This window comes from Hemiscyllium ocellatum, chromosome 30, assembly GCF_020745735.1.
Source record: "Hemiscyllium ocellatum isolate sHemOce1 chromosome 30, sHemOce1.pat.X.cur, whole genome shotgun sequence".
Lineage (NCBI taxonomy): Eukaryota > Metazoa > Chordata > Chondrichthyes > Orectolobiformes > Hemiscylliidae > Hemiscyllium > Hemiscyllium ocellatum.
The window spans coordinates 24,586,751-24,712,895 of NC_083430.1; the positions used below are offsets into that span (position 1 = coordinate 24,586,751).

General features: G+C 40.7%; 1 protein-coding gene across 2 annotated transcripts; it reads right to left on the reverse strand.

Annotated features, from left to right (window-relative positions):
* Positions 1-25,168: 25,168 nt before the first annotated feature.
* Positions 25,169-109,590, reverse strand: rhbdl2 (rhomboid, veinlet-like 2 (Drosophila)). Of its 2 annotated transcripts, none has more exons than XM_060847493.1 (8): positions 109,507-109,590; positions 54,471-54,709; positions 47,809-47,957; positions 45,580-45,692; positions 40,011-40,111; positions 35,268-35,328; positions 33,844-33,905; positions 25,169-27,044 (listed from the first exon to the last, which is right to left on the reverse strand). In XM_060847493.1, exons 2-8 carry the CDS (start codon positions 54,672-54,674, stop codon positions 26,865-26,867), a joined length of 870 nt encoding a protein of 289 aa, XP_060703476.1. In that variant the 5' UTR covers positions 54,675-54,709; positions 109,507-109,590; the 3' UTR covers positions 25,169-26,864. The 2 variants fall into 2 exon arrangements, with proteins under 2 accessions (XP_060703476.1, XP_060703475.1); XM_060847492.1 differs by lacking the exon at positions 109,507-109,590 and adding an exon at positions 95,090-95,263.
* Between the last annotated feature and the right edge of the window lie 16,555 nt (positions 109,591-126,145).

Consider the following 126,145-nt stretch of genomic DNA (forward strand, 5'->3'; position numbering starts at 1 on the left):
TATTGTCCAATCAAAACTCTTAAATTTGAATTGGTCTTCATATTGTTATAAGTTTTAACGCATTCTATTTGTTTTTTTTTCTAAAATGGAATTTCAGCCAATTTTAATAAATTATAACCGAAACAAGCTTGATCATTTAAAACATTTTTATAGACCTTCCACATTATACAAAAATACTCTTGAAATTTGTGTTGATCACAATTTTCAATGTGTATCAGAAACACAGTACAGAGTACAAAACAGGGAGAACTGACCTGTGCTAAATCCATTGAAACACCTGAGCTGTAGAATTCAATCACTCATAGATTTTACTTTTATGCTTCGGGTTTAGTTATCCATTGTCAAGCTGGTAACAGAAGAATGTTCACATTGCCAATGTTGAAGTAATTCCAAATCGTGCTTGTGTGTGCCATTGATCTCTGCTGCTGCAGTGTAATACTTATAGCAAGAGAGAAATCAATATGCTGACAGCATGGTGGCTGCAAGGGCAATAACCTCAATTAGCATTGTTGTACTTATTAAAAGCAATGCCTGGAGGAATTACTGTCTTGCTGTATACAAAATTGAATCAAATTGTAACATTTTAACAAAAAGTAAGATGAAATGCCTTCTGTTTAGATAAAAGCAACATAAGGACTTCAAGATTAAATTAGGCATTTGTAACTAAATCATCTGGATGAAAACACTTGTTTTGTCAAGACCAAATTTTTAAAATTATATTTCCAGAGGGTACAAATAGCTCATCAATAATTTTGTGCTTTAAAAACGGGAGCCAATCAATCGGTCATGTCCCATTTCACAGTTAAATGAATAACCTCTTGTTCCATTAATAAAAAGGTGCTTCTGCCCGGCCTAGTTATGAGGGGAAGGAGTGTAGTTAGCTTTTTTTAATGTACTTCTGACAAATTAAGAATTGGCTGTGCAGGTTTAATAGATTAGTGATTTTTTTTGTTTCTTATTCAGTGCTGAATGTCTCCATCAGAACGAGTAGTTTTAAATAGGGTAAGTATCACTGAGTGAGAAATTAAGTTGATTGGGCACAATGAGTGTCCTTGGAATTCAGAAATGGTGCCTACCTCACACTCTCGCGAAATTAAACTTTAAACTAGTGAGCGGAAGGGAGGGAAAGGGAAAACAACAGGAAGTATGATGGTAAATAAAAAGGGAAGCAGCAGGTTAGCATGTGTGCAGGAGGGTTTAAGTACAAGGCAGACTATGAAACAAGGAAAATGTAAGGATAACTCAGGAGATATTATTAAAGATGTTGGAAATCATGAGGATATGAAAACTAGCATAAGGGCACTTTACCTGAATGCTCGTAGCATTCATAACAAGGTAGAAGAATTAACAGCATAAATAATCATCAATTAATATGATTTAGTAGCCATTATGGAGACATGGTTACAGATTGTCACAACTGGGAGTTAAATATCTGGGGGTATCAGACTATTCAGAAAGACAGACAGAAGGTAAGGGAGGTGGTGTAGCTCTGATATTCAAGGATGACATCAGAGCGGTGCTGAGAGCTGATATAGGTTCTATGGAGGACAAGGCTGAATCCATTTGGGTGGAAATTAGAAATTCTAAGAAGAAAAAGTCGCTGATAGGCGTGGTCTATAGGCCAACAAAGAATAACATCACATTGGGACAGGCAATAAACAAAGAAATAAATAATGCCTGTAAAAATGGTTTGGCAATTACCACAGGGAGATAACAAAGAAATAGCAGAAGAATGAAACACATCCTTTGGTTCTGTCTTCACAAAAGAGGGCATAAATAACCATTCAGAAATGTTAGGGAGCCAAGGGTCTGTTGAGAAGAAGGAAATCAGTATTCGTAAGAAAAAAGTTTTAGGCAATTAAAGGGGTTAAAGATTGACAAATCACCTGGGCCTGATAGTCTGCATCACAGAGTATTAAAATAAATGACCTTAGAAATATTGGATACATTGGTAGTCATCTTCCAAAATTCTGTGGACTCTGGAGCAGTTCCTACAGATTGGAGGGTGGCAACTGTGACCACTATTTAAAAAGGAAGGATGAGTGGGAAAAAAAAACAGAATCACAGATCTATCATTTGATTATTAGTAGTGAGGAAAATGCTAGAGTCTGTTGCAAAAAATGTGACAATAATACATTTCAAAAACATTAATGGAATTGGAGAAAGCTGGGATGGGTTTATGAAGGGTAAATCAATTATGAAAGACAAACCTACTGGAGTCTTTTGAGGATGTTACTTGTGGAATAGATAAGGGAGAACCAGTCATGGGAGTATTTGGATTTCCAGAAGGATTTTGATAAGGTCCTTCTTAACATGTTGCTGGGCTGGGCAAAATTAAAACATGCAGAATAGGCAATTACTCATTTTGGCATGGATTTAAAATTGGGTTACAGACAGAAACAGGAAGTGGGAATAAATGGGTCTTTTTCCAAGTTGCAGGTAGAGACCAGTAGGGTACCAAAAGGTCTGGGCCCCAGCTATTCATAATGTATCTAAATGACCTAGATGAGGTGACCAAATGCAGCATTTTCAAGTTTGCTGATGGCACTAAACTGAGTGGGATTGTGTTGTGAGGACAATACAAAAGGAGGCTTTCAGGTGATTTAGACAGGCAGAGTGAATAAGTAAACACATGGCAGATGCAGTACAGTGTGGTGAAGTGTGAAGATTCAAAGTGTGAAAACAGTAAGGAAGAGTATTATTAAATAGTGAAATACATTGGGAAATGTGGATATACAAGTGGTTTTGGGTGTCTTTGTACATAAGTTAGTGAAAGTAGACAGACAGGTGCACCAAACAATTGGGTAGACAAATGATATATTGACCTTCTTTGCAAGAGTATTTGAATTCAGGCTTAGGGATGTCTTAATTTAACGGGGTCTTGATGAGATAACACCTGAGATATTGTGGGAAGCTTTGATGTCATTAGCTAAGAAAGAGTGCACTTGACGTAGGAAATGTACAAGGTTAAGTAGGCTGATACCAAGGATGGCAGGATTATTCAATGAAGAAAGATCGGTTCATCTGGGCTTCTATTCAATAGTGTTAGAAGGATGAGAGGTGAAATGATTGGAATATATAGAATTCTAACAGGTCTGGACACACTAGATGCAGGAAGGATGTGTTCCCTGCTTGGTGAGTCAAGAAATAGAGATCTCAATCTCAGGACATGGAGTAGACCATTTAGGACTGAGATAAGAAAAAAATATATTTACTTAAAAAGTCGTGAATCTATGGAATTCTCCACCATAGAAGGCTGTGGAGCCCAGTTCACTGAATATATTCCAAAAAGAACCATACATTTATAGATTTTAAAAGTGTCAAGTAGTATGGGGAGAAAGCTGGAATATAGCATGGGGAATAAATATCAGCCACAAATCTATTGATTGGTAGAGCAGGTTTGAAGTGCTGAAAGCCTATTTCTGCTCCTAGTTTCTATGTTTATTTGATGCGAGCAGTACTATTTTAGAAATTAATGCTCCAGCTAATGCCCTGTCTTCAAATTGTACAATTGAACATGCATTCCACACAAGGAAGCCCTCCCCCACCAGTGCTAATTAAAGAGATTATAAGCAATTGTGGCTAAGTAGTTTTTCTTTTATCTGTTTCTACAATTCTAAAAGTGTTAGGTACTTTATACAGTCATTTCAAGTTGCAAAAGACTTCTGGGATTAGTGTACCAGGTGTTGAAGGATATTTTGTTGACTTCAAAGCTTCTATTACAAACTGCTTATGGCCAGACATGGGTGCACCTGTAGCCATTCCTTTTGAAATAAAACTTAGCAGGGAGAATAAGGAGAACTCACATAGAGCACGACAAGCATTAGAAGAGGGATCAGGAATGAGAAGAAGAGGAGGAGAATGAGAAAACTCTCAGCAGGAAGCCATATGTACATAGAGGGTGTTTGGTGAGCAATTCTGCCATCTGAAGCTCAATAAGGAACAATGTCTTAAGTTCCAATAAGGATGTCTTCACAGAAATCTGCTATTTACTGCAGCCATATTACTACTTCAGAGCAAGACAGAGATTACATCAATGATTGTGAAGTTGACTCCAATCTTCCAGATTGGAGATGGAGATATTTACAAAGTCTGCCCAATTTGGTGCAAAGAAGGTCCCTGAAGTTCACTGCTCAGTCAGAGATATTGACATTTCATTCCTATCTGCTAGGGATAAGCAGGCAGAGTGAACATGCACCTTCAATTACTATTGGCAGGAGTTTTAGTGCGGCATAGTAAATTTGATGTTACATTCATTGTATTTTAAATGCTACATGCTAACTCTGCCCCATACTGAAGGCAAATGGAATTCCATTCTCTCAATATCTGCTGGGGTGTGACCATTGGCAGAAAATCATGCAGGTAAATGCCTGATATCCTGACAGAAGTCATGCCATCTTCATTCTGGGGCTGTACCATCTGTATAAGTCAACACAGCACAACCCAGGTGGTTATTGACTGAAAACAGCTTTCCACTGACAGCACAGTCAATGCTTCCAGTATTCAAATGCACAGGCCTGTGTGCAGCTTGCATACAACATGAGCCGAGGTGTCAAAGGGATGAGGGGGAGCAGACCAGTGATGTGCTGAAACAAAGCTCTGCTTCCTACACTATGAAGAAACAGTGCACTGTGCAGTAAAGTTGGTATCAAGTCCCATGGCGGTCTGCTGCAAACTTACCATCATAAAGTTTGCACCAATAGTGTAACGATCAGCTGATTAGCCAGAGGAGGAGGAGCAAAATGAGAATAGAAGGAAACAAACTAGAAACCTCCTTTCTGGCCCAGCTGTCAATGAAATCTCAAATAGTTGTGATATCAGTTATCAAATCCTCAATTCCTCATTCACCAACAATCATCTACCTGTACTTCCTGTCACTGGCTGTCCAGGCATCCAATTGGTCACAATGCAGAATTAAAATCTACCACAAATTAAACATGCCAAGCCAAATTCATAATCATGCATTTTGCATACAAAACATTCATTAATGACTCATACTTTTCTATAGGATCTGTTTTGTTTGTCTATTCCAGTCTGAGTGCCTCAATGTAATGTGACCCTAGTGGTTATAACTTCACTGGTGGAAAGCTGCTGATTTTCAGTAAAAGAGATCACAAAAGGGTTCGATGGGTGACCTTGAGCAACTTTAAGGCCTGATTGTGAATGGCACTATCTCAGCTGGTTTTGGATGCTGGATGAGCAACAAAAGGGCAATAGTGGAATCCAGAGGGAGGAGGATGAAGATTCTCTTTCTGAGAGACTACAGTTAAGTTGATGCTCAAAGGAGACACTGCCACTCCCTCGTGATATCTCGGTAATCCCAATAATCGTTTGGAGCTCAGATTGCTGGGTTGCTGTGATACTGAAGCGACTTTGCAATCTTTAATCCACAACCGCTGATGGCAACAATCTGAATTTGCATGACAGCAATTGAATCTTCCACTACTGCATTCATAAGAAGTAAGAAATAGAAGAGCAGTGGTAATTCAGCTGCTGAAGACCTTAAAGCTATAAGATTTGGAGCAGAATTAGGCCATTCAGCCCATCACATCTAGCCTGCCATTCAATCATCAAACCCCGTTTTCCTGCCTTTTCCCTGTAACCTTTGATCCCTTTAACAAACAAGAACCTAGCTATCTCTGTCTTAAATATTCAGTGACTTGGCCTCCACTACCTTCTCTGGCAATGAGTTCCATAGATCGACTACCCTCTGCCTGAAGAAAGTCCTCCTCATCTCAGGTCTAAAGCCTCGTCCCTTCAATTGGATGCTCTAGGCTCAGGTCCTAGTCTCTCTTATTAGTAGAAACAGCTACCCCACATACTCTCTTTCCAGGCTCAATAGTATTCATTTTGAGATATTTTGGGATATTTACAGTGTTATCCATCGTGAAAACTGATAAACAAAACATTGGTTTAAATTAAATTTCCTTGTATCCTGTTATTAATTTTCCACTTGTATCCTCCAAGTATCCCATATTCAATTTAGTTACGCTTATATACTTATAGAAGCACTTGCTGTTTGTTTTTATATTTCTTGCCAATTTAGATTCATAATCATTTTTTTTTCCTTTTCTTAGCTTTTTAGTCTTCTTCTAGTTCCTAAATAATTCCCTATCATTAATTTTTGCCCCTTTTTTTGTTTTGAGTTATCATTGTCACATGTACCTAGGTACAGTGAAGACTTTTGTTTGGCGTGCAAAGCAGGCAGATCATACCATACAAGGTGCCTTAGCTTTTGATTGGATACTCCTCTTGACCACCTTTGTTCATCATGGGTGGTTCATCCTTCCCACCGAGTCCTTCTTTAATCAGAATTTTTTTTGCCAAGCAACGTGGCAATGTTTGCCACTGCTAATCCATTGACATTTCCAGACTATTTTCCCAATCTACTTTGCCAGCTTGCTTTAGACTATTCTTTCATACCTCTGCAAATGCTCTTATTTAAGTTGAAGGCACTGGTTGAACACCCCCTCCCAGTTGTTTTCTATAAAACTGCACTTGAAATTCTACCATGTTATGATTGCTACAATCTAGAGAAGTGTTCAACTATGAGATATCTTATTAGTCCTACTTTGTATACATTGTTACATCTCAAACAGCCTGTTCCCAGTTAACTTCTGCAATCTACTGCCCTAAGAAACAATCACTGATGTACTTTACAAATTGATCGCCCACATCACCTTTGACTATCTGATTTGTCCAGTCAATATGCAAATTAAAATCATCCATAACAATTGTAATGTCCTTCCTGCATGCCTCCATTATTTTCCGTTGATGATTTGTTCTGCATAGGGGGTGCTTATGGATGACTCCCACCCAATGGCTTAATTGTCTTGTTATTTCTTATTTTCACCCAAACAAATTACACATCTCACCTTATTGGACCTATATCACTCCTCACCACTGCACCAACAGCTTTCTTTGTTAACAAAGTTACCTCACATTTGTTTCACTTTTGTCTATTCACCTGAAACGTTGAAAACGTTTGAATACTGAGTTCTCAGTCCTGGTCATTCTGCAATCACATCTTTGTAATAGCTCTCAAGTCATATTCATTTATTTCTATTTAAGCTTTGACATTTTAATCATTACTCCTGAAAGAACTATACAGAGACTGGAATCCCGTCACCAAGTCACCCTTTGTTTACTTGTGCACAGTACACTGACTGGAGCCAGCCAAATCACAGTCAGTCCCCTGAACTGAGGAGATTCTTAATCTCCTGGTTATAGAGTCATAGTCATAGAGATGTACAGCATCGAAACAGATCCTTCGATCCAACCTGTCCATGCCGACCAGATATCCCAACCCAATCTAGTCCCACCTGCCAGCACTCGGCACATATCCCTCTAAACCCTTCCTATTCATATGCCCATCCAAATGCCTTTTAAATGTTGCAATTGTACCAGCCTCCACCACATCCTCTGGCAGCTCATTCCATACATGTACCACCCTCTACGTGAAAAGGTTGCCCTTTAGGTCTGTTTTATTAAAACTGTACAAAATGCAAAACAATTAACAGTAAACAACAATTTACAGATAAATGGCAATGGCAAACCTAGACCCCAAACCCAACGATCAATTTACAGGGAAACGTGATCGAACCCCAAACCCGTCTCCTGGTAATGTTGGTCAGCAGGGCCATCCTGACTGGCCCAGGTTAACAACCCTAATCAAAGATCTCATAGACAACAAGATCCAGCTGGTTCCAATCCCTTAATCTAGTTCCAGTTTGCTTCACTTACCTCTTTATATTCCTTCCTGTTTGATTATTGTTCACCTCTTCACTTCCCCACACATTTCCACTCCCACTTCTTTTTGAATTTTAAACTTATCTTAATTGATTCTTCCCCCACCACCTAATGAATTAGCTTAAAATCCTATCTACAATTTGAGTTTTGTGATTTGCCAGGAGACTAGTCCCAGCATGGTTCAGATATAGCCTGTCTCACCAGAAAAGGTCTCTTTTTTTCCCCAGTGCTGGTGCCAGTGCCCCATGAGTCAGAACTCTTTTCTCCCTCAACAATCTTTGCATGATCATTACTATATTCCCGTCCCCCTCCAGCCTCCAACCTTACTTGAATGGAATTCAGTACCATGATATTTTGGTCAGTCCACTCATCCCCGTGATAGTCTGTACTCACATCCACACTGGAAGCAAGAACCCTTGACTTACTGGATAGGGGAACAGACCTAAGGCTTCTTCAAAGTTAAATCGAGATCTCTAGACTTCTCTCTCTCATAGTCACACCCTCCTGTCCCTGACCACAGCTCAAATTTGATGGTATCAATCCAAGGCATAGGACTGCCTACTGAAACACTGCCCAGGTCCCTCCCTCCCCTTCCTGATATATGTGTTCACAGCTCGGACTCCAGCCCATCTCCTCTGAGCTAAAGTTCCCTTAGTAGCCAATATTTGCTCCAGATATAGTTACTGTGGATCACACTGGTGTTACTAGCTCCCACAAACCACATTCCTGAAGAAGGGCTTATGCCCGAAACATTGATTCTCCTGTCCCTTGGATGCTGCCTGACCTGCTGCGCTTGTCCAGCAACACATTTTTCAGCTCTGATCTCCAGCATCTGCAGTCCTCACTTTCTCCTAGCTCCCACAAACCACAGCTGCAAGACAGCATCTATCTAACTATTTTTCATTTCTATTTAATGAATTAATTTGGATGCTAAATATTTTAAAAATTAATTTCTGAACAATACTCTTCCAGTCTATTCACATCTTCTGATTCAAATGAAAATAAACACAGAAGGAAGAGCCGACAATTACCTGATTTCTAGCAGGCTATCCACCTCCCGTAGGCCCAGTCTACGTTGTTATTGCTGCTGACTTGCTCCATCCTCCTCCCACATTGGGGGGGCTGTATTTTATGTTGTAATCAAAACTGTAACATTAACCATCCAAATGCTGCATTGCATGTGTTCTAATGGAGTTCATAATCCATTCATCACCAGAAGATGGACTCCAGTGCAAACATTGCAAGGTTCAAAGCCAACGCACTCACAAAGTAACACTGCATGGCTTATAACCCACAACCTCATAGTGAAAACATGCACAACTCACTCCTCATTGTGCAAATGATATATGCCTCATAACCACAAAATGTTGCACTGTCCATGACCCACAGTCTCACATTGCAAACGCTGCATGGTTCATAATCAAAGCTTTCAATAGAGCAGGAATCAGTTTTTTTTTGATGGCTCATCTTAAAAGTTTTATTTAAAGGGATACTTTTCGATTTTTGGGAGCAACATTTTGGTTTTCAAGGTTTTGAATCTCATTAACTGATTTACTAGGTTACATAATGACATAGCGAAGTGACCTTCTCTACTTGTCTTGGTATATGTGGACCCACACAGAAGCCAAATTAGAAGGATTCATAAATAACCTCAATAATGATCAAACCGCTATTAAACTGAATGCCACAACACTCGAGGAGAATATTCATCTCCTCCAAACTGCAATATTTAAATTTCCACTAGAGAACAGTCAAAAGTTAGCAAAAAAAGTTTTAAAAATAAAATTACTGAAAGAAAGTACCATGCACAAAAAATTATCTCTCTTACCATACTTGCCACGGAGTGGTAAGGTCACAGGTAAACAATTGCATATTTGTCTTTAACACAGTCACTACACCTCATATAATTCACAATCCTTAAGATACATGAAGATGCAGCAACACATAAAACAAATCCTTATAAAATAAAACCATTCAGTATTCAGTTATTCAATCAACAGTATTCAGTACATTTGTGTCTACTGAAGTTTCCTCATATTGTAACTCCTGAACATTTGCAGACTAACACAAGAGATTCAACATTAATTTACAAGGCTTTTATTGCCTTGCCTTTGTTGAAATGCTTAAAAGTGCTTTCTCCCCCTTTCAGTCCTCCTACTTTGCAGCCACTGTCTCCCTACTTTGCAATCCATCTTCCACTGTGCAGCTGTTGTCTTACCCTTTCGAAGTCAGATCCCTCCTTTATAATCCCTTTCGATACTTTTCAATCGCTTTCCTCTTTGTAAGACCCTCTCTCCCCTCTACAGTTCCCATCTCCTTTGCATCCTATCACTCCCCTTTGCAACACTCCTCACACTTTGCAATCTACTTAATCCACATTACCAGGACTCTGGGCTTACTCCTTGCCCCCAGGACACCAGCCTCACAATCCCCTCACTATCCAGCCACTGCACTCATCTATTCTACTTCCCGCACCCCCCTGCCCCCTCTTGCTTAATTCAGCCTCACTACCTCCTACCTCATTAGGCCTGCTTCTACTAAGATTGTAGGACAAAGAGCAGAAGTAGGCCATTTGTCCCATCGAGTCTGCTCTGCCATTCCAGGAGATCATGGCCAATCTGATAATCCTCAGCTCTACTTTCCTGCCTTCTCCATACAACCCTTGATTTCATTAATGATTAGAAATTTGTCTGCCCCAATCTTGAATATTATAGAGTCATAGAGATGTACAGCACATGACAGCTTTCTGCAGTAAAGAATTCCAGAGTCACTATCCTCAGAGAGAAAAATGTCCTTCTCATCTCTGTGTTAAATTACTCTGCAATCCCAGTCTCTCCCACAAGGGGAAGCAACCTCTCCATATTTACACTGTGAACCTTCCTAGTAATCTGCCATGTTTCAATAACATCACCTCTTATTCTTCTAAGCTCCAATGAATCCTTGAACAACCTATTCATTCTCCTCATAAGAAAGTCCCTCCATACTCAAGATCCAACTAGTGAAGTTTCTCTGGACTGCTTCTAATGCCACTAAATGTCTCTTTAGATATGGGGATCAAAACTGTTCACGGTGTTCCAGCTGCAATCTGACCAATGCCTTGTATAGTTTCAGCAGGATCTCCCTTATTTACGTTCAATTTCCCTTGAAATAATGGTCAACATTCCATTTTACTTCCTTGGACCTGAATACTAGGTTTTTGTGATTCATGTACCAGGACCTCCAAGTCCAACTATGCTGCAGTTTTCTGAAATCTTTTTCCCATGTAAACGGTACTCAGTTCTTCCATTCTTCCTGCTAAAGTGCGAAACCTCACATTTTCCCACATTACATTCCATCTGCCCAGTTTTTTTTAAATTCATTTACCGTGGGAGTTGAGCATTTATTGCCCGTCCCTAACTGCCCTTGAGAAATTGATGGTGAGCTACTTTCTTGAACCACTGCAGCCCACCTGCAATGAGTTGACCTCCAATGCCTTTAAGGAGGGAATTCAGGATCTTGACCCAGCGGCAGTGAAAGAATAGCGATATATTTCCAAGTCTGGATGGCGAGTGACTTGGAGGGGAACTTGAAGGTGGTAGTGTTCCCATATATCTGTTGCCCTTGTCCTTCTAAATGGAAGTGGTTGTGGATTTGGAAGGTGCTGTCTGAGGATCTTTGGTGAATTTCTACAGTGCATCTTGTAGATAGTATACGCTGCTGCTACTCAGCGTCAGTGGTGGAGGGAGTAGATGCTTGTGAGTGCTTTGCCCATTTACTTAACTATATCCCTCAGTAGACTCCTTGCATTATCTTCAATAATTGTCTTCCCATCTATTTATGTGACATCTGCAAGTGTGACTATAATACATTCATTTTTATCATCCAAGTCGTAAATATATATTGTGAATATTTGTGGTTGCAGCACTGATCCCTGTGGCACTCCACCAGTTACGAGTTGGCATCCTTTATCCGAACTCTCCATCTTCTGTTCGACAGCCAATGCGCTAATCCTTGCTAATATACTATCCCCAACTCAATGGGCTCTTATTTTTGAAAGTAACCTTATTTATAGTACCTTATAAAATGTCTTTTGGAAATCTGTATACATTAAATTGACTGGTTCCACTTTGTCTACCCTGCTTGCTACCTTCTCAAAGAATTCTAGTAAATTTATCAGGCATGATTTCCCCTGCATAAAGCTTTGCTGACTTTACCTGGTTATATTATGTGTTTCTAAATGCTTTGCTGTTATGTTCTTTATGGTCAACATTTATCCAACAACAGATGTTTAGCTAACTGGCTTGTAGTTACCTGTTTTGTTTCTCTCCCTTTTCAATAAAAATGTTCCATCGGCACTTTTCCAATCCTCTGGGACTTTACCAGAATTTAAGGATTCTTGAAAGATTACTACAGTCCATCCACTATCTCTGCAGCAACTTCTTTTAAAACCCTAGGAAGCAACTCATCAGATCAGAAAACCTGTTGGTTTTTAGCCCCATTAGTTTCCCTGGTACATTTTCTCGAGTCATAGCCATTGTTTTTATCACCCCTACCCCTCCTCACCCTATTTAGGCCTTTCATTATTTAGTGTTGCAGAATGTTAATATTGTTCTCAACCATAAGAATTTGTATAACTTATTCAACCAGACTGATTTCTAGATGGCAGGGCTGACTATAAAGAGAAATTGGATTGTTTTCATGGAAGAATGAAGGTGGTTCTCGTAAAAACCAATAGAATTTTACAAGACTAGACATGGGTAAATGCAGGAAGGGTGTTTGGATGACTGGGAAGTCTGGAATCAGAGGTCACATCCTGCTGGTATGCAGTCTGCAAGTAAGGAGTGAGATGAGAAGAAATTTCTTCACCCAGAGAATGGTAAGCCTATGGACTTGGCTGCCATACAAAGCAGTTGAGACCAAAACATTGAATATTTTAAAGAAGAAGTTACAGATAGTTCTCAGGGCTAAGGTATCAAAGCATATGGGGAGAAAGCAGGAACAGGATACTGAGTTGGATGATCAGCCATGATCATATTGAATAGCAGAGCAGCTTGAAGGGCTGAATGGCCTAATCCTACTCCTATTTTCTATATTTCTGTGATTCTGTGATTATGCCATCTCCTTGCTCTCCATTTTTATTTATCTAAGAAGCTTATGTTCACTATTGCTTCTCCCTTCCTTTTTATATATTTGTAGAAACATCAGGTCTATGTCTGATTGTTTTAGCTAATGGCTGGTGTTATAGCAAGCGTAAGTAAGTGATACTGTTGAGAAGATTCTGGAAGCAAACCTGGAATCGGTCTGAGAGTGCAGAAACAGAACAGCAAACATAGCTGCCAGTACATGTGCAGATGTGACCTGTGATACTAGCTGGCCACATCAAGCTGCAGGAAGTGTCTGCACACGCATCACTGATGAAGCGGAGGTTCTGCTCCCTGCCAGTGACTGCAGGGTAGGTTTCCTTGACGTTCGCTGCCTCACCACGCTTGCCCAGCTGTCGCTGCCTCACCATCCAGCCCTGTCCAACTGCTGCACTGTCTGGGGAGGGGCCCTTCCTGAAGCTGGGAGGTAGTGCTCAAATGATGGTGCTGCTGCTGAACCAGTTCCTCCCCAACCCCCAGTTCCCCTCCCTAGTCCTTGTTGAACTCCCAAGCTATCCATGGACAGCCAGTGGAACAGTGCTGGATCTGGAGTCTCATTGCTGCAACTGCCCTTCAAAAGAATCATATCTGACTCTCGTCTCTCACGTTCCATGTAGGATACGATTCAACTTACTGAGTCACAGAACTGTACAGCATGGAAACAGACACTTTGGTCCATCTTGTCCATGCTGACCAAATATCCTAAACTAATCTAGTCCCATTTGCCAGCACTTGGCCCATATCCCTCTAAACCCTTTCTATTCATATATCCATCCAGATGACTTTTAAGTGTTGTAATTGTACCAGCCTCCACCACTGGCTCTGACAGCTCAATCCATACACACATGACAGTCTGCCTGAAAAAGTTGCCCCTTATGTCTCTTTTTCTCTTTCCCCTCTCACCCTAAACCTATGCCCTCTAATTTTGGACTCCCTACCCCAGGGAAAATACTTTGTCTATTTACCCTATCCATGCCCCTCATGATTTTATGAACCTCTATAAAAGCAGCACCATCATTCCTCAGTCTCTGACATTCCGGGGAAAATAGTCCCAGTCTATTTAGCCCCTCCCTATAGCTCAAACCCTCCAATCCTGGCAAAACCCTTGTAAATCTTTTCTGAACCCTTTCAAGTTTTGCAATATCTTTCCTAGAGCAGGGAGACCAGAATTTCAACCAGTATTCCAAAAGTGGCCTCACCAATGTCCTGTACAGCTGCAATATGACTTTTCAACTCCTATTATCGATGCACTGACCAATGATGGCAAGCATACCAAATGCCTTCTTCACTATCCTGTCTATGTGACTTCGCTTTCAAGGAAATGTTAACCTGCACTCCATTATCCCTTTGTTCAGCAACACTCCCTAGGACCTTACCATTAATTGTATAAGTCCTGCTCTGATTTGCTTTTCTAAAATGCAGCACCTCACTTTTGTCTAAATTAAACTCCAACTGCCACTCCTCACTCAGCCCATTGGCCCATCTGATCAAGATCCTGTTGTAATCTGAAGTAACCTTCTTTGCTGTCCACTGTGCCTCCAATTTTGGTGTCATCTGCAAACTTACTAACTATACCTCCTATATTCACATCCAAATCATTTATATAAATGATGAAAAGTAGTGGACGCAGCACCAATCCTTGTGGTACACCACTGGTCACAGGCCTCCAATCTGAAAAGCAACCCTCCACCACCACCATCTTCCACCTTCAAGCCAGAAATGGCTAGTTCTCAATGTATTCCATGTGATCTAACCTTACTAACCAATCCACCATGAGGAACCTTGTCAAATGCCTTACTGAAGTCCATATAGATCATGCCTGCCACACTGCCCTCATCAATCCTCTTTGTTCCTTACTCAAAAATCTCAATCAAGTTAGTGAGACACAATTTCCCATGCACAAAGCAATGTTGTCTAACCCTAATCAATCCTTGCCTTTCCAAATACATGTAATCCTGTACCTCCAACAACTTGCCCAGCATTGATGTCAGGGTCACTGACCTGTAATTCCCTGGCTTTTCCTTAACTCCTTTATTAAATAGTGGCACCAGATTAGCCAATCTCCAGTCTTCTGACATCTCATCTATGGCTATCGATGATACAAATATCTCAGCATGGGGCCCATCAGCCAAGCTACCCTAACTTCCCCTAGAGTTCTAGGGCAGTGTCCTGCAGAATTATCCACGTTTATGTGTTTTAGCACCTCCTCCTCTGTAATATGGACATTTTTCAAGATGTCACTATTTATTTCCCCATGGTCCCTGACTTCTATATCCTCGTCCACAATAAACACTGATGCAAAATACTCGTTAGTATCTCCCCCCTTCTCATGAGATTCCACACATAGGTTGCCTTGTTGATCTGTAAAGGGCTCTATTCTCTCCCTTTGTCCTTAATGTATTATTTTTGGATTCTCCTTAGCCCTATTTCCCAAAACTTCAATTTCTCTAGTCATCCAGCATTCCTTGCACCTACCAGCTTTTCCTTTCACCCTAACAAGAACATACTGTCTCTGGACTCCCATTACCTCATTTCTGAAGGCTTCTCATTTTCCAGCCATCACTTACCTGTGAACATCTGCCCCCTATCAACTTTTGAAAGTTCTTGCTTAATACTGTCAAAATTCCTCCAATTCAGAACTTTAACTTTTAGATCCAGTCTATCCTTTTCCATCACTGTTTTAAAAATAATAGAATTATGGTCGCTGGCCCCAAAGTGCTCCCCCATCGACACCTCAGTCACCTGCCCTGCCTTATTTCCCAAGAGGAGGTCAAGTTTTGCACCTTCTCTAGTTGGTATATCCACACACTGAATCAGAACATGTTTTTGTACACACTTAACAGATTCCTCTCCATCCCAACACTTAACACTGTGGCAGTGCCCAGTCTGTGTTTAGAAAGTTAAAATCCACTATCATAATCACTCTATGTTTCTTATAGATAAGTAAGATCTCTTTACAAATTTGTTTCTCAATTTCCTGCTGATAATTGGGGGGTGAGGGGGGGGGCACGGGGGTGGCATGTTCTATAGTACAAATCAATAAGACACTCATCCCTTTCTTATTTCTTAGTTCAACTCAGGTAACTTCCCTGGATGTAGACCTTGATCATATAGAAGCTCCCAGCCCTGGGAAGCTCCAAACAGCATGGCAGCTGGACAGGGCTGGATGGTGAAGTATCTGCATCTAAATTTGCCACAACAGCTCATTAAAAAATCAATGAACAATTAACTGAAAAGACTTCAAGTCTATGAACTAGGGAATATTTTCTCATAGAAAATTATGACTTAAGTTTGAAATGGGTCCCAAGTTTGGTAGTTCAGATTGAATCTATCTGTGAAATTTGAAGAGGTTTCAAAGCAGCACGCCTTGGATTCAGGGTTACTGACATAGTTTTCCCATCCGATTCAAGATCAAGGAATACAGACAGAGACCTCATCAACACAGCCCCATTACAAACATATACCTTCAAAACTCTGCCCAAATTGTGTATCCCTGTAGTGCTCTGAGGCAAATTCGATATATAAGACACAGCACACCAGCAAATACATAACATGTACAAAGCAAATGCTGCATGTTCACAAGTAGTTTACAACCTCGTCCTCCTGGTATAAGCTCACAGACCACATCACTTCCGATTTGAAAGATTCTTCTTGCAGTGCCAAATAGGAGGTGAAAGTGACAGTCAGACAGCCTTCTGCTGACTGATTCAGATTAGAGGATGATAAGTCTGTGGATGTGAATTGACTTTTCTCGTAACTTTGAAGCAGATAATTCAAGGCATGTGGCCTATGCCAAGTGTTTCTGTGGACTATGCAAATAGATTGAAAGAGGAAAAATAAAAACAGGTGTTTCCCCCTAGCTGTTCTTAGCAGAAATCCTACCCTCATAAATTTGATCAGATATAGAAACTAAAGTTGGAAAATGAGCTTCATCTATTGAGTCATACAACTTGGAAACAGACCCTTCGATCTAACCAATCCATGTTGAATATAATCCCAAGCTAAACTAGTCCCATCTGTCTGTGCTTGACCCATATCCCTCCAAACCTTTCATATTCACATAATTATCCAAATATCTTTTAAATGTTGTCATTATGCCCACATTCACCATTTCCTCAGAAAGTTCATTCCACATCCGAACCATCCTCTGTGTAAAACATGTGCCCTCATGTCTTTTTTAAACCTCTCTCCACTCACCTTAAAAATGTACCCCCTAGTCTTGAAATCCCCCATCCTAGGGGAAAGACAACTACCATTAACTCTATCTAAACCCCTCATGATTTTATGAACCTCTATAATGTCACCTCTCAAACTCCTATGCTCCGGTGAAAAAAGTCCCAGCCTATCCATTCTTTCTTTATGACTCAAACCTTCCATACCCAGCGATATCTTGGTAAATCACTTCTGAATCCTCTTTTATTTAGTAATACCCTTTCCTATAGCAGGGTGACCAGAACTGGACACAGTACTCCAGAAGAAGCCTAACCAATATCCTGTGTGAGAATGCATCACTTTAACAAGATTATTTTGTTCTTGGTTTTTTTTTAAAGAGAGATCGTAAAGGTAGAGGTGCTGAGGGGTCTCAGAAGAGCTTGGTTCAACAATGGCAGGGGAGTGGCCAGTTCTCCCAGGTCAGGTTTATTTTAGTTTGGTTTAGTTATAGCAGTCACAAGACGCTGGAGTCCAGGAAGATTGCAAGCTTCAGAAATGATTCCTGACTGACTTTTCTCTCTGTGTCTCTTTGGATGCTATTCCCTCCTGCCTGTTAGGATCTGAGCTTCAATTTACCTTTTTTGCCAAGGCATTTTTATTTATGGGATGTTACTGGTTTGGAACAGTTCCTTAGTTAAGTTTGTGTATCATAGAATCCCTAGTGTGGAAACAGGCCCTTTGGCTCAACAAGTCCACACTGACCACACCAGACCCATTCCCCTACCCTAATTACTCTACATTTCCTCTGATTAATCCACCTAACCTACACATCCCTGAACATGATGGGCAATTTAGCATGGCTAATTCATCTAACCTGCACATCTTTGGACTGTGGGAAAAAACCGGAACACCTGGAAGAAACCCATGCAGACACGGGAAGCATTTACTAACTCAGTTAATTTTCTAATAGTTAAATTATTTTAAATTCTGTTTTCTTTTAATCATGTCTCAACGGTAGCGTTTAAATAAATTCTGTTTTGCTTAAAGCTGAGTGGCTTGACCAGCTGCATTGCACCTGGAATATTCACCATCACACCTGCCTTTAAAATAAGGCCATGTTAGGGTCTAGGCTACCTTCTTAAAATACTTTGAGGGGGTCTGGCCTAGTCCATAACTCCTGTACAACCTCAACACGTTGTTCATCTTGTGAAATTAGTTGTATTGTCCAAATTTAATTTACCATAATCGTGGGGCTTGGTGAATGGAAACTCCCACTTCTCAAGGATGTTGTTTATACTATTTTCTCAGTATAAAATTAGTGTCATCTCTTGTTTCCAGTCTTTATAGTTGTCCTCCTTTTGTAGATCTTTTTGGATTATCTCTAAATAATCCATCATTTTATAGAATGTCCATTTGTCCCAGAGATGTTTTAATTAACGAATGTTTGTAATTTTATTTTGGGGCTAGGTCAGGCCAGATATTGATGCCTGGTAGCTAACAGCAATTTTGTTTGTGGAGGTGATAATTTCTCCTTAACTTTCGATAAACTGATTAGCCAGGCCGTGAAGTATTCAATACAATAGATAATGATTTCTATTTAATTGTCTTGCATTTACAGCACACCTGTGGGTGATTTAAATCAAAACCCTTTTATTTACATAAATAACCAACTTTCAGCCAGTGATCGATTACTAACCATCAGTGATAAATTACATGAACAATTGTAAATTTGCCATAATGTGGTTTAGTTGCAATCGAATGTAGCTACAGTATGGTGCCATTAAAATAGCCAGAGCAAGAATGTCGCCAAAATAAAATATTGCAGGTGCTTGAGATCTGAAATAAAAACAGGAACCTCAGCAGCTCTCTCAGAGACAGAGTTATGTTTTAAGTCAATATGACTCATGCTCTGAATGAGAAATGTTAATTCTGTTCCTGGCTCCACAGATGCCACCAGACCTATTGAGTTCTCCAGCATATTCATTTTTATTTGTTATCACAGTAGAATGATGCTGGCTAAAGCTGGTTACAAGTAAAGCTTCAGAGGTACTTGGATCAAAGGCACCTGAATTGGAATAGACTTTGTACATTAAAAAGAGTCTGTTAGCTGCCCTTTGTTTCCTTTTCAAAAACAACAGAAGAAAAACATTAGAGTAATTTCAACATTCTGAATTATAGAGTCATAGAGATGTACAGCATGGAAACAGACCCTTCGGTCCAACCCGTCTATGCCGACCAGATATCCCAACCCAATCTAGTCCCACCTGCCAGCACCTGGCCCACATCCCTCCAAACCCTTCCTATTCATATACCCATCCAAATACATTTTAAATGTTACAATTGTATCAGCCTCCACCACATCCTCTGGCAGCTCATTCCATACACGTACCACCCTCTGTGTGAAAAGTTGTCCCTTAGGTCTCTTTTACATCTTTCCCCTCTCACCCTAAAGCTATGTCCTCTAGTTCTGGACTCCCTGACCCCAGGGAAAAGACATTGTCTATTTATCCTATCCATGCCCCTCATATATTTGTAAACCTTTGTAAGGTCACCCCTCAACCTCTGATGCTCCAGGGAAAACAGCCACAGCCTGTCCAACCTCTCCCTATAGCTCAAATCCTCCAATCCTGGCAACATCTTTGTAAATCTTTTCTCAACCCTTTCAAGTTTCACAACATCTTTCCGATAGGAAGGAGACCAGAATTGCACACAATATTCCAACAGTGGCCTAACTAATGTCCCGTACAGCCACAACATGGCCTCCGAACCCCTGTACTCAATACTCTGACCAATAAAGGAAAGCATACCAAATGCCATTTAATTATACGCAGACACAGTTATCCCATCTTTATTTTAAAATGTTCAGATTCTGAAACATTAACGTCTTGCACGATTACACAAACAACCCACACTGTATCCTCAAAGTAATGGAAAATTCTCCTGTGTAAAGGGGAAAAAGAATCAATCTTGCTGGTTTGAACCGTTTGTCACCGATGTTTGCATCATGGACTAAATTAGGCTAATCATTACAGTCACATATATTTAAAGGAGAATTCAACTTGCCATATTGATAGCACGATCAGTGGAATGTCTCATCAGATGCTTCATGATTACCACGAAAATGTGAAAATAGTGCAACGTAGTACTATTTGCTCTTTTAGCTTTTCCCAGAAGTATTATCGGTCAATGCCTGGGAATGGATTATCTGCCTATCCACATGACAGGATAAATGCCATATTAACCCACACTGTGGTGCTGTAGAGCATCCATCCCGAATACTGTAACTGAACTGGAAGCCGGACACAGGGTTAGTGACAGGAATATCTTTGGGCTTATTCTGTACAGTTAGAGTCGTAGAGCTTGGAAACAGACCTTTTGCTCCAACCAGTTCATGCTGAACAAAATCCCAAACTAAACTAGCACCACCTGCCTGCTCCTGGCCCATATCAAACCTTTCTTATCCAAGTATTTAATTGTTGTAGTTGTCCATGCCATCCACCACTTGCTCAGGAAGTTCATTCCACATCCAACCATCCTCAGTGTAAAAGATTTGCCTCTTAAGTCTTAACTCTCTCCTCTCATCTTAAAAATGTGCCCCCAGTCTTGAAATCCTCCACCCTAGGATAAAGACAACTACCATTAACTCTATCTGTACCTCTCATTATGTTATGAACTTCCATCAGATCGCCCCTCAACCTCTTACGCTCCAGTCAAAAAAGTACCAGCTTATCAAGCCTTTCTTTATAACTTGAACCTTCCATACCCTGCAACATCCTGGTAAATCTCTTCTGAACCCTCTCCAGCTTAATAACTGGGTGGCCAGAACTGGACACAGCATTCCATGTAAAATCACACACCCTCACACACATGAAACTCACATATTTTTCCTCTAATTTCTTTGCTAAAGATTTCACTTCCTTCCTCTCCTTCTCTTCATCATGGAAGGGATCATCAGGATTTGTAGAATGTAGATTGGAACAACATTTCAGATTAATGTCCTAGTTATTGAGCCAGCAATATTGCAAACAACTTTACAGTTAGATGAGTGAATATTAATACCAAAACCCTTACAAATGTTGCCAACATTGTTTATTATTTTCAAGAAGTAGGCTTGCTTACTTTTCAAAATACATTTGTACTTAAAATAGTTGGTAATTTTGCCATAAATATGAAGCTGTAAAAATGTTGCAAAGGATAAGAGAAATGACGTGGTATTAAAATATAAGTTCATTTCACAAGGGCTACTAAGTAAGAAAAGCTTATTATCAGATGTGTACAAGTTGATAAACACTTATGGATTATAAATGAAATCCAAAGGCAGAGAAAACAACTTCTTGAGTCACAAAAGAGTCAGATCTGAATTTTCTGGTTAAGTGGAACATGCAAGAGCAGTAATATCCATCAAAAGATTACAGAGGAGGAAGTGCTGGATGCCCTGAAACAGTTAAAAGTGGATAAATCCCCAGGACCTGATAAGGTGTACCCGAGAACTCTGTGGGAAGCTAGAGAAGTGATTGCTGGGCCTCTTGCTGAGATATTTGTATCATCGATAGTCACAGGTGAGGTGCCGGAAGACTGGAGGTTGGCAAATGTGGTGCTACTGTTTAAGAAGGGTGGTAAGGACAAACCAGGGAACTATAGACCAGTGAGCCTGACCTCAGTGGTAGGCAAGTTGTTGGAGGGAATCCTGAGGGACAGGATGTACATGTATTTGGAAAGGCAAGGACTGATTCGGGATAGTGTGTGGGAAATCATGTCTCACAAACTTGATTGTGTTTTTTGAAGAAGTAACAAAGAAGGTTGATGAGGGCAGAGCAGTAGATGTGATCTATATGGACTTCAGTAAGGCGTTCGACAAGGTTCCCCATGGAAGACTGATTAGCAAGGTTAGATCTCATGGAATACAGGGAGAACTAGACATTTGGATACAGAACTGGCTCAAAGGTAGAAGACAGAGGGTGGTGGTGGAAGCTTGTTTTTCATACTGGAGGTCTGTGACCAGTGGAGTGCCACAAAGATCGGTGCTGGGCCCTCTACTTTTTGTCATTTACATAAATGATTTGGATGTGAGCATAAGAGGTACAGTTAGTACGTTTGCAGATGACACCAAAATTGGATTGTCGTAGACAGCGAAGAGGGTTACCTCAGATTACAACAGGATCTGGACCAGATGGACCAATGGGCGCTGAAGGGGCAGATGGAGTTTAATTCAGATAAATGCGAGGTGCTGCATTTTGGGAAAGCAAATCTTAGCAGGATTTATACACTTAATGGTAAGGTCCTAGGGAGTGTTGCTGAACAAAGAGACCTTGGAGTGCAGTTTCATAGCTCCTTGAAAGTGGAGTCGCAGGGAGATAGGATAGTGAAGAAGGCATTTGGAATGCTTCCCTTTATTGGTCAGAGTATTGAGTACAGGAGTTGGAAGGTCATGTTGTGGCTGTACACGACATTGGTTAGGCCACTGTTGGAATATTGTGCGCAATTCTGGTCTCCTTTCTATCAGAAAGATGTTGTGAAACTTGAAAGGGTTCAGAAAAAATATACAAGGACGTTGCCAGGGTTGGAGGATCTGAGCTACAGGGAGAGGCTGAACAGGCTGGGGCTGTTTTCCCTGGAGCGTCAGAGGTTGAGGGGTGACCTTATGGAGGTTTACAAAATTATGAGGGGCATGGATAGGATAAATAGACAAAGTCTTTTCCCTGGGTCAGGAAGTCCAGAACTAGAGGGCATAGGTTTAGGGTGACAGGGGAAAGATATAAAAGAGACCTAAGGGGCAACTTTTTCACGCAGACGGTGGTATGTGTATGGAATGAGCTGCCAGAGGATGTGGTCAAGGCTGGTACAATTGCAACATTTATTTGGCATTTGGATGGGTATATGAATAGGAAGAGTTTGGAGGGATATGGGCCGGGTGCTGGCAGGTGGGACTAGATTGGGTTGGAATATCTGGTCGGCATAGACGGGTTGGACCGAAGGGTCTGTTTCCATGCTGTACATCTCTATGACTCTATAATTCAGAATGTTTAGAATAGTGATCAAACAATAAAATCAATAAATAACTGTATACCACATGTGCTTTGCACTAATGCAACCCATTGTAAGAATTTACTGTTTCATGTGCACCACCCTTCACTTTGCCACTGACAAATGCGTAGTGTCTGATAATATTTTTTATTTAGTAGGTGTCATTGGCAATTACCTGCCCTTTTATGAACATTTATTGGTTCTGCCTAATTGCTCTTGAGAATGGCTTGTTACTCTTATATCTGGAAACACTGAGTGAATCCAGAGTATAATACATTTTCCACATTACAAAATACACCAATCATTTAACATTCTAGGGACATTGTCCCACTATAATTATATTTATTTACTAACAAAATATGTACACATAATCAATTATTTTAATATTAATTCATATTACAATGTACAAAAAAATTGCATTAAAATGGTTACAATACAAATGAAATGGATGCAGTAGTATTCAGCCTGTTAGAAGAGAATGTGGACTGGAGCAGATTTAGTTTGAAAGCAAAATAAAATGACTCTGTCCAGTCTAACAGGAATAAAAATGTCAAATAGAAAATTGTGTCACAAATTTGGACCAAATGATTGCTAGGAACACAGGTCAATTGAAGAAGCAATGATGACACAAAGAGGCAAGTCAAGACAGATTAAAATACAGGTCCTAAGTGGCTGATCAGAATTTTTTTCCATTAAACATTTAACAACAAGACTATACAAAAACTTTTTTAAATTAAACAACAGACTTTAAATTCGAGTTCACAACTCTATAAGAATGATTTTTAAAAATCCTAAATTTAAACAGCTAAAAATTAGACAAATAAAATGAATAAAGTCAGCAAATTTAGTAAAACCAGTATCTGCAAAAGCATGACAAGTGTATGTATTGTTCAAACTATCAATTCCTATAGTGTGCACTGAGATAATACAAATAAATATAATACTGGAAGAGCATTAAGAGGAAAAAAGATTGAACAACAATGGTAGTTCAGGAAATAGTGCTGTAAAACTTTTTAGGGATGCAATCTGTTCTGAAAAAAAGTCTGATAGTTTTAAACCAAAATGTGGACCAATTTGCAATATTTACTTTATTCAACTCAATTAGTCCAATCTGGTCACACTGGGCCTTGATTTTCATTCTGATGGAATGTGCCTCTATTGTGACTAAAATACTAGAAGACATCAGGAATCTCAAGTCTCTCAGTGTTTATTTTCACATGTTCAGCTTTGGGGCTGATCAGTCATTCAACTGGCTATTTAAATTATCAGTTGCCTCCGTTGAAATTGGATTTTGGAGACCCTAGAATCTAGAGGCTTGAGTGTGGAGATAAATCCTGATTCCCTAATCAAGAAGTATCAAAATGTGTTCTTGTGAATGAAAGTGCTTTGCTGGATAGAGTGTGGTTTTCATTTTTGTCTTGCGTGGGAATGTGAATGTTAAAGGGAGCAGGGTGAGGGCAAACAGAAAATTTTATATCTATTTCCTTTTTGAGAGGTGAGGTACACCTTTGGATCTAGTAAGGTTCCTTTGTTGGAGGCAAGCCATCCATTGAAGAGGGTAAGGCTTCTTTCAAGATTTTGAAAAGGTATACTTATACATAAAAAGATCATAAATTAATTGGGATTGCCAAGGTTCTCATGGAACTGTATAAAAACAAAGTATGGAGTGAAAAACAAAAGCTGCAAGTATTTTAGTGTGCTTGTTAACACAAGGCTATTACAAGTTTGTCCTGCATGAATACTTTCTCAATGCTTCTACAATGGGGTGCCTATCAAGTGAACAGTTTGATGGACAGTTCTAACTGCTTATTGAATGGAAAGGTTTGTTGACATAAGAAATTAGTTGAAGGAATTTCAATATATTGACATTTTTAAAAAGTGAAAGTTTTTATTCCAATAGTGAGTTCATTAATATACACTATCTTCCTACCTCCTGAGTACTACCCATGCTGGACACCAGGTTACTTGGCATGGGGAGTGTTGTGTCTAGATTAGAGTGGTGCTGGAAAAGCACAGCAGATCAGGCAGCATTCAAGGAGCAAGAAAATCGACGTTTCGGGCAAAAGCCCTTCATCAGGAATGTCATCAGGAATGCCCAAAACGTCAATTTTCCTGTTCCTCGGATGCTGCTTGACCTGCTGCGCTTTTCCAGCACCACTCTAATCTATACTCTGGTTTGCAGCATCTGCAGTACTTATTTTTGCCATGGGGAATGTTGTGGGTATTTCCAGGAATTAATAGTCGCCCTGCTATCCTCTGACCCTCATCCGCAGAGACTGACCAAATTGAGATCTTCGATGTGTTTAAAACAGCCTTTATTGCTTGCTATACTCCACAGTATCTAAACCTAACACAATGGAGACCCAGAATATAGGATTAGAGTCAGTTATATTTTTAAATTCAGTTATGAGAATTTAACATTTAGCAATTAAGAGGTGTAGAATTATCTCAATTCAGTTTATATCATGCATAGCATATGAGTACAACTGACCAATCACTATTTAGGTATGCCTATCTAATTGTAATATACAATTAGTGTGAAGACATGTACGCACCATCAGGTCAAATTGTACTACAGGCTACAATTTGTTCCTAACTTGATGGTTTTTGAATATCAATCATCCTCCCTGTCTGATGTCCCTGTTGTCTTCACAACTTCTCTCAAGGCATAGAGCTTCAATGAATAACAACCCCTTTGTGGAGTTGTGAGCATTAACTTTCCTTTGTCATCTTGCAGACAGGTTAGCTCCTACAGCAGCTGGTATGTTGCTCCCACCTGTCTTCCCATTTATTGTTTAAAGTCTCCGAGGCCTGAAGCTGTGGTGTCCCTTCTTGGGAACTGACAACCTGCAGTTTTGTGTCCATGTATTTTTATCCACAGCTAGCAGCTCACATCTCACAAATGCATGCCATTGATATTACTGTACAAGATCATTTAGTTTAACTTTTTCAGACAAGGAAGTATAAAAGGTGATGTTGAGAGCTATGAATTGGCGTAAGTTGAAAGAGGGGATTTAATAGCCATTGGAATGATTGGAGGCATGGGGGCAAATGGAGTTTAAGAGACTGTGGGAGATGGGTAGAGGAGCATAGGGTGGCTTGGGGGCAATATAGTGTCAAAAGGGGAATATGTAAATGAACATTAAGAGTTCTACAGGATGTGTGGGGAGCTTTGTGAGATGGATAGGCATGACATGGTAGGAGGTGTATGAGGAGCCATGAGGATGAGGAGATGGGCACAAGGTGACAGAGCCTCTTAGGCTCTCCTGGGTCACTCAGCACAACTCCAAATCCATCCCCATCAGAATTGTAGGGGGCCATTTTGAAAGGTGGCGTTTGCAGTGCTGAATTCTCTTTCGCCTCTGTATACCTAAAGTGGGCATGAGAATCAGACCTGGGTGTATTATTCAGTCTGCTGCTCATCCATTCAAAAGTGTGAATCTGTATAACATTAGAAATTGTAATTTCAGCATGGGATCAATAACATTTTAAACACTTCAACACAACAAAAAGGACAAGTTGTAGGAAGGTCACATTTGTAACATTGCACCATGTAACTTATCAATTCTCTATATTGTATATTCTTTTTTAAATTCAAGACAAAGCACAAGTTGGTAAGAGATGATGATTCATTAAAGTCAACATTACAAACGCTGCCAGTGTCAAAGGGTGCAAAGGAAATCTCGACATTATGCAATGTTTGTGGAAATGTTTGTTCCACTGCCCTTCAGGAGCTGCAAATTGTTTCTTGTCATGAGTGTTTGATGAATAATTTGTCTGCGTTACTGTACATTTTAAAAAGCATTCCGGCTCTATTGTTTAAGCAGCAGGAGACAGGAAGATGTTGAATATGATAGCAAATACCACACATGAAACATATGCTAAAATTGAAACCCAAAATCTGACATCCTTTAAGAGTTTCTGATTATAACAGCTGAAAACCACATAACCGATGGTCATTCCAGCTAGACCACCTGCAATGTGAGCCACAAATGATACCTAGAGGGAATAGAAGCGTGATGTTAGAATAAATAATTTAAATGATAAGTTTTAATGTCACAATAATATGGCAGAACAAATAAAATCATGTGGTAATTTAATTTAATTCCAGACATGGTGTCTGCAGTTTCCAAGCAGAACTGATTCATGAGAATGACTCATAGAAAGCTTGAGCGATATTTTTATCCATTCACCTTGAGTGAAATGGTTGAAGTGTCTAAGTAGTCTTTCATTTCTTTTACACATTGATGAATGAAGAAAAAACGTTCTCTTAATTATTCTGCCCCACACAAAAAAAATAGACATTTAGCATTGGCATTTGCCGAAATATTTCATTCCTTAAGCCAATGAATGTGGTTAATACTGTGATTATAATGAGGTCAGCCAGGTGGACATGATGGAATATAAGTTCCCTGACTAGGGCCGCTAACCCGGTCCAATCAGGGAGCCCTGGCTGACAGATAGAAACAGGAGTGTCAGAGATTCTGTTCACTCTGAGGAAGACGGACCAGTGTCAAGTACTGTACATGTGTTAATAAAGGGTGACTTGGTGACAGGGTACCAGCTTCAGTGGAGATATTTTACTGGTGACGAAAGAAAAAAATTTGCTTCTGAAGAAATTTGGTCACAATAGTCGTCTTTGAGTTGGGATAAGCATTTCTGGCCTCATTTGGGAAGCTTGACTCATTTAATCCTGCCGTCGAAGACTGGGCCTAGTACATGAAAAGAATGTATTATGTTTTCTGGACAAATGATATTGGGACAGATGAAAAGCAACGAGTAATTCTGCTGACAGCTTGTGGACCCCCAGCTTTATTGGTTATTAGGAACCTTGTTTCCTGAGGTACCAGATACTAAAACTTTCAAGAGTTGATGGGTTTAGTTAAGGAATAATACAACCCCAAGCCTCCTCTAATTCTGAGATGTTATCAGTTTTACTTGGCAGTTCAAAAAATGAGGGGTCCATGTCAGGATTTTGACCAGGTTTAAGATCATTTGCAGAGGCATGTGACTTTGGTTTAACCCTAAATGAGATGCTGTGAGACTGTTTAGTCAACAGACATAACCTCTCACCAAGATCTTCATTTTGGACATGCCTGGATGACCCTGGTAGAGTGCAGCCAGTATCTGGCAGCAACCTTTGTTCAGGACAATCACTCTTGTTCTCTGTAATGAAATGTCATCCTCTACAGTGATGTCGTCTCACTGGGTCAAAAAAGCTTTCAATCCTGGTTATGATGGTCCTTTTGTTTCTCCCACCACCACCACCACCACCACCAGCTGTTTTAGTTTCTCCAGAACTGGATCTTTTGTGTCCACGCTGATATTATTAGTGGTGACCAGAAGGGTTAAATTGAGAAGGAACTCTTCCAATGTCAGCATCAACAGTGATGTATCCACTAGCGGGAGGGGGCTCAAGACATCTGCATTTGTTACTTGACTTCTCGGACTGTGTTCCAACTTGTAATTTTGCCCATTTAGAGTGAGAGCTCACTGTTCAATTCAACTGTAAGCTTTAGGCCAGACGGTCTTGTCCTCTTTGAGTAGCCCCAGTAAGAGCTTGTGGTCTGTTACTATCACAAATCTATGTCTGTCAACATAGAATATAGAACATAGAAAAATACAGCGCAGTACAGGCCCTTCGGCCCTCGATGTTGCACCAGTCCAAGCCCACCTAACCTACACTAGCCCACTATCCTCCATATGCCTACCCAATGCAAGTTATTGGTAGAAATTTCTCACCAAAGGTGATTGCTGAACCTTCCTTCTTTATCTCAGGAGATTTGCACTCTGCATCAGTCAAAGTATGGGAAACATTTGCTATTGGGTATTCCTCTCCATTGGGCCATCTGTGAGCCAACAATACCCTAGTAACATATGGGGAGGGGTCGCATTTCAGCACCAGATATTACTTGGGATCAATGTCAGCTAACACTTTGGAGGAGGATAGCTGCTTCACTTCCCTAAAAGTTATGTCTTGACTATGAATCCATTTCCAACGCTGACCCTTTTTCAATAACTGATGTAAAGGCGCCAAGGTGCAGGCCAGGTTATGTATGAACTTTCCAAAGTAATGCACCAATCCAATAAAAGACCTAAGTTCAGATACAGCTGTGTGAGCCGGGGCACCTTTCATCATCGTCAGGTTTTTCTCCAACTTGTATAACCCAGTTTTGTTGACTCTGTAGCCCAAGTAAGTCACTTGGGATGCCAGGAACTAACGTTTTTCCCTTCTAAGGTATACACCCACCTTGGAGAAATGTCTAAAGTTAATGTCAAGTTCTCTCAGTGCTCTTTATTAGTCTTCCCTGTTATCCAGACAGCATCTCGATAAATAGTGACCCGGGATAGACTTTGTAAAATGTTCTTTGTCATCTGCTGAAAAATGGCATAGGCTGTTATACCCCAAAAGGCAGTCTTGTATATTGGTACAAACCCTGATGGGTATTAATTGTAGCATACTTCTAGGAATCCTCATCTAACCACATTTGTAGGTATGACTGATTCATGTCCAGGTTCATGAAAGACAGCTCTGCAACCAGCTTTGTGTATGAATCCTGTATGCATGGGATTAGGTACAGTCGGTTCTGCTATAACGTATGTTTCTTCAATGCAAATTGGCTCAAACACGATTGAAGAATGTAGACCGTTACTTGTAGAACACGAACTTTCCTTACCTGTATTGGCAACAATGCAATTTCAGCCCCGTGTGATAAGAGGCATGATCAATGCAAGGGCAGGTCCTGTGACACACAAAGTTTGGATAGCTGAGGTGGTCGTGAACAAGCATGTGGACCACATGAAAGCTGTAAACTTGTAAACAGTATGGGAGCAAAATATGCTGAGCTCCTCAATAACCTTTCCAACTGTTCCGGAGTGTCGAGAAAATCTCGGAGTCTGAGATCAAAATGGTGGAATTCGTAGTCTCCTCCACATAATTATCACCTGAAGAAGAGGATGAATTTCTTCTGAGAAGTTCCGGACTCAAGAGGCGGGCTACAGTCTGGTACACACCATCTGTATCCATAGTCGAGTCAGAGGAACCAGACCCAGTGCAAAAATGCCTGAGGAGAGGCTACAAGAAAACGTACAGGCCTATGTCACCAGACCTAGTGTGGGAGACTTGTAGTGTTTGGAATGAGGTCAGCCAGATGGACCTCATAGAATTTAAGTTCCCTGATTGGGGCTGTTAACCTGGTCCAATCAGGGAGCCGTGGGTGACAGATATAAATACGAGTGTCAGCTAGGCTATTAATTGTGAAATGGAATTGTCACCAATGGAAAAATAAACTGTTCAATATTGGAAAAACAAAACATGAGTGTCAGACGTTCTGTTTACCCCGAGAACTGGCTCTGAGGAAACCGGACCAGTGTCAAGTACTATACACACGTAAGTAAATCTAGTAGCATCTCACCCCACCTGCTGAAGGAGCAGTGCTCCAAAAGATTATGATTTTAAATAAGCCTGTTGGACTATAACCTAGTGTCATGTGACTTCTGACCATGTATATAAATGGTAACTTGGTGACGGGATACTGGCTTCTGTACAGTAATTTCAGTTATCATTTGTAGTTATTAGCAAATATTACACACTTATACTGGCTGTGATTTAAAAAAATATGTAATTAGAAAAAACTGACAGGGATAGCTATGAACTGTTATGCACTTTTTGCAATGTTATGACTAGAAGCCCAATAAGAATTTTTTGCTGTTTCCTTATTTCAATGTTTTTGCTAAATCTTCCAGGGCCTTAATGACTTCAGAATTAGATCCACTTCAGTTTATTTCTAAATTGAACCATTTAGTTCCATATCTTCTTTCACCACTTATCATGAGGTAATGTACAATTCTTTCTCGTGTTAATCTCTTAATGAATATGGTTTCACAGTACGAAAGATGTGTGGTTTAATATTGTCACATGGTAACGCAATAGACTCCCCATTGGTATTTCAATTTGTACACCCAGGTGACTCATACATGCTCTAGCTTGAAAGCAAACAAAGACAGATTTATTGCTTTGGGTTATGCCTATTATTCAAAAGTATTCAAAAGCAATATGACCTTTAAGCACCTATGAGTCATAAAACTGCATGAACTCCCATTGATTCACAGCAGTTCCATATCACCACAAACACATGAATAGATTTGCTCTTACCTTGTGTGTGTATCTGTCGTTCAATTTTTTTCAAAGTAGGAGTTAAATAAACTCTCAGCAGAAGGAAATCACAGCAGTAAGGAAGTAAAGCCAGAAAAATATTAATTTCTATAAAAGCAGAAAAGAAGAAAGGCAGAATAGGGTATGGACTGGTGAGGGGTATAAATAAATAGAAATGTTGCTGCAATCATCAGAATGTTTCCGGGCAAATAAGGCCAGTTATCATATCATAACTATTTATTTCTTGTACTATGAACCTTGCAGGTGCCATGATTGATTACTCAAGTCAAATGCCATTGGTTTTATCTCACTGTATCAGCCAGTGTGCATTGGTCATTATAAAGCATGAAAAATAGAAAGGTCAGCTTAGCGATGAGGAGCCACTGTATGTTAGCAAATAGAAAGAAAAAAAATTGATTTTGGATGATATTGTAAAACTGGCCTTATCAGCTTGTCAACTATGAGTAACCTTCTATAATTGCAAGATAATAAGAATTAGGAGCAGGGGCAGGCCAGGATTTCAGAAATATGTCAGGCTATTGCTTCACCGGACAGCCCCAAAAGGTTTGTAAGGCATACTGTACAGGGTCAACAAGCTGTATTTTCTGTTGTCATTTCAGATACTTAGGTCAATGATAGGTACTCCATTCAGTTTAGTTCCTTTCTGTAGACTTTGTGGTTTAATAGAGCAAAGTGACTTGCTACAGTATTTCAGGGTATAGTTAACCACGTTTCTGTGAGTCTGGAGTCACATGTAGTCTAGGTCAGATAAGAATGGCAGATTTCCCTTCTTAAAAGACATTAACGAACTTGATGGTGGTTATATGGTTGTCGTTCCAGATACTATTAAATTTTACTTGCCCTGATGGGCTTTGAACTACATCCCTAGAACATTAGCCTAGGATTCTGGACTACTAGTCCAGTGACATGACCACTGCACCACCGCCTGCTCTCTAATGCCCTCTTTTTTCAGTACCTGAGGATGAGGACAATCTGTCTGAAGGACTAGCCAGCATTTCATCACATTCATTTTCTACTACTTCGTCTGAATGTTTCTCTCTGTGTTGTCTCATGATTTTCAACATCCTTGGGGTACTTGTGTGCCTTTTAATTTTAAAACAGGTACAAAATATTTGTTCAAAGATAAATTAATTTTTATTCATTATTCATATACATTGTTCTGAATAATTCTCCAATTTCACTCATTAAGGGACCGTTGCTACCTTTACTTCTTATATACATGTAGAGGCTTTCGCCACTTGTAATATACCACTTGCTGTTTTCTCGCACATGTCAAATTCTCCCTTTTCATTATATCTCAGTTGGCCAATGGGCCAGGGAATGGCAGATGCTATTTAATTTAGATAAATGTGAGGTGTTGCATTTTGGTAAGGCAAACCAGAGCAGGATTTATACAATTCATGGTAGGGCCCTGCGCGATGTTGCCAAACAGACCTAAGGGTACAAGTGTATAGTTCCTTGAAAATAGAGTCACAGGTAAACAGGGTAATGAAGACATTTAGCACACTTGCCTTTATTGGTCATGCATTGAGTATAGGTGTTGGGACATCATGCTGTGGCTGTACAGGATGTTGGTGAGGCCACTTTCAGAGAACTACATTCAATTCTGGTCTCCATGCTATAGAAAGCTGTTGTTAAACTTGAAAGGGTTCAGAAAAGATTTACAAGGAAGTTGACAGGATTGGAGGATTTGAGCTACAGGGAGAGGCTGAATCTCAGGCTTTTATCTCCTGAGGAGTGACCTTATTGTAGTTTATAAAATCAAGAGGGGCATAGATAGGGTGAATAACCAAGATCTTTTTGCCAGAGGAGGGGAAATCCAAAACTAGAGAGCCTAGATTTAAGGTGAAAGGGGAAAGATTTATATGGGGCAACTTTTTCAAGCAAAGCCTTTATGGAACATGCTGCCAGAGGAGGTGGTGGAGGTGGCTGTAATTACAACATTTAAAAGGCATCTGGATGGGTACATGAATCAGAAGGGCTTAGAAGGATATGGGTCAAATATTGGCACCATGACAGGTGGCACGGTAACTCGGTGGTTAACACTGCTGCCTCACAGTGCCAGGGACCCAGGTTCAATTCCTGCCTCAGGCAACTGTCTGTGTGGAGTTTGCACATTCTCCCAGGGTTTCCTCCGGGTGCTCCGGTTTCCTCCCACAGTCCAAAGATGTGCAGGTTAGGTGAATTGACCATGTTAAATTGCCCGTAGCGTAAGGTGCATTAGTCAGGGGTAAATGTAGGGGAATGGGTCTGGGTGGGTTGCTCTTTGGATGGTTGGTGTGGACTTGTTGGGCCGAAGGGCCTGTTTCCATGCTGTAGGGAATCTAATCAGATGGGACTAGATCAGTTTAGGATATCTGGTCGGCATGGACAAGTTGGACCGAATGGTCTCTTTCTGTGCTGTATATCTCTAAAATTCTATGAATCCAAGCCTTTGGAGCAAAATCTGAATTCTAAGCTGGAAGTGTTACCAATAATCCAAGGCTGTCATAAGTCAACATTATCAAGCATTAGTTTGCTGTCTGTTAAACACTTTGTTAATTTATTAGATTATGATATTAAAGGTTATGTGCAAGAATGTCTTAGTAGTGAGAGGTTAAGATAGATATCTGGAATACTTACACGCAAACCATCTCCTCCAACAAGGAACCTTCTATATAGGGCAAACCCCACATCAGTACCGACTGTAAATAGGTATATTCAAATGATTAATTTAAACCGTATAATTGAATAACCAGAAAATACAAACGGATGGCAGCAAAAGACTAAATTTAAAATATGTCAAATGTAGGCTTTCCCAAACATGGTCAACACAGAAGCATGGACTGAAATCACTCATGACAGAAGATTTAACTAAAGTGTCCTAGTCAAGTGCAGTGGAATTGTCTACTTCAAACTCTTTAATTAAACAAACAATCAAGGAACTTACATGCAAGGGGAGATTATGTTGTTAAAAGTGAATGCTACTTATTTATTCATGAGTAAGAATATTTTATGTGGGATTCCAAATTTGATATGGGCCTGGATTTTTATCTTTGACGCACCTAACAGTACACAGCACATTTCTGAACCATGTGCGCCTGTCTAAGGAGGAAGGTCCTGGAAATGTGGGACCTTCCTAGCTGGGATCCAGATGAAAACTGGTGTTGATCCAGCTGATCCAAAAAAGGGAGTGGAGGTAGGTACATAGGCTGCCAGATGGCCAAAATTCCTGAGAATCCATTAGTTTGATAAAACAGCTGGGCTTCAAGAAGAGTATTACTTTGACTGTCTAACTTCTGCTGTCAATTGCACACTGTTTATTTACACAAGATTACGAGATTTTAAATGCTTGCTACTTCTGCTGTTGATACTTGAAGGGTCAATGTGATTGTCACTTTTATTGCCCAGTAGCAAAGTAAGGTTTTTAGAATGGTGAAAATTTATGAATGTTGGCTCATTTTTAAAACTTTCTATTTAATATTTCTTATTGTCACTGTAAGATTAATTGGTTCTATGCTATCTATGGTGAATCAATAGGCATTAATGTGCCACAAAAGGTTCCCTAATGTAGACAATAGTTGTGTCCAAAACCACAAGTTTTTTTAAAAATTAGTCTAATTCCTTAACAATTTCAGAGAAGGAAACATGTCAAGTCAGGAATGGAGGATGTGAGTACGCCAACCAAATCAGTCAAAATTCTTAAAATATGCTGCTAAAAATATGACAGTCCCAGAAAGGGTTCAGAGCCCTGAAATTGGGACATTGGGACCCACCCATCATTATTAAAAGCATGTTAACTTAACAGTATCCTGACTCAGCAAAACCCAAGGCTACAATCTCAGTGAATCTCCTCCCATTTAAGGCAGTGATGATTGTGTAATGTTATTAAAAGCTCCAAAGTAGTTCACCTCTAATATTGTTTCACCATGGAGTAGCTGTTAGATACATCTCTACAATCAGAAATTCCCTGTCATACCACATCATGACTTCTATGTGATGATAAACGATCAACAGAGGAAACTAGAGAGAATTACAAAATTGTACTACAAAATTAGAATACTTACCTATGATCAAAATAAAAGCTAATCTGAAAACACCGAATAGTGGCACCATTTGTCGAAAGTTCTGCAAGCAAACAAATAAAAATATTATGGAGCTCCAGTAATTTTTGGAACTATCTCGAGCTCTTGCACACAAATAAGTTCCATTGGTCACTTTTGATGTCTAAGATTTGGATGAATGGCAAAAATCTCACGGAGATTCGATGGTGTAATGCTCCTCTTGTACTTGATGTTGGTGAACTGATCTGTTGCTAAAATGTTACAACTGACTGCTTAGTTCATGAGAACTGCTCCCCCTCCAGACTTGCTTCAATGGAATAAACAATCATTTAATATAGCAAATGAGAAAATAGCTGAAGTGCCACAAAATGCAAATAGTTTCTTGAGGGGGAGAGATTTGGAATTAATGCAGGAAATAAAATGAAAATAGCTCCTAATGTTTGTGTTGTTTTCCCTTAAAAGGCAAGAGATCACTTTTTTTATCACCCAGCCTAGCTTTCAGGAATTCACAAATCGCTCAGGAATTCAGTCACTAAGGCAGAAAGGCACATTTAAATTTTCTACAATAACATTTAAGCAAAGGAATGTACGAGTGTTTATTTCTCCATGGATGTTTAGCTTTCTTTGTCCTTTGCAATATCCAAACATGTTTAGAATACAAAATATGTATCGAGGCCATCTGAATATTTCACTAATCTGGTCCAACTTGAATAATTGTGTCAAAACTGAACTGATATGTTAAGTTTTCAATGCTATCATAAAGATTACTGATCGTCAAGTCCACTGGATAAGTCAAACTAGGCGGTAAAGATAATTGTAATGGAATACATCTAATCCTAGCTCCCAATCTGTGCAAGAATGGAAATTTCAAATGATAAGAACAATTTATACTACAGAAGAAGAGTCTTCATTGGTTGGCAGTGTCATGGAGAAAGCAACAGGAAACTGCAGGCTTCCCAAGGTCTGTGTAATTCAAAGAGGGCACAAGGCTGGCACCTTTTTTCCACAGAGAAGAGTTCCCGCATATGAATACATTTCATCCTTTATATTACCACAACCCCAGTCCAAAAATTAGTTTAAATAATATAAAATTACTAGGACTGATTCCAAGAAATTTTATAAGTGTACAAAAAGCAAGAGAGCAGCCAAAGTCAATGCTGGTCCATTGGACAGAGAGTGGAGAAATTATTATGGGGAAAGATGTTGAACAAATATCTTTTATGCAGAAGTGGGCATTGAATATAAGTAAAAGAAGGTTAGACAATAAAAAGGAGAAAATTAAGGAAATTAATACCAGAAGAGAAAAAAACTACTAGACAAACTAATTGGATTCCAATCCAACAAATGGCCAGGGCCTGATGGCTAAGATCCTCAAATTCTAAAAGAGAGATAACTGCAGACCTAGTGGATTATGGAATCTCTGGCTGTAGTTTCTACCTTTCTTAGATTCTGGGATGAATCCAGCAAATAGGACATTAGCCAATGTAACACATCTATTCATGAAAGGAGAGAAATAAAAAAGAGAAATACACTTAGATTGACACTACTGGAATCTGCTATTAAAGAAGTCTCAACAATATTCTTAGAAAATCACTGTATGATTCAAATTAACCAGTTTCACAATTGAGAAATCATGTATGATTAATGTTTCAAAATTCTTTGAATATGTAACTAGTATGGTAGATAATGGAGAACAATAGATGTTGTATACTAGGATTTCCAAAAGCATTTGATAAAGCAGCACACAAGATTAACTGGCAAAATAAGGTCTTGTGAATTTAAATGGATAGAGGATTGGTTAAAGAACAGGAAGCAAATAGCAGGCATGAATTTATCATTTTCTAGTTGGCATAGCTGTGACTAGTGTAGTGCCACAATGGCAGAGCTGAGGCCTGTGTTTTTACAATACATATGAAATAGATGAAGAGACAGACAATAATGTATCAAAGTTTGCAGATCATATAAAGCCACGTGGAAGTGTAATTTATGAAGAGGGCTCAAAGGCTTTAAGTAGATATAAACAGATTATGGGGTGAGCAACAAGATCACAGACAGATGATTTTGAAGGAAAGTGTGAGATTATTTACTTTACTTGTAAGAATAGGAAAGTAGAATATTATTTTAAAAACATGAAACTTCTAAAAATTGATGTTCAGAGAGAGTTAATTATGCTCATTCAAGGAATACAGAAAGTCAATATGCAGGTACAGCAAGCAATTAGGAAGGAAAATGGCTATACATTTTACAAAGCAATAATTTATGTCTTTGGTAAAAACTGAATCTAAAATCTGTGTTTAGTTTTGGTTTCCATAGTTAAGGAAGAATATGCTTGTGTTGGAGGTAGTACATAGAACATAAGAACAGGTCAGCACAGGAACAGGTCCTTCGGCCCACCATGTCTGTGCTGACCATGATGCCATTCTAAGCCAATCCCATTTGCCTGGGATGTACAAAGTTTGTATCCCTCTATATGCCTGTTCATGTATCTGTTTACATTGTTTTCATATCTACTTCTACCACCTCCCAGGCAGTGCATTCCAGACACTTACCACCCCACGTGCAAAACACTTACCTCCCACATCTCATCCAAAGTTTACTCCCCTCTCACCTAAAACCTATGCACCTTAGTATATGACATTTCCACTCTGGGAAAATACTCCGAGTATCCACCTTATGCAGGTTTGTCCAACTTCTCCTGATAGCTAATACACTCCAATCCGGGCAACATCCTCTTACACCCTCTCCAAAGCCTCTATACCTTTCCTGTGGTGTGGTGACCAGAACTACATGCAGTGCTCTAAACGAGGCCTAACCAAAGTCTTATAGGGTGTAACATGACTTGCCAACTTTTATATTCAGTACCCCAAATGATGAAGGCAAGCATGCCAGACACCTTCTCTACAATCTTGTCCATTTTCAGGGAGCTATGAACTTGCACTCCAAGATCCTTCTGTATATCAAACCTCCTAAGGGTCCTGCTATTTACTGTATAAAAAAATGAAGGTTCACTAGGTTGGTAATGAGTGAGTTGGCCTAGGTTGTGAGGATTAGATTAGATTTTAGATTAGATTACGTACAATGTGGAAACAGGCCCTTCGGCCCAACAAGTCCACACCAACCCGCCAAAGCGCAACCCACCTAGACCCATTCCCTTACATTTACCCCTTCACCTAACACTATGGGCAATTTAGCATGGCCAATTCACCTAACCTGCACATCTTTGGATTGTGGGAGGAAACCGGAGCACCCAGAGGAAACCCACGCAGACACGGGGAGAATGTGCAAACTCCACACAGTCAGTCACCTAAGGTGGGAACTAAACCCGGGTCTCTGGCACTGTGAGGCAGCAGTGCTAACCATTGTGCCACCATGCTGCCCACAATGAATAACTTAGTGTCATACAATAGAATCCCTACAATGTGGAAAGAGGCCATTTGGCCCATTGAGTCTTCAATGACCCTCCAAAGGGCATCCCACCATACCCAGCCCCACACCCTACCCTGGTAACCTGTGTTTAGCATACCCAATCCGCTTAATGATCACATTTTTGGACTATGGGAGGGAACAAGAGCACCCAGAGGAAACCCACACAGACACCGCGAGAATGTGCAAACTCCACACAGTTGCCAGAGGCTTGAATCAGACCTGGGTCCCTGGCACTGTAAGGCAGCAGTGCTAACCACCCTATGTTATCTGAAATTTTATAAAAATGAGAGGCAATGTCACTAAAACATTCAAGATTATGAAAATGCTTGATAGGGTTGGCACTGAAAGATTGCAGGGAATCAAGAAAACAAATCACAACTTTAGGATAATGTGTTAATTATTTAAATCCGAAAAGAGGAAAACTTTCTGCTGTTGATTTGTTATTTTCCACAGGAAAGAGTTGTGGAAACTCCACAATTTAGGCTGTGGTAGACAGACTTCGAACACCTTGGGGAATTAAGAGATGTGGGGAGTGAGTGGGAAAGTACTGTCAAAGCTCAAGAGCAGGCATCACCATAGAGAAAGGTGGAGCAGGCTCAATTTTCTGGATATTCTCTCACTGTGCTCGTGTTCTACATTCTCATAATTAAAGTCATCCACGAAAACTCTCCTATAATTCTTACACTTCTCTCTAATTTATTTGCAAATTTGCTCCTCTACGTCATTCCCAAGGTTGGTGGTCTATAGATCAAATCAAGCAATACAATTGTACCCTTTTTGTTCCTTAGCTCAAGATTCCTCTGGGACATTCTCTTAATAATTAGCACATAATATTAATATTAATAAATACTGCTGCTCCTCCTCTTTTCCTTCTTCTATTTAATTTGTGAACTAATTGTATTCGGGATTATTTAATATCCTGCCGCACCATATGAGGCAGTCATCCGTTACTACTATAACACTATACATCCATGTAGTTACCTATAGCTCAATAACATTTACATAAAATGCAGTCCTAACTTAATGTTATTACTTTCCCTCTTACTCTGACACTATCTAATAACATACTATTTCCTGTTTAATACCATGTGTCTTCCCCACTGTGTGCATCTTGGTATCAAATTCTCTGGTGTTACATCCTGTCCCTACATCTTTGCTAAAATGTAATCTGGATAAAAATGTTTTTTTTAATAAATGATACTTTTAGTAAATAAAACACATGAATTGGTGAAAACGTTGTTTTTCTACTGATTGCCTCCCGACTCCCCAAAGCCCCCACACACGACATAAATAAAATATTAATTAATTCTAACCACTTACCACTAAGACATTCATAAAGTAGCCTCCCATTAGAGCATATCCTCCACCTGAAGCTCCAACTAGGCAAAGCATTGGATCAAATATTGAGCTAGCCAATGAGCCTGCAACAGAAGGAAAACAGGAAACAGGATGTAAGCTCCCTTGTCCAACATCAACTGTCAAACATGAAGCATTCCAGCTCAGCACAACATAATTTATCAGATCCAATAGTTCTCAGTTACAAGAGTTCTGCTCTGATCACAAAGCAAACATACCCTTAGTTAATTCAATTTCCCCTTTACCACCCTGATCCTGTTCTTATGTACATAAATACACACAGCACATAAAAGAATATGAATCACAATTACCAATTGATGAAAGTACATATGTGCTTTAATTCTCCACTTAAATGTTAAACCACTCGGTATGTATTGTGGCCAAAACTGGATAGTTGCAGAGATGTCCACTTAAACCAGGCTAATCTTCTGGCCTGAGAATCATTCGGCACCATCTTGTGAGGAAAGACATCTGGAGACAGTCTTTAACAAATACTAGTGGCTTGTTACAGGTTTGTACACTCAGCCATATCTTAATTTTTAAGAAGTGACACCCAAACCTATAGATTGCATTGATTCCTTAACCACTTTAAAAGGGTCACTGAATCATGCCATAATCCAACACAAAGCTATACACCAGGCACAGGTATGTTCCAGCTTGCAATTGTTTAAATGCCTGGGTAAACATCAAGATTTATAGATAATGTTTGAATGAGATTATATATATAGGCAGGCATATTTCATGTGGTCTCACCTCTTTCATTTCTGCTGAGAATCTAAACCATAAATTCTAAATGATTAATCTTATCACATCCAATCTTTTGCTGCAATGCACAACTCAGAAGCATCTATTTTAGGAACAGGTATAAGGCCGATTTTGATTTAATATGTAGTTGTTAGTAGCTTACAGAAACCTGGTTTAATAAAATAATAATAGCCCCTTGTCCAACCTCTGAGATGTCAGGTGTACAAGTCACACACACCAGCTCAGAATGATAGGTTCAACAAAGCAAGTTGCCTGCTGAAATGAAATCAAAAGACTTGTGATTGCTGGAAATCTGAAACAAATACAGAAAATGCTGGAGAAAACCAGCTGGTCAGGCAAAATTCTGAATAAGTCATACTGGACTTGGAATGTTCACTCTCTCTCGCCACAAATGTTGCCGGACTTACTGAGTTTCTTCAGCAGTCTCTGTGTTTGTTACAGCAAATCCCACATCCTGAAATTGTGGGAGATCAACCAGAAACATGATTCCAAATCTCCACACATTTTGGCCATTGTCACCACAGGGGAAGGTTATATGACTTTTGAATGCAAGACTTCTGCTATGGTTCTGATGGTGCCCCCAGACAGAATCAGAGGCAAATTAAAGTTGAGGATTGTGACGACTTTCACAACAACACACAAATACCAGGTTAAGAAAAGATGGAGTCGAGAGTGTGGCGCTGGAAAAGCACAGCAGGTCAGGCAGCATCCAAAGAGCAGGAGAATCAACATTTCAGGCAAAAGCCCTTCAGCTCCTTTTATGCTGCCTGACCGGCTGTGCTTTTCCAGCACCACACTCCTGACTCTGATCTCCAGCATCTGCAGTCCTCACTTTTGCTTCTACCTGAGATAAGACCTCAAACATTGAAAGGACTGCGCTTCTAAGAGGTCAAGGAAGCTAAGCCTCTATCCTGTAGATCATGTTAGGTGGGTTTAGTAATTAATTCCCTCCTCAAAATTTCAACTTTCCCTATTGTTTCCTTCTCTCCTGTTCACCTACAGTTCCCTCCACAGCGTGACTTGATGAGAGTTGTTCTCTTCCTCATTGAAAGTCCACTCTAAAGCAGCTACAGCACCATCCACCATAATGTTCTTTGCAAATATTTCCATACGAGAAGTACATATCATAAACCTGTTAGTGAGATCAAGCTTCTCGTACTTTATTGCAAGTTATTCAATCACATTACACTTAAGGTCTGCACTGTCTGATGCTCTACTGGAGGCATTGAAATATTCAAAAGGACATTAGATTGTTATCTGAGAAGGAGGAATGCAGGGTTACAAATGAATTACTCATTTGGGGAGTTGGTGCAGCCGTGATGGGCTGAAGGGCCTCCTTCTGCACTGTTACGATGTGTCAAATTTGAACTGTTATTAATATACTTACCAAAACTATATAAAGAAAGTATACTTTTGGTGGAAAAATCATCTTCACATTGTACAAATACATCTTTCACAACAAGTGTTCCTGCATACTATTACCCATAGCGAATTGAGAAAACAGTTTGCACATTGAACGCATTGAGATTAGAATTCCTGACCTTGGAGCACCCTATGCAAGTCTCTATCATTCTCAGCACAGTTTCACTGCTGAGTTTTCCCACTGCCTTGGAAGCCTGTTAAGCAGCAGTTGATTCTAAATTAGACATGCAATTGCATTATGAAAGTCTGATATTTTAATGATGGAAAGTCCTCCCCATGAGCAGATAATCAAGACACCCAATATCTGCCTCTGCTTCAAACAGCAATGCATGTAGGGTAGGTCACAGTCACATCTTATATTTTTGATGGTTTCGTGCAACCCTTTTCCATCCATTGTGTGGTATCAGATGGTTAATATTATGGTCTTCATATGTCCTTGAGACAGAAATCAATTGTTTCCAAGAAATAGAGGAAAGTTCAAAGTTTGTGTGAAGATTTGTAGTTCGGGTTCTTGTTGTAGTGGTTCTGTTCGCCGAGCTGGAAGTTTTAGTTGCAAATGTTTTCGTCCCCTGGCTAGGAGACATCATCAGTGCTGTGGAGCCTCCTGCGAAGCGCTTCTTTGATGTTTCTTCCGGTATTTATAGTGGTCTGTCCTTGCCGGTTCCAGGTGTCAGTTTCAGCTGTCCGCTGTAGTGGTTGGTATATTGGGTCCAGGTCGATGTGTTTGTTGATGGAGTTTGTGGATGAATGCCATGCCTCTAGGAATTCCCTGGCTGTTCTCTGTCTGGCTTGCCCTATGATAATAGTGTTTTCCCAGTCGAATTCATGTTGCTTGTTGTCTGAGTGTGTGGCTACTAGGGATAGCTGGTCGTGTCGTTTCGTGGCTAGTTGGTGTTCATGTATGCGGATTGTTAGCTGTCTTCCTGTTTGTCCTATATAGTGTTTTGTGCAGTCCTTGCATGGTATTTTATACACTACATTAGTTTTGCTCATGTTGGGTATTGGCTCCTTTGTTCTAGTAAGTTGTTGTCTGAGCGTGGCTGTTGGTTTGTGTGCCGTTATGAGTCCTAAGGGTCGCAGTAGTCTGGCTGTCAGTTCTGAAACGCTCCTGATGTATGGTAGTGTGGCTAGTCCTTTTGGTTGTGGCACGTCCTCGTTCCGTGGTCTATCTCTTAGGCATCTGTTGATAAAGTTGTGCGGGTATCCGTTTTTGGCGAATACCTTGGATAGGTGTTCCTCTTCCTCTTTTCGCAGTTCTGGTGTACTGCAGTGTGTTGTAGCTCTTTTGAATAGTGTCCTGATGCAGCTTCGTTTGTGTGTGTTGGGGTGGTTACTTTCATAGTTTAGGACTTGGTCTGTGTGTGTTGTTTTCCTGTGTACCCTTGTGGTGAATTCTCCGTTCGGTGTTCTCTGTACTATCACGTCTAGGAATGGGAGTTGGCTATCCTTTTCTACTTCTCTCGTGAATCGGATTCCTGTGAGTGTGGCGTTGATGATCCGGAGTGTTTTTTCTATTTCCGTGTTTTTGATGATTATGAACGTGTCATCGACATATCTGACCCAGAGTTTGGGTTGAATTTGTGGTAGGGCTGTTTGTTCTAACCTTTGCATAACTGCCTCTGCTATGAGTCCCGAGATTGGTGATCCCATGGGTGTTCCGTTCATTTGTTCGTATATCTGATTGTTGAATGTAAAGTGTGTAGTGAGGCACAAGTCCAGTAGTTTAAGTATGCCGTCTTTGTTGATAGGTTCCGCCTCCTGTTTTCAACAAAGACGGCATACTTAAACTACTGGACTTGTGCCTCACTACACACTTTACATTCAACAATCAGATATACGAACAAATCAACGGAACACCCATGGGATCACCAATCTCGGGACTCATAGCAGAGGCAGTTATGCAAAGGTTAGAACAAACAGCCCTACCACAAATTCAACCCAAACTCTGGGTCAGATATGTCGATGACACGTTCGTAATCATCAAAAACACGGAAATAGAAAAAACACACCGGATCATCAACGCCACACTCACAGGAATCCGATTCACGAGAGAAGTAGAAAAGGATAGCCAACTCCCATTCCTAGACGTGATAGTACAGAAAACACCGAACGGAGAATTCACCACAAGGGTACACAGGAAAACAACACACACAGACCAAGTCCTAAACTATGAAAGTAACCACCCCAACACACACAAACGAAGCTGCATCAGGACACTATTCAAAAGAGCTACAACACACTGCAGTACACCAGAACTGCGAAAAGAGGAAGAGGAACACCTATACAAGGTATTCGCCAAAAACGGATACCCGCGCAACTTTATCAACAGATGCCTAAGAGATAGACCACGGAACGAGGACATGCCACAACCAAAAGGACTAGCCACACTACCATACGTCAGGAGCGTTTCAGAACTGACAGCCAGACTACTGCGACCCTTAGGACTCATAACGGCACACAAACCAACAGCCACGCTCAGACAACAACTTACTAGAACAAAGGAGCCAATACCCAACATGAGCAAAACTAATGTAGTGTATAAAATACCATGCAAGGACTGCACAAAACACTATATAGGACAAACAGGAAGACAGCTAACAATCCGCATACATGAACACCAACTAGCCACGAAACGACACGACCAGCTATCCCTAGTAGCCACACACTCAGACAACAAGCAACATGAATTCGACTGGGAAAACACTACTATCATAGGGCAAGCCAGACAGAGAACAGCCAGGGAATTCCTAGAGGCATGGCATTCATCCACAAACTCCATCAACAAACACATCGACCTGGACCCAATATACCAATCACTACAGCGGACAGCTGAAACTGACACCCGGAACTGGCAAGGACAGACCACTATAAATACCGGAAGAAACATCAAAGAAGCGCTTCGCAGGAGGCTCCACAGCACTGATGATGTCTCCTAGCCAGGGGACGAAACGTTTGCAACTAAAACTTCCAGCTCGGCGAACAGAACCACTACAATATAGGAAAGTCTTTCAATTTGTAACATGAATTTCCTCCTGCAATGTGGACAGTTACACTGTAGCAGCAAGTGTAAGTTTCTCTAAAAGTAGCTATTCTAAGTTAGATTTGGAAATGTTCAAACAAGTTTGGAATTATACGGAGACACCCACATAGAAAAAACATTGCAAACGGATAGCACACAACATTACTCACACAGACACACCATGAATTAGTGTGTGAAAACTTCAACCTGACATTCTTTGATAGGCTTATTTTACCCTCCCTCCTAAAGCAAAACAATTCCTCAATGTTAATCCCATTGTTTGGAAATGGCATCTAAAAGGATCATGAAACCGTAAAATTAACTTACCTCCAATTACTCCTGCAAGATAGACCAGCCCAACCCGATGACCTTTGTGAACCAACTCTAATGGAATTCCCAAAATAAGTTGCATAACCAGGTTCCCTATAATGTGCTGGACACTGCAGACACAAAAGTGAACAGATTATTTCCAGAGATTTGTCAACATGCCTTTTGCCAACTTCACAATGATTAATGTATGGTGGAAGCAACATTGTTGTTATCCTAGTTGAGTTCACATCCATGGGCGGCACGGTGGCACAGTGGTTAGCACTGCTGCCTCACAGCGCCTGTAGACCCGGGTTCATTTCCCGACTCAGGCGACTGACTGTGTGGAGTTTGCACGTTCTCCCCGTGTCTGCGTGGGTTTCCTCCGGGTGCTCCGGTTTCCTCCCACAGTCCAAAGATGTGCGGGTCAGGTGAATTGGCCAAGCTAAATTGCCCGTAGTGTTAGGTAAGGGGTAAATGTAGGGGTATGGGTGGGTTGCGCTTCGGCGGGTCGGTGTGGACTTGTTGGGCCGAAGGGCCTGTTTCCACACTGTAAGTCTAATCTAATCTAAAAAAAAATCCAGAGGAAGATGTCTTTGCCATTACAAACATGCTTTGATTCTCACTGCATTGTGTTCAGGCAAACCACTAGCCATTCATGGTTCCAAACAGCAAAGTCATCCTTCATTACAGTGGATTTCATGCATTTTATATTTTAGTTGCAGAATACTTTTCTAGATAAGGATCTGTTTAGCCAGATTTCATAGATGTTCAGGATGTTTACCTCACTCTATTGAAATGATTTGATTACACATGCATGCCTTTTCATATTTTCAAATTCAAAAAGTCAGTGGCATTGCTGGAGGCTCTTGCTTTCTGCTATTTTTCGCTCCATTTCTGTGAATTGGTGAAAAAGTGAGTTTGGTGGTGCAGGAGCTTTAAACCAAAAGAATATTTTTCTCAATCAAATTTATGTTTAACATACTTCCAATAATCCAATCTGAAAAAGATGGTGATATGTTGAAATGAAAGCTTTCTGTTTGTATTATTTCACTGTTCTCTAAATGTAAAAAGCCTTGTGACAGCAAACCAATCAGCCAATGTTAAGGCACCATTGAAAGGAGTGAAACTCAGAACTGTGTGGGAATGGGATTAAGAATGGTACCACATCTTGGTAACTCCAAAGAGGCTCTGTAAGCCTATTGGGCCAATTATATCCTTATCAGCAGGAAATTCTACACGGGTCAACATTGAAAGTTATAACATCTTTTCTAAATTTTAACAGCTGGCCAACTGGCCTCAAATTCAAGCCCAGTTATGTCAGAAAACGATTCAGACTCGATTTGGGGATGCCGGTGTTGGACTAGAGTGTACACAGTTAAAAATCACACAACACCAGGTTATAGTGCAACAGGTTTATTTGGGAGCACTAGCTTCCAACACTAGGTTGTCAACTACCTGATGAAGGAGCAGCGTTCCGAGAGCTTCCAAATAAACCTGTTGGACTATAACCTGGTGTTATGTCATTTTTGACTTTGAGTCAGGCTCAACATTCTCTCTAAGCTGCGTAGGTGTGCAATGGAACTTACCATGCAGGGATAAACAGGTAAACGCAAGCATTTGAGATGTATACATATGAGGTACGTAGCAATTGTAAAGGACTGTGCAATGCAAAGCATAGGTCATGCCCAGTAAAGGTGAGATCAGAGTGAACAGTTTTATTTTGATAATCAAAACCCACATAAATGTTAGCTCATAGTGTTTAGTGCAATCAAACAGCAAGTTAAATTATTCCACAGCAATTATGCACAGGATATGCAGCTTGGTTACCAAGTGTACAAATTGGTAGATTATTTTTGGTAGAAATATAATATCATAAGTTATAATAATTCAACAACCATTAAAACCCAATGTTACTTATATATTTTTTCACAATAGTACAGTATTTTGCTACAGACATGTACAAGTTATACAGCTATCTAAAGAAGTGTTGTCACCCTTAAATTTACTTCCACCTGAATAAAATATTGAATATCTAATCTTCTCTCCCTAGGCGTTGACAGGGAAGCAATTTGTAATACTCTTTCATTTCCACAGATGACAGCAGCCAGCTAATTTCATCAGTAATAGCTCAGTGTGTCATATGGTACTTGTCATTGTGATGACCACTTGGCTTTTAAACTAAAGCTAATTACTATTGAGGTCCAATTCCAGATATTTCCTGCTTTTTTTTGTGTAAGAAACACTTACCCAGCATGCACTAGCATGTACGAGATAAATCTCCATGCTTCTTGTCTCCTGTCTGGCCTGTAAATGAATGGACTTTCCAACACCCCTGTGTCCAAGGTAATCCATTGTTTCTGAGGCTTCCAGACTGCATAGTAAATAAAAACAGCCAGCTGGAAAATACAATGAGATAAGTAATTTAATCAATGTCAAGGTAAAGTTGCTACACTTTGAAGGAATAATGATTTCCTACGAAGTGATGGGCAGGGTGATTTGACTTCTTGTATCAGTCAGAGATCCAGAGTTTGTATATCTGTACACCGAATCCAAGAATCAGATCTCACATGACACCAAGAGGCATTCTAGGTCACTAAGGAAACTTACAGGTAGTTTTCTTTTAATGCAGCTTCATTTTTTTCTTTATTTTCATTTGGAACAGTGTGTGCCCATGGTGGAAAACTGACCTGCAGTTCCTTTACATGACCAAACTTAATACATCCTGCCAACTACAAAAGTAATCACTTCCTGACAATTGCCCACTTGGTGAATGAGGGGGATAATTAGGAAGAAGCTCAAGCCCTTACTGTCTTCACACTGTTCCTGTCACAACAGGTCAAAGGAGAAATTGGACAACAATATAACTGGAATTCATGCTCAAGTTTTCTTTTTGCATTTCAAGCTCAATGAATTTGGAAACAATACACCTCTCTACAATTACCCAACTTCGGCAACATGCAATTATTTGTGAGATAATTTGAACTAAATTTGGCTTCTTTGTCAATTCACTAGTCTGTGGGCTGAATTGTACATGTATTGGCTTAGTGATTTGCATCAAGTCTTTTGGAATGTTTCTCACCATATCTTACCAAATGTGGCTCATTAAATACCTACCCCAACCCTATAGTGTCCCTCTTATCTGATTCCAATCTCTCTTTAACACACCCTATTCCCAGAATGCTTGCCACTGACAGGATATCCCTGAGCACACTGTCATTCCTCACACCCACATGATCTTTAAAAGCCAAATGGGCACCCATACAAGCACTATCATTCCGGAGCTGTTGTGCAATTCTCGACACTTCCACAGGGAACACCGGGATAATTTGCAGCCTGGGGACCCAGGGTCTCCCTAGATAGGAGGGTGCAGAGGTCGGATTTCCTCCTTCCCATGCCACCAGACCATGCCAATCTAATCTGAGGTTGTCACACATATTAGAGCAGTCTCAGCCATCTGGAGAAATGGTCAGCACTTGTAGGAAGGAGGTCAGTTTTCTTCTCCACTCCTAAGTGTTCAACTTCTGTTCACCCTGCTCATCTTCTTCCTCATCCCTCCCATTCACTTTATCTCTGCTACTTTACCCACCACTTATGAAGGCTTGTTGCCTCAGTATTGCCTGCAACATCTTCCTCACTTGCTGTCATCCATCTCCAAATCCAACGATGCCACTATCTCACATGCCTTAGCACCGCCTACTCACTCACATTTCTCCACCTGGATGGCTGTGCCAATACGCAGTTTGTCTCCAATATTTCCTCCCTCTCCCTTATTTCCGAAGGCACGTAGGCCGTAACAGGACAGAAAGAGTCAAGATAGGTGGCGGGCTCCCTGTCATTTGGCTTCTCACCCATTATGTGGACAGTATCCTAACTATGACAAACTCATGTGACTGACTGAACATCTCAAAGCCCCTGGATTGGTATTGGAGGCTGCATTCCTTTGTCTTGACTGAGGCCTGCTGACAGTCATGACAAACTTCTTGCCTTTGTGTCTGCACTAAATGGCAAGGTAAGATACTAATAATGTAGGCCTGATAGCCCTGGCTGTGTAGGCAATGCATGCTAAAGCAAAGCAGTGATGCTGCACGCATCCAGCTAGGCTTGGAGTGTGTGAGCACTCTGTCAGTGAGCAACAAACCCAGAGATGCAGCCTCGTCCAATCTGTGAGCTGGCTTATGTCCCTGAGTGCACAGTGTTCTTTGCAGCAGCTTTACAATGATACCTGCCATTGCAGCACAAAGTGAGGAATCATCCTGTACATGGATTAAAGATGTGCAATGTGGATTCATAGAGTTTGGTGCTAATGTCCACGAATATGAGGTGAGTGTGGCCAGTGTCTGCTGAGCGTACCCTGAGATGTTGGTGCCTTGAGTCCAATATTGAGGTCCTTTGAAGAAAATGGTGAGCTACAGTCACCATATACTCACTCTGATTCCCATGTTGAAGTTACTCAATACCAAGCTTGTTTGGTGCATTTGGTACGATAGAAAGCTTTTTATTAGTGAGGTGACTTGGGCTGTTAACAAGGTATTGGACAAGCAATGATCCCCCTAGTTGGCAACTCGCTGCTGTCCAGTGAGAAGCCCACCTGAATGCCTGGCAGTTGCATAAAAAAAGACATGAGATGATCCTGATGTCGAGGTGGGCCTTGCTGAACTTCTCAAATGATTCTGCCACATATCTCACCATAGCTCAGAGCCCTATAAGATTCCAGCCAAAGTTTTATTTGTGTTTTCTTCTGCAAAGATGAGTGATAGATTTCTTAACTCATGTTAAATCAACCTTATTTTATTTAATATCATTGGAGGATATGCTCAGCAATAAACTGTACTGCTATGCCAGTTTTATGCATGGAAATACAACTGTCACTGAAATATATGCAGTTGTAAGTGCATTGTTGGTAAAAATAGTGTTAATAATTGTGAAATATCTCAACCAAATCAGGCTACCATAAACAACAACAGCCGAAATGCTCTGACTCTTCACATTCCTTTCAGCAAGTTCAGAAGTTGAAGGCAAAATGTGGACCCACAGTATTGTTCTGCATAACTCAAATAAACTCTCATATTTAAAATTTCTTCGCAAAGTGTTCTCATTTCTCAAAATGCTTTTTATTATATATTTCTAAAATATCATTTACACCACGCAAAAGGCATTTGCGTTTTGCATATTTTTCCTTGACTAAGGATTTTCTATAGCGATGTCAACCTCTAGATCTTTACAACAGTAATAGGGAAGACAGTTTCAAAAGGACCAATTGTCTGAAAATCGCAATCTCTTTAGCATTTATTTTTGAACAATGGTTCTCCAGATCCTAGGATTCTATGTGGGTATCCAAAGGTCTTAAGGTCCTGCTGATCAGTTGCTATACTTTTCTACATTGGTGAATTTACTAACACAATAATTCTGAATGTTGGATATTGGGTACTATCTTTCAGAAGTTGAGGCATAGGTCCCACTGAGGTGCCTTAACTTTTACAGGGGCTTCCTATATAGAGCAGCATGAACATTAAAGCACAAAGCCAAAGTAAAAAATCATACTGCAGGCGACATACAAGATTTTATAAATCATTTGACAAAGTTGCACTGCACAATAGAAAAGTTGGAAAAAGTAATTTGAAATGAATAGGAGTTAACGGCTCCAACTTATTTTCACAGGTCAGGTACATAGAGTCAGACTGGGCAACACAGGAAGAGCACAGGAAGGTGCCAGTTTCTGAGTGGGGAGGGTAGAAAGCCTGCCTTAAGGATGTCCAAAACCTAAAACAAAAAAATCATTAAAACATTCCTCTAGTCCTCACTCCTCACCCCTAGGCACACCCCATGCCTCACCCATGCCAATCTATGTCATCCAATGCCATTTACCCATTCCCCAGTGCCACCTATACCAACTTATGCCTCTGTAATCATTTCCCACTTTCTGCCACTTAGTGCCAGCTGATGTCGTCTCATTGTTACGCCCTTCCTTTTCAACCCAACATGTTAAACCACCTACTATGCATTAATAACTATGTGCACAGGAGAAAAAGTGAAATTCTATGAGTTAAAGTTCTATTTTGTAGAAAGCACTCTCATTCATATAAATGCTTCTTGATAGTTTTTGACGAGTTTGACCCTTCTTTAAACTCTACAGTTCCAAGAAGTTTATATGCCTGTTCAGCCTTCTTCCTCTACAGTTAACAGTCCAATAATCCCAAAGGATACCTGAGACCCTCCTAAGGCTCCTTCACAAACCTCCTGCACCCCAAAACAAAACATTTCCAAAGCTGGGCAAATATCACATCCATTGGTGTACTCTGGCTATCCAAATTAATCTATAAAGTTTAGATTTGCTCTAATCTTCAGGTTCCACACTACAGTGATGCCAAAGTCCCACTTCAATGGAGGCAGCTGGGTGTTTTACGTGGTCAGCTGCCTCCATTAAAAACACATGCAGAACCCGAACTGACTTCACACCCACACTTGCAAAATCAGAAGTGCCATGTCTGGGGCTGGGACTTGTGATTTCAGGTCACTTTCACTAGTTTCACCATGAGAGAGATGGTCTTTGTCATCTTTGGCCATTATTTCAACATGTCTAGGGTACTGACTTTGCAGATCAAATGAAAGAAGCAAAAATCAAATGTATGCATTTATTTAACATCTATCACATAAAAAATATTCAAACTATTTTGGCTGACTGACATATAAAATAAGATGACAATTAGAGAGGTTTGGAGGAATGACCAAAGCCTTGTTCAAAGAGTTGGTAACTGAAGATTCATGTTGGTAAGGCAATATTTTCTATTTTTAAGTCCTTTTGCTTGTCAATATAAAAGGTTCTATATTCAGTATAAATTAATGTAAATTGAAAGATTTATCACCAGAATAAAAACACAAAATATTGTAGAATCAATAAATCAGAAATTGAAATGGATGCAAGGTCAATTAATTAAAATGACAACACTGTTCCTCTCTACAGATGACCTGAATGACATTTAGGAGCAAATTATTGTGGATGCTGGAACCTGTACTGAAAACAACAAGTGGTGGCAATCACAGCAGGTCAGACAGCATCCACGGAGAAAGAGCAAGCTAACATTATGAGTCTGGATGACTCTTATAGGGTCATAGAGATGTACAGCACAGAAACAGATCCTTCGGTCCAACTCATCCATGCCACCAGATATCCCAACCCAATCTAGTCCCACCTGCCAGCATCTGCCACATATCCCTCCAAACCCTTCCTATTCATATACCTATCCAGATTCCTTTTAAATGTTGCAACTGTACTAACCTCCACCATTTCCTCTGGCAGCTCATCAGAGCTGAAGTGAAATGTGGAGGGGATGACATTCATACTATAGTTTGAAGGTTGCTGGTGGGGGAAAGATTTTCATAGTTCAGATTAAGTGATTGAAATGTGAGAATCGCAGAACAATAGTGTGTCTGACTCCTTCTGCATTTCACAGGGATCGTTCCCTCTGGGACACCTTAATCCATTCCACAACCACCAACAATAACCCCCCTTTTCACGGCACCTTCCCATGGAACTGTGGAAAGTACAACACCTGCCCCTTCACTCTTTCCTGCTCACCATCCTCGGACCTATACAGTCTTCCAGGTGAAGCAGCATTTCACCTGTACCTCCTCCAATCTCGCACGTGGTATTCAATGCACTCTATATGGCTTACTCTGCATTGGAGAAACCAAACACAGAGTGGGTGACCACTTTGTGGAGCATCTCCTGTCTGTGTGTAAGTGTGACCATGACTTTCCCATAGCCGGTCATTTTAACACAGCGTACTGCTCACATGCCCATATGTGTATCCTCTGAATGTTGCAGTGCTCCAGCGAATCACCGGAGAAACAGCATCTCATCTTCAGACTAGGGACTTGCAGCTTTCTGGACTTCAGTTCAACACCTTATGAATCATTTCTTCCCTTTTAGCTTGTTATCATGTCCTCGCTCCCCTCCCCCCATCCCAGGGGAACTATCTGTCCTTTCAAGTCTGGCAGAGATACACCATTGTTCTGCCATTCTCACATTTCAATAATTTAATCTGAACTATCAACATCTTTTCTGACCCAGCATTCTCCACCCACTACCCTGACACCTTCCCCCACCCCAATTACTGTATAAATGCTGCCCCCTTCACAGTTCACCTAGTCATTTCAGCTTGAAATGTTAGCTTGCTCTCTCTCCATGGATGCTGTCTGACCTGCTGTGATCTCCAGCATTTGTTGTTTTCCCCGAACAACATTTTTTGTTTTAATTTCTTATTCCCAGCACCTGCAGTATTTTGCTGTTGTATTAGATAATTAATTCACTGTCATTTCTAGCTATTCCCAGCTATTAGAATTGCTGCTCTTCTCTCCATCATGTCTCCTCATGTCTCTTTTATTTTCTTAATCCTCACTGGTTCCTATTTCCCTTCTCATGTGCAATCAGCTACCCATCAAGACTCATTTTAAGCCATACCTCCACTTTTGATGAAAGGTCATTGACTAAAACAAATTAACTCTGCTTCTCTCTCCCCAGCTGCTGCCAGACCTGCTGAGTATTTCCAGCATTTCTTGTTTTAAGAATTGCTGGAAATGCTTGTTAATCAGCTAAATACTAAGGCTGGATTACTACCATTTGTCCATTTATCTTCTAATGGACATATTTTGATGTTAGCTGCATCTTTTAATAATCTGGATTACTGGTGTATAACAAAGGATATAATGTTGTGATGTTGTATATCTTAGCTATACAAACACAGGAACATAAAAGACTGTGTAAATTATATTTTAGTCCATCTGGCCAGCCCCAATTCATAGCCAAAATGTGAACTCTAAGAAAAACACCTAATTTGCAAAATGAAGAATTTATCCATTTAAGTTGTGCATGAAAGGTTATATTATGTTTGCAGAAATGTAAACTGTACCTCAGCCAAACTTATAGAGATAATGAAGATCGGTGGAGGCAAGCAATTTGCCCTTTCCAAATAGCGACTTCTCATGTCTTCAGGGAGCATCCAATTAGACACCGTGGTGTGTACCTTCTGACACCACGCAGAGCATTTTTGTGATTCCCTGTTCCTCTCTTCATTCAGATTTTCATTTTCTTCTTCTGTTGGATTCATCTCCATTATTAACAGCTCAGTAAATCCCAATTCAGGGTTATCTGTGTTTTTATTAAGAAAGGTCACAAAATCAACAGTTACAAAGATACCAAAATCCAACAGTTCAGAATTACATTGGCCATGATCAGAAAACTACTATTCTTTGCTGATCAACAGAAATTAGTAAATACATTTTGTGTCATATTGTTTCATTTCTGTTCCAAAATGTCATCAAACCAGATAGGTGTTGACTGTTAAAAATACTGAAGTTGACTGAATTTTATCAGATTTGACAACCACCTTTGTGTTAGGTATAACTTCAAACAGTGGAGATGTTTCCCTTTCATAGCCACGGATTCCAGCTTTTCTACAGCTTCATGATGTTGCACTCAGTCACTAAGCTCTGTCTATTGCATGCTGTAAATGTTATTTGGCTGTAGTAGACCGGCTGGAGGCTGGAAGAACACAGCAAGCCAGGCTGAACCAGGAGGTGGAGACGTCAAAGTTTTGGGTGTAACCCTTCTTCAGGACTAAGGGTGAGTTGTAGGGGGAGCTGCAAATAAAGGGGCTGGTGGGGACAGGGTGGTGGAGTGGGGATAGATGAAGACAGGCAGAGGGTATATGACCTGGTTGATCAATGGGAGGAATTAATCCAATTGTGGAAGGGAGGGGAAGGGCTTGGAAAGGAGTCGGGGAATGGGAAGGGACATTATTCGAAATTGGAGAACTCAACGTTGAGTCCGAATTTTCTTACATAATGCTCCCTGCATCGCTGGATTACTCGTGACTAATATTACTGCGGCATCATCCACTCCCCAGTTTCACTGAGTTTACGAGTGCAGCAAAATGTGAGGGTTGGAAGAGGATAGAGGATGTAGCATGAAAGGAGAAGGATTGGATCATGGGAGATCATGGGAGAAGATGAGGTCACTGTATTAGCCAAAGCTGTGAGCTGGGCAAGTTACAAGAAGGAAGAAAGAAGACAGCTAAGTTAAAAATGAGAAGGGAAAGCACAAGGAAGGTGAGAAATGAGAAAGGAGTCCACTTCAATAAAGAAATTAATTTAAGGCAATGGATAACTAGCAAGGGTTAAAAAAGAGAGATATAATGGATGGAAAAAAGTGAGGTGCTCAAAAGAAACTGCTGCATATGAGATATTTGCCTTTATTAACCGAGACGTTGAATGCTTATGACAGAGCTATGCAAGATGATAGTTAGGCCACAGCTGGAGTACTGTGTGTAGTTTTGGTCACCATACCAGAGCAAGGATGCAATTGCACTAGAGGGGGTGTAAAGAAAATTCACCAGGATGTTGCCTGGGTTGGAGTGCTTCAGCTATGGTAAGAGACCGAATCGGCTAGAATTGTTTTCCTTAGAGCAGAGAAGGCTGAGGGGAAACCTGATTGGGGTCCACAAAATTATGAGGCACATAGATAGGAATAAATATTTCCCCTTAGAGGCATCAATAACTAGTGGGCATAGATGGGCAGGAAATTCACTGGAGATTTAAGGAAGGGTTTTTAACTCAGAGGGTGGTACGTATCTGGAACTCAATGCATTAAAGGATGGTAGAGATGGGAACCATCACAACATTTAAGAAGTGTTTAGACAATCACTTAAGTGCCATAGATACAGGCCAAATGCTGGAGAATGGGTTGGAATAGGTATGCGTGTGATGATCAACATGGAAACAATGGGCCTGCTTTCATGATGCAAAACTCGATGACTTGATTGAACAAAGGAACATGGAGGGTAAGGTGATCACAACTAACCTTGGAGGAACTTCTTTGGGAGAGGTCACAGCACATAAACAAATAAGTGAATATTTTTATGCGTGGCCTTGCAGTAAGTCTGCAGTAGTGAGTCAAGCGGGTTCTTTCTTGATTATATGTTTTATTGAGATATGCCTCTTGATTAAACTTCAAAATAGGAGCCATAAGTACTAAGTTAGCCTGGAGCAGTGTTTTGCAGAGGAATAAAACAGCACTACTTTCTGGGTTTGTAGATTGAATGAAGCAAAAATGGCCTTTAGTAGAATGATATGCTCTTCTTGTCTACTATGGGAGTTTAGAGAGAGTTTACATGTTACTGAGATTATGTCTGCAATAAATGTCATTGGTTGCAAATCCTATCAGATCGAATGGATTGGTTAGAGCGACAGTTAGAAGAAATGAGGAATTTATAAGAGCAAGGGGGTGTAATGATGGCAGTTACAGAAAGAAGAAAAGTTGCAGATTTAGTCACATAAATGGGTTAGAAAGGTAAGAGAGGCAGGTAGTACAGGAGTCTTCTGTGGTTATCCCCATTTCAAACAAGTATGCTGTTTTGGAAAACATTGGGGGTGATGGGTTCTCAGGGGAATGTAGCACAAACATCCAAGTTTCTGGTATTGAGATTGGCTCTAAGGCAATGAGGGGTGCATCGGATTCTAAGAGATCAACAGTGTTAGGGGACTCTCTAGTCTGAGGTACAGACAATGTTTCTGTGGCCAGCAGTTAAAAATTAGAATGGCGTGTTGCCTTCCTGGTGCCAGAATCAAGGAAGTCTCAGAGAGGGTACATTTGTTTTCAAGGAGGAGAGGAACTCGCAGGAGGTCATTGTACACATTGAGATTCTGAAGGGAGAATATAGAGAGTTAGGCAGGAATTTAAAAAGGAGGTCCTCAAGAGTAATAATATCTGGATTACTCCCGGTGCTACAAGCTGGTGAGGGTAGGAATAGGAGGATAGAGTAGGAGAATGCAAGGCTGAGGAGCAGGTGTATGAGAGAAGGATTCACATTTTTAGATCATTGGTATCTCTTCTGGGATAAAAGTGATCTGTATAAGAAGGATGGATTGCACCTAAATTGGAAGGAGACTAATATACTGGCAGGGAGATTAGCTTGAGCTGCTCAGGAGGATTTAAACTAGTAAGTTTGGTGGGCGGGGGGGGGTGGGGGGGGGGGAGGGGGTGGGAGAATGGGACCCAGGGAGATAGTGAGGAAAGAGATCAATCTGAGACTGGTACACATGATACAAGAAGCGAATCAAACAGTCAGGGCAGGCAGATACAAAGCAGAGAACAATGTAGGATTGATAAATTAAACTACATTTATTTCAATGCAAGAGGACAAACAGGGAAGTCAGATGAACTCAGGGCATGGTTAGGAACATGGGACTGGGATATCATAACAATTACAGAAATGTGGCTCAGGGATGGAAAGGACTGCCAGCTTAATGTTCTAGGATATAAATGGTACAGAAAAGACAGAAAGGGAGGCAAGAGAGGAAGGGGAGTGGCATTTTTGATAAGAAATAGCATTATAGCTGTACTGAGGAAGGATATTCCTGGAAATATATCCAGGGAAGATATTTAGGTTGAACTGAGAAATTAGAAAGGGATGATCACCTGATTGGGATTGTATTATAGACTCTAATACTCAGAGGGAAATTGAGAAACAAATTTGGAAGGAGATCTCAGTTAAATGTAAGAATAATATGGTGGTTATGGTAGGGGATTTTAACTTTCCAAACATTGGGGTAGCAAGGTGGTTCAGTGATTAATGCTGCAGTTTCACAGTGCCAGGCACCTGGGTTTGATTCCAGACTCGGGTGACTGTCTGTGTAGAGTTTGTACATTCTCCCTGTGCCTGCGTGGGTTTCCTCCGGGTGCTCTGGTTTCCTCCCATAATCCAAAGATGTGCATGTCAGGTGGATTAGCCATGCTAAACTGTCCATAGTGTTAGGTGCATTAGTCAGAGGGAGATAGGTCTGGGTAGGTTGCTCTTTGGAAGGTCGGTGTGGGCTTGTTGGGCCGAAGGGCCTGTTTGCACACTGTAGGAAATTGAATAGACTGGGGCTATGATGAAGAGGAATTTGTTAAGTGTGTACAAGAGCATTTTCTGATTTAGTATGTGGATGTACCTACTAGAGAAGGTGCAAAACCTGACCTACTCTTTGGGAAATAAGGCAGGGCAGGTGACTGAGGTGGCAGTGGGGGAGCACTTTGGGGCCAGCGACCATAATTCTACTAGTTTCAAAATAGTGATGGAAAAGGATAGACCAGATCACAAAGTTGAATTTTTAAATTGGAGGAAGGCTAATTTTGACAGTATTAGACAAGAACTTCCAAAAGCTGATTGGGTGCAGATGTCTGCAGGTAAAGGGATGGTTGGAAAATTGGGAGCCTTCAGAAATGAGATAATGAGAGTCCAGAATCAGTGTATTCCAGTTTGGTGAACGGAAAGGCTGATTTGGTTAATAAAAAGAAGGAAGCATATATCAGGTATAGACAAGATAGATCAAGTGAATCCTTAGAAGAGTATACAGGCAGTAGGAGTATACTTAGGAGGGAAATCAGAAGGGCAAAAAGGGGACATGAGATAGTTTTGGTAAATAGAGTTAAGGAGAATCCAAAGAGTTTTTACAAAAACATTAAGGAAGAAAGGGCAGCTAGGGAGAGAATAGGGCCTCTCAAAGATCAGCAAGGCAGCCTTTGTGTGGAAATGCAGGAGATGGGGGAGATACTAAACAAGTATTTTGCATCAGTGTTTACTGTGGAAAAGGACATGGAAGATATAGAATGTAAGGAAATAGATGGTGACATCTTGAAAAATGTCCATATTACAGAGGAAGAAGTGCTGGATGTCCTGAAATACATAAAAGTGGATAAATCCCCAGCACCTGATCAGGTGTACCCTAGAACTCTGTGGGAAGCTAGGGAAGTGATTGCTGGGTCCCTTACCGAGATATTTGTATCACCGATAGTCACAGGTGAGGTGCCGGAAGACTGGAGGTTGGCTAACATGGTGCCACTGTTTAAAAAAGGTGGTAAGGACAAGTCAGGGAACTATAGAGCAGTGAGCCTGACCTCGGTGGTGAGCAAGTTGTTGGAGGGAATCCTGAGGGACAGGATGTATATGTATTTGGAAAGGCAAGGACTGATTAAGAATAGTCAACATGGCTTTGTGCGTGGAAAACTATGTCTCATAAACTTGATTGAGTATTTTGAAGAAGTGACAAAGAGGATTGATGAGGGCAGAGCAACAGGAATATGTGATCTATATAGACTTCAGTAAGGCATTCGACAAGGTTCCCCATGAGAGACTGGTTAGCATGGTTAGATTTCATGGAATACAGGGAGAATTAGCCATTTGGACACAGAACTAGTTCAAAGGTAGAAGACAGAGGGTGGTGGTAGAGGGTTGTTTTTCAGACTGGAGGCCTGTGACCAGTGGAGTGCCACAAGGATCGGTGCTGGATCCAGTACTTTTTGTCATTTACATAAATAATTTGGATGTGAGCATAAGAGGTACAGTTAGTAAGTTTGCAGATGACACCAAAATTGGAAATGTAGTGGACAGCGAAGAGGGTTACCTCCGATTACAACATGATCTTGATCAGATGGGCCAATGGACTGAAAAGTGGCAGATGGAATTTAATTTAGATAAATGCGAAGTTCTGCATTTTGGGAAAGCAAATCTTAGCAGGACTTATACAATTAATGGTAAGGTCCTAGGGCATGTTGCTGAACAAAGAGACCTTGGAGTGCAGGTTCATAGCTCTTTGAAGGTGGAGTTGCAGGTAGATGGGATAGTGAAGAAGACGTTTGGTATGCTTTCTTTTATTCATCAGAGTATTGAGTTGGGAGGTCATGTTGCGACTGTGCAGGACATGGGATAGGCCACTTTTGGAATGTTGCGTGCATTTCTGGTCTCCTTCCTATCAGAAAGATGTTGTGAAACCTGAAAGGGTTCAGAAAAGATGTACAAGGCTGTTGTCAGGGTCGGAAGATTTGTGCAATAGGGAGAGGCTGAACAGGCTGGGGCTGTTTTCCCTTTAGCATCAGAAGCTGAGGGGTGACCTTATAGAGGTTTATAAAATCATGAAGGGCATGAATAGGATAAATAGACGAAGTGTTTTCCCTTAGGTCGGGGAGTCCAGAACTAGAGGGCATAGGTTTAGGGTGAGAGGGGAAAGATATAAAAGAGATCTAAAGGACAACTTTTTCACGCAGAGGGCGGTATGTGTATAGAATGAGCTGCCAGAGGAAATGGTGGACGCTCGTACAATTGCAACGTTTAAAATGCATTTGGATGGGTATATGAATAGGAAGGGTTTGGACGGATATGGACCAATGCTCGCAGATGGGACTAGATTAGCTTGGGATACCTGCTTGGCATGGACTAGTTGAACCGAAGGGTCTGATTCTGTGCTGTCCATCTCTATGACTCTAGTAAAGCTGTTTCAACCTGTACTTCATGATACAGCATCCAAATATTAAACAGATACTTCAAGATGGTGCATTCCTCTCTCCCCATTCTAGAAGTTTTCCTCTAAGCTTTCTTGTCACAAATTAATTTCAAAGAGAGTAGCTTGAAGTCGGGATAGTACAGAATGTAATTATTACAGCCAACTCTCATGCTATATTTAGAGACTCTAACAACCACATAACACATCTGTTATTTTACCAGCAAAAGAATGTCAAGATGCTTGTTTATAAATGGAAATCCTGTTTAGACAGGAAGTTACGCACACCAGTTTAATAACATGCAATATTACAAACATTAACATGAAACTTTCAGAGTTGCTCATTGTGAAACCTTGATGTGATACCATCCAAGTGTAACCCCATTTTTTTAATCAGAATAGAACCATATTTTAAAATGTATTCATCCAGTTTGAGCGTATATATCGACACACTATAAACTCTTGTGCAAGTATTTTTGGGTCATAATTATTTCCTGTGTTTAAAACTCTATTTAAACTATTAAAGACTGCTGGAAAACACATACATTTAGCTTGAGGCATGTTTCATAAATTAGAAAATCTGCACCTGTAGTACAAAGTCCAAAAGACACCCCAAATCATTTCACATCAACTGCTTCAGTATTATACAATCATGCAGTTGGGCTAGATCTCAAAAACCCTCTGATTCACAGACTGGGTACTGTTTGAGCTAGGATGACACACAAACTCTTCTAATTATCAGGTCTGCAAAACCAATCGAATGAGTATGTCTCTGTTATCCTCACATATAAACAAAAGCCCTTGTTTTCATGGTAATTTGTGTCATTCTGATGGTGCATTTCTGATACAGTGACCCCTGAAGAATGCTAAAGATGTGAAAAAAAGGAATGATTTATACCAGTAGTTACAGCATTCCATTATATGAGAAGTTAATTAGCTTTGCCCCTTCTTATCAAAGATAGACACTACTTAAACATAAAATCATGGCATAGTGATCTGGCAATAGCCTGATTTATGTATACAAGGCTGTAAATGTGAGTTTACAAAACCCTTTGTCAGAAAGGGACTGGTGGGAGGTGCTGTTTGCTGTTAATCAGTTTTAGAAACCAGTCTTTGTCAAGGTAATCGCTGAATGCTTCACACTCTATACTTTCATATATCCTTCCCTGTACCTACAGTCTATGCCCTCTCTCCAGGTTCTGAGATTTGCTACTGGTTTTACACACTTGTTAGATCTCAGATAGAGATTTAGCTGCCACATTACAGGAAGGATATGAACTCATTGAAGAGAATGCAAATGTGATTTACCAAAACTGGTTCTAGGGATGAGAAATTGCATTGTTGACGGTAGATTGAAAAAGTTGTGACTGTTCTCCTTGGAGAGGAGCAGCTGAGAGGAGATTTGATAGAGCTTTTTAAATCAGATATGAGCTTGACAGAGTAAGTAGGGAGAAACTATTCCCTCTTGTAAAAGGATCAAGAATGAGAGTGCACAGATTTAAAGTGATTTGCAAAAGGAGTAAATGTGATGTGAGACAATTTTCTTTCACTCAGCAAGTAGTTGGGGTGTCTGGAATCCCCTGTCTGGAAGTGAGGTGGAGGCAAGTTCAATTGAGGCATTCAAGAGGACATTAGATGGTTATTTAAATAGAAATAATGTGCAAGGGTATGGGAAAAATGCAGGATATTGGCAGGAGATAAAAATGCTCATTTGCTGCAGACACAGCAGGGCGAATAAACTCCTTCTTCATAAAACATAGAATGGTACAGCACAATACAGGCCCTTCAGCCCTCAATGTTGTGCCAATCTTTTATTCTACTTTAATATCAAACTAACCTACATATCCTTCATTTTACTATCATCCATATGCCTATTCAAGAATCACTTAAATGTCCCTAATGTATCTGACTTTACCACCATCACTGGCAGTGCATTCCATGCATCCACCACTCTCTGTAAAGAACCTACCTCTGACAACTCCCTTAAACCTTCCTCCAGTCACCATAAAATTACCCCCCCCCCCCCCCGCCCCGTGATAGTCATTTCCACCCTGGGAAAAAGTCTCTGGCTATCCACTCTATCTATGCCTCTCATCATCTTGCACACCTCTACCAAGTCACCTCTCATCCTTGTTCGCTCCAATAAGAAAAGCCCTAGATCCCTCAACTGTTTTTCATAAGACATGCCCTTCAGTCCAGGCAGCATCCTAGCAAATCTCCTCTGCATTCTCTTTAAAGCTTCCACATCTGTCCTAGAATGAGGCAACCAGAACTGAACACAATATTCCAGTGTGGTCGAACTAGGGATTTATATGTCTACAGCATAACCTAATAGCTCTTAAACACAATCCCCCTGCTAATGAAAGCCAACACACCATACGCCTTCTTAACTCCCCTATCAACTTGGGACGTGAACCCCAAGATCCCTCTGTTCTTCCACACTACCAAGAATCCTGCCTTTTACCCTGTAAACTGCATTCAAATTCAACCTTCCAAAAAGAATCACATTACACACCACCAGCCACTTCTCAGCCCAGCTCTGTTTCTTGTCAACTTGTCAATGTCCCACTGAAACCTACAGTAGACGTCCACATTATACACAACTCCACCAACCTTTGTGTCATCCGCAAACGTACTAACCCACTCTTTCACTTCCTCATCCAAGTCATTTATAAAAGCACAAAGAGCAGAGGTTCCAGAATAGAACCCTGCGCAACACCACTGGCCACCGAGCTTCAAGCTGAATATTTTCTATCGACTAACTCCCTCTGTCTTCTATGGGCCAGCCAATTCTGCATCCAGACTGCCAAATTTCCCTGAATCCTGCACCTCCTTACTTCCTGAATGAGCCTACCATGGGGAAACCTTATTAAACATCTTGCTAAAATCCATATATACCATATCCACTGCTCTAGCTTCATCAATGTATATTGTAACATCCTGAAATTATCTAATAAGACTTGTGAAGCATTGTCTACCCCTCACAAAGCCATGCTGACTATCTCTAATCAAACTATGCTTTTCCAAGTAATCATAAACCCAATCCCTCAGAATCCTCTCCAATAATTTGTCCACCACCAACATAAGACTGATTGGTCTGTAATTCCCAAGGTTATCCCTATTGCCTTTCTTGAACAAAGGAATAACATTTGCCACCTCCAGTCCTCCGGTACTACTCCAATGGACAGCGAGAACGCAAAGATTATCGCCAAAGGTGCAGCAATCTCGTCCCTTGCTTCCTGTAGAAACCTTGGGTATATCCTATCTGACCCAGGGACTTATCTATCCTCATATTTTTCAAAATTTCCAGCACATCCTCTTCCTTAACATCAACCTGTTAGAGCATATCACGCTATCCTCAGAAAAGTCAAGGTCCCTCTCAGTAGTGAATATGAAGCAAAGTATTCATGAAGGACCTCCCCTACCTCCTCTGACTCCAGGTACAACTTCCCTCCACTATCCCTGATCGGCCCTATCCTCACTCTGGCCATCCTCTTGTTCCTCATACAAGTGTAGAAGCCTTGGGATTTTCCTTAATCTTACCTGCGACGGCTTTTTCATACAACCTTCTAGCTCTCCTAAGTCCATTCTTCAGTTCCTTCCTGGCTATCTTATAACCCTCTAGAGCCCTATCTGATCCTTGTTTCCTCAACCTTTGGTAAGCTTCCTTCTTCCTCTTGACTAGATATTCCACATCTCTTGTCATTCCAAGATTCTTTCCTATTGTCCCTTCCTTGTCTCAATGGGACAAACCTATCCAGCACTTGCACAAGTGCTCTCTAAACACCCTCCATATTTCTGTCATGCATTTCCCTGAGAACATATGTTCCCAATTTATGCTCTACAGTTCCTACCTAATAGCATGGTAATTCCCCCTCCTCCAATTAAATATTTTCCCATACCATCTATTCCTATCCCTCTTCCTGACTATAGTAAAGGTCAGGGAGTTATGATCACCATCACTGAAATGCTGACACTTGGCCTGGTTTGTTGCCAAGCACCAAATCCAATATGGCCTCCTCTCTAATCTGCCTATCCACATATTGAGTCAGGAATCTTTCCAGGACACACTGACAAAATCTGCTCCATCCAAACTTTGCACTGAGGAGGCTCCAATTAATATTAGGAAAGTTAAAATCACCCTGTTACTTCTGCACCTTCCCAAAATCTGCTTCCCAATCTACTCCTCTGTGTCTCTGTTGCTATTGAGGGTTCTGTAGAAATCTCCAAATGACGTGACTGCTCCTTTCCTGTTTCTGACTTCAACCCATACTGACTCAGTGGACAAACCCTCCTCGATGACTTCCCTTTCTGCAGTTGCGATACTATCCCTGATTAGCAATGCCACTCCCCCATCACTTTTACCTCCCCCCATTCCTTTTGAAACACCTAACCCCCATGCTCTAAGTTCATCCTCCTTATTTCTGACACTTCCTACATTAAAATAGACACATTTCAACCCATCACACTGACTGCAACTTTGCCCTATCAGCTGTCTATCCTTCCTCACAGACTCTCTGCACACTGTATCTACCTGTTCACCAGCTACCCCATCCTCTGATCCATAGCTCCAGTTCCTATCTCCCTGCCAAACTAGTTAAAACCCTCCCAAAGAGCTCTAGCAAACCTCCTGCCCAAGATGTTGGTGCCCCTCCAGTTCAGGTGCGAACTCAGGCTCCTTGTACAGGTGCCACCTTCCCCAGAATGTATCCCAATGATCCACGTATCTGAAGCCCTCCCCCCTACACCAGCTCTGCTGCCACGTGTTCAGCTGCACTCGCTGTCTGTTCCTAGTCTCATTAACATGCAGCACTGGTAGCAATCCAGAGATCACTACTCTGCTCGTCATGCTTTTTAGTTTCCAACCTAACTCCCTTTATTCAGTTTTCCGGTCCTCATTCCTTTTCCTAGCTATGTCATTGATTCCGATGTGTACCACAACTCCTGGCTGCTCACCCTCCCTCTTAAGAATCCTGTTGACTTGATCCGAGACATCCCTGACCCTGGCACCAAAGAGGCAATAAACCATCTGGGAGTCTCATTTGCGATCACAGAATCTCCTGTCTGTTCCTCTAACCACTGAATGCCCGATCACTATCGCTCTCCTATTCTGCCCGCTTCCTTTCTGAACCACAGAGCCAGGTTCAGTGCCGTGACAACACTTCTGTGATAGTCTTAAATACATTTTGGAAACAAACTTTACAATGTTGTTTCATACTTCACTTCTAAATGAACTTCCAGGATGAAGAGACATTAGTATTTCAAAATATATCGAAATGTTAAATAGCGAGAGCAATTTTTTTAAAAAATCAGTTGTATAGTAATTGAAACCATATACTGATATTTAAGTAACAAGGTCTTGTTAGCTTGTATATGCTATCAGATGGAGACTGATCAGGAAAAATTCAAAATTGATATTATTGCAGAACAAAGCATACACATCGCTTATCATTTGCAGGCCCTGTGAATTTATTGATGTGCACAAGAGGAAAGAAAACTTAGGGAGCACCTTTAGTGCAATAGAATATCCCAAGCCAGAAGCTTCACAGAAGCATTAAAATAGGAAATCTTGGTGGCTGTGCCACACAGGAGATATTTAGGCAAGTGATCGAACGTTGGGTCAGGGAGGTAGATTTTAAGGAGCAGATTAGTGAATGAGAAAGGGAGATCCAGGAAGTTGAATGTCCAGTCATCAATAGTGAAGTAATTAAAATCTGGTGTGCTCAAAAGGACTGAATTGTCAGAATGCAGATACCTTAAAAGATTGTAGAACTGGAAGCAATTATATAGATTTGCACAAGTAAGGCCAAGGAGGGATTTGAAAACAAGGAGGGAAATTCGTAAAACTTGGTAACATTGCTTAACCAGGAGTTACATTAAGTCAGCAGGGATGAATGGAACTTTGTGAGAGTAAGGACATGGGCAATAGGTTTTTGGATGACCTCAAAAGTGGAGGATATGGGAGGTCAGCCAGGATTGCATTAATTCCATTAAGTATTTTACTACATGAGGTAAATGTAAAAACTGCATTCACAGTTTGCTTCTCCAGATAATAAAATTGCTGCTGTGCTCAGTTGCAAGTTTGTAAACTGATGGTTCCCCTTCACTTCCTGTTGGAAGACACTGTGACTGTTGAAATACAGACAGACACAATAAACAGAGAAAGGTCAACATGATATATGTTATTGGAAACAGTTTGTTCAGGATATAAATTCATCCCTGATAAGCACATTTCATTTCCTCACTAGGTTTTCACCAATCCATTTAGTTACTTGGGCTTTATTAAATGAAAGGAAGTGAGACTGACCCCGAACATTAATTCAGCTATGGATTTCATTTTGTACTCCCCTTCATTCTTTAAACATAGATTTTGTATGCGCACAGCTTACAGTTAGATTATGTTTTCTAATATTACAAAATCTGATCCTATGTTTACTTGAATATTGGCATTTATTGCTAAAGGAACTGAGTAGAAAAGCAGGGAAGTGTTGCTGCACCTACACAAGGAATTAGTGAGACCACATCAGGACTATTGTGTTCAGTTTTGATCTCATTCCTTGGGAGGGATGTGGTTGCATTGAAGGAAGTTCAGAGGAGGTTCATTAGATTGATTCCAGAGCTGAGGGGTTTGTCTTCTAAGAAGAGATTGAGCAGTTTAGGCCAAAACTCTCCAGAGTTTAGAAGAATGAGGGGAGATGAAATTGGGGTATATTAGATACAGAAAGGGATTGACAAAGTAGACATAGAGTGAATGTTTCCCTTTGTGGGGCTGTGGTTTTAACATAAGGAATAGCAGATTTAAAACAGAAATGAGGAGGAATTACTTCTCTGAAAGAGTCATGAATCTGTGGAATTCATTACCCCAGAGTGTGGTAGATTGCCAGTGCACTAGTAAATTTAAGAAGGAGATGAGGATGTGGGCATCTGGGAGGTAGGTCAGAATACTGAAGGAGCTGCACAAAATGGCTTCTGCATTGTTAACCTGCACTGAACCAGACCGAAACAAGAAACCGCAGACTGATGTAGATCCGATTAATTGCAACAGTAACCTGTTCAACCCTAACCACAAGGCAGGACAAATATGATTCTAAGAACAGGTTTACAAGAAATCATGATAGGCTAAGGCAAAAATGCATGAGGACCTCACACAATTAGATTGGTTGTTACTATGCAATCATGCTCCATGTCTGACTATGAACAATGTATATAAACCCTATGCAAACTCTGTCAGTCGGCGGATTCATTTGGTGGTCTAGGAGTACTCATACTTCTGGGCTGATCAGAGTCTCCTGACCCAGCCGTATCAAAGGATAAACAATTGCTTGTGTGATTGACAATTTACAGGTGTGTTTATTGACCGATTGCAGAACCGAGAGACCCCCCCCCCTCCGGGGTTCAGATCTTCAGAGACAGTTAGATTTTTAATTAAAAATGTGTTGAAGGGTTAAGAAGCTTTTATAAAATTCATCCATAGGATGAGGGTATCACTGGCTATGCCAGTATTTATTCCTATCCCTCACTGCCCACAGTTAAGAGTCAACCAGATTGCAGTGGATCACATACAGGCCAGACTAAGTAAGGACAATTGGCAGCAGTTTCATGGTTATCATTAAACTCTTAATTCCAGACATTTTAAAAATTGAGTTCAAATCCCACCATCTGCCATGGCACGATTCAAACCCAGGTGACCAAGTATTACCTTGTTGAAGGAGAGTGGACAGGTAAGTGGAGTTAAGGCTGAGGCAAGATTAGCCATGAATGTATTAAATGGTGGAGCAGGCTTGAGGGGCTGAATTGTTTATTCCTGCTCCCTTTTCTTATAATCTTAAAGAATTGTGTAACACTTTCTCTCTTTGACTAAGATCAGCACTTTAGTCTCATCCTTCTTGAAATTCAAGCAATTGTCTCAATTAGCTTTTTCGTTAATTGTAACTTTCTTAAGTATCATTTCACAATGATGACTGGAATTAGCAATATAGTGTTCTAACTTTGTATCATTTCTGGCAATCTTTGCAAAAGTTTGGAAATCTGATATTCTATGGAAATAATTAATGCATTATATTAATACGGGGGGGCTCAATATTTATAGATGCTTTCAGAATTACAGGTACTGGATCAAACCTGTTCACTTCTCAAAAACATTCACTACATGACAACTAATTACAAAGACGAGTCCCACAGACTCCCACCATTTCAGATAGCTAGAAACAGGCAATAAATGTTGACCTTGCCAGCAATGCCCACATCCCAAGATTAATGAAATCACGCTATTACTTTATGGTCAAAGATGGCATCTCTCTTTCTTCTTCTCCCCTTTCCTGTAAAATTACAAGATTGAATATGTTTCCTCATTGATCTTCAAAAGTTATAAATGACTGAAGAAACATGATATTTAAAAAACATGCTTTAACTTAGAGTGTAGGTTTGCTCACTGAGCTGTAGGTTTGATATCCAGACGTTTCATTACCTGGCTAGGTAACATCATCAGTGTCAACCTCCAAGTGAAGCAAAACTATTGTCTCCTGCTTTCTATTTATATCTTTCTTCTGGATGGGGTTCCTGGGGTTTGTGGTGATGTCATTTCCTGTTCGTTTTCTGAGGGGTTGATAGATGGCATCTAGATCTATGTGTTTGTTTATGGCGTTGTGGTTGGAGTGCCAGGCCTCTAGGAATTCTATGGCATGTCTTTGCTTAGCCTGTCCCAGGATAGATGTGTTGTCCCAATCGAAATGGTGGTTTTTTTCATCCGTGTGTAGGGCTACGAGGGAGAGGGGGTCATGTCTTTTTGTGGCTAGCTGGTGTTTGTGTATCCTGGTGGCTAACTTTCTTCCTGTTTGTCCTACGTAGTGTTTGTGGCAGTCGTTGCATGGAATTTTGTAGATGACATTGGTTTTGTCCATGAGTTGTACTGGGTCTTTTAAGTTTGTTAGTTTTTGTTTGAGAGTGTTGGTGGGTTTGTGTGCCATTAGGATTCTGAGTGGTCTTAGTAATCTGGCTGTCATTTCTGAAACCTCTTTGCTGTATGGTAAGGTGGTTAGGGTTTCCGGCTGTGTTTTGTCTGCTTGTCGTGGTTTGTTCCTGAGGAATCTGTGCACTGTATTTTTTGAGTATCCGTTCTTCTTGAATATGTTGTATAGGTGGTTCTCGTCTGTTTTCCGAAGTTTGTCTGTGCTGCAGTGTGTGGTGGCTCATTGGAATAGTGTTCTGATGCAGCTTTGTTTGTGTGTGTTGGGATGGTTGCTGGTGTAGTTAAGTATTTGGTCAGTGTTTGTCGGTTTTCTGTACACGCAGATTTGTAGTTCTCCATTGTCCTTTCTTTCGACTGTGACGTCCAGGAATGCGAGTTTGTTGTCGGTTTCTTCCTCCTTGGTGAACTTTATGCCTGTGAGGGTGTTGTTGATGATGTTAAATGTCTCTTGTATCTTGTTTCATTTTGTGATGACAAAGGTGTCATCTACGTAGCAGACCCATATTTTTGGTTTGATGGTTAGTAGCATTGACCAAATAGTTAACCATACCAGCAACCATCCCAACACACACAAACAAAGCTGCATCAGAACACTATTCCAACGAGCCACCACACACTGCAACACAGACAAACTTCAGAAAACAGAGGAAAACCGCCTATACAATGTATTCAAGAAGAACGAATACTCAAAAAATACAGTCCGCAGATTCCTCAAGAACAAACCACAACAAGCAGTTCAAACTCAGCCAGAAACCCTAACCACCTTACCATACATCAAAGAAGTTTCAGAAATGACAGCCAGATCACTAAGACCCCTCAGAATCCTAGTAGCACACAAACCCACCAACACTCTCAAACAAAAACTAACAAACTTAAAAGACCCAGTACAGCCCATGGACAAAACCAACGTAATCTACAAAATTCCATGCAAGGACTGCCACAAACACTATGTAAGACAAACAGAAAGAAAGTTAGCCACCAGGATACATGAACACCAGCTAGCCACAAAAATACACGACCCCCTCTCCCTCCTAGCCCTACACACGGATGAAAAAAACCACCATTTCGGCTGGGACAACACATTTATCCTGGGACAGGCTAAACAAAGACATGCCAGAGAATTCCTAGAGGCCTGGTACTCCAACCACAACGCCATAAACAAACACATAGATCTAGATGCCACCTACCAACCTCTCAGAAAATGAACAGGAAATGACATCACCACAAACCCCAGGAACCCTATCCAGGAGAAAGATATAAATAGAAAGCAGGAGACAACAGCTTCGCTTCACTTGGAGGTCGCCACTGATGATGTTACCTGGCCAGGTAATGAAACATCTGGATATCAAACCTACACTCAGCGAGCAAACTTACACCCTAAATCTCAACCTGAGCTACAAACCTTCACAAACCTTGCATGCTTTAGCTTTTATTGAGTTTCGGAGCCATGATGTCATGTTGCAGCTGTACAAAACTCTGGTGCGGCTGCACATGGAGTATTGAGTACAGTTCTGGTCACCATGGAAGCATTGGAAAGGGTGCAGAGGTGATTTATCAGGATGTTGCCTGGTATGGAGGGAAGGTCTTATGAGGAAAGACTGGGGTATTTGAGGCTGTTTTTGTTAGAGAGAAGAAGGTTAAGAGGTGACTTAATACAGGCATGCAAGATGATCAGAGGATTAGACAGGATGAATAATAAGAGCCTTTTTCCTCAGATAGTGATGACTAGCATGAGGGGACATAGCTTTAAACTGAGAGGTGTCAGAGGTAGGTTCTTTACTCAGAGTAGTAAGGGCATGGAATGCCCTGCCTGCAACAGTAATAGACATGCCAAGGGCATTTAAATGACCATTGGATAAATATATCGATGATAATGGAATAGTGTTGGTTAGATGGGCTTCAGATTGGTGTCATAGGTTGGTACAACTTCAAGGGACGAAGAGCCTGTCCTCTGCTGTATTGTTCTATGTTCAATGTTAACTTTTAGGAATGGCCCTGTACATCTCTACAGTGCATCAGTAAACAGAGTGATGCCAGAGTCTAGTTTAAAAAAATCCAATTTAAATTATTCCACTCATTGTTATGCTAAGTTTTAAACTTCAAAAGTCATGGGCAAGACCACCATTATGCAATGTCATAGAGTCATGGAGATGTACAGAACAGGAACAGACCTTTTGGTCCAACATGTCCATGCCAACCAGATATCCCAAACTAATCTAGTTCCATTTGCCAGCATTTGGCCCATATTCCTCTAAACTTTCCTATTCATATTCTCATCTACATGCCTTTTAAATGTTGTCATTGTACTAGCCTCCACCACTTCCTCTTGTGGCTCATTGTATACATGCACCACCCTCTGCATGAAAAGGTTGCCACTTAAGTCCATTTTAAATTGTTCCCCTCTCACCCTAAACCTAAACTCTCTATTTTTGGACTCCCTCAAACCAGGGATAAGACCTTGTCTATTTACCCTTTCCATGCCCCTCATAGTTTTATAAACCTCTATAAGGTCACCCCTCAGCCTCCGATGCTCCAGCATAAATAGCCCCAGCCTATTCAGCCTCTCCTTATAGTTCAAACTCTTCAACCCTGGCGACATCCTTGCAAATCTTTTCTGAACCCTTTCAACTTTGACAACATCTTTCCTAGAGCAGGGAGACAAGAATTGTTCACAATATTCCAAAAATGGTCTACCCAACGTGTTGTACAGCTGCAATATGACCTCCCACCTCCTATACTCAATGCTCTGACCAATAAAGGCAAGCGAAACAAATTTCTTCTTCACTATCCCACCTACCTGAGATTCCATTTTCAAGGAACTATGAACCTGCATTCCAAGGTCTCTTGGTTCAGCAATACCTCCCAGGACCTTACCATTAAGTGTATATGTCCTGCCTTAATTTGCTTTTCCAAAATGCAGCACTTCACATTTATTGAAACGAAACTCCATCTGCCACTCGTCGGCCCATTGGCCTATCTGATTAACATCCTGGTAGACACTCAGGTAACCTTCTTTGTTGTCCATTACACCTCCAATTTGGATGTCATCTGAAAACTTACTAATCAAACCTCCTTTGTCCACATCCAAATCATTTATGTAAATGACAAGAAGCAATCGAGCCAGCACCAATCCTTGTGGCACACCACTGGTCACAGGCCTCCAGTCTGAAAAGTAACCCACCACCACCACCCTCTATTTCCCCCTTTCAGCCAGTTCTATAACCAAATGGCTAGTTCTCCCTGAATTCCATGTGATCTAACCTTGCTAAGCAGTATACCATGAGGAACCTGTCAAATGCCTTACTGATGTCCAAATAGATCATGCCCATCGCTCTGCCCTCATCAATCCTCTTCATTACTTCTTCAAAAAACTCAATCAAGTTCGTGAGACACTATTTCCCATGCATAAAGCTATGTAGACTAATCCTAATCAGTCTCTAAATGTTGTTATAGTCTTCATTATAATTGTTTTCCTGTCACTGTTTCCATTTGAGATTCCTGTGTTGTAAGCAAATCAGAAGTAACTTCATCATCAGAGCCAGTTTGAACTATAAGGAGAGGCTGAATAGGCTTCAACTGGAACAGTCAGGCAAGTATAAGTTTGCAATTGTGAAGCTGTTCACAGCAGCATCTTTGATGTAATTTGCAGCCTCTTATTCAACTATAACTTCAGTGCACATTTTGACTATTAAAACCAATTCTTAAAATAATCCAAGCTTCAAAAGATGTTACTAAAATTCCTTTTAATGATGTAGATACACTAATTTAAACATGAATACATATTAACTTAATTTATAGACATGTTTGCCAACTAAGCGGGTAGTACTTAGTGACTTATTTCCCTTGAATGGAGTTTATACTCCAACGCACTTCATTGCAGTTATATTCACAGCTAAACAATTTTTTAAAAAATCTAGCAAATGCAGCATCTAACAAACGTTTACTTATTTTTTTCTGAATAAGAGCCAATTTACATTTACAATTTAAAGTAGCATTTTACATTGACTATGGAGAAGGGCGTTGGTGAAGCAGCTGCAAATATCCTGCAGTAATTCAGTGCAAGTCAAATGGAAACTGAAAGGCAAAGTTGCAACATCACATGGAGAACAGTTCCAGTGAAGTATCCCACCAAGATATATTCTCTAAACTGAACTGTTTCCGTCATGCAAAATTTTATTGTTTACTAAGACTGCCTCTATTCCCATAATTGGTCTATTTCTACAGGCTCAGTTTCCTGCATATGGTGCTGAAGATATTCACTTCACGATGAGTTGGTTTTCTGGTATCTTTGCCCATTCCCATTTGTTTCTTTTGATCCTCTCACAGCGTCTCCTCCACATCCAATAATTACTACCAGGAAATGTCTTAGCAAATTCGTACTATTTCTGTGTCAGCTGCATTCTCTCATATTCACACCAGTCTGGATCCAAGATCCATCACTCCCATCTCATTCTTTTTTTGAACTTCTTTTCCCACTTACATTCTCTCCAGTCTCTCCCCCTTCCCACTTCTTGTCATTAAGCTTAGCTTAGATTCCCTACAGTGTAGAAACAGACCCTCCAGCCCAACAGATCCACACCGAACCTCTGAAGAGTAACCCGCCCAGGCCCATTTCCCTTTGACTAAAGTACCTAACATTATGGGCAATTTTGCATGGCCAATTCACCAGGCCTGCAGAGCTTTGGACTGTGAGCACTTGGAGGAAACCCATGCAGACACAGGGAGAATATGCAAGCTCCACACAGACAGTCACCCAAGGTTGGAATTCGAACCAGGTCCCTGGTGTTGGGAGGCAGCAGTGCTAACCACTGAGCCAACGTGCAAATGGGAGAATAACTTTGGACTATGATGGTACAGAGTCATAGAGTCATAGAGATGTACAGCACGGAAACAGACCCTTCAGTCTAATTCGTCCATGCTGACCAGATATCCCAATTCAATCTAGTCCCACCAGCCAGCACCTGGCCCATATCCCTTCAAACCCTTCTTGTTCATATATCCATCCAGATGCCTTTTAAATGTTGCAATTGTACCATCTTCCACCACTTCCTCTGGCAGCTCATTCCACACGCACACCATCCTCGGCGTGAAACTGTTGCGCCTATGTCTCTTTTATATCTTTCCCGTCTCACACTAAACAAATGCCCTCTACTTCTGGACACCCCCACCCCAGGGAAAAGACCTTGTCTATTTACCCTATCCATGCCCCTCATGATTTTATAAACATCAATAAGGTCACCCCTCGGCCTCCAATGCTCCAGGGAAAACAGCCCCAGCCTAATCAACCACTTCCTATAACTCAAATCCTCCAACCCTAGCAACATCCTTGTAAATCATTTCTGAGCCATTTCAGGTTTCACAACATCCTTCCAATAGGAAGGAGACCAGAATTGCATGCAGTATTCCATAGGTGGCCTAATCAATGTCCGAAAAAGCTACAGCACGATCTCCCAACTCCTGTACTCAATACTCTGACCAATACAGGAAAACATACCAAACGTCTTCTTCACTATCTTATCTACCTGTGACTCAACGAACTATGAACCTGCACTCCAAGGCCTCTTTGTTCAGCAACACTCTCTAGGACCTTACCATTAAGTATATAAGTCCTGCTAAGATTTGCTTTCTCAAAATGCAGCACCTCGCATTTATCTAAATTAAACTCCATCTGCCAGTTCTCAGCCCATTGGTCCATCTGATCAAGATCCCTTTGTAACATGAGGTAACCTTCTTCGCTGTCTACTACGCCTCCAATTTTGGTGTCATCTGCAAACTTACTAACTATACCTCTTAAGCTCACATCCAAATCATTTATATAAATGACGAAAAATGCTAGACCCAGCACTGATTCTTGTGGCACTCCATTGGTCACACACGTCCAATGTGAAAACAACCCTCCACCACCACCCTCTGTCTTCTAACTTTGAGCCAGTTCTGTATCCAAGTGGCTAGTTCTCCCTGTATTCCATGAAATCTAACCTTGCTAACCAGTCTCCCATGGGGAATCTTGTCGAACGCCTTACTGAAGTCCATATAGATCATGTCTACTACTCTGCCCTCATCAATCCTCTATGTTACTTCTTCAATCAAGCTTGTGAGACATGATTTCCTATGCACAAAGTCATGTTGACCATCCCTAATCAGTCCTTGCCATTCCAAATACATACATATCCTGTCCGTCAGGATTCCCTCCAACAACTTGCCCACCACCATCGTCAGACTCACTGGTCTGTAGTTCCCTGGCTTGTCCTTACGGCTTTTCTTAAATAATGGCACCACGTTAGTCAACCTCCAGTCTTCCGACACCTCATCTGTGACTATCAATGATACAAATATCTCAGCAAGGGGACCAGCAATCACTTCCATAGCTTCCCACAGAACACACCTGATTAGGTCCTGGCAGTCATCCACTTTCATGTGTTTCAAGACATCCAGCACTTCCTCCTCTGTAATATGGACATTTTTCAAGATTTCACGATCTATTTCCCTACATTCTATATCTTCCATGTCCTTCTCAACAGTAAACACTGATGCAAAATACTTGATTTGGATCTCCCCCATCTTTCGCAGCTCCACACAAAGGCTGCCTTGCTGATCTTCTCTCCTTAGTTACCCTTTTGTCCCTAACGTATTTGTTAAAACCCTTTGGATTCTCCTTAACTCTATTTGCCAAAGCAAATGTTCTCTTTTTGCCTCCTGATTTCCCTCTTAAGTCTACCCCTACTGCCTTTATGTTCTTATAAGGATTCACTTGATCTACCCTGTCTATACCTGACATATGCTTTCTTCTTTATCTTAACCAAACCCTCAATTACTTTAGTCATCTAGCATTCCCTACACCTACCAGCCTTTCCTTTCACCCTGACAGGAATATACTTTCTCTGTACTCTCGTTATCTCATTCCTGAAGGCTTCCCATTTTCCAGCCATCCCTTTATCTGTGAACATTTGCCCCCACTCAGTTCTTGTCTAATACCATCAAAATTGGCATTTCCCCAATTTAAAACTTTAACTTTTAGATTTGGTCTGTCTTTTTCCATCACTATTTTAGAACTAATAGAATTATGGTCGCTGGCCCCAAAGGGCTTCCCCACTGACACCTCAATCATCTGCCCTGCCTTATTTCCCAAGAGTAGGTCAAGTTTTGCACCTTCTCTCGTAGGTACATCCACATACTGAATCAGAAAATTTTCTTGTGCATGCTTAACACATTTCTCTCCATCTAAACCCTTAACATTATGGCTGTCCCAGTCTATGTTTGGAAAGTTAAAATCCCCTATCATAACCACCCTATTATTCTTACAGATAACTGAGATTTCCTTAAAAGTTTGTTTCTCAATTTCCCTCTGACTATTAAGGGGTCTATAATACAATCCTAATAAGGTGATCATCCCTTTCTTATTTCCCAGTTCCACACATATAACTTCCCTGGATGTATTTCCGGGAATATCCTCCCTCAGCACAGCTGTAATGCTATCCCTTATCAAAAAGGCCACTCCCCCTCCTCTGTTTCCTCCCTTTCTGTCCTTCCTGTAGCACTTGTATCCTGTAACATTAAACTGGCAGTCCTGCCCATCCCTGAGCCATGCTTCTGTAATTGCTGTTGTATCCCAGTCCCATGTTCCTAACCATGCCCTGAGTTCATCTGCCTTCCCTGTTGGGCCCCTTGCATTGAAATAAATGTAGTTTACTTTATCAGTCCTACCTTGTTCTCTGCTTTGTCTCTGCCTGCCCTGATTGTTTCACTCACTTCTTTTATCAACCGTACCAGTCTCAGATTGATCTTTTTCCTCACTATCCCCTTGAACGTTCCCCAGCGCCCCTACCTTACTAGTTTAAATCCTCCCGAGCAGCTCTAGCAAATCTCCCTGCCAGTATATTAGTCCCCTTCCAATTTAGGTGCAATCCATCCTTCTTGTACAAATCACTTCTACCCCAGAAGAGATTCCAATGATCCAAAAATGTGAATCCTTCTCCCATACACCAGCTCCTCAGCCATGCATTCATCCACTCTATCCTCCTATTCCTGCCCTCACTAGCTCATAGCACCGGGAGTAATCCAGATATTACTACCTCCGAGGATCTCCTTTTAAAATTCATGCCTAACTCTGTGTATTCTCCCTTCAGAATCTCAACCTTTTCTCTTCCTATGTCGGTTCAAATGTGTACAATTACATCCTGCTGGGCCCTCTCCCCTTTAAGAACATTCTGCACCTGCTCTGAGACATCCTTGACCCTGGCACCAGGGAGGAGAAAGTGAGGACTGCAGATGCTGGAGATCAGAGATGAAAAATGTGTTGCTAGAAAAGTGCAGCAGGTCAGGCAGCATCCAAGGAGCAGGAGAATCGACGTTTCGGGCATAAGCCCTTCTTCAGGAAACCAACAGACCATTTTGATTTTTCGCTGCTGGCCACAGAAACATCTGCATGTACATTGGACTAGAGAGTCCCCTAACATAATCGATCTCTTGGAACCCAACGTACCCCCTGATTACATTGGAGCCAATCTCAATACCAGAAACTTGGCTGCTTGTGCTACGTTCCCCTGAGAATCCATCACCCCCTACATTTTCCAATACAGCATACTTGTTTGAAATGGGGATAGCACAGAAGACTCCTGCACTACCTGCCACTTCTCCTACCTTTCCTGGAGTTAACCCATCTATGTGACTGTATCTGCGATTTTTCTCCCTTCCTATACCTGCCATCCATCACATCCCTTCCCCTTGTGAATTCCTCATTGCCGCTGTCACTCCAACCATTCCATTCGATATCTTCTTATTTATTTTTTTAAAATCTGTGACATGTATTGCTGATCTCTTCTTTAAATTCACTGTAATCATCACTGCTTACTCCACTAATGTTTAATAGGATTTTTAATTTGTAAGAAGGTGGATGGCCAAATTGCAGCAGAGTTTGAAAATAATTTTTTTCCCCATTAAATTCCTATCTCCTAATGCTAACAACACCTGCTTAATATTTTCACTTGCCAAGTTAGATCCTATTAAACAAATGAAATAATGGCTGGATTGTATACACAATAAATCCACTGATTTCCCAAAGACAATTGCCTCGTTGTATTCCAGCTCCAGTTTGTGTAAGCCTTTTTCATTGGCAGACTGCTCAACAATAAGGGTATTTCACTTGACATTATGCCTCGCTGATAAAATGGTTAATCCCCAGCTATGTTTCAGGGAATCACCACTCTTTTTTTCAGGATGTCAGCATATTGTCATCCCCAAACCTAAAGCAGTTGGAACTCTCAACATTCTTAAACTTACTTCAGTTTTCATTTTTTATGTAAGCTAGGAAACATTTTAACCAATTCACTCTACGTACATCCATAATCCAGTGCAGTGCAATTAAATGATTCTGCAACAAAAACATTCAGTACTAGGTTGAAGATTCTTGTGATAAGTACAATTCCCAACATCTGATCAGTCTCACTATCTTCTCAAACCTTTTGTGTTTTGTGTAATTTCAAAAACCATTTTATTCCATTTAAGACCATTCATTGCATTATGGCATTTTTCTTCACAGCTGAAAAAAAAGCAGTTGACCAGATCCTGGGTATTCCTGGGGATTATTCTTCTGTTACATTTTCTGTTTTTGGTCATAATTGCCAGAGGTATCTCTAGCCTCAGCTGTTTTAGCGATGAATCTATTTTTGTATTGATGCTACTGGCCTCTAACTGGATTGTCTTTCATTGCTGCACCCATCAAATTTTCCATTCTGTGTGTTGCTAGTGAATGTCCCATTTGAACCATGAATGTTTTCACAGGACGTTTTTGAAAGTCTTTGACATCTGTTTCAAAAGCATGATTTTATATTTGATACCTTAACACAGTCAAACAATTCAGGGTAGATGTCAGCGATCTATAAGTAGAATTGTTGCAATCTTGCATATAAACTGTTAAAGTCTATAAAATATCCATTCTGCTTACTAAATTTATCAAAACCTGACCAAGCCTCATACACATTTAATCCATCATTTTTCTTAGAATTTTACAGAATTTCCAAACTTTGTTCACGTTGAGCCATTAGCTTGGCAAGTGCTTTACAATTGATCTTGCTTTTAGTAAGAAGTGACAGTGCCAAGGACATCCATTGCTTCTACCTCAGTAAATACCTAACCCACGTCCACATGTAAACTTCATTTTTCAATGGTTGTAACGTTCAGTTTCACAAAACATTGGTGGGAAATTATATCCAAACACTTTGCACTTGGTTTCAGCCATTTGCCTCCAAAGTAACTCAAAATGCAATCTTCTGTCTGAAAGGAGTTTTTCATTTCCAATCTTTTCATTGGCCCAACCATCTTTACTTCAAATGTTCATCTGATCCAGGCCTGTCAGTGAGATAAAAGTCAAGACAACTTTCTTTGTGGAAAGCGTTTTTTTGATAAATGTACTCAGTCTTGCAGCTACTTCCATGGACCCCCTTTCCACCTACCCAGTCAATTAATTAATTGATTGACTTCAATCACCTTCTTAGCTGCTAGCTACATTGACAACTCTTGCCGGCTGCCCCATTCAATTTGCCTACTGTGGGGCAGAACTAATGTTATGAATCGCCTTCCTGCCTCAAATGCTCCATCCACAACTGATAATGCAGGCATCTTTCAGCTATCACTGCCCTTCTCAAAATTACCCTCCAGAATAGTCACTGATCGATGAGTACAGATCCTGCCATCCTTTACTGTTATGTTACTGGTAGCATCAATTTTTTTTTTACACATTCACAGGATGAGGGCATCGCTGGAAAACCAGCATTTATTGCCTGGGCAGTTAAGAGTCAGCCACATTGCTGTGGGTCTGGAGTCGCATGTAGGCCAGACTAGGTAAGGACAGCAGTTTCCTTCCCTACCGTACATTAGTGAACCAGATTTTTTTTCCAACAATTGACAATGGATTCCTGGTTATCACAGGCTCTTGATTCTAGATTTATATTGAATTCAAATTCAACCATCTGCCATAGGAAGATTCAAACCCAGGTCGCCAGAATATTACTTCAGTCTCTGGGTTAAGAATCCAGCGATAATACTACAAGGCCCTATAATGGCTGATAGGTAGTATTATCTTACAACAGACTCAATCCTTTCATTTGGGTATACACCCATCATCTGTCTCACTGAAACCATCATAGTGGTGATAAGGTCTACATTACCGAAACTACCCAGTGATCTCTCACCCGACTCTTTTAGCACCTTCTCCTTTCAGTATACGTCCCCTCGCTATCCTTTTCTTCTTCTGTCCTCTTTCCAATCCTTATTTTCTGCAAAATCCTAAGTCAAATCTCTTATCAAGCCAACCTCTTACCATTGCTCCTTCAGCCTCTATGTTGAGCAAATATCATTTATCGACTCTTTTAATCATTATTTCAACTCACTTTGCTCATTCTACTCTGCTCTTATGGTTGACCTTTTCATGCTAAATCTCTCCCTTCATAGAAACTCTGCTGCTTATATTCTGTCAAACCATCCTTGCACTGTGTGATACAGTCTCTCCACTTCTTTGTGCTTAATTACAGACAAGGTCATGTGTGACAGCCAATGATCGCACAAATATCCTTGTCCAATAGATTATTTTCTTTCTCCTATCCTGGTCATTCTCATCAGTGCTACTGGGCCTTGATGTCATCTGCCAAATTTGCTCAAAACTCCAGGATCATCCTGAGAACGAGGATTGCCCCTATAATAATTATCCTACTGATCACTTTTTCTTGAAAACAATTTCCTCCACTCCTGTCTGCAAAACTTACCTTCAACAAGTCTGAGCAGCTCGGAGACATTGTCATGAAAGCCTGAACTTTTACCTGACCTATCCAGTGAATGGGAGGGGTTTGGGTCGATCCCATCAATTTTATTCTCTAATGACTTAATTGGAACATAAAACTAGATAACGTCTAACACTGGCAATGGACTCAACTCTGCCTTATTTCGAATAAGTAAGCTAGGTTAGCATTGGGGTTTAAGATGGAGTCCAGTTCAGCTGCCTCTGCTACTGTTCGCTTCCTCTCATAATCAAACCTCCTTTCCAAGCTCCACTTTATTCCTTATCACAGGCATCACATCTTCCATTAGTTTTTGTAAGTCCTGAGATGTTTTAGACCATCAACACACTTGTTCTTATAATCACATACAATCTCTTTTTGGAATTCTCCTTTTTAATTATTGTTCAATCATCAGTGATAGATTAGGAAAATCTCAGTTTGTCTATCTATTTGTCCGCATGTTCCCTCATGTTAGATCATGACTGATTTCTCCTATTTCCAAATATTTAAAGTCACTGTATGCAGACAAAGAATGACTTTATCAAACATCATACTTTTTTAAGCAAAAACAAGTTGTTTTGTTGTTATTTTTTCCTTTCCACCTTTCTTTACTTTTGCTGTTACCATTCAGTTACTCCAATTCTCAGCCAGGACAATCTCAGCCCAATTTCACATTGCAAAATAAGAGCCACCCTGAAATTCTCTAAGAAAATACTTGATGGTACAATTAGTCCAATATTTTACAGACCACAAAACAAATGACAGAGTCTTGGTAGCTTTTTAATTACTGTAGTTAAGTTGTGTAATAGAGATGTGTTTAGAGTTGACTTCCTGTTTCAGACAGTAATTGCCACAGAGGTAGGAATTAAACTTCAATTGGGTGCAGGGTGGCGTTCAGTCTGCATGAGTAAATTACAGTCTAAAACATATACACTAATTACAAAGAGAAAAGTAGTTTAGTCTAAGTTTTCTATGCTGCAAATGTGCCTTTCGTTCCCTACCTTTGCCAAAGACAGTAATAAATATTCAATAACATTTTGAAACAAGAATCTATTGTGTCCAACACAAACCCCATGTTGTAGAGTGACCTGCGTCACAAAATTATTAACCAACTAGTAACTATTGAATGCTGAACACAAAACTAGTTTGGCAAGGATAATTGCAGCCCGCCATTGAACATTCTGCAGTTCTCCACCTAATTTATTCCTCCCAGGTAATTATGTGTTGGCCTTGAAAAAGTTCTAAAGGAGAGATATGAAAATTATTCTCAGCTCAAAGAAAGCATACTACTCAGATAAGCTTAAAGACCTGGATTTATATGTTTTAAAACAGCATAAATTTAGAGGCAAAATCATAAAGGTACATAAAATTATGGAAGAGCTTTATATTGCGCACCTTTGTAAATTATTTCAGTTTGACAAATATGTGAAGATCAAGGGATGTGCATCTAAATTAATCATTATTTGTATACAGCCATATCATCATAGGACAACCTATTTCCAATTCTTTGACAAACTCAGCCCTTGCCTCAGCTTTTCTGTCATGGAAACATTCATCTATGTCTTTGTTAATACCATATTTGAATATTCCAACAATTCAGATTAACCTCACTAGTTGGAACCTTTGCAAACTTTAAGTCATTCTAAACTCAAGCCCATATCTTAACTCACATCAAGTTCCATTCGTCTATACTGACTCCCAATTAAACAATGTCTCAATTTTAAAATTTGTATCCTTCCTTCCAATATCCTCCATGGATTTGCTCTTCTTGTCCTCATCCCTAATCTCATCCAACCTTGTAACCCCCTTCTTGATTTTAAACACAGCAGTAGCAATTGTGCCTTCAGCCATCAATGCACTAAGCTGCAGAATTCCCTCCCTAAGTGTGTACACCTCTCTACTTATCCTCCCTCCTTAATGATACTCCTTAAAACCTATTTATTTGATCAAATTTTGGTCATTTGGCTTAATTTCTCTTTAAAAAGTCTAGCAACAAATTTTGTTGTTATGTAAAATTACATAAATGTTGTTTGCTAACACTTGTGAAACACATTGGAATTTTCTATTGTATCATGATCACATATTAATGCAGTGTGTCAAGCATTCATCAGGGTGAATTGCAAAATATATCAAAGTAAAGAAAACCACTATGGATAATGAAAGAAGAGTGCTTATTGGCTGGAAAGTGTACTCTTATGGATAGTGGTGGTGCGTTGTGAATGCACCAATCAATAAGTTTAAACAGATTGGCAGTTGACCTTCAGTCATCACTAACTGGTACATTCTACATGGCATCACCTTTCTCATCTGAATCCACTAGCCAGCCAATCAGCACTCTCCTCGCATACACATTTTTTCCCCCTTTATTTTGGTATTTCTCATGAACTTTCCCAATACATGCAAGGCAAAACGTTTCAACAGAATGTGTGACGTTTTCAGCAATACTCAAGTTCTGTACTACCAAACAATCATAAATGCAGTTGTTGTAGGACTAGGCTAGCTCATACACCGTTCTTCTTTTCCTAATAAATAATCATATAAATCATTTTGAAAAGAAATAATGCATTGTTGATTTGTCCAGTGTATGCTGACTCTGCATGTCCGCATCTGGGAGCTGGACATACATTCCCTGGAACTATACTCCCTTGAACAGAGATTATATTATACAAAGCAGAAGATAATGTGCATGTTGTTATTGTAATTCCTAGACTGATTTCAATTGCATGAGGTGTTTGGAGAACAATAGTTAATGCTAGCTTTTCCATTATCAGCATTTATATACTTACATAAAATTTTATGCCACTAGATCACAAGGCCATTGGGAGAGGATAGGAAGCATGTAGCCATGATGTGTGGGCATCCTGAATATAGAGCAGGCCTGACTGGTCAACTGATATTTTCTTATCTGCTAATTTCAAGTTTTTTTAAGCATGTGCAGTGAATGGTGACCAAGATTCAAATTAATATTAAATTTTAAATTCCGTATTAGTGAAGTTTATAAAATAAGTGCTTTTATTTCCTGATAGATATTTAATTAGATATCTATGTTATGTAATGGATTGAGGAGTCTCACCAATGCTTCAGGGTTAAGTGTGCATCCACTAATATCATTAGCAAGATTTCATGCTTTACAATGTAATGAATATTTGCAAAACTATTAAGCATTGTTGAGTAGTTTCAGAATGTTCCATTGAATAATGCAGTACAGTAATAATTTTATCTGAGTCTTTCCGATAACAAGTTTTATTCATCCATAAGTCTGCTAAGCAATGCCAAGGTAGGATAATCAATCTTTGTAGAATTTTGAGCATCAACAGTCATGACCATAATGTTGAAAGATTATATATAATCTTAAGGGAAGTAATTGGAATGAAAGAAGTAAATATAAGGTATTGGAATTTCAAAGACTTTAAGCTCAGTTGGGCATCTGAGCGTTATGAGAATTTTGCGGTTAACCACCAAACTTAAATTTCACCAAAAATAGTGCAAGAAAATAAAAATGGCTTTAAAGACATCCACAGAGTTGAAAGACCCAGGGATTGGTTTAAGTTCACTAGCTACCTTACAAAGGAGCAACGCTCCAAAAGTTAGTACTTCCAAATAAACCTGTTGGACTATAACCTAGTTTTGTTTGATTTTTAACCAAGTTCACATAGCAACACAGATAAGCACTGATTGCTTGGGAAATCAACTCCAGATTGTATAATGCTTGAGGCATTTGGAGAAGCTAGTCTTCGTGATCTAACAGATTCAGAAACTCTGTGGCAGTTCTGCATCACACAATGGATGTTAGTACTGTGGAGGACTCTACCCAAAAGAAAAAGCATGTCCAACATGGGGAGCATAATATTTTACAAGAATCTGAAACAACTCTGCATGTGAGTATTTTACTAGAAAGAAGAAAAGCAAGATTATAACAATGGCTGTTGCAGAGATGTTGGCCAATGATTGTGCCCCACAAAGTTTCAAGACCAAAAACATGGTTTGTACCTTTCAGAATAATTACTGCACAATGAAAGCTTCAACTGATTGTGCAGCATTAGAGAAACACGAGTGCTACGTGCAAAATTCAACACCTAATGGTCTGTCTGAAGATGCTCAAGATGGAAATCTGAGAATGAAACCATTGAAGAGAAAGTCAAGCTGAATAATGGAGTGATACTTATCTCACCAGGAAAACTGGTTCATACAACAACAAAAAAAGAAGATATGCACCTCCAGATAATGGACACAGAAAAATTCCAATATTTCAGCTGAAACAAGCTTGAATTAGTCGTGCCGCGTTTACCAGAAGAGACTTCCAGTGGTCTAAGCAGTAGTGAATGAATGAATGATGCTGATGAATGATGATGATTTACTCTCACTTGTACTCCACAATGACAACACAGTAAAATACAATGAAAAGCTTCAACTATTGCCACAATCTGGTGCCATTTTGAATAGTTTAAGAATAAAAAGATATAGCTGAAAGAGGGTCTATCTTATTCCGCCACAGGTCCTGAGCCCTGAGCCAACTCACCAACGACACCTGTGCTGGATCCACCAATGTTGGAGTTGCCACTCTTCAGTTACCCTGTCTTCCTTGCTATGCCCACCTCACTGACAAGCCACTGATGCTGAATCCCTTGCAAGACCCACATTCACCCTGCAATCAGGACCTCTGGCTCCACTCCCATCTTGGCAACAACCAGGAGTCCCTGGTTCTGGGCCTACCACAATCAGGAGCTGCTGCCACTCCCTTGCCATTAACCAGGGAGTTAACCAGTGCCAGGCCTACTACAACCAAGACCTGCTATCACCACCTCACCAATAACCAGGAATCCCCATTCCAGGCCTACCACAACCAATAGTCCCTATCCACTGCCACCAGCACTTTCATAGCACCTGGACTCCCTGCTCCAGGCATACTACACCACCGGCACCATATGCCACCTCACTGATGCTTGGAGTCCCCGCTCTGGGCCTACCATAACCATGAGTCCTTGGCTCTGCTGCAGCGACCAACTCACCAACACCTGGACTCCCTGCTCTGGGCATATCACAACCAGGAATCCGTGGCTCCACTGCCAGGCCAGGCCATCATCTTGCCAACAGTTGTGCTCCAGCTGCTCTCCCCAAAATATCACATTCTGTTCTACCGCCAAAAAGAAGAAGATGAAGAAAACAAAAGACAGGAAGTGTAATGAGAGAAGAGAGGAAGTGATCTGTTTGGAGTGGATGGGCCCAGGAGTCCAAACACTGCCTATCTTGCTGGCCCTGCCATCTTTCACAATATATGTATTCAGTGAACTGTACTGTTCCAGAGAGAATAAAAAGTTCTACTCCAAGATTCATTCATGCTATGTCTGGAATGTGATGAGTCATGATGGGCTCTTTAACCTGCTTAGCTTGATGCTCAATATAAGCACTGCATTGGCTGAAGTGGTCCTTAATTCTCATTGGTTATGTTTGGCCAGTAGATCACTTCTCTTGCCTTTGTTTGAACTTAATTCGTTGATGATTCTCATATTTGTTTTTCAATCTCTCTTTTATCAATTCAACTGCAGAGTGCCTGAAAGCACACTCCAATTGTCATGAAATCCTTAATGTTATGATGAATTACAAAGTCCCTTAATACACAGGTGAATACTTCAGACACTCCTAAATAATTGTGTATGTTTCTGAATTTCCCATCGTCTCCAAACCAAATGAAAATGTTGAGGCAGTGGTGAAAATTGCCAATGGAATAATCAAAAGTAAAAATGCAAAAGAATAGATCCAAATTTGTACATTTCAATCTAATCCAAAGATAAGATCAACTTGTGCACTTCAATCTAAACAGTTCAGAAATACATCGCCTGAAAGTATGGAAAGTAGTCCAAGTCCAGGAACCAATGTTGCACCACATCAGACTATTCTTTCAACAGCGTTAAAAAAAAATTGAAGCCAGAAGTAGCAGAAGGAGTAAGTGATCAGATCCAAGTGAAATAACTTTGATCATGGCTAGAGCTGAGAGTTGGAGAGCCAGGCGCTCAAAACAATCAATAAATGGCAGTCCACTTGGCAATCTCAAACCTGTGTAGAACAGTTGTCACCTCAAATCATACAAGGAGAAAGTGAACAACCAGATCTATTGTTAGATCTGTAGGCGTTCCACATTCAACTGGGGAAAGTGTTACTGGAAGGAAGGAAATTGAATTACAGGTCCTCAAGGGTCATAATCTCCAGATTACTGCCCGAGCCACATGCCAATTGGCATAGGGATAAGAAACTTAGGGAAGTAAACACGTGGCTAAGAGATTGGTGTGGGAAAGAGGGATTCCACTTCATGGGGCATTGGCATCAGTTTTGGAACCGGGGGGATCTGTACCATTGGGACGGTCTCCACCTGAACCGATCAGGTACCAATGTTCTAGCGAAGAGGATAAATAGGGTGGTCAGTACGACTTTAAACTTCTGAGTTGGGGGAAAGGGAAAGTGAAAGCGACAGGGAGTATGGAGTTAAATGGAAAGATAAGCAGCAGGACAGCATGTGTGCAGGCGGATTTAAACTTGAGGCAGACCAGGAATGCAGCAAAAAGGAAGGATAACTTAGGACACCTTATGACTTCCAATATCTCTAATGATAAGAAAGTTAGCATTAAGGCACTTTACCTGAATGCTCATAGCATTCGTAACAAAGCAGATGAACTAATGGCACAGATCATCGTGAATGATTATGATGTGGTAGGCATCACAGAGACATGGTTACGGGGGTAAAAAATGAGGTCTGCAGATGCTGGAGATCACAGCTGCAAATGTGTTGCTGGTCAAAGCACAGCAGGCCAGGCAGCATCTCAGGAATAGAGAATTCGACGTTTCGAGCATAAGCCCTTCATCAGGAATAAGAGAGAGAGAGCCAAGCAGGCTAAGATAAAAGGTAGGGAGGAGGGACTAGGGGGTGGGGCGATGGAGGTGGGATAGGTGGAAGGAGATCAAGGTGAGGGTGATAGGCCGGAGTGGGGTGGGGGCGGAGAGGTCAGGAAGAGGATTGCAGGTTAGGAGGGCGGTGCTGAGTTGAGGGAACCGACTGAGACAAGGTGGGGGGAGGGGAAATGAGGAAACTGGAGAAATCTGAATTCATACCTTGTGGTTGGAGGGTTCCCAGGCGGAAGATGAGGCGCTCCTCCTCCAGCCGTCGTGTAGTTGTGTTCTGCCGGTGGAGGAGTCCAAGGACCTGCATGTCCTCGGTGGAGTGGGAGGGAGAGTTAAAGTGTTGAGCCACGGGGTGATTGGGTTGGTTGGTTCGGGCGGCCCGGAGGTGTTCTCTGAAGCGTTCCGCAAGTAAGCGGCCTGTCTCACCAATATAGAGGAGGCCACATCGGGTGCAGCGGATGCAATAGATGATGTGTGTGGAGGTACAGGTGAACTTGTGGCGGATATGGAAGGATCCCTTGGGGCCTTGGAGGGAAGTGAGTGTGGAGGTGTGGGGGCAAGTTTTACATTTCCTGCGGTTGCAGGGGAAGGTGCCGGGGGTGGAGGTTGGGTTGGTGGGGGGTGTGGATCTGACGAGGGAGTCACGAAGGGAGTGGTCCTTGCGGAACGCTGATAGGGGAGGGGAGGGAAATATATCCTTGGTGGTGGGGTCCGTTTGGAGGTGGCGGAAATGGCGGTGGATGATACGTTGTATGCGGAGGTTGGTGGGGTGGTAGGTGAGAACCAGTGGGGTTCTGTCTTGGTGGCGGTCGCTACATCGATGACTGTATCGGCGCTGCCTCGTGCTCCCACGAGGAGGTTGAACAGTTCATCAACTTTACTAACACCTTCCACCCCGACCTGAAATTCACCTGGACTGTCTCAGACTCCTCCCTCCCCTTCCTAGACCTTTCCATTTCTATCTCGGGCGACCGACTCAACACAGACATCTATTATAAACCGACTGACTCCCACAGCTACCTGGACTACACCTCCTCCCACCCTGCCCCCTGTAAAAACGCCATCCCATATTCCCAATTCCTTCGTCTCCGCCGCATCTGCTCCCAGGAGGACCAATTCCAACACCGCACAGCCCAGATGGCCTCCTTCTTCAAGGACCGCAGATTCCCCCCAGACGTGATCGACGATGCCCTCCACCGCATCTCCTCCACTTCCCGCTCCTCCACCCTTGAGCCCCGCTCCTCCAACCGCCACCAAGACAGAACCCCACTGGTTCTCACCTACCACCCCACCAACCTCCGCATACAACGTATCATCCGCCGCCATTTCCGCCACCTCCAAACGGACCCCACCACCAAGGATATATTTCCCTCCCCTCCCCTATCAGCGTTCCGCAAGGACCACTCCCTTCGTGACTCCCTCGTCAGATCCACACCCCCCACCAACCCAACCTCCACCCCCGGCACCTTCCCCTGCAACCGCAGGAAATGTAAAACTTGCGCCCACACCTCCACACTCACTTCCCTCCAAGGCCCCAAGGGATCCTTCCATATCCGCCACAAGTTCACCTGTACCTCCACACACATCATCTATTGCATCCGCTGCACCCGATGTGGCCTCCTCTATATTGGGGAGACAGGCCGCTTACTTGCGGAACGCTTCAGAGAACACCTCCGGGCCGCCCGAACCAACCAACCCAATCACCCCGTGGCTCAACACTTTAACTCTCCCTCCCACTCCACCGAGGACATGCAGGTCCTTGGACTCCTCCACCGGCAGATCACAACTACACGACGGCTGGAGGAGGAGCGCCTCATCTTCCGCCTGGGAACCCTCCAACCACAAGGTATGAATTCAGATTTCTCCAGTTTCCTCATTTCCCCTCCCCCCCACCTTGTCTCAGTCGGTTCCCTCAACTCAGCACCGCCCTCCTAACCTGCAATCCTCTTCCTGACCTCTCCGCCCCCACCCCACTCCGGCCTATCACCCTCACCTTGACCTCCTTCCACCTATCCCACCTCCATCGCCCCTCCCCCTAGTCCCTCCTCCCTACCTTTTATCTTAGCCTGCTTGGCTCTCTCTCTCTTATTCCTGATGAAGGGCTTATGCTCGAAACGTCGAATTCTCTATTCCTGAGATGCTGCCTGGCCTGCTGTGCTTTGACCAGCAACACATTTGCAGCGATGGTTACGGGGGGTCAGGACTGGCAGTTAAACATCCAAGGATTTTCAACTTATCGAAAAGACAGGGAAGTGGGCAGAGGAGGTGGGGTTGCCTTGTTAGTTAAGAACAAAATTAAATCTATGGCACTGAATGACATAGCGTTGGATGGTGTGGTTTCTGTGTGGGTGGAATTGAGGAAACAAAGGCAAAAAAACCATAATGGGAGTTATGTACAGACCTCCTAACAGTGGTCAGGACCAGGGGGGCAACATGTTCCGGGAAATAGAGAAGGCATGTCAGAAAGGCAAGGTCATGGTGATCATGGGAGACTTCAAAATGCAGGTGGACTGGGTAAATAATGTTGCCAGTAGATGCAAAGAAAGGGAATTCATGGAATGCCTACAGGATGGCTTTTTGGAACAGCTTATCATGGAGCCCACAAGGGAGCAGGCTATTCTGGACCTAGTGCTATGTAATGAACCAGATTTTATAAAATAATCTTAAAGTAAGGGAACACTTAGGAAGCAGCAATCATAATATGGTAGAGTTCAGTCTGCAGTTTGAAAGAGAGAAGGCAAAATCAGATGTAATGGTGTTACAGCTAAATAAAGGTAATTATGAGGGCATGAGAGAGGAACTGACGAAAATCGACTGGAAGCAGAGCCTAGCAGGGAAGACAGTAGAGCAAAAATGGCAGGAGTTTGTGGGTATAATTGAGGACACTGTACAGAGGTTCATCCCCAAGACAAGAAAGATTATCGGGGAGGGATTAGGCAGCCATGGCTGACAAAGGAAGTCAGGAAATGTATAAAAGAAAAAGAGAGATCCTATAAAGTGGCCAAGAGCACTGGGAAACCAGAAGATTGGGAAAGCTATAAAAACAAACAGAGGATAACAAAGAGAGAAATAAGGAAGGACAGGATCAAATATGAAGGTAGGCTAGCCAGTAATATTAGAAATGATAGTAAAAGTTTCTTTCAATACATAAGAAACAAACGACAGGCAAAAGTAGACATTGGGCCACTTCAAACTGATGCTGGAAGCCTAGTGATGGGAGATAAGGAAATAACTGGAGAACTTAATAAGTACTTTGCGTCAGTCTTCACAGTGGAAGACATGAGTAATATCCCAACAATTAAAGGGAGTCATGGGGCTGAGTTGAGTATGGTTACCATTACAAAAGAGAAAGTGCTAGAAAAGCTAAAAGGTCTTAAAATTGATAAATCTCCTGGCCCCGATGGACTACACCCTAGAGTTCTGAGGGAGGTGGCTGAGGAAATAGCGGAGGCGTTGGTTGAGATCTTTCACTGGAGTCAGGGAAGGTCCCGGATGATTGGAAGATCGCTGTTGTAACCCCCTTGTTCAAGAAAGGATCAAGACAAAAGATGGAAAATTATAGGCCAATTAGCCTAACCTCGGTTGTTGGTAAAATTCTAGAATCCATTGTTAAGGATGAAGTTTCTAAATTCTTGGAAGAGCAGGTTCGGATTAGAACAAGTCAACATGGATTTAGTAAGGGGAGGTCGTGCCTGACAAACCTGTTGGAATTCTTTGAAGAGGTGACAGGTAGGTTAGACCAGGGAAACCCAGTGGATATGGTCTATCTAGACTTCCAAAAGGCTTTTGATAAGGTGCCACATGGGAGGCTGCTGAGCAAGGTGAGGGCCCATGGTGTTCGAGGTGAGCTACTGCTATGGATTGAGGATTGGCTGTCTGACAGAAGGCAGAGAGTTCGGATAAAAGGTTCTTTTTCGGAATGGCAACTGCGGTGTCCCACAGGGTTCAGTGTTGGGGCTGCAGCTGTTCACGTTATATATTAATGATCTGGATGAAGGGACTCGGGGCATTCTAGCGAAGTTTGCCAATGATACGAAGTTAGGTGGACAGGCAGGTAGTACTGAGGAAGTGGGGAGGCTGCAGAAGGATCTAGACAGTTTGGGAGAGTGGTCCAGGAAATGGCTCTTGGAATTCAATGTGAGCAAATGCAAGGTCTTGCACTTTGGAAAAAAGAATATAAGCATGGACTACTTTCTAAACAGGGAGAAAATTCATAAAGCCAAAGTACAAAGGGATCTAGGAGTGCTAGTCGAGGATCCTCCAAAGGTAAACATGCAGGTTAGTCCGTGATTAAGAAAGCGAATGCAATGTTGTCATTTATTTATCTCAAGAGGGTTGGAATATAAAAGCACCATTGTGCTACTGAGACTTAATAAAGCTCTGGTTAGGCCCCATTTGGAGTACTGTGTCCAGTTTTGGTCCCCACATCTCAGGAAGGACATACTGGCACTGGAGCGTGTCCAGCAGAGATTCACACAGATGATCCCTGGAATGGTAGGTCTAACATACGAGGAACGGCTGAGGATTCTGGGATTGTATTCATTGGAGTTTAGAAGATTAAGGGGAGATCTAATAGAAACTTACAAGGTAATAAATGGCTTGGAAAGGGTGGATGCTAGGAAATTGTTTCCGTTAGGTGAGGAGACTAGGACCCGTGGACACAGCCTTAGAATTAGAGGGGGTAAATTCAGAACAGAAATACGGAGACATTTCTTCAGCCAGAGAGTGGTTGGCCTGTGGAATTCATTGCCGCAGAGTGCAGTGGAGGCCGGGACGCTAAATGTCTTCAAGGCAGAGATTGATAAATTCTTGATGTCACAAGGAATTAAGGGCTTCAGGGAGAATGGGGTAATTGGTGTTGAAATGCCCATCAGCCATGATTGAATGGCAGAGTGGACTCGATGGGCTGAATGGCCTTACTTCCTATGTCTTATGGTCTACTGTTTATGCAGATTTTTCCAAGTAAACTTGGATCTAAATGAGTATCAGTCAATCATTCATCAACAAATGTATTAACCCAGACGCAATAGCAACAACACTCATCGTGGTAATGAGAACTCAGCCACAAGTGGACTGTTACTATTCTGATAATAGCCTATTCTCAAACACAACTCAAATCTCCCAATTAGCAGACCTGAATGCTTTAAAGATTTTCTGCAATGCATGTGTAAGAACAGACGAAATTTGATCTCATGAAAAAATACATTTGTGTTCATGCTTGATTATTTTCTTGATGGACTCTGTATGTTGAGTAACTCAAAAGATCGTTTTTTTTCTGAAAACAGATACATTTCAGAAAACAATACCTTCATAACCTAAGGCTTGTGACTTCTGATTTCATTTTATGTAAATAAAGATTTTGGAAAGTTGTAGTTTTAAGTATCACATGGAACACTATTCAATGGCACAGAACTATTTGCTTCCTAACTGCAACTGAGCTTCTGGTCCAACCACAGCTCCTTTACTGCAGAAACCTGACATTGGAAAGGAGCAGCAGGTCAGGCAGCATCCAAGGAACAGGATGCTGCCTGGCCTGCTGCGCCTTTCCAGCAACACATTTTCGGCTCTGATCTCCAGCATCTGCAGTCCTCACTTTCTCCTTTGTCTATCACTCCTCAGCTTAACTACTGCATGCTCTTCAAAACTAATCGGTAGTCACAGTAAGTCCTCCTCAACTATTGTCTTGTTCCCTTCTCATCTATACAAACTTCAAATTTCCAAAATATTCAACTCCCACCTCATTCTTTATCTGCTACAGTCCTATATCCTCTTCTCCTGATGCAGCCCTTTACTGGACTATTCAGTTCACCGTTGGCAACAACGCCTCGGTTGCTTTGGGGTTTCTTTCTGGAATTCTCTCTTTTATACCTTTCCGTTTCTGAATATCTCTCATACTATGTTTTTTTTTAAAAACACTTTTCATTACTTACGCCTATTAAAGTAGACACTTGAGCAAACAATTCCCATCAAGGAAAGGAATAAAAGATTCCAGGAGAGAAGAAAATGTTAAAAAAGGAATAAGGCCTGGGTGAACAGGTTTCAAATCCAAAAAAGTTATGAGGAGGTGAGAAATCATCTTGTTATAGTTTTAAGGAAGTTTACTTTTAGTACGTTGCAGCTTTTGATGATATTTCATGTTATCATTTCATTGCAGACTACACACAGGCTTCCAAAAAAGTAACAAATCCGGCTTTGTCTAGTGTGTTCACTTGTGACCATTCGCTTTTGTTCCACTGGGCTAATTGCATCGGTTGCTTTTTAAAAAACTTTTTCTGTTAGCAGTATAACAAAATAAATCTGAGCCAGGGGAGCTAGCCATCAGATTAGAACTTTCAACAAAATACATATTGTTTAAAAAAAAGGTATTTTTAATTCAAGAAACCAGACTAGAGTAAACTGTCTCCCAACTCTAATATACTATGATTTATTTTATTTCGTTCCCAGAATAATGAATAAGATTATCACAATCTAGGCAAGATTCTTTCACGACGCTTCGAAAGAATAAGGCAGTGCATAGAAGGAGAAATGCTGAACTGCTTTACCGCCTCTGAAGGAAGCAGGTTGAACTCAGTTTGTTTACCTGGACTAGGTAATCGTTGATCTTCAAGTTCTTTTGTCAAGGATATCCAGTCAGACGCTCTCGAACGAGATATCGCCGTGAATTTCAACCCAGTGCCCACTGACTGCTCTGTGCTTTCCACAAATTCGCTGGAGTCTTTCCGATCGTTTGGCTGGTTTGTAAACGGATTGCTCATCCGCCTGGATCAAACTGATTGGTACATACAGCGGAGCCAGGCCCAGGGAGATTAGCAGAGGCCGTTTGAGTTGTCAATTATGAAATGTCACGAAGGAAAACGCCTTCAGGAGGAAGTAGCTTTCAACAAAAAAAGCCTCCAAATGTTAATCAACAGAAAGGGAAGACATAGAATAATATTAAACAAAATTAATTGTTTACTTGTGATGTTATAACAACCAGTTTTTTTTAATGTTATCAGCAGGACAACTGGCGTGTCTGATCGGTGAGCAGATAATAATAAACATGACTACTGTCTTTCTCAAGGACGTTCTAAGTTGTTGCTTTTAAAAGCAGAAACCCCATTGTATTCTGTGGAGCAGGTCACCAGGATCGCTATTCAAAACATATACGAATTATTTATTATTTAATAAGTTTCCCTTAAATAATGTTCATAATCAATTTAAAACTTTTTTGTTCTACATCAGAACGGCGTCTTCACTTTCCCGGTTCGTACAAATCTTCAGCGGATCCTGAGGGGTTCCCTAGAACTGCCAGTATATCTCTGAGTTTTCTCGCAATGCTTCATATCGCATTATATTGTTGCGGGGAACAATATGAATCATGCACTTTCTGATATCTTGTTCTCAGCTACAATGTTTGTTTATCGCCTACGTTTCGCCTCCTGCACAATTACTTTCTCCGCGTAAAGATTCAATAATGCCTCCTAAAATCAATGAGATTTTATACACCGGAACACCAGGGCTCGCTCAATGGTTCGCACTGCTGCCTCACTGCACCAGGGACCCAGGTTCGATCCCACCCCTGACTGTCTGTACGGAGTTTGCACATTTATCCTATGTCTGTGTGGGTTTCCTGCCATGTGTTCCAGTTTCCTCCCACAATCCAAAGATGTGCAGTTTAGGCGGAGTGACTAATGCAGTATAATTGCAGAAATGGGACAAGGGTGTCTGTCTGAATGTTGGTGGAAAGTCTTTGGAAAGTCGATGCAGACTCGATAGATCGAATGGCCTGCTTCCACACAATAGAACATAGAAAAATACAGCGCAGTACAGGCCCTTCGGCCCTCGATGTTGCGCAGATCCAAGCACACCTAACCTACACTAGCCCACTATTCTCCATATGTCTATCCAATGCCCGTTTAAATGCCCATAAAGTGGGAGAGTCCACCACTGCTACTGGCAGGGCATTCCATGAACTCACAACTCACTGAGTAAAGAATCTACCCCTAACATCTGTCCTATACCTACCACCCCTTAATTTAAAGCTATGCCCCCTCGTAATAGCTGACTACATACGTGGAAAAAGGTTCTCATGGTCAACCCTATCTAAACCCCTAATCATCTTGTACACCTCTATCAAGTCACCCCTAAACCTTCTTTTCTCCAATGAAAACAGCCCCAAGTGCCTCATACGATCTTCCTACCATACCAGGCAACATCCTGGTAAACCTCTTCTGCACCCGTTCCAGTGCCTCCACATCCTTCCTATAGTATGGCGACCAAAACTGCACACAATACTCCAGATGCGGCCGCACCAGAGTCTTATACAACTGCAACATGACCTCAGGACTCCGGAACTCAATTCCTCTACCAATATAAGCTAGTACGCCATATGCCTTCTTCACAGCACTATTTACCTGGGTGGCAACTTTCAGAGATCTGTGTACATGGACACCAAGATCCCTCTGCTCATCCACACTACCAAGTATCTGACCATTAGCCGAATACTCCATCTTCTTGTTACTCTTACCAAAGTGAATCACTTCACACTTACCTACATTGAACTCCATTTGCCACCTTTCTGCCTAGCTCTGCAGCTTATCTATATCCTGCTGTAACCTGCCACATCCTTCCTCACTGTCAACAACTCCACCGACTTTCGTATCATCCGCAAACTTGCTCAGCCAACCTTCTAGCCCCTCCTCCAGGTCATTTATAAAAATGACAAACAGCAATGGTCCCAAAACAGATCCTTGCGGAACACTGCTAGTAACTGCACTCCAAGATGAACCTTTACCATCAACTACTACCCTCTGTCTTCTTCCAGCCAGCCAATTCCTAATCCAAACCTCCAACTCACCCTCAATGCCATACCTCCGTATTTTTTGCAGTAGCCTACCATGGGGAACCTTATCAAACGCCTTGCTAAAATCCATATACATTACATCTACCACTTTACCCTCGTCCACCTCCTTAGTCACCTTCTCAAAAAATTCAATAAGGTTTGTGAGGCACAATCTGCCCTTCACAAAACCATGCTGACTATCCTTGATCACATTATTCCTATCCAGATGTTCATAAATCCTATCCCTTACAATTCTCTCTAAGACTTTGCCCACAACAGAAGTGAGACACACCAACCTATAGTTACTAGGGTTATCCCTACTCCCCTTCTTGAACAAGGGAACCACATTTGCTATCCTCCAGTCTTCTGGCACTATTCCTGCAGACAATGAGGACATAAAAATCAAGGCCAATGGCTCTGCAATCTCCTCCCTTGCTTCCCAGAGAATCCTAGGATAAATGCCATCAGGCCCAGGGGACTTATCTATTTTCACCCTTTCCAGAATTTCCCTACATACCTCAAAGCCATCCATTCTAATTAATTGTGACTCAATATTCACATCCGCAACAATGTCCTGTTCCTGAGTAAATACTGACTTCAGTGTCTCCCCAATCTCTTCAGCTCCCACACACAACCTCCCACAACTATCCTTGACTGGACCTATTCCTACCCTAGTCATTCTTTTATTCCTGACATACCTATAGAAAGCCTTTGGGTTTTCCCTAATCCTACCAACCAAGGACTTTTCATGTCCCCTCCTTGCTGCTCTTAGCTCTCTCTTTAGATCCTTCCTGGCTACCTTATAACTCTCAATCGCCCCAATTGAACCTTCACGCTTCGTCTTTACATGGGCCGCCCTCTTCCCTTCAACAAGGGATTTCAATTCCTTATTAAACCACTGCTCCCTCACACGACCCTTTCCTCCCTGCCTGACAGGTACAGACTGATCAAGGACACTCAATAGTTGCTCCTTGAACAAACTCCACATATCGATTGCACCCTTCCCTTGAAGCCTACTTTTCCAAGCCACGCATCCTAAGTCATGCCTCACTGCATCATAATTTCCCTCACCCCAGCTATAACTCTTGCCCTGCAGTGCACACTTATCCCTCTCCATCACTAGAGTAAAAGTCACCGAATTGTGGTCACTGTCCCCAAAGTGCTCACCTACCTCCAATTCTAACACCTGGCCTGGTTCGTTACCCAGAACCAAATCCAGTATGACCTCAACTCTTGTTGGCCTGTCTACATATTGTGTCAGGAAACCCTCCTGCACACATTGGACAAACACTGACCCATCTAACGTACTCGAGCTATAGCTTTCCCAGTCAATATCTGGAAAGTTAAAGTCCCCCATAACAACCACCCTATTACTTTCACTCTTCTCCTGAATCATCCTCGTAATCCTTTCTTCTACGTCTCTAGGACTGTTATGAGACCTGTAGAAAACTCCTAACAGGGTGACCTCACCTTTCCTATTTCTAACCTCAGCCCAAACTACCTCAGATAGCGAGTCTTCATCCATCGTCCTTTCCACCACTGTAATACTATCCTTGACAAGCAATGCCACACCTCCCCCTCTTTTACTCCCACCTCTGACCCTACTAAAACATTTAAACCCTGGAACCTGCAACAGCCAATCCTGTCCCTGTTCTACCCATGTCTCTGTAATAGCCACAATATCAAAATCCCAGGTACCAACCCAATAGGGATTCTATGAACACTAACTTATAAACCTTGCATAAATGTACACGAAATGCAAATTAGGAGCAAAATTAATCATGTAGCTCCTCCAATGAGATAATGAGTAACCTGACTGTAATCTCAAATCCGCATTTCTACTTAACCCAATAGCCTTTCACGGCCCCGCCCCCCCTCCCCCCCCAATCTCGAATCTCCAGCGGAGATTCACACGGATGATTCCTGGAATGGTTAGTCTAACATCCGAGAAATGGCTGAGGATCCTGGGATTGGAATTTAGAAGATTAAGGGGATATTTAATAGAAACTTACAAGATATTACATGGCTTGGAAAGGGTGGACGCTAGGAAATTGTTTCCTTGGGCGAGGAGACTAGGACCCGTGGACACAGCCTTAGAATTAGAGGGGGTAAATTCAGAACAGAAATACGGAGACATTTCTTCAGCCAGAGAGTGGTGGGCCTGTGGAATTCATTGCCGCAGAGTGCAGTGGAGGCTGGGACGCGAAGTGTCTTCAAGGCAGAGATTGATAAATTCTTGATGTCATAAGGAATTAAGGGCTACGGGGAGAATGCGGGTAAGTGGAGTTGAAATACCCATCAGCCATGATTGAATGGCAGAGTGGACTCAATGGGCCAAATGGCCTTACTTCCACTCCTATGTCTTATCTTATCTTATCTAATCTATCTCTTCATTAAAAATATTCAAAGGCTGTGTTTCCACCATCTTTTCAGCAAAAGAGTTCCAAATGCTTTAAATTCTCAGAAAATATTTTGTCTCATCTGTTTTTAATGAATGACCCTTGACTTTTAAACAGTGACCACTAGTTCTACATTTTATCATCAGAGGAAACGCCCTTTCCACTCATGATGCCTCTGAGTGTTAAAATGGGCTACATTAATGAAAGCTATCATTGTTGTGCTGTAACCACTTAAGCAGACATAGGATAGTCCAGGTTCTAATTCTTCACATATGCTTTTGATCCTATATTTTTTTTCCCTCCAGTCTTTTGTGCCCAATCCATTCAAGATGACATTCATAATTCATATTATTAATAGTCTTTCTGGCTTTCTCAAATTTAATTCACTTTTCTCTCTACCCCCAAGCTGTTCAAGGTGGTATTGCATTCCTTAGTCCACTGATTGAGTTCAGGGTGGTGGTCTGCCCAGTCCCTTTAATTTTATACTGGCACATTCTTCCTCAAGTCTCATTCACTTCATCCTGACATCAGTCTTAAGAGGCAGTCTTAAAGGTTGCAGTAAAGAAGAATGCAGAATAATTGTATAAGATAAAAACAGATAAACAGCATCCACTTGAAAGGTTGACAACGCTCAAAATAGAAAAGCCTTCTGATCTAGATGAGAAGTTGCTAAGGGAAGTAGAGTGAAAAGGCGGAGGCCCAATTTTCCAAACCTCTTTAGATACATCAGGACATTACACAACTGCGCATTTACCTGCACTGTGAGAAACAACTGTTTTCCATTACTCTATGGTTTTATCCTTTTCCAACCTGATGCTCTGGCATCCATTGCTAACCTGTTTATTATATAGCATTTCATTAAATGCCTTTTGAAATTTCGTATGGATATTTTCTAAGCAACCTGTTCAGAGATGTTATTGTGCACCTGCAAATAGGGGGTCTTGAGTGATACAAAGAGAGTGTAGGGTGGTAAATGGTACTTCTTTGCTCAAGGAAAAGGGGAGGGCAGGGGAAGAGGTATAGACCTGCTGAGTTCAGGCCAGTTGGCATGACTTTGATAGTTGAGAAACCTTTAAAGAAATTAAACAAGAGAAAAAAATTGGAAGAAGAGAAGTTAAATATACAAAAGCCAGTATGAATTTATAAAATTTATAGAAGGGGTATAGATAATGTGAATGGAAGGTGCCTTTTCCCTCGGCTGGGGAAGTTCAAGACTAGGGGACACATTTTTAAGGTGAGACGAGAAAGATTTAAATGAGGGGCAATTTGTTTACACGAGAGTGGTTCATGCGTGGTGTAAACTTCCAGAGAAAGTAATGGATGTGGGAACAGTTAAACTGTTTAAAGGATATTTAGATAAGTACATGGATAAGAAATGTTTGGAGGGATATGAGCCAAACACAGCCAGGTGAGGCTTGTTTAGTTTGGGACTATGGTTGGCATGAACTGGTTGGTCTGAAAGCACAGTTTCCATGCTAATAACTCTTTGACTCTTAAATACTTCTTAGAGCCTTGTGATCACAGCACTTAAGAAATAGAATCACCTGTTTAATCAGTGAGTAAAACATCTAGTGATCAGTTAAACTGATTTCCAGTTCTCTTGTGGTGCAGTGGTAGATTCCCTATGTCTGGGCCAGGAGGTTTGGGTTGAAGTCCCACCTGATCCAGAACTGTGCAATATCATCTCTAAATAGGTTGTTTAGAAAATACCTTAAGCCATTTTCAATTCATTCAACTTGATCGGTACTTCTTTGCATGGGTACCATTTTAGTAGCTCTGCCTTGGACTACAACTGAGGAACAAGAAGAGTAGAAGAAGCCAAGCCCTTTCAGCCATATGCTAATCCACTAGACAGAAGGAGTAGACACTGAAATTAAGCTTAAAAGGTAGTAAGACCCCCAACTCAGTATCTCAACATGTAAATAGCAGCACTTTAGGAAATTCAGGCATTGTACATCAAAACTGTCATCTGCAGCCTCTAGGAATATGATCACCTCCCAAAATCTGGCAGTTGCACCTCCATAAAGAGAGAAAGCAAAGAGTATATACATACAAGTGTGTGAATGTTGGTTCTTCAGATGGCCATGTGTGGAGGTTCCTATAGGCAAGGTTATGAGTAGAGTTGCAGGTTACATTGGACTGAGGAGGCTTTGCAGAATACTGAGAAGGTGAGAATATGGGAGTCGGTGTATCAAACTTCTTGGACACTGCATCCAGGTTCAAGGGACCACCCTTCTGCTGCTCACTTCCTCTGAAAAGTTCATGCATTCCGACTTGGCTTGAGAGACTGACCTCTTCTCTTTTCCTCTCTGCATCATTAACAAACATCACCCCACTTCAATCCTTCAAATTACACTGTAGCACCCACAGGTAATCATCCACAACCAGAGTGCAGCCTTCCTCAGTCACCTTTCTTCTGCTGTTGAAACCATGGGCATCAATTTTAACAGGGTTACTTTTATACTGTAAAGTAATGTGTTAATGTAAATACAAATCTGCATCAATGACTGGGAAATGGTTATCCCAGAAGCAGCATGGACAGTCTTGTCCTATACCATGATTAGTATTACCCTTTATTCAATGTAGTAAATGTTAAATCTTCAGCAGCCCCATTGTCAAACATAATTCAACAACAAGGTTAGATCTCATGGAATACAGGGAGAACTAGACATTTGGATACAGAACTGGCTCAAAGGTAGAAGACAGAGGGTGCTGATGGAGGGTTGTTTTTCACACTGGAGGCCTCTGACCAGTGGAGTGCCACAAGGATTGCCAAAAGTCTTCTATTTTTTGTCATTTATATAAACGATTTGGATGCGAGCGTAAGAGGTATAGTTAGTAGGTTTGCAGATGACACCAAAATTGGAGGTGTAGTGGACAGCGAAGAAGGTTACCTTAGATTACAACAGGATCTTGATCAGATGGGTCAATGGGCCAAGAAGTGGCAGATTGAGTTTAATTCAGTTAAATGCGAAGTGCTGCATTTTGGGAAAGCAAATCTTAATAGGACTTATACACTTAATGGTAGGGTCTTAGAAAGTGTTGCTGAACCTTGGAGTGCAAGTTCACAGCTCCTTGAAAGTGGAGTCGCAGGTAGATAGGATAGTGAAGAAGGTGTTTGGTATGCTTTCTTTTATTGGTCAGAGTATTGAGTACAGGAGTTGGGAGGTCATGTTGTAGCTGTACAGGACATTGGTTAGGCCACTGTTGGAATATTGCGTGCAATTCTGGTCTCCTTCCTATCAGAAAGATGTTGTGAAACTTGAAAGGGTTCAGAAAAGATTTCCAAGGATGTTACCAAGGTTGGAGGATTTGAGCTATGGGGAGAGGCTGAACAGGCTGGGGCTGTTTTCCCTGGAGCTTCGGAGGCTGAGGGGAGACCTTATAGAGTTTTACAAAATTATGAGGGGCATGGATAGGATAAATAGGCAAAGTCTTTTCACTGGGGTAGGGGAGTCCAGAACTAGAGGGCATAGGTTTAGGGTGAGACGGGAAAGATATAAAAGGGACCTAGGGGCAACTTTTTCATGCAGAGGGTGGTACGTGTATGGAATGAGCTGCCAGAGGATGTGGTGGAGGCTGGTATAAATGCAACATTTAAAAGGCATTTGGATGGGTTCATGAATAGGAAGGTTTTAGAAGGATATGGGCCAGGTGCTGTCAGGTGAGACTAGATTGGGATGAGATAATTGGTCGGCATGGACGGGTTGGACTGAAGGGTCTGTTCCATGGTGTACATCTCTATGACTGTAGAAACCCTTTCTTTGAAAGATTTACAACATTACTTTATCAGTCTCTCGGGTTGGTTGAGAAATGCAGAAAATGGATTTCTAATCCAGAAACTGCCTCCCTACCGCGTACGCTGGGATAAAATTTCTGAGATGGAATTTGTCCATCAAGCAATATGCTACTTAAATGGAGAGAGGTAGCAGAGCTCAGTGGTACAGATGAATCCGCACAAATCACAAATCTAATATGCAGATACAATAAGGGGTTAGGCAAGTAGAGAGATCTATTTCCAATCTTCAGCACCTACAGTTCTTTGTTTTATTTCAGGTTTTATTACTGTTGTACAGGGGTTGGAGAGGTCTCAGCTGGAGTCCCATGTACAGTTTTGATCACCTCATTTTAAAAAGATTAAAATTTCTTCTGAAACAGTTGAGAAAATGTTTACTTGGCTCATTCCTGAGATCAATGGCTTAAAATCTTATTGAAACACAAGATCTCAATGGGACTGCATTGGATGCACATCAGGGGGTTGTTTCCTCATGTGTGGAGATAAAATCTAGGGGGCATCGTTTTAGAATAAGACATATCCTTTTTAAGAGAGAGGTAAGGAGAATACTTCTCTATTGAGGTTCACTAGTCTGGAATTCTCTTGCTAGAAAGGAGAGTGTTTTTTTAATTTTATTCAAGGCTGAATTAGATAGATTTTTGATAGTCCAGGGTCAGATGATTACCACCTACTCCCTCCCCTCTGCTATATTGTGGCTGATTCAGGAAGTGGAGTTTACAAGCAAGGGCATTAGAAAAGACCCCTAGTGCTTTCATTGGATAGCTATTTGGATACCACTGGCACATTGAACCAAAAGGTTTCCTTCTGTGCTGCATCATCTTATGACTTATGGGGCTTCTTTCGAGAGGCAGTCATTTAATGTGAACATTGTAAGTATCTTGAAGATGCTGTTAAGGTCATACGTAATTTCTTTAACTTGTAATTTTATATTATAATGTTACAATATTTATAACTGAATGTGGTCTTCAATGTAATAGTGAAATTGATTTGATTGCCAAAGAATTTTGAAATGACATTTGGATTAATTTAATGCCCGGAAAAATATTCAGTAGTCTTTGGAATAATGAGAGGCATAAAGAGTAACAAGTGCTGAAACTACAGACATGTAAGATTGAAGCTTAGAATAATTTTTCCCTCCCTTGAATAGTGGATGAGTGGAATAAATTTACAATAGAAGCAATTAATGCTGTAATAGTTCCTTTTGAGATGGCTTACTATCCATTTAAGGAAATGCATTACCAATTAGAGCAAAATTGTCCATGCGTAAATATATTTACTGCGGCATTCAGATAGCTAGAATTGCAAGTGTGGGTTGTCACTTGGATTATATTCTGCAGCTTTTTTAAAAAATTTACTCTGTGGTGGAGGCAGAATTGTTAAATATTTTTAAGGCAGAGATGGATAGATTCTCAACTAACCAAGGCACACAAAAAGTTATTGGTGATAATGGGAATGTGGAGTCAGCCGTGTTCATCCAGAATGGCAGCATAGGTATTGTACTCAATGACTTGATCAAGCTCCTAACTCATATGTTATACATCAATATGCCAATATCTCAAGCTGTTTCTTGAAAATTTTCAATTTTTATGTTCTTTGGCTTTTTCGTCAAACTTGTGTGGGTTTGCTAAATCTATGTTTAAAATGGCATTGATAATAATGTATGATTTGTGAAAAATTGATATAATTCTTCACATTTATTTATCTCCTCATAAAATAGATGACATCAGTCTTCACAGTTGGGACCATTCTCCCCTTAGAAATACTTATCAGAAAATATTTATTATTTATTCCAGTCCCTCCACTCAAATACCACGATCCAGTTAATTTACAAAGTAATTTGATGTTGAACTAAATTCTAAATAGAATTGACAATTATCATCCCCACTTATACATGCAGCAGCATGTATTCTAGTCAAATTAATTTTTTATATTTTGTATTAGCAAAAGCTTTGGAAAGGATCTGGCAACTTAGACTGACAGAAGTATGGAAAGCAGGCAAGGGATAGAATAAGACATTTAACATAGATTTACCATATTCTAAGCACATTGAGGAAACAATTAAATAACAATTTACATGTTAGAGCTCCACCATTTCATCTACTCAGCTTCTTCTCCATCTGTATACCAACTTCCCTTCCCAAAGGTTCTCAATTTCTCTGACTCACCTTCCTCCCTTAGAATCATTACTGAAACTGCATCTGATGTCACTAGACTCCATAGTAATAATATTGTAAAAATCCTGACTAAACATTGACATATAGATTTGTATTTATTCGCAAATTTATCTTTACCTCATAGCCTCCACACATTTGCAGAATAAAGTGGACAAAAGCATGGGAACACTGTCATCCACTAATTTAACTTTAACTCCCACAGCAACCCAAATTGGACTATGTCAACATTTCTTCATTACTGGACCAAAATCCTGGAACTCCCATCAAAACAGCATTATGGAAACACTTTCACAGCATAAACTGTAGAGTTCAGTAAAGGGCGTGCCATCATTTTCAAGGGCAAATACAAGTAAGTAGTGAAAGCATGTCTTTCAAAAAAAGTCGTATTTCAAAATGAATAGAAAAATAATCTGAATATTTTCATTGTGATGCTATCATGGAATGCAAAGACAAGTTTAGACTTTAGATTATTTTTATAGTTTTGAATTTCCTATGTTTTAAATCAGTGATACTCTCAACTACTCATCAATAATATAATTAATATTTAAAGAAGCAGCTGAGAAAAAAATGTTTACCAAAAATCAATAATAAAAAAGACAAATTGTGAAATATGTTTTAATTAAGTTCAACATAAAAATGCTACTAAAGATCTTGAAATGAGAATTTATTTGCTGAATATTTCAAAGACTCAAGATTTCGTAATGTGAATAGTTAAAGATGTTGGATCTTTTCCCATATTCTTTCATGGTTTACCAAAAGCTAATAAGCTGTTCATTTGCAGATTGTCACTGTCAGTGTCTTAAACATTGCATGGTGTACAACTGTTTTAAACAATGGTTGTTTCATGACTAACTGTAAAATATCTTAGCAATAGCTTCCATCATAGTAAAAGTTGTTCAGTTCTTAAACAGTTACTTAAGGCTGCTACGATAAAATCCAACTATACAAGATGTCAAAACAAATTAACTTTATTAATAATTATCCCAAGAGCTCATATTAAAATACAATCCAATGAAACAAAAGATTAATTACAACTGAGACTAAAATAAATTACTATGTATAGAACAGTTATTTAAAAAAAAGGTTAATTGTGGCATTCTTGGAACAAATCATACATTTAAGCAATTTGAACACAGAATAACCGATCGGTTATATCTATTCTTCCCTTTTAGTATTTTGCTACAATTCTATTTCAGGCTAATTTTAAATCTATCTAATTTATCAGTATCTTGCTCTCAGGTTCTTCAGCTCTGTTTTCATTTAACTGTATTTTTCTTAGTATTTCAGGCTCTTCTACCATTAGTGTGTCTTTCTCCTCATCCTGTTCCTTAGAAATTTCTATCTCATCTCTCTTCTTCTCAGATTCGTAATTCTTCAACTTCTCTCCTTGGCTCACTTCTTCTTGGTCCTTCTGAAGCTCCAATTCGACTGGTCTTTGCTTCTCCTCCTCTTGATCCTTCGGATTCCCTATCTTTTCTCTGTTTTCTTTCTCTGTCTTTTGGTCCATCAGAAACCCCAGCTCCGCTTCTCTAGGTTCATCGTTCTCTTGGTCCTTCAAAGTCTCAAGACAAATTACAGTATGTTTTTCTGCATCTTTGTCCTTCATATTCTCTAGCTCTACCCCTATTCGATCTTCTATTCCTTTCTCTTTCGGATTCTCCGTCTCTTCCCTTTGCTTCTCTTTCTCCTCCTCCTGTAAAGTATCCACTTCTCGACTTGTTCTTTCCTCATCCTGCGAAGTCTCCAGTTCAGTTCTCCTCTGCATCTCATCCTCTTGACTCTTCTCTATCTCGGGTGCGGTTGGATGTTCTTTCTCCTGCTCCTTCAAAATTCTTAGGCTCACCCCTGTGACTTTTTCTATCTCTTGGTCACCGGGGGGGTCTAGTTCTGTGTCTCTGTGTTTCTGTATATCTAAGTCATTATCTCTCGTTGGTACTCTCTCTTGGCCAGCCAAGCCACCCAGTTCTGCCGGGTTTTGGTTCGGTCTGTCGTCCTCTTGTAGAGGCTTCAATTCTCCTGTTTGTGGGTCTGTCTCCTTGCCACACACAATACCCAGCTCGCTTCGTGCATCACCGGTTCTGTGCTCCTCGGGGTCGCCAGCCGTCTGGCTGCAGCTCATCTCCTTCCTTTCTTCCAGCTCCACCCTAACGTGCTTCTCCTTGTCCCTTCGGCTGCCCAGGTGCGCGCCCAGTTGCCTCTTCTTGCCCCGGATTTTGCAGCCTTTCTCCCGGCTCCTCTTCCTCCGACGGATTCTCCAGCTCCGTCCCCATTTCTCCCTCGGCCTCTTCCTCTGAACCTCCATTATCCGATAGCCCTCCCGCCACCAGGTCCTCCGGTCTGCTTTCCCCGCCCGGCCGTAGTCCTCTTCAGCTCCTTCCTTCCTTCGCTTTGCGGTTGTGCCCCCTCTCCCTCCCTCCTTGCCCGCGCCCTGCCCGCCCTGCTGAGCTGTGCCGGTCCCAACCGCCCCGCTCCCTTCAAACGGACGCCTCCTTTGTCCTCCGCACGCGCCAGCCGCCCTCGAGCGGCCAACGGCCAACGGCCGCAGCGCGCGCGCGCACGCGCGGGCTTTTTAAAACGCCCACCCCTCCCCCTTCAGCCCCTTGCTCCATCCGTTCAACTCGCCGCCCGACAGAAGCGGCTCAGAATTCCACCGTTCGCACCCCCGCCTCACGCACAACATACACAACAAATCAACGACCCCCTGCCCACCCATGAGGGGGGTGGCATTGAGACCTTGCGTCGAGATTTCCTGACCGCGGATGCTGGCCTTTCGACTATATTTTTTATAAAAAATGGTCTGGGGAGGTGGGGGTAAGAAAATCAGAACAAAAACCTGTCAAAGCAGATGCGCAGCCGAGTTAGCAGGTCAGAAAGTTCAACCTATCACTGCTGTAATGCATGTGCTTACGGTGAATGACTTTGAGGGGAATACAATCAAATACAGCAGTGGCACTAGTGGATAGTGCAGATGCTCGAGATTCGAATCAAGATAAGGGGTGGGTGTTGGAAAAGCACAGCAGGTCAGGGAGTATCCGAGGAGCAGGAGCATCAACGTTTTGGGCCCTGATGAAGGGCTTTTGCCCGAAATGTCGATTTTCCTGTTCCTCAGGCTGTTGCCAGACCTGCTGTGCTTTTCCATCACCACTCTAATCATGTCTCACATACAGCAGTGTCTGGTTTGAGGTGGCACCTGGCCGAATGAGACATTATTCTGGATTAGTGGTGCTGGAAGAGCACAGCAGTTCAGGCAGCATCCGAGGAGCAGTGAAGTTAGCACCTGTCAATTCAGAGGCCACTAAAGATCCCAGGGTATGGTTTGATGAGCAGCAGTGTTCTCCAAATGTTCTAGGCCAAGTACGTATCCTCAAAGATTGGTGTGCCATATTTATTTCTATTCTTTAATATGGACTTCGTCTATCTAAGTTGGCTCCTATATTTGTTCAGGGAAAAGAAAGAAAATCTCATGCTATATGGTTTGAGGAGTAGCAGTGAGGGAAACATTGCACAGCTCTTATGGAGACAGCTTTTTTTCCCCTCTAGTGAGAATGCTCTCTATCTTCCAATTTCACATTATATTGCTGGAGTCAGACTAATAGATCTAAAAAAAATAAAACTAGACTTAAGCAGCATTGCTGGCTGTCACTGTTGTAATTTCATTGGCTCCCTGACTTTCTCCTTTGTCCTTAGAGCTGAAACTTGGCCTTGGTTTAATGCAACAGAATTATGTCTTAAAACTTATTTCTAGTAATAATAAATGCTGCCCATTGAGTGATTACTATTGCTAAATCAACTAGAAGGAATTGTTACCTTTGATTGGGGAGGCAGATGTTCAATCAGCTCAGGATATTGTGAAATTTACTTGAATATAAAAATCCATCTTTCAGTTGCTCTGCACTGCTGCAGCCATTTCCTAAAGTATTTGTGGTTATCCTATGATCTCTGTGATATTTATGGAGTACAGGAAGGACAAACTACTATAGCTATTGCATTACTTTACATGATAAAGCCAAATATAGTGGTGGGAAATAAGACTAGTCATGTGCTCAATCAGAAATGGCTCACATGCCAGGGAATTCGAACTGGGGGATTGGGGGGAGGGGCATGGGTGGGGATAGGATAAAAGGAGGAGGAAGAGAGGAGAGGAAAGGGAAGAGAGAACAAGAGAGAGAAAAAAAGGAGAGAGAGCAGTGAAAGCAGAAACAAGGACAATATTGAGTGTAGTTATCATCCTCCTAGATGAATGTTGAGAGTCTCAGAGTTCCATTTCCTTTAATGATAATGTTTATAAATTACTTGGAGCTAGACGACAAAACATAATAACATGATATCATCTGCAAATTAGCCATTGAAGGTAATGCATAAAGTTAAACAAGATAAGCTACAGAAAGTTATGAATATGCCATGGATATTTGACAGACATTTGGAAGATGGAGTTCAAAAGAAAGAACTGGGCTGAAAAATGTCAGATGGAGTTCATTTTGGTACAACAAACAAGGGTAATGTTCATACAATTAATGATAGGGCCTTAGGGAGTGTTATAGAACAGAAGGACCAAGGAGTGCAGGTACATAAATTCTTTGAAATTTGCAACGCATATAGACAGAGTGGTTAAAAAAAGCATTTGGCACTCTTGCCTTCATTGCTTAGTCATTTGGAGTAGAGGAGTTGGAAAGTCAAGTTGAGATTATACATGTCGGTGAGGCCTCTGTTCTGTGCCCAGTTCTAGTCCCAGTTATAGAAAAGATATTATTAAACCTGGAGAGGGTTCAGAAGAGATTTACCAGGATGTTGCAGGGTATGGAAGGTTTGAGTTATTAAAAAAAAAGGTTTGATAGGCTGGTACTTTTTTCAGTGGAGTATAGGAGGTTGAGAGGCAATCTGATAGAACTTTAGAAAATGAGAGGTACAGATGAGAGGTACAGGTAGTTGTCTTTCCCTAGGATGAGGGATTTCAAGACTAGGGGGCACATTTTTAAGGTGAGAAAATTTAAAAAATATGAGGCAATTTTTTTTAAAAACAGAAAGAGGGTGGTTTGCGTGAGGAATGAACTTCTTGAGAAAGTGGTGGATGCAGGTACACTTACAACATTTAAAAGACATTTGGATAGATACATGAACAGGAAAGGTTTAGAGGGATATGGGGCAGGTGGGACTAGTTTTGTTTGGGATTATGTTCAGCATGGATGGGTTGGACTGAAGAGTCTGTTTGCATGCTGTATGACTACGGACAGCAATTCATGGGAAGCCAAAATAAAACTGGTGTGCGAGCCTACCATTTGGAAATCATTGGTGAAATCACACTTACGGTGTGTTTTCTGGTCATTGCAACATCTTTTTTATAGGGTAGATACTGAAAGAATACAAGGTAGACATATAAGAATAAACAATAAGGAATGGAAGAATTAGATTAAGAAATGAGTATGTAAATTGACCAAGTTCCTAGTGGGGAAAAGGGGTTAGAGATGATAAAATTGCTACCTTAAAATTTTTTTAAAATAACAGATAATATAGACTATGACACGAAGTCACTTCATCCTATCCAGAACCTGCTGTCAGGAAAGGGAGTAAATTCAAAACGAATCTGAAAAAGAAATTTCAGCAAAAAAAGTGATGAATTTATAGACCAGGCTTAGAGGGTGGGAGCAGTTTTTATCAATTGCTTCAAATGCAAAAAGAAACATACTTTAGAAAATATTTTGGGAAACAGTACAAGTAACTTGAGACCTAGATTATACGTTTAGCATGTTTGAAATAACCAGGTTACTTTGGACCTACAATTCTCAAACTTCTCACCACATCATGGCTGGAATTAAAAGACGAGTTAGATTGCTCAAAATTAGTTGATAGTTTCATTATTGTTCCATCGTGCAATTTGCAGGATAGTTCAAAAAGAAACAAACTATAGAGGGGCTTTACTCATTGGTTCAGAAGCCAAAAAGTTCATAAGTACAGAAAAAAAACAATTTTACTCTCAAAATGGCATTAAATAAAATTCAGAGATGATCCTTGATAATTATAATAGAGAAATTTTGAAAAGGGAAAATTCGGAAGAGATGGACAAGTTTTTTAAAAAATAAATAATTAACACTGGACCAAAAAGCCTTTTCCTAATCTTAAAGATCTTCTGCTCTGAACAGTGTCAAAAATGCCCAGTATAAAAGCAAATGTTGTGGACGCTGAAATAAAACAAGAAATCAGAGTTTGGGTGATTGTTTTGTAGAACATCTATCTGCTTCTAGTTTCTCCAAGTACAGTAATGAATACAACTGAAAGAAGTTTACATAAATCACTTGCACTTGGAAAAAAAAATTGTCCAAGGTCTCCAAAATTGGGAGAGAGGAGGTAAAAAAAAGGACATATGTTGCATCTCCTGTACTTGTGAGGTAGGTGCTATGGGAAGAGGAAGGACTGCTGAGGATAATTGTTGTCACAAAGGGAATAATGCATTCCGAATGCTGAAAGAGGAGGGGAGTGGAAAGATAAGTTTGGTGGTGATGGCAGAGATCATTTAATATCTATTAAATATGGGAGCTAGTGGGATGGAAGATAAGAAAAAAGGAAACCCATAATGGTTCTTCAAGAGGAAGGGTTGACAGCAGAGATGTAGGAAATAGGATGCAGGCACAGTTATGGTAGTTGGTGAACTCGGAATATTCAACAGTCTATTCATAGAAAAGTTAAGGAAACCATGCCTTTCTACTATTAGAAACTGCATATATTTTAATTGCTTGAAATTGTTGCAAGCTAAATCATGTGTCATTTTTTTAGGATGATGATCAAATATGCAACAGTTAAAAAATCAGTTAATAGTACCTTTGGGATACAAGAACCAGAAAAGATTAAACTACCACAGGATATACCATTTTGAATCCAATGCCTCTGGACATGACAATACACATTAGAGATAATGAAATAGCAGTGCTGTACTTGGATCACTCAAATACCCTGTTGTGGAACTGTGTGGAACAAAATTGGAGTTATATTTAATATTTACTAATGGGCAATTTCAGTTCTTCATCAAAAGAAGTGCTATGGGATCAATAACATCCACCCAAGAAGACTGACAAGAGTATATTTAGGACTGAGATGGATAGGTTGAATAGCAAGGGGGTCAAGAAAGTGGGAGAATGGGGTTGAGAACCTTATCAGCCATGATTGAATGGTAAAGTAGACTGAATGGCCTAATTTCTCCTCCGGTGTCTTATGGTCTTAGTTTAATGTGTCATCAGAAATACAGCAGCACCAGGACTGCACTTAAGTGTATGTACTCAGGTCTTTGGAGAAATGTTTCAACTCTCAACACTCTGCCTAAGGAGGTTAGAGTATGATCATTGATCCAAGGCTGACAATATTACATAAGGGGACCACAGAAAATCCAGGATATGCTGTGACATGGCAGCTCAACTTACCAGCCAATCTCCCAGAAGTAAAAATTCAAGGTCTATGTTTCTCCAAGCCAGAGGCTTTAAAAAAAAAAGCAGTGCTATTAATTTCAAATCATAAATTTCCTTTCAATATGTATCAATTCAAAAGTATATAGTAACTGTAAATAAACGTTCTCTAGCAGACTGTTACACAGAACTGTAGAAATCTGATACTAATTAATCAAATAAAAGTAAGTGTTACCACTACTGAGACAGTAAGAATATCATGAGTACAAACATACTAAAGATTTCAGCATGTAATCTAGGTCAAAAATCACACAACACAAAGTTATAGTCCAACCGGTTTATTTGAAAACTTTTGCTTTTGGAGCCTTGCTCCTTGTTCAGGTACTAGCAGCTGGAGGAGGAGCAATGCTTCAAAAGCTTGTGTTTTCAAATAAACCTGTTGAGATTTTTGAACTTGTCCATTCTATTCCAACACAGGCTTCTCCATATCACAGTGTGTAATCTGGCAGAAGTCTGTACAAGTACCTTAATAATGTTGGGAATAACTAAGTGAACCAGATGAAATGTAATATTTTTAAAGCTGTGTATTTTTAAGCTGGAGAATAAACTTGAGGTTTTTTAAAAAAAGTCATGCAATGTCTTTATTAAAGAGAAAGATCGAGAAAATGTATGAACAGATCAGTCCCACCCAACTATGGTAAAGCTAAAGACGGCCACAACATGGCAGAATACAGAAATTCACTTTGTTTCTATATCCTGTACAATAATTTATGACAATGATTAGCTCAGGTGGATGGATGGTTGGTTTGTGATGCAGCACAATGCCAACACAAACTATTCAATTCCCACACTAATCCAGGTTACCATGAAGAGCTGCTCTTCTCAATCTCTCCCCTCACCCGAGGCATGATGACCCTCTGATTAAATCACCACCAGCTATCCCTAATGAGAGAGCAGTCCTATGGTCGAGTATGCCTATGGCAACTTTACCTTTATAACAATTTATACTTTCTTAAGATCTTAGGTCATAAAAAAATCAAAATTTCAGATTTATCTAGTGTTCAAGCATATTAGCATAATAGGATACTTCTCTAACACCTCCGACTTCATTGTCTGACAAATTCCCAGAGATATTAGAGATTCCTTAACCAGCTAATGCACGGTGTTGCATTCACCAACCAACCCAGACTCCCCTGAGGTGGAGAAAGGCATACAAAGCTAGAACATCCTGGCTAACTAAAGGAGCTGTTACAGCTATCTATATCTATACACACACCTCAATGCAGTAGAGAATTGAAAATACAGAAAGAGCAAGGAGTACATGAGAAAATGTCCACAAACATTAAGATCAAAACAATTTGCCTATAAATAATAATGGAATTATTCTGAAGAAAGAATATTGGGCTGAACACAGACCAACAAGGAATCTATGGTGGCTGAGAACATGGACTGAGGTACTGAATGATTGCAAGGCATCTACCCTCACTGAATGTAGGTTGCTGCCAATATATTTTAAAAGAATCTAAAGAAATTAAGTGAAATAAAAATGAAAGAGGGAAGAGCACTTAAATGTCAAAATAGAAAACTTACAAGTCCAGATAGGCCGTATCCCAAGATGCAAAGACAACGAGGAAACAAGTATTTGAGATTCTAGCTTGAATCTTTCAAATATTCATGCAGGTGAAAGATGGGGGCCTGAAGATTGGACTCCACTCAAAATAGAGGGGGATACACATAGTAATTGCAGGCAGGTCAGCCCAGCTTTCATATTGAGAAAACTCCTATCCGAAGTACAATTACTTTTCACTCAGAAATGGATGAGTTAATCATAGCCAGAATTGTTAAAGGAAACTGATATCCAATGAAATTGGAGTTTAATAACCAGCAAGGGTTAAAACAGCTACTGAATTTGCAGTTTGAGAGGATGTGGACTTTCAAAAGGATTAAATTAAATGTTACTTAACAGATTTGCTTGGAAACTTGAAGTGAATGGGGTTGATTAAAAGAGGTAAAATAGCAGCATAGATACAAAAATAACCAATACATAGAGTCATAGAGAGGTACAGCATGGAAACATCTAGTTCCACCTGCCAGCACCCGGTCCATATCCCTCCAAACCCTTCCTATTCATATACCCATCCAAATGCCTCAAATGTTGTAATTGTACCACATCCACCGGCAGCTCATTCCATACACTTACCACCCTTTGCATGAAAAAGTTGCCCCTTAGGTCTCTTTTAAATCTTTCTCCTCTCGCCCTAAACCTATGCCCTCTAGTTCTGGACGCCCCGACCCCAGGGAAAAGACTTTGTCTATTTATCCTATCCATGCCCCTCATAATTTTGTAAACCTCTATAAAGGTCACCCCTCATAGACGCTCCAGGGAAAACAGCCCCAGCCTGTTCAGCCTCTCCCTGTAGCTCAGATCCTCCAACATCCTTGTAAATCTTTTCTGAACCCTTTCAAGTTTCACAACATCTTTCCGATAGGAAGGAGACCAGAATTGCATGCAATATTCCAACAGTGGCCTAACCAATGTCCTGTACAGCTGCAACATGACCTCCCAATTGTTGTACTCAATACTCTGACCAATAAAAAGAAAGCATACCAAATGCCTTCTTCACTATCCTATCTACCAGTGACTCCACTTTCAGGGAGCTATAAACCTGCACTCCAAGGTCTCCATTAGGTGTATAAGTCCTGCTAAGATTTGCTTTCCCAAAATGCAGCACCTCACATTTATCTGATAAAAAGCAAAAAAAATGAAATACCCAAAAGCATGAGGACTGGAACTCCCCTTGCCACATAGTAATGGAAGATCACAGTATCCCTACAGAGTGTGGAAGCAACCCCCTAAGAGCATCCCACTCAGACCCAACCCCATTCCTGTAATCACGCATTTCCCAAGGTTAGTCCACTTAGCCTGCACATCTTTGAACTGTGGGAGTAAACCGTAGCACCTAGAGGAAACCCACACGGGACACAGGGAGAATGTCTGTGCACAGTTTGCACAGTCACCCAAGGCTGAGATCAAACCAGAGTCTCTAATGTGGTGAGGCAATGCTAATCATTTGTAGCAGATAGTAGCAGACTTTAAAGCAATACAATAAAAGTGTGAAGTGATGCAATTTGGGGGGAAATGAGGCAAGGTAAATGAAATGATACAATTTCAATGGGGTTAAGAGTCAAAGGTTTACAGTATAGAAACAGGTCTTTTGGCCCAACTCCTCCATTCTGACCAGATTTCCTAAATTGAACTCATACCATTTGCCTTTAAACCTATCCTATCCACATATCTGTCCAAATGTCTTGTAAAATGTTGTAATTTGTACCCATCTCTACCATGTCCTCTGGCAGTTTTTTCCATCTACACACTACCCTATGTGTGAACAACTTACTTCTCCTCAGGTTCCTTTTAAATCTTTCCCCTCTCACCTTAAACCGGTGGTTTCTAGTTCTAGGGTCCCTTACCCTTTGGAAAAGACTTTTGCTATTCACCTTATCCATGCCCCTCATGATTTTATAAATATCTTTAAGATGACCCCCTCAACCTCCTATGCTTCAGGGGGAAAAGGTCCCAGCCTACCTTATAATTCAAACCTGTCTCAGTAATACCCTTGCAATTCTTTTGTTGCAACCTTTCCAGTTTAATAATATTCTTCCAATAGCAGGACAGAATTATACACAGTAATCCAAATGTGGCCTTACCAATGACTTGAACAGCTATATCATGACATTGCAACTCCTTACTCAATACTCTGATGAATAAAGGCAAGTCTACCAAAAGCCTTCACCATCCAGTCTTCTTTGATGTTTTTTCAAGGAATTATGTACCTGCGTCCCTAGGTCTCTCAGTTTGACAACACTCTCGAGGACTCTACGATTATTTCTTCAAGTCCTGCTCTGGTTTGTCTTGCCAAAATGTAACAGCTTGTATTTATGTGCATTAAGTTCCATCTGCCATTCCTCATCCCACTAGCACAATTGATCAAGATCCCACCGTACTCGTAGATAACCTTCTGCACGGTCCACTAAACCTTCAATTTTGACATTTTCTGCAAATTTACCAATATTCTCATCAAAATCATTTTATAATTTATTTGGTATGAGCTCCACCACCCGTCAACAGAAACACTTTGTGGTATTTACATTCCTACTTTTAAACACAAATCTTGCTTCAGCCTCTGATCTAAATATAGCAATTGCTTCTGTACTTTGTCTATAGTGTTGAAGTCACTCATCACTGGTGTAATTCTGGTCAATCGCCATTGCACCTTACCAAGTCCTGGATATTCTCTGTTAATTGTAGCGCCCATAATTGGAAACAAACCAGCAAATAGCAAGTTTTTTTGTTGCTTAATAGCCTTTGTTTCTGAACAATGTTATTATTCAAGCCAGGAATCCCATGTGCATTTTATTAACTTTTTTTGTTGTGAACTCTTTTTTTCCCCTGCACTTTGGGGTGGCTGTTCATAGATGAAGGACATCTGGCAAATGGGAGGCTTTCAAAAGTGAGATAATGAGAGTTCAGGGCCAGCATGTTCCAGTTAGTGAAGGGCAATACTGATAGGAGAGAGTAAACACTGGATGACTAGGGATATTGAGGCTCTGGTCAAAAAAAAGGCATATGTCTGGTGTAGGCAACTGGAATCAAATTAATCTTTTCAAGTATAGAGGTGCAAAAGTGCATCCTAAAAGTTTCCCTGAAAGGGAAACCAGGAGGGCAAAAAGGGCACACAGCTTTGCCAGATAAGGTAAAGGAGAATCCAAGATTATGCAAGTATATTGAGGCAAAAGAGTAACTAGGGAGAGAATAGGACCCGTAAAGACCAACAAGGCCATCTATGTGTGGAGCCACAGGAGGTGGGTAAGATCCTAAACAAATATTTTTCATCAGTATTTACCATGGAGAAAAACATGGAAGCTGGAGAAGTTAGAAGTAAATAGTGATATCTGAAGACTCCTCATTACAGAAGTGGAGGTTCTGGAGGTCTTAAAATGCATAAGGGTAGATACATTTCTAGGACCTGATCAGGCATATCCCATAATATTGTGGGAAGCTAGGAAAGAAATTGCAAGTGACCTAGCAGAGACATTTGTATTATCAACAGCCATAGGTGAGGTGCCGGAAGACTGGTGGTGTATAATGTTGTGCCATTATTTAAGAGAGGCTGCAAGAAAAGTCATAGAACTACAGAATAAACCTAACATTAGTGGTGGTTTAAGTTGTCAGAGAAGCAAGGACGATTCAGGATAGTCAGCATGGCTTTATGCATAGGAAATTGTGTTTCAAATTTGATGGGATTTTTTTTTTAAAAAGAGGTGGCCAAGAAGATAGAGGAAGGCAGTGCAGTAGACATTGTCTCCCTGGATTTTAGCAAGGTCTTCAACAAGGTACCATATAGTAGACTGGTTAGTAAGGTTGGATCTCACGTGATCCAGGGAGAGCTAGCCAATTGGATACAAAATTAGCTTCAGGTAGGAAATGGAGGGCAGTGGCAGAGAATGGTTGATCAGCCTGGAGACCTGTGACCAGCAGTGTGCCACAAGGATTAGTACTAGGTCCACTGTTCGTCATTCGTAAAAAATGATTTAGATGAGAATATATGCATGGTTAGTAAGTTTGCAGAGGACATCAAAATTTAAAGTATAGTGGACAGTACAGAAGGTTACCTAAGGAGTACAATGGAATCTTGGTCAATCAGTTGCATTTAATTAACATTTTATGGTTGATTACAAGTTCAATTTGCTTCAAAAAGAGGTTGGGGGGAAATAAAGGCAGCATCCTACAAAGGTGGAGATGATGATAGACGACTGCGAGTTTTGAGAAGATATGTTGCTCAGGTTCAGGTTCTGGATATAAGTTTGCTCACTGAACTGGAAGGTTTGTTTTCAGGTATTTCATCACGTACTTGGTAACATCAGTGAGCCTCTGGTGAAACACTAGTGGTATGGGTTGCTTTTTATTTGTTTAGGTTTCCTTGGGTTGGTGATGTCATTTCCTGTTCTATTTCTCCGATCTCTTGGCATCATGGTAACCCACAAACCCACCAACACACACAAACAGCATCTAATGAATTTTAAAGACCCGAACAGACAACAAGCAAAACTAATGTCATGATATCCATGATAGCTGACAGTTTGGTCAAAGAAGTGAGATTAAAAGATGATGTTTAAAAGACAGAGCAAATGAATAGAAGAATTTAGAACCTGTAATTGAAAAGTTTAATTCACTCTTGGAATGTGGGCATGCAGGCTGGGCCAGCATTTATTGCCAGTCTCTAGTTATTTTCAAGGCCGTGGTGGTGAGTTGCTTTCTTGAACCACTGCAATCCATGTGCTGCAGGGAGATTCACAAAGCTATAAAGATAGGGGTACCAAGATTTTGACCCAACAGTGAAAGACCAGCAAAATATTTCCAAGTCAAGACGGTGAGTGTCTTACAGGCAAATGGTGGTGTTCCTATGTATCTGATGGCCTTGTCCTTGTAGATGGAAATGGTCATGCATTTGTCTAAAGATCTAGGTGAATTTCTGCAGTACATCTGTATATGGTACATACAGTTGCAACTTAGCATCAATGGTGAAAAGAATGGATGTGATGCCAATCAAGCAAGCAGTTTTGTCCTGGTGTCAAGCTTCTGGAATGTTGTCGGAACTGCAAGTGGGACCATTCCATCATGCTCCTCACTTGTGCCTTGTGGATGATGGATAGGCTTTGGGAGTCAGAAGATGACTTACTCACCGTAGTATTCTTGATTTCTGACTCACTCTTGTAGCAATTATACTAATAAAAAGAGTCCAACTGAGTTTCTAGTCAATGGAAACCCGCTAGGATGTTGATAGTAGAGAGATTCAGTGATGGTAATACCACTGAATGTCAAGAGGCAGTGATTAGATTATCTCTTATAGCATTGCCTCTATTTGTATGATGCAATGTCACTTGTCAGCTCAACCTTGGATTTTGTCTAGATATTGTTGCATCTGAACATGGACCGCTTCAGTATCTGAAGTGAATGATGCTAATTATTGCACAATGAACACCCCCACTTCTGACCTTATGCTGACAGGTGTGGGGGTGGGGGAGGGAAGGTCAGCAAAGTAGCAGTTGAAGATCTAGGACACTAACCTGGAGGTACACCTGCAGAGATGTCTTGGAGCTTAAAACGACTGATCAACAACTGTAACTATCTTTATATATGCTTGTTAAGATTCGAAAGAGTTTGCACAATTCCTGTACTAGTTTTGCTATGGCTGCTTGATGCTCCACGCTGAAATGCAGTCTTAATGTCAAGGGCTCGTCACACATTTCATACTACAAATTTGGCTCTTTTATCCACATTTGAATCAAGGTTATAATTAGGTCAGGAGCTGGGAGGTCGTTGCAGAATTCAAATTTGGCCTCTGATTAAATTATTGCTGAGCAGATACTGCTTGATAGCACGGTTGATGACACTTTCCAATTTACTGTTGATTGAGAGTAGACTAATGGGGTAGTCGTTGACAGAGTTGGATTTATCTTGCTTGATTTGGAGAGGGAGCTAAGCAGCTGCAGTTTGGCAACAAATTTAGGAGAAAGGGAGGCAATGTCAGAGAGAGATACTCAATTTTAAGACAATGTTTAGAGTGGAATGGTTTTGGAATTGTTTAAGTATATATGTTTTGTCTTCAAAAAATTTTGGTTCTTAGCCCAGTGTAGGTCAATGAGAACTGGATGATATGAACAAGATTTAAGGGGATACGATGAGTAGAATATCAAATGATCTTAGAGGTTATGGAGAATGCACTGTGGATGGTAAGTTAGGAGAGCACTAATACAAATCAGATTTGGAGGGGATTTGATTTATTATTGGCACCTGTACTGAGACAGTGAAAAGTATTGTATTGCATGCTAACCAGTCAAAATCATACCTTATTCAAGTACATCAGAGTAATAGAATAGAATGTAGAATACTGGACTGCATTCACACGCTGCAATTTCTTGCAGTCTTGGGCACAGCAGTTATCATACCAAGTAGTGATATCATCCTATCTAAATGTCTCTCTGAAAAGCAGTAGTCGTTGCAGACATGCCAAATTTCCTTAGCCTTCTGGAGGTAGTAGAGACATCGATGTGGATGGACCAGAATAGATTGTTGGCGATAGTTACATTAAACCATTGACCACCTCCTCTCCAGCACCATTGACACAGCCAGCACCTGTCCTCTACTCCACCTCCTGAAATCGACCAGTTCCTTCACTTTCCATTCAAGGGAAATATTATTGCCCTTATACCATGCCACTGAGCTGTCTCTTTCCTATATCTCATTATTCTTGTGGGTTAGATCTCTACAGCAAATTTGTAAATAGAGTTAGAGCTGAATTTGGCCAAAGTCATGAGTATATAAGTAGTTTAGCAAGGGGCAGAGTATTTAACCTTGCAAGGCACCAATGTTGAGGATTATTGTGGAAGAGATGGTGTCTATCCTTACTGATTGCGGTTTGCACGTCAGGAAGTCAAGGGTCCAGGTGCAGAGGAATGAGCAGAATCTTAGCTCTCGAAATTTGGAGATGAGTTTTGTTGGAAATTGTGTGTTGAAAGTGGAGCTAAAGTCAGTAAATAAGAATCTTATGTAGGTATCAAAGGGCAAAGCTTAATTTGAATTATAAGTGAAATTCCTATTCTAACAGCTCAATTAATTTTCACAAACAGTTCCACTCGAGTATTCTGTTTCTACAGGCAAATTTGTGTCACTGATTATTTTAGTGTTGTATACGCAGCAGCCAAAACTAGGGTTTAGGTATTCAACTAATGTATCAGCTCCTGACATTTATAAACCACAACCAAAATTAAAATTGAGCACTACTAGATTTTACCAATGCAAACCTCAAGCCTGATTTGAATGCCACTTTTATATAAAAACAGTATCCATTTCTTTGCAATTTGGTGTATGAGGAAGCTAACGTTTTATTACAGCAGATAGGTTTAAAACAATGCAGTTTTGTTGTCCATGCATGACAATTTTGAATAAAATTGGCAATACAATGGTAAACAGATTGTGAAATCCTGCATGGAAGGGAAAATTATGCAACCCACCAGTTGCATGTTGATTGCAAAAGGTGATCAGGAATAATGTTTTAAAAAAACTGTGCAACATGGCCAACTTCCAACACCTCTAGACCACAGCAGAGTTTAATTAGCATAAAACCAATAATTCCTCTAACTTACTTATCAGTTCATGGTCTGCTTCCTCACCTTTATGTAATCTCCTGAGAATCCATCCTTGGAACTTTTCCCTTTGTGTACACACACACACACACACACACACACACACACACAAAAGGTGCAGAAAGAGTAATTCCAGAGGAGAAAAAAAAACAAATCTTCACAACATGCATGATACAGGTTTGAATTTTCACAAACAAGCAAATAATCTTATTCAACCAAAGGAATTGACAAGAATTCATCAATTATATAGTGAGTTAGGGGATGGAAAGTTAGTCTTTGCAGCAATTATCTGAAGAAAGTAAGTTAGTTTACAAAAGACAAATAGCATGATAGCAAATAGACAGTGGAGGATTAAAGAAAGAAGTACAAAATGCACATCAGTGCACATGTGGAAACTGACATCAAGTCCTTGGATAACGTCATTAAAAACAAAAAAGGGAACCAAGATTGGATCTTCAGGAGCTTTTGAGATAATTGGGCAGAAATAGGAACACTACCAGTCGCTAGACATAACCCAACTACAAATCATAGGCAAGAATGGAACCAAGCAAGTCCAATTCCACAAGAAACAGTGTGCAGAAAAAGATATGAAGCAATTTCAGATAATCTGCAAACGCCATTCTGTACAGGTGTCAATTTTTGACTTGGAGACAAAACTGGTCAAAGATTCTGTAAATTTTGGAGGGTGACATTAAATAGATTTTCAAAATGGATTCCACCAGAGGCAAACCCCTTTAAATCAAACATACAAGCAAACATTCTCAGACTGGTTTCAGAATCACTGCCATATACATATTAATGTACACTTGTGGACTATATTAAATTCATGAAAATAAAAAAAGGTAAAATGCTTAAATCTCATCTGTAAGATAAACACTTGTTTATGGTTCCAAGTTTTTTTGTAAGGGCCAATAACTTTTGCAAGCTTATCTTGGTTCATTGCAACAAATCTTAAGACTGCTTGCAATGTCTCAGCATTTCATCCAAATTTACTTGAGCAGTTTTGAAGCCAAGCAGGAAAAAAAAAGTTGCACAGTATGAAAGACCAACTTACTGAACTCTTCCAAAATGTACAAAATTAGGAATCAAGTTGATGTTTGTATTTATTTAATGAGTTCAATAAAACAAAATGGCATTTAATGAAGTAAAACAAAGGAGATGCAGTATCCACAAACAATACATCTAATACACAGAACACTTCAGCAATTAGCAAATATTACCTCAATGGGCAATAAAATTTGCTTTGCAGAGAGCCAATAGCCTTGTCACTAACTGTCCTGTAATTGTTAGAGAAGCACATGAATATAAAAGGATGATTTCAGAATCTCTCATGAGTGCGTGCAATTAGAACAAGTTGTGTCCTCTGCTCATTTAAAACCTAGATTTCAGGGATTTTCAATTTATGTTGCAATTGATATCATGGCCAAACTAACCTGTTCTAAGCACAGACTAATTTTAAACCTTCTAAAAAATTTTGAGATTCACACAGGTTTTAATTTTGACCTCTATTCTGTCATTCATATTCAGCAAATTTTCTGGATATTCTAATGTAACAGGAATGAGCTAGTACTATATACTGCCAAAAACCAGCTAGCTATTTAATAACAACTTCAATTTATAATACTCAGGGAAGATAAGGCAAACAAAGAATCAGACAGGGAAGACTTTTAAAACAGGATTGACAAGATTGTAGGAAAACTTCCCTCCCAAAATACACATACGCACACGCACAGAGAGAAACAAACATGCTTTACTATCACTCAAGACTTGTTCAAACTTAGCCAACTCATGCTTTTCCTCTGCTTTTCTCCTGCCTTCTCCAACCACACCAAGATTAGCTGATATACCACTTTTGGAAAACAGATCACGTTTGGAGTGATCTTTGCTTACAACAATGTTAGTTAGTACAACACACTCCATTCAATAAATTAATATCTTCCATTTTGCCTTTTCTACAGTAAAAATTTGAAATCAGTGTCCTTTAGTGCAGTGCGAAGAAATGGGAGGTTCCAGAAGAGATTTCTCTCGTCTTTGACCAAGTAGTTCAGGCAGAGAACTTTTTCTTTTACCTTCCATGAAAAATTGACAAAATATATATAATGTAGAGTTACTGTTGAATGGAAGGCACTGGTAGTGGGAGTTTATTTAAAGCTAGGACTTGAAATCAACCTGATTAAACACTAATGAGTCATGAAAACGAAAGCTACTTTACTCCAAATAAAAAAAAAGGTGACTTCAGAATCAGATCTGTTTAACGTGATGGGATATTTAAAAAAGTACTCAAGCTTTAGAGGGGAGTTGGAAACATCAAAACGTTGGCAAGTTTTGAAAGGACAAGCATCTCAAAACAATTCAGCCTGTCAATGTACAAAATCATTTGAAAATGCACTTTCCTCAATCATCACCCCATCTAAGATGAAACTGAACAGCTCAATTGTGGTCACTAAATTAATTGTCCAGGCCTTGAGCTATTTGTTTCTAATGAGCAGAGCCAAAGTTCAATTAGTTACCTTTAGCTGAACCAAGTTATAATCGTTCTATGTACAGATGTAATTATTAAATCTGCAATTTTTAATTAAATTCTGCAATTCTGTCCAAATTAAATTTATTGTGAAGTGTAACCAACTAGTGCAACAGTATGCTTTTAAAACTACCTGCAACTGGAGGAAAGAACTGACAAAGCATTGTCTCTAGACTACAAACTCACTTCCAAGAATTTAACTATACTGATTCCTTGAATAACGATTACCATGTTAGGTGTACGATCTTAACTAGGAGAGTGTATAACTGTTACAGCAACCTCCATATTCTACGTAGTAGCCAAGTTTTATAAAAGCATCAGTGTGCATCCTTAGTTCTGACAATGCTATAATCTCAAAACATCATTTATGTTAATAAGGCCACTCTAGATTTATTAAACACAAGTCATCTGAAATCATAACTAGGAAACAAAAAACTCAGGCAAACAAGCAAATGCAAGACTAATATAGGTTACAAAATCAATTTTCAAAAGAGAATAAATAGGGAATGTGGAATCCTCAAATGTTCAAATCAAAAGCTGGGTATAAACAGATGCCCAGTTCAGGTATTTTTCAAATTTTTCTTTAAAACTAAGCTTGTTAACACCACACAGGGTAAGAAACATATAAAGACAACAGTGAAGTTGCACTTTTTGGTTAGGTATGCTTTAAAAACAAACAAACATTCATTGCAATTTGTTCTAACAGCGTAGGTTTAAAAAAATGCCACTGCTTGTCCTTACAGATTTGCAACTTGTTAAATGAGAGAGAAGATCTATAAAGTTGATGTTGTTGCCAGCAGACAGAATATCAAAAGCATCTAGATTTAAGTTAGTTTGATTGAATATGCAAATTAAGAGTCCTGCACAAGCCAATTTATTTCCCAAATAGACCAGTTTCTGAATATCAGCCCATGATCTAATCCATTTTGTGATCATATGTGCACTTCAAAACAGAATTGTACAAATGTTATGTTCGCTGAGCTAAAGGCCAATGCTCTCAATTAGAGAGATTTAGAAGCATTTTAAAATTAAAAAGTTCAATTTAAGCAACTTTAAAGAGCCAGCTCAAGTAATCTTAGTCCTATTTAATTGCCAAAATGAAGAAACAAGATTGAAAACCAATCTAAACTCTTGGTACAACAGGTAAAAATACTATTGTTCAAACAGACAATTCTACAAAACTGAGTTTAAACCAAGAACAGGACAATTTAAGAAAAGATAGTTTAACCCATTTTAAACCTTTGTACCATTCATAAGTGATTACTGGCTTTTCTACTTTCAGAAGAAAATTTGAAATAAACAGATCCCTGACATATCATGCATTCCT

Excerpts from the sequence above, each read along its gene's own strand:
- rhbdl2 (XM_060847493.1), bottom strand. The coding sequence starts at position 54,674 with ATGGAGATGAATCCAACAGAAGAAGAAAATGAAAATCTGAATGAAGAG. Across the intron at positions 40,112-45,579 it reads TCTTGCAGGAGTAATTGGAG|GCTCATTGGCTAGCTCAATA; the intron begins GTAAGTTAATTT and ends CTTCTGTTGCAG. Across the intron at positions 33,906-35,267 it reads AGCTTTTATTTTGATCATAG|TCGGTACTGATGTGGGGTTT; the intron begins GTAAGTATTCTA and ends ACCTATTTACAG.